The sequence below is a fragment of the Lampetra fluviatilis genome, chromosome 7, assembly GCF_964198595.1.
Source record: "Lampetra fluviatilis chromosome 7, kcLamFluv1.1, whole genome shotgun sequence".
Classification (NCBI taxonomy): domain Eukaryota; kingdom Metazoa; phylum Chordata; class Hyperoartia; order Petromyzontiformes; family Petromyzontidae; genus Lampetra; species Lampetra fluviatilis.
The window spans coordinates 9,514,095-9,658,273 of record NC_136281.1 but is presented as its reverse complement, the minus strand read 5'-3'; the positions used below and the strand labels follow the sequence as shown (position 1 = coordinate 9,658,273).

Sequence of the window (144,179 nt, the reverse complement as noted above, 5' to 3'; positions counted from 1 at the left end):
AGTACTCATATTTCGAACAAAACATGCTCAAATATATAGTACTGTACATGTTAGTCCACACACGTATCAACGACACGTCTTCCATAAAAAAAAAACATGCCAACAGAAATCTCTTGTCACATCATGTAACTCCAGAGTAAATTAATGTTCATGTATTTATTTTTAAAATGCATTGTGTGTGAAGCATAGGATCTCAGGCATAATTTGCAGCAAGCATTTTGCTGAGAAATATAGTACTGTACAGTGAGGGAAAAAAGTATTTGATCCCCTGCTGATTTTGTACGTTTGCCCACTGACAAAGAAATGATGAGTCTATAATTTTAATGGTAGGTTTATTTGAACAGTGAGAGACAGAATAACAACAACAAAATCCAGAAAAACGCATGTCAAAAATGTTATAAATTGAATTGCATTTTAATGAGTCTCATCCGTCAGCCATCAACACTTTAAGTGGCGTGTTCTAATATATTTTCTTTTTCCCAACCAGGTGAAGACCTGCTTGTAAATGCGACAACGGCGTTGTACGCTTCAGTCAACCACTCCAAACACGTGAGTCAAATTGGGTAGAAACACAGCTCTAAAATTGCTAAAGAATGTTTTCCGTAACAACTAACAATTTAGGTGTGAAAATAAACGAACTGCAAACGGTGTCAGAAACGACAGAAAATATTATGAAAATGTATTGAAAACACCTTTTTTAACTTGACACTAGTGTTATAGTCAACAAAGATGAGCATAATCTCACTGCAATAGAGTACATACATCAGCTTTGATAATTGATTACCAACGTTTTGAACAAAATTATGAATTAAACTTTCAAATTTCTATTCAGTTGCTTAACAAGGTTTACGAGAATATATTTTCCATTCCCAGACCAAGTGCTACGATCAGCATCACCTTTTTGTGGGCAAGGAATTGCATGTTTGAAAAATGACCACCAAAAGCACAGTTTATCATTTCCCTGCAGCATATACAATTTTCTAAAACCAAACCACAAGAGGCATTGCCTTTTCTTTTGACATAGTGAGATGTGCAGCCAATTATTGTTCTTCCTGAATCCAGCTTCACGTGACAGATTTATTTATTGAATATGTTCTACTCCAAAATATCTCAATTCAGGTCAGATTGCGAGTACAAAAATCAGGCCTTGCTGTATAAACGCATTGTGAAGATAATATTTTAAAATGTATACATATGCTCTATAATAAAATGTGATGGTGATAGAGGCAGCATTTTTGACAGCTAAATATAATCAAAACACCGTTATGGTTTTTGTATTGTGCGCTGTTTTTATAAAAGAGTACATAAAATGTAATTCACACCTCTCATTTAAGTTGTCTTATATTTGTTCTGCTTTGAGATCCCAAGCAATTTTTATTTTCTAATATAAATTATATATATTGCAAGCATATAATTAATATATCGTGAATAACATTCAATTCTATAATTTTTGTAGAATTTTCCCAAAAAGATTTTCTAATATAAATATGTATTTGTTGTTAATGCTGCTAATATCACGTCATTAAGATGGACAGACGTGTATACTTGAGTAATCCACCTTGGAGTCCTAAAATTATTTTCCCGCATAATTCAGAGAAATTAATGTATGGCTGACAATTATGGTTTTGTTTAAACCTCCGTGCGTGATTCCCTAGTGAATAGCATAGATATGAATTTGAGGTTCGATGTTGTATCACTGCAAAAACGTGACACATTTTTCACAAATTTCCCTAATGTCCTACCACCAAGCCTGCATTTCATTGTATAATAGTCGATCGTCAAAATTACATTACGTCAGCACAACACAATGTGCATAATTTATATCAACTTTAAACAATGTCAGGTGACATAGTCTGGGTCCCCTCCCATGTCACATTGTGAAAATGTGATGTTTGTACTTCTGTAGTGACATTGGGAATGTCACTGTATGGTGCCGGCCTGAGAGGGCCGTGGCATACGATGTCCCTACATCGCGGACAGCACCGGGTGGGTTGCTGTGTGAGGTCGGCTCTGGCACAGCACGGCGTGCGATGCACTGTCATCGCTTACACCCCGTGGGCAGGTTTGGTGAGTGCTGGGATAGCGCGGGCACCACGCATAGCGTGCAGTGCGAGCTCCCACCAGGGGGAGCGGGAGAGTGTCAGCCCAGGGGCAGGCAGGGTTGCCCTGGGCCATGGCACTCTGGTTGACCCTGTATACACGTGATCTGGAGTGTCCACAGAGAAGGCCCCAGGTGGGGGGCTAGGGGGTGATCACGTGTCCGGGGAGAGCTCTCGAGAGGGAGCTAGAATGCTCAAGAAGGTGGGCGGGGCCAAGGGTGGAGCGGCCCTGACCCGGGGGGGATATAAGGTGGGTCCCTGAGAGAGACCGGGGTTGCTGCATTCTACAAGCTGAAGCTCCACCTCTGCAAGCTGGAAGCTCTACGACCTACGAGGCATCAACACGTGGTCAGGGACCAGAGTGAAGGTCTGACTGTTCGTAGCTGTAACTCCTACGTATAGAGTAGTTAGCTGGGTGGTCACCACCCTAGGCTGTATCTGGTGAAGGGGCAGTTACCCCTTTGTGTTTGCGGGTTGATGTTACAATAAAAGTGTTGCCTCTAAAGAACAATGTCTGCGACTCACTACAATTCCATAAGTGAAGCCAATTTGAAGCATTGTTTGTCACGGCACTACCCTCATCATGTTTAAGTAAAACAAACAAAACAAGGAAACGTTGTTTGAAAAAAAAAAACTTTCTCCCACAAAAAAAAGAATGAGCATCCTAACATTCACTGCACACATTTAGCAAGGTGGCAATCATGAGTGGATGGAACTCGGCAAAAGTAGAGAAGGCAGCTGGAGACGAAGCACCTCTCAGGAGCACAAGTAACTACGATTTTGAATCATTCACATGGAATGTTTGTAAACATATTAAAAGGGGAATCATATATATTGAAAACATTTTTGCGTGTTCTTTTCCAGGCTTGTGTAGTGGCATTACTGGGTGTGATGCACAAATGCCACTGCTCTCTGGATAATAGGGGGCGGAAGAATGCCCGAATCGAGTTGGGCCGTGGCACTCAGGTTGAACCCGGGGGGGGGGGGGGGGGGCTCGTGACCGGAGGTACGGACCCCAGGACCCCCAAGAGGGGACCAGGTCCTTCTCAAAGGGTCGAGAAGGAGGGCGTGGCTATGAGCGGAGAGAGCTGGGACTGACTATATAAGCCGGACCCGTGAACGGGTCCGGCTGCTGTGGTACACTTGAAGACCCGAAGCCACCACCTGAAGACCTGGAGCCGTCACCCTGAAGAGGAGCCCGAAGACAGGACCCGGACCCTGGCTGGGGTTGGGTCGGAGTTAGCCTCCCCAGTGTGTTAGGTCACGTTAGCCCAGCGGATATACCTTTTTAGATATCGGGTGGAAGGGGCCATTACCCCTTCGTGTTAAGGTTTATTTTTGTTATTATAAATGTGTTGCCTCCAGTGAAGTCTCGCTCTCCCTTTCCACCCACTACACTTGTATTGGTCAAATTACATGTTACAGTATTTGCAAAAAAATGCAACATTGTACCAACAATAACACTCAGATGCTCTTTATTTTAAGACATATTTAGTAAATGGACATATTTAGTAAATGGCCAATGGATGAGAACGCTAGCAGGATGGCAGCCAAAGGTGAGAAAGTTCCTGAGAGGACATCCACCTTGGGAGATGCAGCGATGAGATCAGCTCACGTGTGGGAATGAAATATCCGATGCACTAGGTCAGCGTTTCTCAAACTCCAGTCCTTGTGATCGCCCCCCCTCACCACCAATGTTTTCCATTCATATGAAAATGGCGCCACTACACACTACGCATGCCTGATGGTTGGTAACCATGAACAAGTGCACTGCTGGGGGTTGGCAAGGACTGGGGTTTAAGAAACACGACACTGGGCACAGAGCTGCCCGTGTAGGTACACATCGATCCACTTATGAAGGTATTCCACTATACTTTGGCCAAGTTATTTTTACCACGTGTTTATGCATCAGGCTCCGTTGGTGGATTTATGTTTCCATTTTTTAAAATATATATATCGCTAATCTCCCTATGTAATGCATATATTTTATTAAACACTGGATGTTCTTTTAGCACCCGTTTTGACGAGAACTTTTAGTTGGATTATTAACCTTCTGAAGCATAACCTTGTGCACCATTTGTAATTAACAAAAAACAAAAGCTATAATTACTTCCAAATGCCCCGGGGTTGTTTTATAATTAGAAGTCTATGGGTTCCTGATAAGCATAAATTTGAAATGTACACTTTCAGAAGATGATTAGAAAGAAAAAACAGAACTATGTTTGTTTGTTATTTCTTTTATTCCAAGCACATTTCTCCCAACGTTCACACAAGTAAGTGTGGGTGTATGCGTGTGCATGTTCGGATAATCCATGACTATGTGCGATGTTGTCAGAGTTGTTAGGAATAACAACAGCTGCACTTTTTGTGCAAATGAAACCCCGGTGCCAATTGGTCTCCCAGAGTGGATCACAGATCTGTGAAAGCAATCTTTTAATAAGCAAGAATGTTCCATTTCAGGAATGCTCGGCTGGGTGCTGCACATACTCTCCCAACACACGCCTCACATTTCATCTGCAATCCTCTGCTGCTGTATTCTACGATCGTTTTGCAAACGGTATGACTCCCTTTAACGACAAGGGGCACGTTTATTTATTCTGCGGCCATCTGGAACGCTCTTCCTCCCGATATTAGGAAGCCACTGGAGCTATGCACTTTTAAATCTAAATTGAAAACTAATTTCTTTAGAACTGCTTTTTTGTGTTTAGTTTGTTATCCTTCCCCCGCACCTCCGATTAGCATGGTTGGCTACGTATGGTACAAGTTCAACTTACATACAAAGGTGAATGAATACATTGACAGCGCCGCCGATGCAAAGCATTAGCAAAAGTGCACCGTGGGTTGACGATAACCACTAATGTTGTAATTTACTTAGTTTCAGTAATCTATAGTACTAATTTATACTAAAAAATACTGAAAGCACTTGTCATTTATTACATATATTCCTCTTTGCTGCATTTTGGTTTTAAATGTAACGTGATGAACATTGAGTGTATTTTAATGCCCACGCACACAGGTGGCCGACCACGTTAAAACAAACATCCAAACATCGTGAATGGTGTTGCGCAACCAAAAAAAGAGTTATTTATTTATTTATTTACAAACAATCCATTTCCGTAGAACGTTGCACTTAAATTGATGTGAGCCAAGTTGGGGCCTATGTGGTTCTCGTCTGCAATCATGTGTGTGCCGGTGTTAGAGAAGCAGGGAGAGAATGCACAATCAGAGCCATTTCAATAAACAAAAGACCCAGTAGCTGTCGCTGCCTAAATGCTGCCTTCTAATTTCAAGCTGAACATGTGGTCACACTGTAATAGTGGTGAGTGCACGGACGTGAAAACCATATTCACGTCTGTGTAGACTTAATCACGCCATGGTATATACATTTTGAGGAAACACCATTTTGTTTTCTCACGAGGTGTCTGCTGTATTATAAACGTCATTGACAGCCTTTCACCAATCCACTGCTGTATGAAAGCCTCCTCCTCCTCCATGCCATGTGAGTAATAAAGGATGTTGATTGGCCATGTGTCACAATGCTGGTCCGTGGATATTGATGAAGGGGCGGGGTTGGCAGGGCGGGTTCATATTTCACTCGCCACTGATGCTAGCCACGGATGGGAGTTGAGCTCAGGTCTCCAAAGTTCATATAGCACAGTGCGCTAGCCACCATGCCGCAGCTCCCCTCTCCCAATTATCTGCTGGGTATATATTTGAAATACTTACAAAAAGTGCACATCATTAAATGTGTTCATTTTTGGTTTAAAATCTTCTATATTATTTGAGCTGTTTGTTTGCTTACCACAGCCAGGGGTGTTGTATATCCAGAGGAAGGGAAGGCAATGTATATCTTTATTTACAGCCAGCATATAGAATTAACATGCATTGTCATGACAGACATGCTCAAATGAAACACGAGTTGGCACGGCCAATACCCTGTGGCTTTCATGCAATAGTGAGGATATGTACCCAATGCGTGCCAGTACATGCTAATATTATGCAAAAGTACAAGTACATCAGAGTGCATATCTAAATTTATTTATTTGTATCAAGGGTACGGTGTAGGACTGTCTACCCTTCATCCAAAATAATAGACACACGTGATGTTTATGCTGTCATGTATTATGTATAATATCTTGGGTTCACAAACAACGAGTCGTATTAACGATATGCAAAAAAAAACATACCTTTATCACTGCCTACTTTTGCTTTGAGCATTTATTGCGAAAGGTGGATGGATGTGCACGAGCGTGAGCCTTTGACAGCTGCACTCAAATGTCACTGATAATATCGATCCATATCACCTAGCGTACAGAAAATCCGTTTGTTAAGCTCAACATATACATTACTTAAAGTCAAATATTATACATCATTCACCTGCAATGTAGCTGCCACGAGATTGCTACATTTGGTTTGTGAGGGTTGTTCTTCAACTCACCATTGAGTTAAAACGATCATATTTGGCACGTTGTTAAACGCTTCTTACGTGTGAAAATTAACGTGTTTGGCAGTGTGAGATGGTGGAGGGCATTTAACCACACAAATTTGGTCAGATCATTCCGTGGCCTAACTCAAAAATGTATTCGTGAATCACAATACCATTTTTTTGCCACGAGATTGGGCACCGTTTAAAATATTTTGTCTTTGCAATTAAGTTTGTGAAATTTATTTCACTTGTACGTTTAGTTTATCAACACCCCGACTTTCCCGCAGTTCATTAGTAAGGAGAGCATGCGGCAGATTTGGATTCAGGGTATACTCGGCAGCATTTGGAGTCTTTTCGGGACAGTGAGCACAGCGACGCATATTGCAGTGCTCCGTTGGTGTCGTGAACGGTCCGGCTCATGCATTAGGCATATTAAAATATGTTTATTAATTAGTCATTGCAGCCACTGTTGATTTCGGCAAGTCATTTCCTTGACAGATAAGCAAGACGAAAGAGGCAATGCACTCGAATGCCCTCTTCCAGTCAGGTGTTTAAAGTTCAAACGAGACGTGCAAACTGAACAACAAATGCCAGCCAGGAGTACAAAAAAATTAAGTGCGTTACGAAGTGAAAGAGCACTTGAAACATTAATTAGCATTTTATTGTACTGCAACTCCACTGAGCTTGATGCGTGACGGCAGTAGACATTGACAAATGCGAAGTTGCTGCAGAAGCCGGGTGCAGGATGCATGGAATTACTAAAAATTGGCAGCACTCTCCCCTGCAAATAACACTGGCTCAGGAGCTGTACATGTTTGTGTTATATACGGCAGCGTTGTATTTACCCAGATGTTTGGCACATTGAAAGGTGCCTTGCAGAATGTGACGGATGTTCTCACTTTGAGGCTGTTAAGCAATCAAAATTATTGACAAACTAAATATTGAATGAACATTGCAATAGATCATCGTGCTTAAAATAACGAGAATATAGTTTAACACTATTTTGTTCTTAAAATGAATGAGTAGTTTAACAGTTCACCGCTTTGCTTGTTCATTGCTGGGTTAATTTGGGTACCTATTGTGATTATATTAGATGTATAACCCGTAACCACCAATTGATACAAAAAATAGTAAGCAACGGAAACATTATTACTGCGTTTCCAAAATAAAAAAATAAGAATCAATGAATGGTCTTCAACCTGGTTACAAAAGAATAATCAATTTAATATCTGAGAGTAGAGTGATTACAAGCACCAGCGTTGGCACTTCCACTGGCTATAACCTAAGGCTTTACATATGTTATGTGCCATAAATAAATTTATGTTTTCCTGCTCACCCAATTTAAATGAAAAATTGCCATAACATATTAAAATCACAGCTATAATTTAAAAATCACGCAATTTCCATACCTTTAAACATGAAATATATTCATGGGGGCATCACAAAACACGGCAAGATTTTCCCAACATAAAGGCGTCAAGCAAGGGGAAACCAACTGCTGTCCATACATCGCTAATTGCTTTTGTTCCGATTGATTCATCCCCCAGGCTTAATGCGTACAATTATTTCTGGCAAACAAAGAAATATGTAAGTGTGTAAATATATAAATAACTGGACAAATAAATAAATACAGCGCCACAAAGACCCTTAAGTAAAGCAATTAAATCAAATATAAATTGCTGCTCTCAAGTGGAGTCTCCGTAGAGCATCTGACCGCGGTAGGAGAAAACAAGAATTTACAAACTTGACCTTTCAAGGGCAATGCTAATGAGGCATGCATGAGACAGCGGTGGCCAGAGATGGCCACCCCATGGCTTTTCTACCCGGACCACTCGAAAACTCATCATCTGCTGAACATGACATAAATAGCACATGGACACCAGTCTTTTTCACACGCTGTCAAAATGCATCTCCCGCTCACTCCTCGTGTGAATTGTTTTATACATATACACAAGTATATATTAAGGAGCAAAAATGTATCAACAATTTAGTAGGGGAGAGAACGATGATGCAATATCGATTTTTAAGCTGATGATACGTTCACCGAATCGGTGTGCACAAGAATCGACGTTTGTTTGGTTTGTATATATGTTGCGTGTCATGAGTTCATGTGATAACTTCAGCCGATAGTGGCGGCTATGTTCAGTATATGAGGTTGTTCCCGTATAAAATTACGACCTGAATCGCGGAAATTTGATTACCGTAATCGCCAGAGGGGGGGAAGGGGGTGCATTGTTCCACCCCTGGAGTTACTTTGTTTAATCTGTAAAGTTAGTTTACTGGCTGTGAATGTAGTTGTGTACTGTACTACTTTAATTACAACTGTGTGACCTTCGTAATAAAGACCTGGAAGAAAATGTCATGTTTTACACATAAAGACAGCCAACTATATTTACTCCATTTATATATGCTATAGTATTTTAATACTCAAATTTTTTTCGTTTTTGCCAATGCTAGAGGCTGCCTCTTGAAAATAATGAAACTTTAATTGTCCTACTCCTCATCTATGCAGTAGCCACTTTGCACAAAACCCAAGGCTCATCTCCTCACGAGGCCTTTGAGTCTGAAGACGTGTACGTTAAATGCGTGTGGCAGCACAACATAGAGGCTTTTGATCGGGTGGTTCAGCATTATTCAAGGCCATGCAAATGCGTGATCCAGTATCTAGAGGAACATTTATGGTCCATTTCTATTGGCGAAAGGAATGAAAAAGCTATTAGACAAGGTAAAATGAGATGTCAAGCCGATACCGCAATACAGCTCGAACTATTTACATCTCATTTGTATAATGTGAGTATATAAGCCTGAAATGAAAATTTAACTGAGTATATGTATATATAACAGCTCTATATAGGTGGAATATTTGGACACTGAAAAAACTACATTAAGTGAAAAAGCCATGATACGTATATGTCTGCTTATTTTTATCTTTCTTATCTTGTTAGAAAATCATGATTATTGTATATTCCATGGATAAATAATGGATTTGGAAAACACTTTGTTTCAAATGCTGTCTTTCAAATATTCAAAATTTAAAAATAAAAAATAATGTGCGTGAGTTTTTATTTTCCCACGCACAGCTATAATGCCATCAACTCCGCTGCTTTGCTACAAACGCCGATCATGATTCATTTCCCAGGACACTTTATCGCCCTCCCTGAGAGGTGTTGCTAGAAAAGGGAAATTGCGTATGTACCCCCCTCGCCCCCCCCCCCCTCCTTGAGAAAAACACGAGACTCTTTGGGCGAAGTGTCCTCCAATTTCATACAATATACACTAACTCATGAAGAACCCTGCTCAGATTCAATGTGGTGATTATTAAACCACATTACGCCAATTACATGACGAGTGGTGCAATATACGGCGAACGTGTAGTTAACCTTGTGTGTCCTTCCTGAAATATTTTCAGAAATTCATGGCTATAATTCTGTTCTGCCCTTGTGCGGAGCACAGCGGGCTTTCTTGCAAAGCACGGCTTGTTGAGCTGGAAAGTTGGTGTTTGAGTTCAATATTTGTCTTTGCACGAAATGATTAATGCTCCGAGTTTGGTGATCGCCGTGCAAATTAATTACTGCAAAAAACAAATTTGGAGGAAAAATTATACTGAAACAGAACCACCGTGACAAAGGCAAACAAGAGGGTTCACCCACCGTATCTGTGGGAAACACGCAAATCGCTGCAGCCGTGTTCCGCCGTTGTGCATTTCGCGCATTGCTTACACAAGAATAATTTAGGCAGAGCAGTGTGATTGCAGTAATGTATGCAGGGAGTTAGGATTCGTCACTGGAGGCCCCTTTTATCTGCAATGGGGTAAAAATTGCAGTGCTTGAGGTGCTTCATTACCATTCTGATAAGCGCCACTCTCGCGGGAGAGATATCCTCTGGTTGGGCCATGTAGTTCCAGCAAAGATAAATTTCAGAGAAGGAAACCATTAAAATGGCTGATTAACCCTGTCACGGCAGAACACCCAAAGACCTTGGGGTTAGCCCTTTCTTTAAATATACCATTTACCTATTAAGGATGAGAAATTTGCAAAAAGTGCAATCTGCATCATAAGCACTTGCATAAAACAAAGGCAGCAAAGATAATGTAAACCTATTTGGAAACTGCCTATTCAACTGACATGTCCAACCAAATGTACGTGTTTACGTTTCATCCATCATATTCAAATTAAGGTTTCAAAATCGTTTCTGTTTTCAGAGGGATTGCCAGAGGGTTCAGGTCAGAGTGCTGAGTCAGCACCGCTGAGAACACAAGTTCAAATCCTGCCTGTGATTAAACATGATTCTTAAGTGCAGTGAGTTGATGGTCTCAACCCTGTCACCATTGACTGCACGAAGAAACCGCTACATTCAAACTTGTTTTTTTAGATAAATTCCAGCTCTGGCAATAAAACACATCTGTTTAGCTGTCATACGGCAATCTCAACGCAGAGCAGAGTGCTCTTCGTCGCACTGGCAGCCCCTGGTTGCCTTTCGTCTAGCCCCTGACGTGCGGCCCCCGACAATACACAACGTGAAAAAAACCCATCGTGCTGTCAAACCCAATTGTTTCAAATGTGTGGCCACCCTCACACTGATGTTTTATTGGCAAAAGTGGCCCTCCTCTGAAAATTAGTGAACAACACTAACGCAGACCGTACAGGAAAGTGCCCCCTACTGTGTAATGGATACAAATGTCACTTTACAGATTGTCAGGAGTTCTGTGAAAAATCTCTTCGCAAGGCCATTTTTAGGCACATTATCATCGTCACGATCCATGGACAGATCGCCCGTAGGTATCCACTGCACATGTCGTCATTTCTTTCCACTTTTCTCTGTATTGTGCCAATATGCTCAAGTCGTGTACACATCTTAATGGCACCAATCTCTGATGTCGTCGTCAAGCTATTCTCTGTTCGGTCTTCCTTTCTTTCCGGTTCCTTCAATTTTTTCGATCAACATGCTTTAAATTTTCCTGATGTTGTCCATCCTACATATCTGTCCAAATAATCCCAGTTTCCTTCTCAGCACTGTCTGCATCAGATCTTCTTCTGTGTCAAACCTTTATCTTACTTCTATGTTGGTCAATCTTTGAGTCCATCCTAGATGCAGTCTCCTTCCGTGGCAATACATTTTGAGTGCCAATATCTAATCTCTGTCAGTCTTTTTCAATGTTCAAGTTTCACAGGCATACAGAGCTGTACTGAACAGGCATGTTTTTAAATGCTTTATATTAAGTTCACTTGCTTGCTTGCTTGCGCGCTTACGACCGTGCAAATCTTTCGGTCGTTTTTTAACCCACTTCTCGTGATCCAATCGAGCTGACATTTTGCACACAGACTCGTTGTGCGTGACAATGTATTTTCGTGAAAAAAAATTCCAAAATTTTACACTTTTTAGGATTTTTTTTTATATTTAATTACCAATTGCTTAATGGTGGCAGGCAATCATCTGACCCATAGGTGGCAGCCATCTCAAGCCAGAGGACGAGAGGACTCTAGCCGCCCGTTTCAAAGACCAATATCCTTATATACGACTTTCCTTATATTTAATTTAAAATACCAATGTGATAAAAATGAAACTCTTACTCAAGAAAAACAGAAATGAATAATAAAATAAAACCGATGCCACGCATATAAAGGATTTATAGTGAAAAACTTTGTTTTTACGGGTTAATTTTTTTAAATGTTCAGTTTGGTCTTGTCATTACTCATTTGCCTTTGCGACCCTCGCTGTTATGTCTTTCGTGCACTTGTTGGCCCATGTCAGTCGACTTCCCAAGTTTTCCAATTCCTTCACATTCACAACCTTGCTGCTTTCTAGTATTACTTCTTTCTCAATGTCCTCCCTTCCAAATAATATCGTCTTTGCCACGTTAATCATCAGTCCTGTATCCTTTCCTGACTTATTCAGTACTACGCAGCTTTCTTCCATCACATCGATGTCGTCCACGAAACTCAGGTTATTTATTATTTCCCCTTGCACTGATATTCCTGTACCATTGTCCTGAACGGCATCCATCACCCTTTACAAGTATGTGACGAAGTTTGGTGATAGTGGATCTCCCTATTGTTGTTGGGAACCATTCTCCTATTTCTTGTCAACACTTTACTGCTGACTTTGACCGCTCACCGGTATCTTGCAGAATTTATGTCAGCCTTTTCCCAATCCTGATGATCTTTGTTGCCCACGTTATATGTCGTTTATCCAGCAGCTCTTTATTCTCTTGCTCTGTATCATATACAAATCGCTGCAATACTCAGTCCATTTATTTTTTGTCTCTTCTTTGTCCATCAAGATCTTACCATCATTGCATTTTATCGCTGTTTACCTTGCTTGCCACTTACTATTTATGCTCTTGACTAGTTTGCATACCTCCCTAGTTTTGTATTCTCCAGCCATTCCTAATTATTATTTCTTGCTGATGTCCTTACCTCATTGCAGAGCTTTTAGTACTTAGTCGCCATCTCCTCTGACTCCTTTAGCTTCAGCCTTATTTTCATCTTTTCCTGTGCTAGTTCCAAGGTTTTCTCAGTTATACTTTTTCTTTTGAGTTTTACTACTAAGGGTATTGTTTATTCTACTGCTTGCTCCACCACATTCTTCAGTGCTAATGCCTCGATGCCGATGCTAAGGTGTTCTATATTTGCCCTCCTGATTCTACTCGATATTTCCTCTTCATATTTCCTCTTCATATCTCCTCCTTCTCGAGTGCCTCTATGTCCCTCTTCTTCTCATATTGTGTTCTGGATTTTTGTTTTAGTTCTTGTTTAGACACATGGGGGTGTATTACCCTGAGCTATCCAAATTGGTGATTTGTCTAATAATATTGCGCTGATACCACAATAAATATAATACTGTACTTAATTAACAGGTTAGATTGTTCAAATAAATAATTCCAATCTCCATGGCCACAAACTGATCCTCTTATAATAGTACATTAGTATATAGCAGGTGATTTTCTGCTCATGAAAACGAGATAACAACGTTAAGGGGGAAACTAAATAATTGAAGAGGCATGAACACTCCGTGCACATCAATGAACATGCTAAGATCAGGAAAAGTGTTATCTGGTATGCATGTTTTAGTGTTCATGCCAATGAATAATAACAAAAAAAATGGATGTGACACTTTCAACTATTTCACGTGCAATATTTTATTGTAAATGTCTACTCTTTTGCTGGACCTCTTTTTGAAGGAGCAGATGGTTCTTGAGTGTGCCACCACAATGGGCAACGTTTCAGGAACACACTGAGGAGCGCCTTCTACATGTTAGCCAATTTGATTCGAAATTTTCACTCACATGAAATATAAATCCTGAGCTTATGTTAAAGAGTACATGCACAATCTTGATTTGAAGCTTTCGTGACTGCAGGAATCCATACTCTTTGGTTCTTTCGGTAAAGTCACGTAGGTATAAAATACAATAAAGTAAATCACGACGTTTCGGACGCTTGTGTTGCGCCCGAAACGTCGTGATTTATTTTATTTTATACCTACGTGACTTTACCGAAAGAAATAAAAAGAGAATATCTACACGTGGAAAGATAGAAAAGCAACAATATGGAGAGAAAAAATTGTGCTGGTTCTACAAAGTTGTTGCGTGACCTTTCCATTCTGAAATTGACCATATACAGTTGTTATTGTCTGGTTCAGGTTGTTGTTTTGCTGTAAACACGTTGGTGTAATCAGGTCCCCATTGAAAATGAGCATTCATTGTCAATGGGTTTTACCTGTGCTGAAATAAATCCTAACCTAAACCCATATCAACGAATATTCAGGTGAATTCCAAAATGAAAATTCCTAATAACTAACAAGTAAAATCAATAACACACTCACATAATCAGTTTTACATGTTGTCGAAGATCAAGGTAGACAGCACAGAGATATCGTTCCTACTGTTAAGTCAACGTCTCTCTAGGATGTAATTAGAGGGTTCATTGAGGTCCTTTACTTCAAATTCTACACTTACCCATTAAGTGGCAAATGCACAATGAAAATGTTTTAAATATTTCCTTCAAGGAATTGTTGAGCCTTACGCATTGCATGGTTGTCTGCGAATGTAACATTAAATGGGCGATGTATGAAAATAAAGCAAATTGTGTTTCAATGTCAGCAGAATTACCAATCCATTATGAAGAAATATTTTGGTCAAAAACCATGGCCTGATAAACAAACTATGTGCAGCTTAATGGAGCTTGCCTGATGATTTAAAACTAAATTTAATGTCAGCTTTCACAGTTGTAATTTGTAGAAAATATATTACTGCATGTCATATAAAACGGCAGTGTATAATGTATGCAAATGCGTGTCAATGTCAAGATGCAAATGTACCACAATGATCGCTGTATATCTCACTGAAAGTCAGAAGTCACGTACCTTAACAGTTCTATTACATATCTTACACTAGATACTGGTTACAACCAGGATGGTTCCATCAGAAATATTATAGATGCGAATTTTTGTTTTCCTTTAAAAGGGTTTACTGTTTACTTTTTTTTTATTCAACACAGCTAAATAATGATCTATTTCTGTTGTAATTATTGCAATTATACAAACAAACAATAATCCTGTCAGAAAAATATTGATGAATAACATTACACCATGAATTTGTCCTCAAAGAGGATGCACTGCTTATGTTTAGTTTTAAACAGCTTTAGGATCACCCACCACGTTGTAAATACAAAATAAACATCCAGTTGAGTCCCTAAAAATACAACAAAAACAGAGGCAGAATCCAGATATGTTTCCGTGTGAACAATGACCTTTGACTATGCAGTACTTACAGCAACAACAATAATTTAGAATACATGGTTAAAGGTGCCTGCGAACGTCGATTAAGTGTAGGGTTGCATGGAATCAGGCATGTTGCAATTAAATTATCGACCAGGCTGAGAATTACACATGCTGCACACAGATGGGCCTCCAGATAATGCACAAGATATTAATTAATTACCACACCACGCAGCCGAAGTAGCAGCAGTAGCACAATAAGCCTGAGGCCAGCCGGGCAAGAACACGTGCAAGAAGTGACCTTCCAAGGTTTTGCTCTCACCCACTTCCAAGTGAGATCAACAAGAAAAGGAAACCACTAAATAAATTATATGGCCAAGGGTGTGTGTGAGTAGGATCATTTGGTGCAGGAGGCAAGACTTGGTACTTGCTCCCACTGTGAAACAAAAGCATCGTATGTAATGTTTGTTGAACTTCTTTTGCACCATACAGAGCCAACCGTGCTAATCGGAGGTGACTTGTCCGAGAGAAAACTCGTTTGTTATATTTGTCCTGGAAGGCAAAGTGAGAGTGTCACTTGATTTGTGTTTAAGTAAACATGTGGACTTCGTTAAATAAATAATGTACCTCTTTCAAATTTGTTTCATATATTAATCAAACTTCTTTTGGAACAAAAACATGTACAGTATCTTTGTAGTTTTATTGTCGCCATAGCACAACTTTACTCTATTTTAATTAACAGAGGCTCACTTGACAAAATACGAAATGTATGGCGCACATTGAAATCCGATTAGAAAAAAAATTAACCTCGTAAAGACCAATCCATAATCCTGAAACAACAGATGTCAGTTTCTTCCTCTGCTCACACACAACAGTGGCAAGAGATTACTGTGATAATGAAGAGATACGATTCCAGTAATGAGTTTTTGGCCCGTAATGTGGAAAAGATTACTGTATCGGATTATAATCAGTCAGCAACAACAGAATGAAAAAGTTCATTGGGCCGAGAAAATGGAAAAATCGGGAGGGCTGAAAATAAAGGCGGCATAAGATGCCATCTCCCCGCTTAATTCCGACAGCTTGGCCCCACAGGGGCTCGGCAGAGCACAGGCTTCCCGTTTAAGATGGATGCATCGATATAGCGCTTTGCATATGCTGCTACAAAAGCTGACTGTTTTGGAGCAGAGCTGTGGCTAAGGGCTAAGCGTGGCTGGGCTCTTTGCTTGCCAGAGGAGGGGGGGGGACGTTAAACAGCAGCCATTTAAAAGAGAATTTTGAGAAATAATCAATGGTTTGTAGTTGCCCACTGCCGATTGAAGTTTTCAAAAGCACCTGTCAAACATACCTTACCTCCTTTACCCTCGCCACAGTCCCATCTGTTAGTTTACCTTTAGTGGGTTTTTTTTGTTGTCTCATGAGTGTATGTATGAAGCGGATCAAGCGCTCCGCACCCTTCATAGCTGTTGAATATGCGATGGTGCAAAAATGTATTGCTTTCTACAATGTAACATAATAGTCTACAAAGCTTATGAGCTGTGATTTCTGGTTACGGTATTTGAAAATGTACCCGATTAACCTGAATCTTTCCAGATAGTGAAGATGTTTTTTAAAACATGTTTTTTTTTGCTTGAGCAAAAAAAAAACTGCATACATTAAACGCACACGGCATCTGGTGTTCCTACAGCTCTGCCTCTTGGTGAAAGCTTCAGAGATGCTTCAGTGAGCAGTCTTGAATATGATTATATTCCAGAAAAGCTTGACCTGGCTTGTAGCGTACACTGCTGAGATCTAAACTCTTGCAGGAAACGACAGCTGTGAATTTGAGCAAAATGTTTAATAGCACTGCACCAAGATTATTGAGGACAGAAGAGCAAGCTGCGGAGATGGTTGAACTTTTGTAATGTCAAATTTCACCGACCGTGGTTTCATGTGCCTTCTAAATACTGCATTATGTATCGATTACTACTAGATATTCACTACTAGGAAACTTGCTCTAAATCAGAATCGGAATCTTGATTTATCCTGGAGAAATATGATGAGCTGTGATGCTCTTTATCGCAGATACACAAAATGCACAAAAGAGGATTTTGCTGGATTATATTTCCTGACTAAAAAGCCCTGTATTACAGAAAGTACACGGCTATGTTACTGCTCGGGTTATCACAACTGAGCAAGAGTTCCTTGACTTAAAATAAATCCTCTGATAGTCTCCTCACTTTGTCCGCATCCCAAGCATGCTAATGGTACATAGCAATTTCTGCCCACTTAGGACTAAAGTTCCAGTTAAAAGACAGTGTTCGCTTCAAAATGAATACACTTTAGAGAAACAACCACACTTAAACAGTGCTGCGGTAATATAGTTGTCATCCCTAAGGAAATACCAGTAAAGGTGATGCAGTGAAGTGCAAAGCAAATTGCACCTATTTGATTCTATTGACCTTATCTGATGGAAAGTGGCCAATTACAGCCAAAATCTGGTAGACTCTGGAGATTCTGCTGACGGCAGTGCAACGGTGAGCATGATAGGATGAGACTTGCATATCCACGTTTCATTTCGTAAATAAGTTCCAAGTAAAAGGGTACAATACATTATTGCATGCTATTATGTGGAATAGCTTTACGTGCAAACTGCACCGCTTTCAAAACGGCGAGTGTTTGCAAATCATGCTTGGGCCGTACTCTGGGCTATTCACGAAGGGAGGTTTATATCAAAGCTCAGAGGAAGCTTTGTTCTCTTTTCCTACCCGTCAATATCAGGTGCTGATACGCTCGGGCAAAAGGGCGGTTTTCTGAAGCCATCTCGGCCCATTGATTTGCGGGACTGAAATGCAATTCTGTCAGCAGTCAGCAAGGTAATTGCTCGGCATGACCAAGAAGGATGGAAAGGCACGTGCGTTATCATGCAAAATCCTTCAGTGAACAGACATATGTAAATGTATCTGTCATGACATGAAATGCTTAAACCTTTGAATTTTTTTTTTATATACTGCAATCAACCAGGTCAAATGTAATCTGTGCAAGTTTTAAATCAGAGGGAAGAAGGCCCTTTTTGATAATTAAAACCTGTCATTGGGGACAATGTACTCACTTTCCAGGTTTATACATTTGATGTAACCCTTTGGCATGCTATTATATTCATATGGAAATTGCACACACATGATCTTTGGATGGCTCATCTGTGTTGGGCTAAGTGAAATGTGGTTGAAAAGTGTAATTTTCTGCCAAAGCAACACAGCAGAAAACAGATACACCAATACACGTATGTTTTACATGCTAATGTTTAAAAGCACGAGTTATTTCTTGACCCTGTAACCACAACCTACACTAACATTTATAAATGCGCTACACATTATTCTTACGTTTAAAAAAAGCTAAATCCTTGTCATTTTTATATATGTTCTATGCCAATTGTAATGCTATCCACTGTGTGCTCAGCATTGCCATGAAAATGCAGCACATTTAAATGAGCCTTTGTTAAATATATTTTTTCTGCAATTTCACAAGTGTATTAACACACTGAATCGGCAGGTTTTTCGGTGTTTTCGTAAACAATCATTTGTTTTCATTACATCAGTTTCCCTTCTCTATTTCACGGAGAAGTGAGAAAAGGTTGTGGTCAGAAGGTTAATAGAAAGAGCACTAATGTTGTATGCTCCTCTGTTGGCGCTCAATTTAATTGTTGTTGAATGCAAAAATTATGCCATGCTGCAAGATTTGTTTGAGCCAGTCACACCATAGCGTCAACTCCGCACATTAACGCCGCTTGGTTGAAGCAAGAGGAAATATTTGTCTTAAAATCATATTTGCAGACGTTGGCAACACAACACCATCAAGACGAAGAGAGGTCCAGATTAATCCGATGAAATCCTATCATCAACAAATTCGCCCTGAGAAAAGACACTCGATGGCATATTGATCCATACAGAGAAATTTTCCAACGGTGCAATTTTCAAATAAATGCACAAGAGAAAAAAAAAGGCATGTGATATTTATTATATCTCAGCAGTACAACATGAATGAGAACTTCGATTCCCAATACCCCAACACTGTAAACATCGATGTGTTGCACAATGCTCTCTTAAACAGGAATTACTATTTTATTGTTCACGGAGTAATTTTTATGCATGTAATTATATTTTATATTTTCATTTTGCAATATAATTTATGTCCCATTATGATGACTTAATAGAACTCTGTGAGCGCTCAGCATTTTATCATAATAATATATAATCAGTTATGATCTATCCACTGCTGTATGAAGGTCTCCTCAAGCTCTGACCATTACCCAAGGTCTCTTGATGCACATTAGCGTGTAGGTAGTGTACCCCCATTGGCTGTCATTGGTGTCACCAGTCTCATGCATTGGCTATCCAATGTTTCTTTGCCGTCAATATGACGTCTCTAATTTGTGTATTATTCTCTGCACCTCCCCATGCATTTTTGAAAACCCTTCAGCTGTTGTTTCCAATTCATGGGATTGGAATAATACCTTACATTTCAAACTTTTGAGATATGTAAATATTCACAAAAGTCTCAATATAACATTTGCAACTCACATAAGCAAGTACAAATAACATTTCAATCAAGCACTGAGCATTCTGAATTACATGTTTTATTTTATCATACCACTACCCTCCAACGATTGAGAGCAGAATTTCTACGAATCACAAAGCCACTGTTATGAGTTCAAACAATTACTGTTTTGTAACAGCAAACTGAAATGTGCAGCCTAATTAACATATGCCACAAATTACGCACCGTATGTTTCGTACAATAATTTGACGTTTTAAAATGTTCAACCATGTGGGTTCATGCAGTCCACATCGATGTTGTTTGAGATAACGTCAGAGGGTAAAATTGCATTTAATGAAACATAACCATTTACCATCATATTCCCCGCATCGAGTTCACTTCTGGAGTTAACATCAATAAAATTTAACAAAGCGTGTATTGGCTCATCACAGCTGGGTTCACGGTCCACATTTGTGGCTCACAACTCCCCTCCTGTGAAGCTGTCCAATTAACACAGTGGCTGCACGGCTACTTTCTCCAAGGCAAAAGGCACACTGAGCATCCCAGAATATAGCCCCTGTACCACACGACAGAGCTCGGCAAGGGCTTGAAATGGCGTGTTATGTAGCTGTTAGACCAGTAAAAGTGATAATAGAACACCAGGATTCTTTGGAAATAAAACCAACTGTGAGGTGGAAATCGGTTAAGAAAATAAAATAACCAAATCGCATAGCAGAGCTACAAAGACGCGCAATGGGTTCCTCGGGCAATAAGGGAGAGCATACGCAGGCAGACATGCCAATTTAAGAGCACACGACAACGTTGGACATTATATGCAGAAGGGATATACTGCAATGATGCATCAATTGGTCTATTAAAATAGATTATTGTGCTCACGATACACACATTGAATTGTGCGTGTAAAAAGATGATTGAGTACGACCACCTAGATGGAGCATTAAACCCAACTCAAGTGATTCAGGTGGTAGATGGATTATGAACATTGCAGGCTCACGAGATGTGGCAACGGATTTGGAAGGCATTTATCCAGCAAGTGGGTTGACCATGTCTGCTGATGATAATATTTTGTAGCCACCAGAGGTGATACAAACCCACTGCAATGTAAACAAGTATTTTGAAATTATATTGCGACGTCAAACCATGGCGTTAAATTGAAGCATGAGGAGGAGTGAATCGTTAGAGGCATGCTGTGTATATCATCATCATCATCATCGTCGTCAACTAGAATATATCCACTGCTGGATGAAGGCTGCAATATATGTATTAAACGCAACGGCAGCAGATTTGAAAGCAACATCAATTGGTTGTCTTCTTAAATGTGCCAAAAATAAAGGTTTTTTGTGTTAAATCGCGTAAATATAAATGTGTCGTTAAACCCGCCACCACCCGAAACAGCCAATTAGTAAAGTTTGTCACGTAAATAAAACGTGGCAATTGGTTACTAGTTCATAGTAGTTACTAGTTTAATTAAATTAGTTACGAGTTTATATTTATGTGATCTAACCCAAAAAAACATGTATCATGGATAATATTGGCCGCAAAAGCCTACGCATTAAATGTGCCTGCAGCATAATTGGTGGATTTTTTTGCATGAACAAGTGAGCAGTGGAACAAAAAAAGAACACCTCTTTTTTTTTGTAAAGCACTGCAGCCACAGCAAAGATACACACAAAGTAATCAGCAGTTGAAAAAAACATAACTCTGCATGAGTTCATCCTTCTCAGTGATGGATCCTGGCAGAATAGCCTTTGAGCTTTAAAAGCCGTGCTCCTAATCATCGTTATGGGCCAAGGCTCAATTCTTAACTTACACAAAAATCCAGGCATTCACCCAAATGCCTTTCTGAAGGAACGAGTGTGCCTCTACACACACATGATTATTATTATTACCTTTGTGCAAATTCACAGCATTGCATCAAAGGATAACACATGCTGCCTTCCTGCCCTGGCTTATTAATATTTTACATACTCGCGCTCATTCAAAGTTATATCTCGTTTTATACAATGACACATATTTTAAAGATATAATGTTCACAATTTATTCTCATTACTGAGCCAAATGCAATAACTCCACAAGACAATGTACGAAAGTGAAAATACCCTGATAATGTGTTGTTGTTGTATTATATTCAATAAGCAACTCTTAGTGGCAGAACAAAGAGTCCCTTACACTATGAGACCTCCTTTATCAGTATCAAAATATAGCAATAGGTTTTTACCCTTTTATCTGGTACAAAAACTGACACCTTTATACAAGGGATCATGTTTGCAATAACCACAACACAAGCTTTTCTTAGAGCTTAGGCTAGCCTAGGCTCTAATAAAAGCTGTCTCGGGTGTGGACCAATCAACTTCAAGGACAGTGCATATCATTATCATTATCAGAGTTGTTTCTTTTTGTTTGCATTTTGACTGCTTGTGTTGTGGTTATTGCAAACATGATCCCTTGTATAAAGGTGTCAGTTTTTGTACCAGATAAAAGGGTAAAAACCTATTACTAAAGAGTTCCTTGTTATGAATTCCACAATTGCAACATCAGTCTCAGCTCCGCAACTTACGTGGCTGTTGTGAGGATAGATGAATGCATCCTGTGCTTACCATTCACATCAGACAGGTCATTTGTAACAGCCATAGTAAAGAACAATTAGGTAAGATGTAGAGAAGACAAGTGTATTTATGCCCACCTGACAGACACGATGAGTACCTCCTGAAAGTAAGCTTGATCAAAACAACCATTCCGGCCTCATGGCAAACTTATCTCATGCGTAAAAAAATGCATGGGAAATATGTGTAATAGCCACACGCTTAGCCCCTCGGTTTAAAATGTTAAAGTACAAACGGAATAGAATATTGAGCAGAACAGTGGCGCAATCATTCCGTGTAATGCGCTATAAAAACCCACCGGCAACCTGGACTGTAACGTGTGATGAAGGGCATGTTTTGGTACTGTGTTCTTTACTGTGGTAGAGACTCATGACGTAGTACGTATGGTATTCAAACACTCTGCTATGCAGTCCACAAGAGGGATAGCATTACTGATACATGTTTTAAAAAATGTAACGGACTGATGTTGCTTTTACAGTCATGCTTGCAAGCAGACAAATTTGATTAGCAGTGTTCGGTCTCGTGTTTTACAAAGTCTAAACTCAGTGAATGCCCTTGTCACTATAATCAGTGGAATTTTAACCAAGCCTACTTATACGTTAAAACATGAACATATTATTTAAAACATCCTTATCATTCTTAGTCTAGGGGACTGCACTTAGAATAGTGGTGTCCACTGACCATGACATATTTCCTGTCTGAATAAAAGGACAAATGTTATCGGCTGTGAGTCAATTTACTTCTAAAACAAGGTGCCTTTGTAGTTTGTATGTCATTTAATCAGTATAATGAGCAGCCATGTGCATAACAATTGATTTATTCCAAACTGATCCATTTAATGATTTAACAATTACATTTTCCCAGCACAAACTATCATCAGATGAGGAAAATCATTGTTATAACCCTGAAACGACACATTGTTTCATATACTGTGTTTTATAATGAACAATTAAAATGTTATTGTGTTCCTGTTCACATGTTTGCCAAACTTTTATAAAATGATGCATATGTTTTTTTTTTATATAGCACTCTTAATTATAACAATGCATATTGTGTACGTGTTGGAAAATATACCATGGAAGGACATTCCATCGAGGACTGCTTCTGAGATCTCTACAAGTGGCCTTTTTATTCGCACACTCCGGAGTGCACTCTCCAACATGCCCTCCAACAGAAGAGTGAAAACCATTTCCAAAGCTACAATTTATGCAAATTAAATGGAAGAAAAAAAACAATTAAATGTGATTGGTGTTTTGGGCATTCATTGGTGGCCAGGATGAGATCACAAACTCACTTGCGCCTGAGAATCCAGTTTAATCATAGGTGTCTGCCCAAATTCAAATTCAAGATCTCATTGGTGTTGGCTCAGTGCTCTGACCTCTGATCCACCAGGGCATCTATGTGATTTTTATTCAAATTTCAAGCTAAACATCAAACAGGTTCACAGTGTGCGATGATAGCCCTGTGTGGGACTGTCTTTTTTTCATGACTATTAAATGCTTAAATAAATTTGCCTGCTATGGAAATATGACTGCAATGATCACACGTAACAAAATATGATATGTGCTCACACCAACAGTGTAGTTATTATTAGTAAGAACATTTACTACAGAGTGGATATTGGGATAAGGCAAAATAGATGGTGAGAGGATATCAAAGAATGTGGAAGCCACTCTTGGACAAATACAACTTTGGAAATAAAATAATGGATAAAAATAGGAGAGACCTTTGCCCAAGAGTGTAAGTTACATGCTGACAACAATCAACAATTTTTCCTTAGTTAAGGTGACATATAATATAAGGCATGGTGGTGCATTACTCGTGCCTCAGCAAAAGGACCTAGGCTCAATTCCTGATACAGAAACCTTTGTATGTATGTTGAACTTCTTTCACACGGTGCTAATTGGAGATGTGTGGGAAGGACAACACATTCAATACAAAGTAATGACTTTTCAACTTAGATTTAAAAATAAATAGCTCCAGTGGCTTCCTAATGTCGGATGGAAGAGCGTTCCAAATGACCGCAGAAGCCCATCTTGAAAGCGTGCAACGCAGTGACCGCTGCGAGGATGACCAGAGTTTGCGTGGTGGTTTATGTTCCTTGACGAGATCAGCAAGGTATTGTGGTTCATTTGTGGCAAGCACGTTGTGTGTAATGAGCGCGACCTTATAGTGAATTCATTCAGCAACCGGAAGCCAATGCCTAGAATTTGTATTTTTCTCGACCTGTTCGGCATGGGTTTCCTCCAGGTTCCCTGGTTTCCGCGCAAAGCTAAATAAAACATGCAACCGAACTGGTATTGGTAAAACATTCGATAGCAGGACCCTCATGAAAAAATATTCTTCAGACTCCGTGTGAGATTTATGGGTAAGTAATTATTTGTATTATATTGTAATGGATATATGACCAATTTAAGAAAACTGCAATCTAATATTCAACAACCACCATTTACTGTCCTGATTTACCAAAGCCTATATTTTGTTGATAAAGTTACTTTCCTCCTATATCCACTCTACTCATTTTTTCCGTACAGACTACAAAGTATTGTGCAAAAGTTCCCCCCACACCGCCCCCCCCCTCTGAAAAGTAGTGAAGAACACTGGAATAAAGCCTGTGACAAAATCAGCTGCAACGTGTCGGTTCTCGGATGCTCATCATGTTTGAGCCTGGAGAGTGCTTGGTTGAGCGACCATGGCACGCAAAACGTTGTCAGCAAGGGACATTGCAGCGAACCCCATTGTTGTACTGCACTATACGCCAACGTCTATGCACCCTGCCGTCACCAACCCACACTGACCAGCTTACTGAGGTATGGTCAGAAAGCAGTGGATAATGCCAGTCATGTATACCTTCTATATGTAACCTGGTATTAGAAACAACATACCGAGTTACGTACTTTGATTCATAGTAGTGAATAAAATGTGTAAAAATAAGTAAAATATCATTATTTTTTATATAGGCATATTTTTCTCAACTTACAAAACCCCTCAGGAGGCTGGTGAACTTAAATATCCCAAGGATAGGCTCGGTGCATGATTAATGTTGTTATTATAATATTTTTTCAGTCTCTTCTTACGATGTGGAAATTTAAAATGTAAATGAGAAATGCTTCACATTTGTTTTAATGAAGTAAATTTGCATGAATTCTGTAAATACTTCTTTCATTATTTTAAATACAAACGAATGATACATTTTAATTCTGTATTCATCACGTGCTTGCTACAGTAACTGTTTTATCCTTAATAACAGGTTTTTTGGTTAGATCGCGTAAACATAAATGTGTCGTTAAACCCACCACCACCCGACACAGCCAATTCGTAAGGTTTGTCACGTAAACAGAACACGCCAATTCGTTACTAGTACAGCACACTGGTGTCTTGGAGAGCAAAGCCACTAAATTTACAATCTGAGTACAACGTTTCACCAGTAATTACAACCAGCATCATCAGGGGACAGACAGATTTGTGGAGAAATCATCCTTCGATTTAAAGCTTTCGTGACTGCAGGGATTCATCTTCTTGGTTATTTCGGTAAAGTCACGTAGAAGGGAAGTACGTGACTTTACCGAAAGAACCAAGAAGAGAAATCATCCTGTTTAAAAAATTACTTTTTTTTATATTGAATGTTTATGAGTCCACAGCATTGCAACTGATCCCCACAAGTACTGATTTACCCCTGTTTGTAACATGGTACACCTTTGAATCTCGAAGAGGTTCAACGACAGCTTTTAGAGATTAGATTAGTTACATGACACATCGTTTCCATCAGTTATTTCATTGACACGTACTTTGACAGTACAAGTACATTCGACATGCAAAGAGGAGATGGAGCAATGAAATCAGCTCATGTACAAATGCTTAAGTGGATTATTGCATCGCAGGGTCATTAGAGATGGTGGCAGTGCCTCGGAGGACCCTTGATCCAGCAGTAGATTGACCATGGCTGACGATAATTGGAAAGCAAATGGCCATATTTACTGGAATAATCTAAGTTGACGGTTGGCTCCGTAAGGTGCGAAATACGTTCAACATACATCCGTAGGAAATAACTATCCCCACACCCACGAATAACTGAGCAATTATATTTTTATTGGTCCTTTTTAATGGTGGTTACATGGAAATATGGGGTTACTTTGGTTCAAAGCTGAAGTTAGTGAAAATTCGATCACTTTCCTAACAAGCAAACGGTCATTTGGCATACTGATAAATTTCAATGTTGGCCTGCATAGAATAAAATGGTATTTCACTCCTCACAAACTTGAGCATATTCAATTTAGGCGAGACAACATTTGGAAACCTGCCTAAAGCAGTTTGTGTTGTTACTCAAATGGCAAACTGAAGTACGCTAATGCTGGTAGAATACGAAACTACATTTAATTTCAAGTGATGCTTCTGAACGGTGATGTAGCATTACTTTTGGGTCCGGTGTAGGTGCAAACTGTAACCGTGTTATCACGGCCAAAAAAAAATACCATCCCTTAATATAACTCCATTATTATTTAAGATTCAAATCGTGAATGTCAGCCTGACATTTGCAAATTTTCAAATATTTGCTTTGGTGCATGCCGCGACACTGTTGAGCCTTGCAGCGCTGAATAAGCTGGCACCTTCCAATATCCAGCGCCGTGGGTTTGAACGAACCAGCAAGCGCCATCACTATCAGCAGACACGCAGCTGCGCCGGGGATTAATTTACAGGTGGCCGCTCATTCCACAAGCGATAAAAAAGGCATCGCCTGCTACGCTGGGATCTAGTCAAGCAACGGGTGGCATATTATCTTCGAACTATCCCAAGCACACTACCTGCTAAAACGCATCAGCAGCGGCAACAGTAGTAACAATGGTGGAACACATTATAATTATCAATCGACTGATAGAAATAAGCTACTTCCCTGTTGGTGCCAATTATTCCTCGATGGCTTTATCTCAAATCTACATTAACTCTGAAATGAAAAAAATATATATACGGCGTATATATTCATGAATTTTAACAGCATTAAGAAAGCAAAAGGTTGGTTTGTTCCTACGTTTGTTTTATGCAGTTGGACTGCAGGGGTACTGAATGTATGTTCACTTACAAAGTTAAAAGTCAATTGTTAGAATGTGAACAAAGTCAAGTTTAACAAATACGCTGCTTCATATTGATACGTTAGCTTTAAAATAAAAAAATTCAAAATTTTCATAAATATAAAGCAGCATTTGCAAAGCAAATTCTTGCACATTTTACTGATGCAGCATAGTAATCCATCTTTATAAAATGCAGCATAGTGTACGATTAGTATTGTCCTGTAAAATAGGATGAAAGGTTCCTACGTTTGTTTTATGCAATGACACCTTAAAATCACAACCTGTAAATGTAGTGTTTGCTGGGGCTTTTCACCCGAGCTCAAAGGAAGTCAACAGACCAATGGCCGAATGTATCCACATGCTGTGCATTCTACAGCAGACATTATTGGTCGTATTTTGCCCACTTAAAGCATCCCAAACCATAGAAATAAAACGGGACACATTATGAAAGCATGCAGTTATAAACATAAGGCAAAATTGTCTATTAACTCTATATTATAGTTTTATCATATGAGTGCTTGAGCAAAGAAACAGTGAGATCAATGCTGTAATCCCAGCGAATAAAGTGAGACTTTGCCAGTGGCTTCTATTACAGAATTAACACCACTATGACAGCCACACTCGTACAGAAGCTGACAATGCCACGATTGTGTTGCTAAAATCAAACTCAAACTTATAAAAACTCTGTACACATTCAAAAATGATGAAGATTGCAATATTCACGTCCAGAGGTTTCGTAAAATTGTGGACTGACCATTAAGCTGCCTACTTTGGAAAGCACGAAACTTTATGAATGCCACATAAGAAACTGTCCTCTGCATGTATACATTTACACATATACTGTAGGTCTGGTATTTGAAAATCTATGGCATTAAATTTCAAATCATTCAACAATCTCTTTTTGCCCCTGCTACAGGCCACCCAAAACATATGATGGCTAGCATTCTGGAGTTGCAAGGTAGGCAATGGCAGGCTCAATGTACTAGCTTGAAAGTGACGTTGCAATCAAATGCATAGTTGACATTACTTAACGTAATGTGTAATGATGCTCACACACTACCCAAGAAAACCATGTACAGCGGTGTGGCAGGTGGTGTTTTTAAGATGGAATTATCGAGGGGTGTTTTTTTCATGCACACAACACCCCAAGGTGATCTTTAATATCCCGTACAATTCTCTTGATGCCATCTGTGAAGGAGATCACATCTCGACTCTTTGAGTGGCCAGTGTTTCTCCAAGTGGTCAGCGAGAGTGCCATAAATCACACAGCAAACATCACATTTTTCGATTTAGAGAACATAAATATCACTGCTCTATTGGGAAATGGGCCGATTTTTTTCATAAAGGCTTTACATTTGTGAAAGCGAGGGTATTTTTTTTTCCTAATCATATATTACTGTTCATTTACCACAGCCATTACTTATAATTGGCTGCTAAAACATACTGAGACTCTACAATGTCACAGCTGCTTCGTGCTCGTTCTACAATTGTTTACTATTCTAATGATGCAAGTGCATACATGTTAAAAGAGTGTATATGTGATCATATTTATTATTAGACTAGCCCCTATCAGTCGTAACTTTTTAAAACATTAACAAATGGAACGCATCCGAGAGGAAGTCCATCAAGGAGATGGAGCAATGAAATCAGCTCGTGTGTAGAACACGCTGGGTGGATCATTGCGTGTGCATGGTTGGTTTTCTCCTGGTCCTCCGGTTTTCTCACCCACGTGAAGACAATCACTCATTTATGCTCTTGGTGACAAATCCCAATGCAGAACACCCCTGAAATAAAGTCTTGAAACTGAAAAAACATTTGGCATTACTTTGTGCATTCACTGTTATGCTCTTTCGCATTACCGCTCAGTCTTATGAGACGATTTCAAGCTTAACCATCGTTGTAATATATACAAAACTGGACAAAAAATGTAAACACTGTAAAATATTTTATTGGTAACTGTCCAAAATCAACATAGGAGGAAAGATGGGGCATGAGTAGACAAATGTTGTTTACACAGCATTGTAGTCACTACCTATATCATGTATAAAAAAGTTACACAAATATAATATTTAATAAAAGCTTTTTGTTACTGAGAGAATACAATAAAAGCCATCGCTACAATGTCCCTGTCTCAAATATAAAATGCAATCTATGTTGTTTATTTGAAAGAGATGAGGTATGTCAGTCAGCTCGGTGAAGTCATCTGTGTGTACATTCAGCTGTTTTATTGTTGTAAATCTACCAAGTTTCATTTGGACACTGGCCTTGGCTAAAAAATCCTGAGTTAGCAATGCACTTTCCTGAAAGTGCGTGAAGTTATGGCAGTCAGTTCAGAGGAGCCTTAATTTCCAAAAGTGAACTAAGTTGTAACAAAATATAAACACAAATCTGATTTAAAGTGACTAATAAAAGAATTGACATTAAGGGGTTAAAACAAATCTATAATGGCTACACTGACCATATTAATCTAAAATGTAGATATAGTTTAACAGACACATTATTTGTAACATTTCTTTTACGGTAATACATGTGCATCTTCATGGGCTACGGTTAGGGAGAAGTGGGTTTTCTTGAGGCTCTTCTCTAAACTGGTTTTACAAATGATGACACAGAGAGACTGACATTAAGCCACTGTAACATCGTGTATTGCAAAAGCAAGACAATCCAAAAACATACCCAGTTGAAGAAAACAGTACGTTTGTGAAGCAAGGCTGCTTGTGGAGTACTGGCAAATATCCACATGAAAAGATTTCCAAAATTTCACGTGACATCATGACCTCTGGTTTTAAAGAGGTTTTCATTAATATTCAGTGTTAAAATGCATGCTTCTGGATGTACCTTGTCCAAATATTTTTTAACGATGAAACACTTACCAAAGGATTGATGATGCTTTTGAAAAATCTTTTAAAGTTTGTAACGCATTGTGGACACTTGAAATTGTGGCATTATAAGTATTAGTTCTAGAATGCACCATTTCTCTACCACTGGGACTGTTGTACCTTAAGAGAATTAGGGGTTGAGGGAAACAAACACTGAGGTACTTAATATTTTTTTTCTTTTAGCCAAAAACAACTGCATAAAGTGCTTGAAATATGAAGTTTACATTTATGTACATCCTTTTTTTGTATTTAACCAATCTCAACATGAATTCAGCCGGCACCATTTACGATGCACATGAGAGAATGCATCCTGATCAAAGACGAGGAAATGTAGTATAAACAAAAGAATCGAGCTGATATAAATTCCCCAAAACAATATAAAAAAATGACAACATCGTAGCTTCATTTACCTTGACAAGGTCATCTTTTTTAAGACCCGAAATGCAGATGTTTTTTGTATTAATCGGTCCATGCATCTGACCAAAACATGCAAAAAATAAGTGGGAAGCAAATACAAAGTTCCCATCCAGAAAATGTGTAAAACATGTACAATATCTATCGAGTACATGGCATACATTTGCTCAACCATCACTTTGAATCACTTGCTTATATCTTAAATAGTGACTGAATCACAGCCAAGGTGCTACAATGGTGAGCTCACACCGGCACGACCCTGGACTTGTGTGAAAGAACATATCAAGTGCCTTTACGTCATTACATCAAGCGCGTTGACGCCACTGTGGTGGAAAACTTTACGTTCGGGTCACACGGTGTGTTGTGATTGGTTCCGTGCTGCGTGCGAACCCACCTGAATGAAAATGTGCGGCATCCCCCCCCCCCAGCCCGAGAGATGCGCACCGCACGTCGACTAAATCGACAAGCAAAAGCCATTGTATCAATAAATAGACCCCCTTTACACCTGCCTCGCGCAGGCTGCATGTAACTGCCCAATTGATGGCATCCACTCGTATGATGTTACGTTTCTGTAATTGTCCATTCGTGAAATATTCCGAAGCAATTGTCAACGAAAGCAGAAATAAAAGTAACAAAAATTCCTAAACAACTTTCAAAGTAACTCTGAATTTCAATTGGTAAGAACTGTTCAGGGAGGAGGAAAGCGGGATTGATTTTTTTACATACATTTTTATGGCAACGTGATTAGTTAAATATTGCGTGCACATCTCTAGACTTTGTTTCTAATAGGAGGAACATTTCATGTAACAAAGGGTAGAGGGGAAACAGTCGTAGTTAAAACGTGCTTTAGAGAAGCCGCGTAACAACGTTTGCAATTCCTGCCGCCAGACACAGCTTTACGTACTGCCGCTCCCTGTTCAGTGCTAGACCCCCCCGCCCCTCCCCCCCATACACATTAACCGTGCTAAATGTTTCTCGAGTTTGACAAACAAATGATTTTCTCTTTTTTCCGTAGACGTATATAAAATGCATACAAAAGAATCCAATTCAAAATATGTGTGATGCAATAAAATTAAATGTATTGTTAAAAAAAATAACAACGCCTATCTAACCAAGAGTTAAAACAATCGACTACTGAATGAAACATATGCCACCTTAGAAAACAAAAATCCCCCCCCCCCCCAAAAGCACGGACTTAGACCATAGGTGAAATGCAGGTGTATATAATCATCGCAGGTCACGTGACTACACTTTACAAAAGCTATGCTGCTTTTTAAAACAAGCATTATTAGCTAATTCAGGCTGAGCCTGCCATACAAAAAAAGTAGCAAGGGGATAATAGTAGGAGTTGAAGCATTTGTGCAAATATTTACATCTTAAAACATCCTCACACGTGGAAGTTAGCAGCTTTAGCAACACGTTTAGAAACACTAATACAGCACAGCAATACCGAACGCTACTTATATTTTTGTTTGTTACAAGATTTCCATGAGGACTAGTCGACTATACTTGCTTTGTACTTCTTAACACAACGTATTTTTTTCCATCCTGCCTAGACGAACGAAAACAAAGGGGGCAGAAAAGAAAGACGACGCACATATCTGCTCTGCAGAGCTTTTTCATGCATTAAAACGAAACCCGCAATGGGTTTAAAAGGAAATAAGTCAAAAAATCACAGTAACGGCACCTCCACTACAACAACGGATTGCAAAAACCACTGTTCCACAACAATCACAGACTACTTTTTATTACGGTTATAAGCGAGATTACATTTTAAACGTTAATTAACATCGACTAACATGCCAATCAATAACTGAACGGAACTTGTATTCTTTTTTTGCTTCGTAGCGACTAGAGAAAATAAAAAGCACAAACATCGTGTGTGTTCATAGAGACATAGAAATGTCGTGAACAAAAACTAGAAGGGGAAAAAAGGCTTGAAAACCCAGTCAGTTGTGACCGGTTCCTGAACTTGAGCTAAGGAAATGTGACGTATTAAGGCTTAGTTATTGAGTGCAACTATTATCGGCTGTGGTTTCCTGAAGGTTACAACAAAAATCTGAAGACATTGACATTTTTTTGTATTTTAAATTGTCCTTTTAACGTGGTTGATTTTATCAGTCATATTTTTTTCAACAAAAATAGAGAAACGTTAAAAAACCTAAACCATTTCACTTTGAAATCAACTGCCAAAAACTTCCATCAAACAATCTTAATCAATAGCGATATGCTCTAAAACAAAACAAAAAATTCCACATATGTATGGTTGGTTGCTATTTAATATTCCTCAATGTTGCCTCAAGTTATTTTCAACATGGTTGTTTTAAAGTCTTCATGTTTGCAAGAGGATGAGTCGAATACAATTGCAAGAGTTCTGCTTGGCTCTGAAAAGAAAAATCAGTTGCATCAAAATGCAAAAGAGCTATTACAGTAGCTCTGCAGCAGTCACAAAAAGGAACTCTTGTCCTTGAAAATGACGATGTAGTAAGTTTGCCTGAGCACACTTAGTGGGTTGGGGGGAGCAGGAGACCTGCAGTGAAACTGGCAATACAATGCAAGACACGTGAGAGAAAGGAACATTCAAATGTAATGTTTTTTTTCTTCCCTGAATTAAAAGGACAGGAGACAAATGTTCAGGCGAGGCCGGCTTTTTGTAAAGGTCAGCCCACTAAATCACGTGGTCAAATAGGGCCTGTTTCCTCCTGCTCTCCTGCTGATAAGAGGTGTTGGGTCACCCCTTGCATCAATCTCCCTGCAGGCCAAGGGCCCAGTCAGCAGCCAACACAAAACACAGGGTCCACAAAAATTGAAAAGAAAAGCAAGAGAATGTGCCACTGCACTCCAAGACTTTTGTGTGCATTCAGAAAAGTGGCCAGGCAGCAATGTCCGCTTCCAAGAGAGATTCGGGAGGCACCTAGACCTCTAGTAGAAGCACGGCATGTGTGTCGTGCGCTGCTCAATCCTGAGATCAGATTAGTAAAAAGCTGCTGAATGGCAGAAGTTTAGTTGTCGATGCATCCAACTGCCTTGAAACAACAAGAAAAACTGATGAGGAAAAACTTGTGCACGATTCTGCTTCATTGCCCGAAGCAGTTTCGACAGCCCTAAAGGGTGAGGGAGTGTCTTTTGCACAAAGCCAAGTAGAGCAGGCTCAACATTTTTTGACGAGAAATCTTCCCTCTTCCTCCTCGTCGCCTTGACGGAGCCCCGCTAGAGTTTGAGAGCCGCCTCTCGGCGCGCCGGCTTGACATCGCTCTGTGCAAGCCCAGTCGGGATAAAGCCTGGAGTCGGCTGGAGAGCCGTGCCAGGGGGAGAGCAATAACAGCCCTGTCGGAGTTGCCAGGGCATCAGGCACAGGAGGGCTCCTCCACCGGGGTCATCGGGGCCATGGGGTTGAGCGTACTGAGCGAGCGGAAGGCGAAGACGGACGGGTCGCAGATGTATCGCGGACCAGTGCTCACGCTCTGTGGGGAAGAGAGGGAAATTACACATCATGCCGGGAAATATCAAGGTGTCTGCGCACTGGGGAAAATCCCCCTTCACAGGCAATTTTACATGGAATGACATTTTGTGAAATTGCAAAACAACACAAACGTTCTACAGTCACAAAAGACAACGCATTTGCAAATAAACGTAATTTATCGTGCTAATTGTACATGACGGTTGATTGAATTTGTGTGCATTACAATTCGTGGGGTTTTGATGAAATCTAAATGTCGTGTTCTCAAGGAAACCACAGACTATTCAATGACATGGAATTTAATTTTACGTGGTTGTTTTTTTTTTAGGAAACAACATTGCACTTTTCTTTTGCAAAAGTTCCAACTCTTCATGAAAATTTTAGAAAATAAAGATTTGAATGAATAATTAATTAAGAAACTGGCTTTAATTGGTGATGGATTGAAAAGTTTGTTGATGAAACACAGTGAATTGACAAACAATGCTACAAAATGTGTATAAATAAAGTGATAGCTAATCATCCCCCAGCGAATCATCCTATTGCTAAACATGCGAGAGACCATCTTTTTATATTTGTGTTTTCAGGAGTAAATGGCGATGAGTATTTGGGCCCACAAATGCATGGACTTAGGATGGAAATTGTAGGCTTGTCGGGCTGAGTTTTAATCTTAGTTATGTAGAGAAGGGCATTGTTGTCACATTGTACAGATATTCTACATGCATCCATTGTGTTGCCTCACCAATATCCGCCAACATGCAAGCAGTCTGTTCTTAACGTTTATATGGCCGTAACAAGCTCACAAACCTAACTTCAAAAGTAAACACACATTGTTGTACTTTTTTTGACATTACGCACAAAGTATCAATTACTTTTGCTTTGCCCTCATATTACTCAGCAATTCCGATGCGCATAAATTCTATTGGCATGTTGGTACACAACATTGTCAGCAGCCTAAATGTTTTTATCCTTGAGATAATCACAACATAAATACATGGTGACATCTCCCCATTAGTACTGTGCAAGTGTACAGCCACTGATAAAAAGGTTGAATCAATCGCTGTCCCCTTTGCATTATATTGGCCAATAGAAAACACGTTACAACAGATGCAATGACAGGCTACTGCGCCAGTCAGAATGTTAGAGGACTACGCGTGCACCAGAGTATTGCAAGCTATTGCTTGCACAATGAAGACTACCACAGTTGCAACACTGTGAAGGTTTTCGCAGTTGTTTGTGTGTGGCTCTCTCTGATGTTTTCCAGGTTGTGCCGCATGTTGTTCGGCATGATGTCTGACGTTTCATGCAATGTGGTGGGAGCTTCTTTCAGGAACCCTTCAGTTCAAGGATTATTCCGTAACTGAAGAAGCGCCCAGCACGTGAAGCGATTAAACGTTGGGCATCACGTCTCCAAGCGCGTGCAGCGAGAAGCATCGGATGTCGTGCCGAATAACAACACGCGGTACGACCCGAAACCACGTCTGAGAGCTGTGCCATATTTTTTTTATCTACAGTGGGGGGGAAGGGAGGGAGTGCGCACTAACATTCACGATGTGCACTGCAAGCCATTAAGAGATCCACGATACAGATACCCATGACAGATGGCAAACCCAACAGTCAACGCTTTCGAAAGCAGCAATGTCAAAGTCCTAGTTTAAGCTCATTATGCAATTATTTGCCCTACACAGAACGGTGCTTGTAATGCCACAATCAACAACACACATAACTCAAGAGGGAAAGAATGCCAGGGCGTTGTCTGGCAAAGCAAAATGGAAGAGTAAGGCAGACCAAACATGTACGTTGAAAGACGATGACATTTTCAAAAGGAAAAAAAAACAAGCTAGTCTTGTAGTGGCCTTGAAAATAAATTGTGATAGCTGAATCCAGAGTGAAGGCTGATGAGATATTGTTCTTGTTATCACTCATGCTGAAGTGAAAGAGGAGCTAACGTTGGATGAAGATGATGATGACGACGATGACGATTATCCTTGCATTTAGAACCAATCTCTATTTTGCCATAGACTTTAGAAACTGTAGAAAAAAAGGACGATTATTTTTGTAAGTAAATTATAAGTGCTGTTTTATAATGTTCAAATTAGTGACATAAGGTAGTATTAAAATAAATCTAACATTGTATTTATTTTGATTTATCACGGTTGATTGAACAGTACATATTTATTCAGATTCCATTATTTTAAAGTAATTCATAAAAACAATGCATTAACTTTGCTTTATTAATGTTTCATTTATTTATATTACCTTCGCGTCAACAAAGTCAAATGGGTAGTGCGTTATAATACAGTGCCAACGGTGCATGCAAGCTGTCCACTCTATTTCAAGACACCTTTCAATAAACACTTGAAAGCCACGATGTCATAAACAAATCATGCAAATCGAGAAAAAGTTATGATATTAATTCTGCTTATTCTCTCTTGTAAAGCTGTGATAACTCTCCACCCCAAAGACTGCAGGAAATTATTGGTGCACTCGGTGGCAACTGGGAAACAGGCCCGGGTGTCTTCATCGCTGCTCGAACACAAATTGAGTGTGCTTGCCATTGGCCTCAATGTAAGATGCCATTAATGCACTGGCAGCTCTTGGCACTGAGCAAGCAGATATGCACAGCCACCCCGCAGCTGTGCCGTGGCATGTACATTGCTTTGTGGTTCCAGTATTAATTTGAGAAAATAAAAGATATAAAAAGCTGTTAAGTACATCATTCTTTCGAGAGATTTATGAAACTAGTCCTGCACAAAGAGAGCCCGATCACTACAGCTTTATTTCGCATCGGTGCATTCAAGTTCAGCGCAGCTGGTAAGTTCATTGTGCGCACACAGCACGCACTGTACTTGGAACACTGCACTGGGAGTAAATCATGATGAATACACGCTTGTTCCGTGTGATTCTCGGGATGAGAAGGAGTTAATTCGCTTTGCAGGCACACATTGCTGGCAGCGAATATTCAACGACAAGATTGGCAGTTGAGAAAGCAGGAGTATGGGTGCGACCTTTGCAGTTGTGTTGCTTCTGCGTGGCTCCATGCTGTGAGGCCGTTAGAAGCCTGCCTATCACCCTGAAAGTTGGTCTGAATAGCCTGCAGAGAGTTCAAGATATTAACAATGAAAAGCCTGGGCCCTTTAAAGTGATTGCTTTCTATTTTCAGTGCTAACCAAGGATAAAAAAAACATGCCACATGCTGCTCTAAATTCCAAGCAAGTGCTGAATAGTTATAGCTAAACCTTTTCTAAGAATGACAGAATGTTGAGAGAACAAAGAGTAATCTAAAGTTGGGCTTTGTTTACTTTAAATTGCTCTGAGAGACTAAATGCCTGGCAGGTCGTGTATGAACACAAGTATATTTCCCACATACGACAGCTGCAGCCAATCTTTAACGTACATGAAAGTTTATACTACTCAAAAATAGCCGTGTCTGTTGAACAGCACTACGAAAACACGTGGAAAACATATGTCACAGCTTTGCATTCACAGGTGTGGCGGACACTGGCATAAACAGAAAAGCATCAACGGGGGCTCCCAAATGCGTTGTTGCGCATGCCAAAGAAACACAGAGCTTTCCTCTGCGAGGGCACAGGCAGAACATTAAACAGAACCCAACGGTAAATGCCCTGAGAAGGAACTGGTGTTTCACATGCCTCGGCCACATGGCATCACAACTCCCAATTGTTTGCCGGCCAAAACATATATCTTCACTCAGCTGCCTCAAAGGAGAAAGTCAGCAGTACAAGTAAATGCAGCCAACATGCCATTTTGTCATTTGTTTTCCTTCTGAAAGCAACTTCCAAGCACAAATAAGCCTGAAGGTCAGTTTAACTTGCAGGTCAATGGCTTCATTTATACATGTTCATATTTTGAATTGAATAATTTTGGTCAAAAATATTTTCGGGCAGACTGCGTCTTGCCCAGATGGTATGAAAATTATACAGAGCCATAGGCAAGGCAAGCAGAGCCCTTTACAACATCATGTGGCTCCCAGTGGAACTACACGCTACCCTTTCCCAGAGATTGCTTTTCACGTCCCTGCCACACAAGACACCACCACATGTGAGCGTCTGAGAATACCTACATAATTCACATGCTCAAAATTCGTTCACTGTAAGCGGATTTTTGCCTTCAAGAAATTCAATCTCATCAAGTTGTGCGTAATGTGCACGTGCGATTGTGTGATGATGTGATACTGTGCAGTATTGCGAATGGACGATTATGATGAGGCAATGCTGCGATTCCACATGCTTGGAATTACACTGAAGAAACAGGAAGAGGTACACAAGAATCAAAGAACATACACAATTAGCTCAAGCATATCGACTGTTAATAGAAGAAGGCTTGGACAGAACACGTTGCTAAACGGGATGATGGCCAGTGGTTGAGACTAACAATGGAGTGGCAGCAAAGGCAGAAACATATATATACTACATACCCAAGCGACGAAATGGAGCGATAAAACCAGAGCATTGTGCGACCACGAGGGATGACAACGGCTTAGAGAAGTGTTCATCCAGCAGTGGACAGATCATGGCTGATGATTGTGAATGTGTAAATGAAAATGAAATACAATGCAGCCCAGATATACGCACAGTATGTTCAACGTGAAACCGCTTTAATACACAAAACATGTATCTGTAATATCTAAGCATAAAATTACTACCAAAAAAACATGGTACTGCTCGCAAATAAAATCCAACAAAATTGAAAGAGCCAATTAATTGTTTGTAAAATTGAAGAAAGAAAAAAAAGAGGTGAATAGGAAAATAAACCCGAGGGCACAAACGTGAGCAAGCGGAAACCAAACAAATTCATCTTTAAAGAAACATATTCACAAAGCATGGCTGCACTGTATCTGCAACTGCTGATGTTCTCAGAATGACAGGTTTATAATGATGACTACCTGTACCGTGATTCCCTGGGCACTGCTTGACAACTCATAACATTACAATTCACCACCGCACTCCACACTCAACAGCTCATGGAAAAAAAATGCTAACAATTTCAAACAACTATTTTTTGGGGAGAAGGAAAACAATATTGGGTTTCTTTGAAGCCAGGACAGTGTGTCATCAAGTGTTAATTATACCTTGATACTCAATGCTGTGATACAATGACTGCTTCTAAAGCAGTGCAGCATAGATGAAGCTGTTGTTGTGTGTGTTTTTTTTCTGTAAAAACGTGAGATATAACAAAATTATATGGACATGAAGTAAGGGTCAGCTAAGGTACCCTCGAGAGGGGCTTCTCTCAAGCCCCCTGTAGTGGAGGTCATTCTGCCGGCAGTGGTGTGAGAGAGCAATTGCACGGCTGCACCTTTACCGTACACAAAACACATTGATGTAGTGTGGTGTATTGACTCATGATGTACAAATAACTGGTATAAAACGAGGTAATATTTCTGTATTTTACCAGCAGTGCTTGACCAACGGACTTTTTTTTAAGGTACGCTGAAGCATAAACGCAAAGTGAGTGCATTTAACATGACTAATTACATTAAGAATCTGCGCTAAAGTATAACAACGCAAACTTTAAATAAAGAGTGCACCGCATTTGAAGTTTAAAGTGGGGGGAAATGTCATCATAACAGGATAATGCCCTACAGAGCAGCAAAAACGGCTTTAAATAAAAAATAATAATCGCGTTCACAGTTTTGAATTGATAAACCATCTGAGAGTGCGCGACAACAAAGCCCAGTGATTACGGGGCGCCGTGCTGCGACAGACGGCTCAGCTCAGCAGAAAAGCAGACAAGCGGACGGAAGAGGCGATTAGAAAAGCCGCCCCTTCAATCTGCCCCAGGACTCCACAGCCAGGGGCAGACATGACCCCTACCCCGTTTGACCCCCCGCCATCCTCCCAACTTACAACAACACACTCTCCGCGAGCCTTGGTGCTGGAGCGCCCTGCACCGTTCCTTACAAACAACTCCCACACACCATTGGAACCTCATTTGCCAGTAAAAAATATGATAATTGTTTTTTTACCCTTCTATCTGGCAACAAAACTGACACCTTTTTTTTTACAAGGAGTCATGTTTGCATAGACCACAATACCTGCAGTCATGATGCAAACAAAAAACATAACTCTGATAATGTATGCACTGTTCTTGAAGTTGATTGGTCCACACCCGAGACAGCTTTCCTTAGAGCCTAGTCTCACATGGGTTGGACCAGATGATGCCAAAAGGCGCACAACTCAAAGACAATGCACCATCAGAGTATGAGAGCTCGGGGTAAGCCTTTACACCATTGGAACCTCATTTGCCAGTAAAAAATATGATAATTGGATTTTTACCCTTCTATCTGGCAACAAAACTGACTCCCACACAGTGCCGCCGCCAGCCTTCTCTCCTTTGGCACGCCTAATCCAAGAGCATCTTCACTCACCGACTATCCCCACTGCCACACTATACCCCATGTATCCATGAAAGAGAAACCACAAAAACTCAACGCATTTGTCAATAACACTGCCTTGAAAGGTAGATACATCCATATATAAATAGGTGACATTTCAGGCAATGGACCCCTTCTTCAAAGCAAATCTAGAGGCTAGAGAGATAGAGTAAAAGTGGGAGACTGTATAATGTGTACATCGTACACAATATGTAGCCCTACTAAATATTACACTGCAACGTGTTTCCAGATGAAGTATTAAATTGGCATATTAATTGTTACCCGTTAGTACACGTTGGGCATTCAGACAAACACTTCAAAACATCTAAACACCTGTAATGTGTATGCAAAAAGCTATTTGCATTAAGAGTAAAAATGTTTAAAGTTTCTGGCACATCATGGGACCTCCTTTGCCAGTGTCAAAATTTAAGAATCGGTTTTCCCTATTCGTATAGTTGCTGGCACATTGCACTGGATAGTCCAATCATATATCCATAGCACACACATGCACATGGGTTTTGAAATCTCCTCTCAAATCTCAAAGGCTTCACTGCACTGAACACCGTCCACACGTCCCCATATACAAACACACCCGGGTAAGCAGCAGTCCAAGTCAAGGAGGTAAATCCGTTGTTGGTGTTTTCTACCAGTGCGGATGCATAACAAGATAAAAGCAAAGGGTCACTCGCACATTTTTAATGAGTAGAAGATGATTGTGACGAATGACAAAGTGGCATTTGAATCGACAGTTCTTCTGAACGCATTTTTACCACACTTCGAGAAGGACGTCCTTGGAAACTGTTTGCCAGAGAGTCGCAAGTGTATACATAGCTGTGAGCTACCACAACCATTGATAACACTGCCAAGCCGCCCTATCAGATGCCACAGGGAACAGGCTGACGATGCCTGCGAAAAGGTTCAGCTGTTTCGCATTAGAAGCATAACATAAATTTATACTGCTGTTCAGAAGCTCATGTTCTGGAAATCACCATAAAAGGGCAAACAGTCGTTAACAAATACAGCACTGTAATGCATAACAGATGAATTCAGGATGAGGGGGGGGCAGACATTCACAGGGAAAAAATCTGAACGGAACCTCGATCAGACATAACGCAGTAGCTACTGAAATATCACACTTTTGATCCATTGTGCAATTGAAGCACATGTCAAGATGAATATGGTCAAAGAACCTGCCATGATAATAAAAAAATACCCCAACTGATATAGCATGGCCACTGAGCGACAAGCTTCTCCTCCGGCTTCACAATCGGCATGCTTATTCAGTCGTGTATATGGAGACAGACACCGCTCGAGAGAGCTGTGGGGTGGTCAGGAGATGGTAATGCCGAGTGTCCCCCCCCCTCCCCAAAACAAGTGGTGGGTATTCTCCAGGTCTTTCAGTTTACTCCTACATGCCAAACACGAATGAATGGTTTTGGCCAAATATACAAATGGGTAGGTTGGAGATAACAGAAACACATATTTTCAACCAAGCTGGAAATAACTTAATATTCCAAAACAAACAAATCAGACCATCTTCTTGGTTCTTTCGGTAAAGTCACGTAGAAGTAAAATAATAAAATAATAAAAATAAAACATAATAAAATAGACCTGTTCTCCACCTGAAGACGGCTGCTTGCGTTGTGGCCGAAACGTCGTGATAATTATTTTATTATATTTTATTTTTATGATTTTATTATTTTCCTTCTACGTGACTTTACCGAAAGAACCAAGAAGATGAATCCCTGCAGTTACGAAAGCTTTAAATCGAAAAACAAATCAGAGTTGTAGTATATCGGAGATACATATAATGGCCTTAAATGCAAGTCACATTTCACATCAGTGTCAGACATCAGCACGCCAGGCCTGCAAACACAGTGCCCTCATTTAATCAGCTTCATACAAAGCAAAATGTGTTCCACCAAAGGGTTAACTAACAGTAAGGCTCTCCTCTATCCACCCACCTTCATACAAACACCAACAATGCAATAGTAATGGGGCACAGTGTGGGTGTGCTTGATTTATTTGATGGTTATTACATGAGAGACAAAAAGAGATGAAAGCACAGCTCTTTGAGGCTATGCTCTGTGTACAACTAGGCCGAGGTTTGCTCAAGACACTTGAACCCTTAACTCAGAAGTGAGTTGTGTCGTCTATTTTCATGCGAAAATCAGCACTGCATGTGACCCCATGTCACGACTGCCCGAGAGATGCACATATTAATATGAACGCAAATAGACAAACGTAAACACACAGCAGGGTAAAACTTGCAGTTGGGGTAACAATTCACCCACGCCACCACCCCCCAACTCACCAGCGGTTTAATACATTGTCACGATTTATGGTCAACGTGAACGCATTACAGACAAAACGTAAGTTCAAAAAAAGATCGATTATTTCCCGATTCGCCGATTATATCGTGAGATTAAAAAAAAAACATATATTGATCAATTAATACACGCATCGTTACATCCTAAGCATAAAGGATGTTTTTCTGGCCATCTTTGGAACTTATGCTCAAAGGCTTGTAACTATATCCACAAAGCAATCAACTATTAATAAATGTACAAGTACATTTAGAAACGACCAGATTTGTTTTTATTGAAGCAATCTGAATAGTAGTAGCCCAGTTGTGCGCTTGCTCAGGATCGTACAATAAAATTATAGCACAATTTGAATTTATATAGCATCTAAATGCGACCACATCTCAAGACGCTGTGCAGCAACAGTGGGCATATTTATTTTATAGGGAGGCAGTCAGTCATAGGTTGAGGGTTAAAAATGGAAGGCCTTGAGGTACGCGTTAAACATTTTAAAATTGTGGCACGACGGTACGGGCGCAGTGTATGGCAATACACCACATGGCCGGCATTTCATGAGTCTGGTGCCAATTACTCTAGTGTGGGAAGATTCATGCAGCAGGCATACACATAAACCATAAGGCTGTTCCATTTGATGTCGAGGCTGCTTTTTTTTTAGAATCACATCCGCGATAAAATGAAGGATAAATATTCATCGAAAGGTATCAGATTATTGATACACATGCACAAAATGTTATCATCTTACAGTGATAACCACAGCATCCAAAAAAGGCAGATCAGCAATAGATGTATACAGCACTTGACCTGAATACGATACAGTAACTGCTGAATTTCATGCCCACATGACCAGACTGGGATGAAAAAAAATAGAGCATTTGGGACAAGTATTAAAGTAACAAGCATAAAAAAACAAGATCAGTACAAATTGTAAGGTTTTCTCTGCCTGGCTTTGTTTGAACTCGTAAGTCTGTAAGCACACATGTAATGTGAAGTTATCATTTTACCACCGCTAGCCAAGTCCACTGACATTGCCTAAGAAAAATTGTATGCCCAGTCAAGAGCCTGTATAAAGTATCTGTTCGGCAACAAAACAATGGGAATGGTATAAGTGCGTCCAATACGGAATATAGTTTAAAACTGTCCGGTAAGAAATGTAAAGTCACGTAGATAGCTTTAAGTCAAGATTTAACCGCCTCCACGGGGAGGGTTTCCACACAACTGATCATTATTTTAATGCGGCTGGCTCACACGAAATTGATTTCTCTAAGACGAAGGTACTTTGCAAACCCGCTGGCTATCAACAAAGATTCTTTTATGAAGCCATCCATATATACAGACATAGACACAATTTCAACCGAGAAGATGGGTACAAACTCAGCAATCACTGGAAGGACGCTATCAACCAGTTCAAGTCATAACTGGCTGTAATGTGTCCATTTTAGACCTGGCAGCTCTTTAATTGGTGGAAGCCCACCACCAGGACCATCGCTGCCCACTACGACCATCACCACTCGCACTAGCCCTTGATTTGTGGAAAACCACCACCAACGCTGACCATCGCCCATCACTTACATTAACATTAGCTGCCCCGCCCATGCTGCTGACACTTGGGCTACGCCCATTTTAAACCTTTATAAACAGTTAGCCTTTAGAGGCTAACCCCCTTTTCCTGATGACGACCGCTTGTGTTGCAATCGAAACGTCATAGTTTTTTGTTATTTTCTTTGACTCTATCTACGTGACTTTACCGAAAGACCCAAAGAACATGATATCCTGCAGTCACGAAAGCTTTAAGTCAAGATTTAAATGTATAACGCTTTTGGCCTGCACTATTCGTTAATGCTAAAACAACAGTATTAATCATCACACCCACATTTTTTGAAAAGCTAAATGGCAAGATAATGATGGTGCCGTATTTCAATACGAATGGCAACTAGTTCATGTTCTAGCATGCAGTAAATTGTGTCTCAAAGCACAGAAATACACAGGCTAGCACCAGCCAACAGGGGAAACTGAGAGCTCTGTATACACACACACACAAATACACTGTGTAAGTTAAATTAAATCAAGATGTGTATTAAGAATGACAAATGTTGCTCTTAAAATGCCACATGTGTAAGTTGTGGGAAAATTCTAGTCACGTAGAAAGTAAAGGGTTCGTGATGACAAAAAGCATTATTAAGTTACTGAGAAATGTCAAAAGAAACTGCCAGGGAACGGGATTACATGCCAATGTTTTGTTTTTAAAGACTTCCAAGAGAGGCATTTTTTCCACATTACTATTTAGCTGGTTAATATAATGGGGCCAACTAAGTTATGTATGAGCAGTCCAGATTGCAGATTATGCACTCTCTAGCACTTCATAACTTGTAAAAAAATAATTTTGACTTAAAACTTTCGTGAATGCAGGAATTCATATTCTTGGTTCTTTCGGTAAAATCACGTGTATAGAAAATAAAAATAATACAATTTAAAAATAAAAATGCATTGAAAATAGTAATAAAAATACCCTAGCAATTACACATTCAAGCACAACGCATGTAATGGTGACGTCATGCCACCACAGAGAGAGGAATGCGGTCAGCTATCACTCTTTTAATAATCCTCTCTGTTAAATACCACAACTATTCATTATCTTTCATTGATTTTGTTTTTCAGGGGTGGCTAAAACAAATCTATTTTTATGAACAGCTAAATACAATACATCCACTTAACAAGCAGAGAGCACTGCATGGCTATGGCCAAAACATTTCCAAAATGAAATGAATATTAAGTACGTGATCATAATTATGATTTACAATCCTTTGTCAATCCACTGCTGGATAAAGGCCTCCCCATGCGGTGTCAGTCGTCAGGACTATTTGACGATAGTGCACCATGCTGGTCAGTGGCTGCGTTCTTGAAGTGGACGGAAAGAAGGCAGGATGATAATGATATCACTTCGCCACTGATGTCAGCCGTGACTGTCAATTGAAATCAGTTCGTCACATTCACGAGGCAGTGCACAAACCACTGTGGACGCACTCCTTTGCCATGCTGTACATAGTTACCATAAAAGTAAAACTACAACATGTATATTGCCACACATTAAATACAGAAGCATCGGAGTGGAGACGGGTTAAACGTAAACACATTCCCGCACTATGTCTCACTGAACGTGGTGATATCGGTGTCCACTCAGGTCCAATGAAGAACAAAATAGGCAGAGTTTTGCTCTTGTTTACCACTGGTGGGCTGATAAGGTGCCCATACCAGAAAAAGCTGGGATTGCATGCAACAATTCAATATTTATTTTAACATCTGCAGTATGACACTCAATGGCCTACAGCTGTAAGTGTAACAACCACTCCAGCACATTTTGATTACCCTCTTTACTTATTAATATATTATTTTGCAAATTGATGGAGCTATGCCGCTAAATCACTGTTGTGCTAATCCCACAGCTCGGGTTTAACAACGAACCCAGTGTAACATAAAGCAAATGTGTCAATTTAACACAGATGCCTAATAAACATATTCTAATAAGCTGGCATTGCATCCTCATTGCCAGAGAAGATAATACACACAAACAAATCACACATTTTTATTTTGAACATATTTATGCTGCATAGAACCACAAGATTAAATGGTGTTATCAGGGGATCAATTTCTCACCATGGGCAGTTTTTTTGTTATGAAAAGACGGTGGTTATTCCCATTTTCCAATGTTCCAATTTGATGTGAATGTAAAGTAATTTTACAGTTGTGAATACATAAAAAAATTAATGTATTTACATACTACAAGATATTACACTCTAAAGAGAAGGGAAATGCAGTGATATAAAAGCCATGGTTAAATTGTAACAGGTGACAAAGACTGTTTCATTACTGTGTGCATAATAGCAGCTCGAAAATTGCATCCTTGGAATTTCAATTCCTTTGAGGCCACGAACCACGCCAAATGGTCCCTCTGTATTCTATCAAATAATCCCAGTCATGCTTATATGACTAAATTCCAATAGTTTTATTCATGCACCACAAGCATCACACGAGGCACTGTTTGCCTCACTGCAATATACCATAGTATTTGCTTTACAAATACAGCAGGTACACCAGTCGGGATACTGTCATCGTGTCGTGTTACCCCACACTGGACTTGCAATCCAGAAATCGTCGGTTTGATCTCCCAGTGTAACAGTCAAAACAATGGGCAGGTTTCTTAAATTTATGGTGGCGAGATGTTAACTACCTCACCTGGTATGGTATACAGAAGGTCGTGGGTTCAATTCTGACCCTGACGCCTGTATATTTGGAGTTTGCATGTTCTCCTTGTGGTTGCGTGGATTTTCCTCTGGGTCCTCCGGTTTTTCCCTCCACATTTAGAAACAAGCATCTAGAGTATTTGGCTGCTATATATTTCCATGTAATAATCCACTTCTTTCAGCTTCTATGTGGCCAGGTCGCTTCTGAAAAATAGCTGTGTCGCTCAGTGGGCCTTACCTGGTAAAATTAAAAGTTTAGTTTAAATAGTTTTTAATTCCCTAGCCTGTGTCCTCCCCAGCAGTATACATGGGTACATCCCAGTCAATTGATTGGCAGGTTGTATTTGGTGGGATAAAGTGTCGGTAATCCAACCTCTTTCAAGACGTATGGCCATCGTGGAAGAGTAGGCCAATATACTCTCTAGAGCTCTCTCTAAACCACTCACTTCTGCCAGCACTGCATGAGTCCTGAACCTTTGGCTTTTATGTGCAGCAACACCATTCGTGAATAAACAACGGCCATAACCAATGTAAGGCAGAGAAAGTAGCTGGGCTTTATGGGTTGTTTTCTCTCTCAGATGTCATTGGGAGGTCGGCTCGGTGGCAAAAATACAGTACCCAGTTTAACACCACAGTGTCCAGATTTATTCCCTCCCCTCAGGCATTGATTTGACTTGCCTATGCCGCTATTGCACTATACATGGACGCAGCGGAACAAATAGGACGCACAGACACGCTATTGTTAGTGTGTGGCCAAACCCGGCAATCGAAAGGTTTATCTTTATTCCATTGAAACAATCGCCTTCCTCCTCCTCCTCCTCTCACCCTGGACCATTCTTCCCCCGAGTATATTTCCAACTGTTTTTTCATTCCGGTTAAGTCCCTAGAAATGCCTTCTTGGTTCTTTCGGTAAAGTCACGTAGAAGGGAAATAATAAAATAATAAAAATAAAACATAATACAATATTTTATTATGTTTTTTTTCGGTAAAGTCACGTAGAAGGGAAATAATAAAATAATAAAAATAAAACATAATAAAATATTTTATTATGTTTTATTTTTATTATTACCGAAAGAACCAAGAAGATGAATCCCTGCAGTCACGAAAGCTTTAAGTCCCTAGAAATGCCTTTGTTAAAAATTTTTGTAATGTTGCTTAAAACTTTAAGGTCACTTATATAGCACAGTGGTTATTTAATATCGACAAGAGCCTTCTGCAAAGGACGAATGGTAAACTTTAGTGTTATTTCACTACAACATGACCAATAGCCAAGGAGTTTTACAAGTACATTTAAATGCAAAAAAAAGCATAATATCCTTCCACGTCAAATAAGACCGAAGAACAATAATATAAGTGCAGTGACAGGAGCCACGGAACCAACAATAACCGAGGCAAAACGTAAAGGTTCAGCCCTGAAATTGCTTGCTCATGCCACTGCTAGTAAAACGGGCTTCTAGTAGAGGAAGCTCCAGAGAGCCCCCTCCCAATGGTATGTTGGCCTACTATTCCACGTTGGCCAGATATAGTCTTGGAAGCGGGAAGGAGTACCGACACTTTCCCCCACCATTCGCGACCTGCTCATTGACTGTGCTGTACCTTATTTGTACTGCGAGGGTGGACTGAGGCAGTGGGGGATTTAAGAAACGTGCCCAAATGTTCAATTGCTGTGTCAGGAGAATGAGTCGAGCCCTGGATTGCAAAGCCCGATGTGCTAACCATTACACGGTGGCAGCCTTCCTATAATGACCATGACACTTCTGTAGAAGCTGTGAGGGGTATATGGAGAGAAAAAAAAACCACCATCACGAGATTAAAATCGTGAAGTGTTGCTCTGGAGCCGACCGCTACGTGTGTCCCTGCCAATGACTTATGGCCAAGGACCCGAGCAGATAACGTGGAGTGGCAGCAGCGTGGCACTAGTATCACCCATATCACGTTCGTCTGATAACGCCGCGCCATTCAACTTTGCCTTGGTATCAGTTAGAGCCGTGCAGGACGCGCGTCCCTCCTGTAGTGTCTGAGCTACAGCTGAACAATGGCGGGCTCACCCCAACGCTCTTCAACCACACACACTCCCAACTCCTCTTCCTTCCCACGATTGATGGCGAGCTCTTGCACAACAACTCATCTTCTTTAGTCATACTGCCAAATTGCAGGGCAACATTTAAAAGAACCGTTTATATTTATTACTGCGGTTAACTTTTTCCTTTTTTCCAGAACAATTTTAATACATTCTAGCGACTTATATATCACACTTTGAATCAGTCTCGGTTGCCTGCTCCCTATGCCTAGATAAATAATAATGAATTTACAAAACGCATAAAGCATTTACTAATGTACGGTCTCAAATTACTTCCAAGTTTAAAGGAAAGCTGTACGACATTCGTGAATGTAAGGGTCGAATGTGTATGTTTAGATACTACTGTTTATGAAACGATCGTAAATATGGAACACGTGTGTAGTCTCTGGCGCAAATTAAGCGAAAACATAATTATTTAAGATTTTCTTTTTCATTTTCCAAGGTGTATTCTAAAATAAATAGCAGCTGTCCGCAGTCAAATTTCGCGTCATTTCTATTCCAAAAGTAACACATTTTAGTAAGAAAAATTCTTGGAAATAGAGAGACAGTGTGATAAATGTTACCTTTCTGTTCACATTCACGGAGAGATTCATTATACACTCCGAAAAGCTTTGCACTTTTGCCTTTTAATTTTCGGCATAATATACAAGCGGACTTATCCAAATATATATGTTTGCCAATAACAATGCAAAACACTATTATTGCAGATCTACAGTGTTTGAAAAGAACCCAATTAAAACTATTGCGAATAACCTGCAGCTGGTCCTGATGCCCTCGGCTGATTCAATGTCGTGTTCCCTTTGACGATGAAACCAAGATAAAGAAGTGTGGCCCATTCCCTTCATCTGAACAGTGCGCACTGGAAAACCGGCCTAGCGATAGAACCCTAAAATTAATTCCCCCAAATTTGCTTTATATTTGTGCTTTTTTTGTCATCACGTAAAAAAAAATGTTTATTCAGAACTAATACAGAACAGTGCAGCACATCGTATTGAATATTGGCCCATAAAAATAGATATAACACAGAACTAGTTCACACAGGACTAGAACTAATTCTGTGTGACCCCTTTTATCTATGCTGGGGGGGGAGGTGCATCTGCCCACATGTTCTTACTAGTGAACTGTGCATTTTAACGGGAGTAAATGAGATCATTTTCATTATCCCAGAGCTATAATTTAGCCAAATTAAGTGAAAAAGGAAAGATAGTGTGACGAGATTTTTTGTGCACTCATTGGTTTCTGGACTGAGACTATCTCACTTAGGAACAATATTTAATCATGCATGGCTGACAGGAATTGAACCCAGGATATCAGCAGTATCGGCTCAGTGCTCTAAGCCCTCAGCCACAGGATTACATTTGAATTGCCTCAGTCTTTACTGTGCCTAAGATCGAAAGGCTTTAACGATAAATGGAGTGAAATACAAGCCATTTGGGTTATCATTACCTCACAAATGTTTATAACATTTTGTTTAAAGAAATGTTCAAGACACCGCATGCCATGGAGGAGGTGAGGAGTTGAAAAAAATGTATTACCGAAATGTGCCATGCACTTAGCGATACGAGTTAGATTCCTGGCCATGGCTAACATGTGTGATGGATGATGAGTGAACGGGTCCTGTCCATACCCCCCCCCCGCCGCCACCAAAGATACAGATCCCCCATGTAGCCTTAACAGACTGTTGGAGCAAGTGCTGTTAGCGAGCACCTAGGAAGGCCGACAGGGCGCACGAGGGGGTGGGTGGCCAGCACCGCTGCCTGGTTGCCTTTGTCTCCCAAGTGGCGATATTTAGACACTGCATCAAGTACTCATTTGAAGCTGAGTCGACCTAGGGAAGGCCCAGGACTGGCAGGTAATTATCATTGGTGGTGGCTATGAGCGGGAATCGAACTCAGGTCGCTAGGTTCGTAGCGCAACACGTTAATAACCGCTACACTACCCTTCCCCCCACCACCTCCCACGATTTCACCAACCGACACTTACCAACATGGTGAAGTATGGTTAAACAAAAACCCTTACAAGTCTGCATCCAGCAGTGGATTGACTAAGAATGTAAATTAAAACAAAAAAAATATTGGGCAAATGGGTAATTCGTAAGTTCATCTCGTACGAACACTTTAACCAATAAACCACTTTTTTCAATTATTATTTTTTAAAGGGCAACATATATTAAGTGTATCCCTATGGCCTTATTTGTGGTTAACTCAACAAAGAGAGTACCTGCATTGCCATGAAGATAGCACATTTCTGAGAAAGCAATTAAGATGACACAGTAATTAAAAAGTGGACATTTATCTTCGTATGATATTTGTACCGACAGGTCTTCTGTTGAAGAGGTCATATATGTGCACCTTGCGAGAGTGGAAAGAGGAGGAAACTAGCGACAACTGCCCGTATCTCGACTGTTTCCAATAAATTATTGCACATATTACCAAAGTAATTGTGATTTCAGATATGCAAATGAAAGCAGGATCGAGGACAAAGCGCACTGCGGGGGAATGCATTTGTCACTCGGCACCACTTAGATGCAGTTTCCCGACATATGCGTTCATTTACATTCGGGGCTTTCAGTGATGATGTTGCACCACACTGCTGTCCGTGCACCAGTGCACAACGTCAACGATGCATGGAGTGGACGCTCTTGAACCTGACGTGATACGGCAGAAGCCCGAGAAAGTATTTGCTCGTGATTGCCCATATGTTTACACGAAAGAAACTGGCTTGCTATATCCATGTATTGCAAAACTGGAGTAAGAGTTACGCTATTATATTATCGCGTAGGGTTTCAAGGTTGCGCTGAATAGCTCTACGATGCGTTTCCGGGCCGTACCACGTGCTTTTCGGCACGACGTCCGACGTTTCATTCCACGTGCTGGAAGGAGCTCCTTCAGGAAAATTTTCAGTAAAAAAACACTGTACAACCCAAAAACACATTGGACTGCCAAAGATGTTGGTTATTCGTGGGTTTCTAGACTTCATGTGTATGTATGTATTCCTTCGAGTATGTTTTTTCCCCATTACGATCTAGAGAATGTTTTAGAAGACCTGGGCATATAGATAAATGCCTTTATTGTATATCAACATGCCCACATGTTAAGTGATGATATCAGTTTTTCAGGAATCTGCTGTTGCTTTGCAGAACGGAAGATATAAATGAACGAGACACCAGCATGCCTTTAACTAATCACCATGCCGATCAGCATCCCGCCTCAACAAAATATCATGATCCTTTTAAAAGGAGAAGAGATTTGCAAAGCTTGCTTGAGCACGGCAGTTTAATTTCTATGTAATTTTACTGAATACCATTATATTGGTCTAATGCCCTAATAATGTTTTACCATTTATTTACACAAACCCTTATATCCCCTTCAGCAGCCTACAGTAGCCAGCGTGGTGTTGAAGTATTCATATTCTTAGGTTTTTTCGGTAAAGTCACGTAGGTAAAAAATTTTAATTAATAAAAGTAAAATAAAAATGAAATAAAAATTGGCTCCTCCCACCCTCAACCAGTATATATACAAATACTGTTTCTTGGAATTTCTCTCACTTGATGCAGCTATCGTGCTGTGACGGTCCCACCTGAAGACGGAAGCTTGTGTTGCCTCAGAAACGTCGTGATTTTTATTTCATTTTTATTTTACTTTTATTAATTAAATTTTTTTACCTACGTGACTTTACCGAAAAAACCTAAGAATATGAATCCTTGCAGTCACGAAAGCTTCAAATCTGTTGAAGTATTGTCTAACAACACCCATGCCTGACACAGCATGATTGGGGGGGAGGGGGAAACCATCATCCAGCAGTGGATTTGATTGAAATAGTTTATTTTCTTTTAAAAGTATTATCAGAATATACCCCAAGCACTGAAAACTATATACAGAATGTTATAATCTCCTTGAGGTGCTGACATATGCGTTAAATGTTTGAAGCTGAAAGGCGTTATAAAAATACAAGGCAGGGAGTCTTAAAAATTTCCATTTCAAAACCCGTCCCATGAGTTTTCAAATACTTGAAAAAGAAAAATCTGATTTAATTTATTTTATATTGAACTTACTACACATATTACATGGTGTGTACGGCATCTTAATTGGATGTAAACAACAGGAAAGACCTAAATTATTTATCTAAGCAAGCTGACGATGCACAGCACTTGTATTTTAACGCTGCAAAAGGTATTTCCAAAACAACCATGAAGTCCTGTCAAACTATCTATGGAGATAGATGCACAACCAACTGCAGCGTAACCATATATTTTCAGATATTTTCACGCAAATAAACACACACGTACACCTCGCCCAGACACGCACACATACACGTGCATTCACCTCGCCCACACGTCCCCCCCCCGTATGAGCAAAGTCCTTCTCGCACCCTAAACATGCACTTACACAAAGCAGCAAGTATGCATACAAAGTGCAGGCACTTACTCATGCACTTTCACACACGTGCACACAAAGACAAAGATCTCCCGTTTAGCCTCATAGACCAGAGGGAAACAGACGCCCACAAAGACAACGATCCCCTGGGTAGCCTACATAAACTGTTGGGGCAAGTGCTGTTAGGAAGCACCTATGATTGCCGGAACACTGCACTTGGGCGATAGTGTGATCAGCATCACGTCTGGCTGTCTATATCTCCCCAGTGCTTATGGCAACACACCACACCGACCTATGGGAGGCCCAGGACTGGTTCAGACGCCACTTCCACTAGCCGTGGCTGGGAATTGAACTCGGGTCGCTGGGTTTGTAGCGCAGTACGCTAACCACTATGCCACCACTTTCCCACTGGGATGTAGGCGCACTCGTGAACGCGCGCGTGCACACGTGTACGTGCGTGTACGCGCACGCGTGCACACGTGCTTGCACAGAGAGAAAGAGATCTGAATGGGGGTGGCACAGAGGGCCAGGAGGTTGTGAGCTCGTTTGTTCAAAACTCAATCCCATCCCCCAGAGCAACATGGCAGGCATTGCATTACTAACGCAGAGGCAGCGTCGCCGGCGCGCACAGCCACTGAACACATAACAAAAAAATGAACGAATAAAACGTGCGCATTTTTCTCGCGGAAATTTCCGAACGTGAAACAAATACAACAAAGCTACATTAAATAAGTACCGTATGGAGTATTTCTCATCCAAACAAAATTAGTGTTTCACATCAATCATTGACTTACATTTGAAAAAAAAAACATTTCAAAAATCATGTATACCCACCTAACCGCCTCTCATGGCAGATAAAAAAAAATACAGCAACTATAAAGAATTTGCTTCAAAAACAAATAATACTTACCTTATTACAATTTGACAGAATACATTTTAATTTCAAAGCTGATACAGCTCAAACTAGGATCTTAAACGCATTTCCTTTCTTTACTTTACATGTGGCAATATGCATTACATGTGTGTGTGTGGCCATTCCTCTTGGCTTTGGCCCTAATCATTCACGGGCCCAAGAGGAGCCATTCAATGTCACGGCGCCGTTACTGTGATGGACAGGGTCAATCGATACGGCAAATTTTGGCCGTGATCGATTCCCGTCCTGAAAACTCTGCATCTGTTTGAGCTCAGAGCGGAGGCCAGATGGATCCCCATTGTAATGGGTCCGCTCGACCCGAGCCAATTTGGCCGTGACAGATTGTTTTTGGCACGCCATGACAAACTAATCAGTGTATGTATAGGGCCAATGACAAAGGTAGTGACATGGATTTTCCAGGTTAATACCAATAGATGCGATACCTTAACAAAGGGTGTGTAAAAGGTGTGTAAGACTGCCAGGGCAAGTACACATGTATATATATGTAGGGTAGTTTGAGTTTGATTATAGTGTGTGACGTACATTTTTGTATCCTTTTGGCCAATACTGCACGATCATAAAAAAAAAATATCTGTTGCAGATTATTTACACGAGTTGTATATTGTTTGCTCCAACTACATTTTACGAGTATCGTAGGGGTACATTTGGTTGAATAAATTCAATTAACATATCTTTAAAATATTGATTTCATTTACGTTAACCTTGTCCTGAAACAGAAATTGTAAGATGCAAATGACCGAATTTGACTTTTAACAGCAAAGTTAATTAATTTCACAGGATGTGATAATGCGCTTTATGGGAGGAAAGGAAAAAAAGACAACTGTTTCAAATTAGACACTTTCTGTGCATGATTATTAATGGACAAATGCAGGAATCCTGTTGCCAGTGGTAATGGAGCTAATGTCCGCAAAACGTAGATGTTAGCTTTAGAAATCCTGGAGTCTTAGGTCATGCTCCACCGAACACACCAAGGATGCACATGCTCCATCTTCTCATCTGCATGAATATTCTCCACGTGACTCATCTTTTGCTCAACCATATTGTTAGAACACCGAATTAATAGATTCTTACGATGAGCTGACTGTGCCGGCTACATGGCTCTTTGAACAAAAATGCCCCCTGTGTAGTGAGCTATTTTACTTGATAAAGTGGGACATTAACGTCTCGCCATTTAAATTCAGAATTGAAATTGCAAACTCCTGAGTAATATTTTAAGCAGATTGTCGAACTGATGGATTTATCACCAGTAATCTAGTGATGTACAAGTTGATTGACCTCATTAGTATGATGGATCTCATTTTGCTCTCAGCAGGTAAACAATTCCAGATCATGTTTTAATTAATTTGCTTGCAAACCACAAAATAAGTAAAAATTTGCATTTCTTAAAAAAACACCTCTAATAATAATACTCATCATCACCAATGCAATAATATTTGCATTTAGGTACAGTACTTGACATTGGTCTTTGTCAAATTAATTTGATAAGTTCGTCACCTGTCAAGACAATATTTCCCTTCTATCCACTCACATGCAGTTCTTATTGCTGAAAATAAAACTGCAACTAGTGGTCAGATGCATCAGCAAGATAATTGTCAGCCTCTTCGAGTAGGGCGAGTCCATTGATCTATAAAAAAAAATGTGTATAATTTGTATTTGTTTTATGTTTACTAAACAGTATAGTACAGGATCAAAATACAACCCTATTAAAGACAGCATGACCCATTGACTGTACCATACAAAACATGTCCAGTCAATGCCCCTGTAATCAAAATGACGAGCAAACCCAGTGAACTAAATGCATATACACATGGATGTGCTTGAGTAAGATATTTAATTGTTTGTATCAACTACAATTCAGTGTTAAAGTCTTGTAATTGCATATTATCATGGGAGTAAATGGATAAAAAGGACAATTGCTTCGAATGAGACACTTTCTGCACATTATTATTTATGCGACATGCCAGAATCCAGTTGCTGGTGATCATTGAGCCAATGTCAACAAATACGAAAAACGTTAACTTAAGAAGTCCTGGAGTCACAGGTTATGCATGTAGTTCATGCAATATGATGCTAGAATAAGATGATTCATATTTATTTTGACCAATCTATGCATAATTTCTCAAAAAACATCCTGAACTAAACATAAAATTATCCTTTGCAATAATTGTTGTGTGTGTAAATATAAATATAGAATAAGAAATTAGGGTTTTTGTGAGGGATAGTTTTTGAAAAGATAGTTAAAAATCCCACCAAAAGCGCTTTATACTTGTGATGAAGATGGAATGTGTTGCGACACCTTAAAAAAAGTATAAACATCGATCTTTAAAATATTAAAAATACCAACAATGCATAAACAGAATCGTCACGTTCAATCTAGAATACTTAACATTGATTACTCATCTTTCCCGGTGCACATCATCAATTTAAAATATATTTTTGTAGATCTTCAACTTGAAGGATTATATATATTTTTGTATAGCTAATTCAAACATTTATTTTTCGATTTAAAGCTTTCGTGACTGCAGGGACTCTGTCTTCCTCGACAGACCTGTTCTTCACCTGAGGATGGCTGCTTACGTTGTGGCCGAAACGTCGTGAGAATTATTTTATCATGTTTTATTTTTATTATTTTATTATTTCCATTCTACATGACTTTACCGAAAGAACCAAGAAGACCAAACATTTATGTTAAAGCTCAGCAAATGGAACAAATTGGTTTATTATATTAAAGTTTAAAAAGCCAAATTGGTTTCCTGCTCAAATAAACGTGGGCGTGACCTTTGTCTCCTGTTTACAGCCTTAAATCATTGGTGACAATTCCACATTACTGTGACGAGGGCAAGTCTTTCTATAGTAAAACCATCGTTTATTTCCCCACAATATATTGTAATTCAGATTTATATCAAACCCAGAGGGATGAAGGACTGAGATAACCCCCTACTGGGATTTAAACTCCGTAACCTTTTGATTGCAGGCTCGCAAATACCACTGCTTCACCCAACCATATTGGTTAATTGAATGGGGCAATAACAATCAAATACTGATGACGAAGTGAATTTCAACTCACCCGGATTTTTACCAGCCGAGTTCTTGAGGCGCAGTGCTTCTTCAACAGCATCCTCTGTTAATGGCAAAGAAACAACGAGGCCCATTTAAAAATTGCACACAATCCGAAATGTTTTTATGTTAAAAGGTTTACATCGGCACTATGTACTTGAAGATTATTTTCAGAATGCCATTACCAGTAATAAGTGCAGATTATACGTATGCTTGCTTTCATGGTAAACAGAAATATGCCATTAAAATATACATATATGTTCTAGTACATAACTACAACTTGTTCATTTCATATAAAACACGCATTGGAATGTTCGTATTGAAGGGCAGTATCTAATATAAACAGTAAAAAAATTATACTTTTGTGTAAAATTTACAGCAAACACTATGACAATTTGAAACATGTTTTGCTTAAAAGATCATGATACTTAGCTGTAATACATTCATGCCAAGTTAGTTATTTAAATGTGAATTTTAACAAAATGTCTGAAATATCTACAACATTTACACAGCAGTCCATATTTTCAACGTTCGGGTTCTTTGCTTATGTTTAACCAAACATGTTAACATCCAGACATATCACAATGCTGGGTTAATTTATTTATTCACATTATTCCACTATTTACAGAGCGTAGTGGGGAATCTAAACAGCCGTGCATTCCACCTATTCAAAGGTAATAACAATGAATCCACAGTCACGGCATTTAATTAACCATTCTGAACGAACAGGACGTGCTTTTGTTCCATTTTCTGCAGGTTACAAATCAAACGAAAATGTAAAATCTACTGCTTTCCTTTTACTGGTGAAGTAGCTCAGACACGTAAAATAAAGGCAAAATAAACCCCCCCAAAAGTCGACGAAAGGAACCAGGCCTAGCTTAACGTGTGCCTGCATAGCATCTGGCCAGCTGCCACCAAATACCAAGCACAAGGCAGGTGGAACGACAGACAACTGAGAGGCAGAGTCTAACCCCACAGAACTTAGATGGAGAGAAAGCTTATGTTATATAAAAAAACAATGACATTTACTCGTGACCGAAAGGTGTGCCAAATATTCCCAGATTAATAAAGTTACGTTTGTTCGTATGTTAATTTAGCCGTTCAGGCAATAATATTTTAAATGTTGTTAAATATATTCACACGTTTGCACTTTGAGTTGAAATTATTATGGGTTGACTCCTGGGGGTTAAATGTGTTGCAACAATGAATGTTATTATTCAAGTTTACAGAATATATTCTCTATTTGCTGCCTACTGTATGGCACTGAATCACATCAAAGTTATTTTAGTGCAAAAAATAGGACTCAATCCAACATTATTCAGACAAAATAAATTGTATTGAATAAAGATAAGTAAAGCATGTACTGTATTAGCTTTCTTGATGTTTTACAGACAACTTCACTTTATACATTAAATTCACAGTGCACTAAATGACATTGCATAGGATATTAAAGCTTTGGCAAATATAAAACTGTCCAAAACAACGTCGCTCCTGTATTGCTATCGTGCAAAGTATACCAAGTTACATTTTTGTTTCGATTTAAAGCTTTCGTGACTGCAGGGATTCATCTTCTTGGTTCTTTCGGTAAAGTCACGTAGAAGGGAAGTAATAAAATAATAAAAATAAAACAACGTATTTGAAATGGGAATCACAAAGTATAACTCCCAGTTGAGGTACTTAGTCCAGAGGTCATCCAATAATTGGTCGTACTGAGAATTCTTAAGAGCTCATTTGATAGATGATAAACTTAGTATGCTCAACATATGCTTCGGAGAGTCAATACCTGAGAAATCGTTTTTTTTTTAAGAAAACGGCATTTAAGCTTTTATGTCAAAGACTTAGAAAGCGGACCTCATCAAAATAACTGTCAACTAGAATATTGTAATAATTACATTAAAATTATAACCTCTTGAATAAAATGTTATCCATCAATGTTAACCAGCCAAGCATTTCAGGTTACTGAACGTACCATGTAATTGGTCAACCAGATTGGCAATTGAAGCTTGAACTAATTGTAAGAATGTTCTCGTTGTATCATGTTGCAAAGGAATAAGAACAAGTCGTCAATAACTTTCATTTAAATAGCATTACATGAATTCTAGATTTGAAGCTTTCGTGACTGCAATGATTCATATGCTTAGGTTTTTTCGGTAAAGTCACGTAGGTAAAAACATTAAAAAGTAAAATAAAATAAAATCACGACGTTTCGGAGGCAACACAAGCTTTCGTCTTCAGGTGGTACCGTCACAGCCACGACAGCTGTATCAAGTAAATGAGAGATTGCAGAAGCTACCACTCCGTTTATATAATGGTTGGAGAAGGTGGTGGGGCAAGGGCCGCATACTTATTATTAATATGGTAAGGTGAGGCTTGAGACTAAGAATACGTGACTTTACCGAAAAAACCTAAGAATATGAAGCATTACATGACTCGACACAGGCTGCGAAAAGAAGGCCCTTGCATAAAAATGTGCCCTTCTCATCCAATTTTTGACTCATACAGCAGAGCCCGTGCATCCTGTTTACTTGCAAGTGAGCCATGACATTGGTGCAGAGAATAATCCACTTACTCGTGCAACATTACTGTTAGAAGAAGGCTTCCCTCAGCCCCATGGTGCTTCCGACCCTGACCAATGCAATCAAATCAATGGGCCGACCTTGCAAACCTCCCATCAAAAATTCAATCAATTCTGCCTTGCGTCCTAGACCCACACAGTTTTGCCCCTTTATTTGAACTCTGTTTGCATATTCTCCTCAAATATCAACATCGTGGTATGGATTATTTTTTTTATATATATACAGATCTCATGGGATAAGACCATTCAATGACAGTGTTTTATATATTTGAACAGATGACAAATTCTCTCCTGCTGCAAATGAGCTATGCACTGTATATAAATGAAACCATTATATGTACAGTGCATTCTATATATGTAAAGATACACACACACGTCAATGTCTTTGGCACATGTGCTGTGTTCTAATAAAAGGCATGTTATATAATCTCACCTGAAGACGGTCGCTTGTTGTTGCCATCGAAACGTCGTGATCTATTATTTTTTCTATCTACGTGACTTTACCGAAAGAACCAAAGAGTATAGGCATGTTATATAACACAAACTTAGTCTAAATTGAGTATATTTCATTATATTTGGGTTACGTAAAAATGTCACATGCCTGTAATACCTCCCTCCTCCCTTAAAACCAATACATTGTCACAAATTCAGGGTTGCGATTCAATTTACAAAATCGATTCCTCTTTTTCTTATAGCTGGTTGTGGCAGCACGACAACCCATTAAATACAAGGTATACGATATTTAAATACAGGTACATGAAATTGATTCTTATGCAAGCGATTCCATGCAGAATAAATTATTTTAATCGATGAATAAAGGCATCATTACACCCCTAATATTTCTGATGTATTTTTATAATTTTCACCTAATATATATTTCTTTATGATCTTGTGGGAAAATGTATATGTTCTAAATTATATTTTATTAACCGGCTTCATTGTGAACTAAAGTGCAAATATTACAGTGCAAGGGAAACCACAAAAGGGTGAATGCATGTGTGCTCACAGGCAAGCTAGCTACTGCCCTAACACTCATTTACACATCTGGATGGGATGTGCCAGTTGATTGTGCACGGACAAAGAGGGCTGTCAAACAGCATGCAGTCCAAACAATCTCAATCCCATCTAAGACTGCTGAACCAAACAGCAAACTGTCATGTACCATTACATTCCTGGCACACTTCTGCAGCACCACAATGCATTGCGCACACGACAGCTGACGGGCACACGTTTGCATCCACCGGAGAGGAAATGGTTTAACAAGCAAAAAAAGTAAAATGCATAAACAATCCAAATGCCTGCAGATTTTTTTTTTACAATTGGGGAATCACATCTGGTGTCAATAAAAATAAAACGTTTCGTAACAACTTCTTTCAATTGGAAAATGAGGAAGGGGATAAGTGGTGCATATTTTAATTTTCCATGTGTATACAGTTTAAACTGGGGGTGCCAGCGGTGGTATACTGGTTGACGCACCGAGTTATGAAACTGGTGAACTGAGTTTGATTTCCGGCCATCAGTGGCGAATGATATCTGAAACGGTCCTGGGGACCTGATCCCCCCCCTCCCTACCACCCCCACACCGCCCTTTCCTTTCACCCACCAGCACTGGCCAGCATGGTCAAGAACGGTCAAACAAGCCCCATGACTGACACAGCGTGGAAATACCTTCATCCAGAAGTGGCTTGACAAAGGGATGTGCATTTATTTTTATCTATCATTATCACCAGTGTACACTAAAGTAGTTCAGCGTGCCTTTCGTATGTTGCCAACCGTGCTTTCGTTGTAAGAGACCCTTCAGTAGCAGAAAGCAGAACAATTGTAATTAAGTTACAATAGGAAGGCTGTGCTTTCACATTTCACAAAAGCATTGGGGACACAGAGTATCTACAAGAGCACGCAAGATAAGGTCCCTGACCTGGTTTCACGCAATGACTTTGAAGTTGTCAGTAACCGCCTAGGCCTGAATCGTGGTTTGCCCACACCATGCTACATTGCTACCACCAGCCATAGCATAAAGAGAAGCATGAACACTTTGGACACAGAAAAACACAGCAACTGGACACAGCATCACAATGCTGATATAACACAATGACGTTAATTCAATTTTCCCAGCAAATTGTTCATGAAAGGCACGGATAACGCAACATTTCCAAGTAGCTGTGCATGGTTTCGTGTGTGGCTGATGTATTTCCCATTGTGCTATGCAAGCAAAACTCGCAGTAGCTTACACAAGAGACAAATGAGGCAATCAAGGTTCATTGCGATAAGACTTTCTGCATGAAACTTCCAAACATATGATGGGAAATGTAAGCATAAATACACAAGAAAATGTGTCCGTGTAACTATTGCATTTAGATATTTAAACCCAAATTGTATTGCAACAGTCTTGTAACCTGTAGTATAACAGTTACAATTCACAGCCCCTTGTCACTTCCACTGCTAGATAAAGGCCATGTCAGCCATGGGGGTTGTTTGACCATACTTCGTCACATCAGTCAGTGATGATTGGTAAACTATAGTCCCAACAACAGTTCAGATATCAACTAATCATACACCACACAGAATCAGACGAAATATAAACACAACAAGGAATTACTATTTTAGCCTGTCATTGCAGCAAACCAAAGTCTGAGGAAAGACACAGCAATGTAGTGAGAATAAAGATGAGCTTATGAAGGCAGAATGTAACAACACATAATTAACATGCGAATTGTTAACAATGCATCTGTCATTGCAGCATATTTAATTCAACAATATCACACGACAGTACAGCCAGTGTGGTACACAGAGCGGCAGTCCATTTCCAGTATGTAGACATGCATCATCACTTCATACGAGGCGTTTTACCGAATGTCAAATGAAAACACCGCCTTCAGCTGTGACATTTTTTTTATGCAGAGCTTTAGTATAGCATCAGGACTCTTGTGTGCAAACAAAGAAAAAGAAAAATTCTCGCCCAAGGCTTTAGCTCATTATATGCACCAATACAGAATTCACTGGCATATAAAGCCTTGGTTGGCTTGTTCAATTAATATAGTTTTTTTTCCAGAATCGCAAGCAAACCTTGCAGCAAGCGTGCACAAGCATGCGCTAAGAGAGTGATTTACACATCGGTTCGTGTTTGACGCTGCTTCTTTGCATTTCAAGCAGCCCTGGTGACCTCTCAATGTGTCTGTCATTTCATGCAAAGCACACACACACAAGAGGTGGCTTGGTCCACCATTGCTAATCGCTGCAAGTTTCTTAAATATGGAAGAAAAAAATTCCACATCATATGCTGCATGTGCTGAGATTTCACAAGGCAGCAAATTGGTATGATCTTGCATACAAAAGGCGATCATCCGCATGATCAAACAGAATAGCAAAAAAGTACTATTGATTGTCCCTCCGTCTTTCATACGCTGCCCCTGGCATCATGAGCCTGCAATGTGTGTGTGCAGATGAGCAAAACAAGGGAAGTACAGGCAGTGATGATGGTAGCCCATTGGAAGCCTTAAGCAGAACATTATTTTTGAGGTGCCTCCCCTTTTGCAATTAATACAATCCTGGTGAGATGACAAAAGGGATTTAGACAAGAGATAGAGAGGTGGTGAGACAAGATGTGTGTAGACAAAAACAGGGATGTAGTGAGATGAGAGATGGACACAAGATAGGCACGAGATAGATTACTTGGCTTTTTATAGCTTGTTAAGCGTATTAGGATTTGAATTCGAGCTGATATTTGATACACCCCCTATGTGTTCAAGAATATGGGGCCATTTGAGCGACTTGGGGCCTTTGAGCAATGCACTTGCTTTTTGCTTCTGCCCAGCGCTGGCCCTGACGACAGGCACACATGGTGTTGTGGCAGATTACAGCACTAATGCTTCAATGAGTCATCCGTCCATGCAGAAAGCGCCGGGGCCTTACTGTTTCAAATACCCATCTGTCAACAAAATGACAACAATGTATCCTCTGGCACTCACAACAGAGCATGTATGCAATGATGTTCCACCGACGAGTGGACAGTATACCAGGACCGCCCACATGTCACCAGTTGCAAGTGACGGAACAGATAAGCAATGAGAGGCATGGCGAGGTATTATCTTGACACGATTGCCGGGCTAGAACAAGAAGAAATACATTTTGTGGAAATCCATTTGTTGAGTGAGTTTTTATGAAAATTAAAAACTGCTCTACAGAGGGAAATAATATAACAAGCAATTGCACCAAACATCACCTCATATGATGTAACACATCGCCATAGGTGCATTTTGAAGGTATAAACAAAGTTCACCATTTGAAAGTGAAAAAAAAAGTCAAGTTATATTTTAAAATAGCACCGACTAGTTTGCTTCTAGTAACGTTTGGTTTTCAAATATTTTGTTTGAATTACATTGAAAGATTCGTGCTGCACTACTGTGCTACACAGGAATGCCCATACATATCACAGGCTTGCACAAAGACCCAAAGCAGTTTCAAGTTCGGTCAGTAGGAGTCGCCCTCTCCAGCAAAGCAACCGAACAGGCGGGCCAAAGAAGCGAGCACGAGTTATCATCTTAAGGCACATGCCAGCAACATGATGCAGCTTGTAAAGACAGCGACGGCATATTCCTGGGCTCCTGGAGGTCCTTAATTAACCCTCACATACATCATGTCCACTTTGATGGACTGCTTTGCTATATATATAATCTTGATATTTACGTCTGCTATAAAATGATATGAACATTTTTCAAGACGTTTGGGTGGGTTTCTCTGACTCCTAAAATAACACTTAACCCAATAAGTAGATTTTACTTTTAATAATGTGTGCATGAGAGGGGTCATATTCAGCCTGATTGGGTTGCATACACTGTGGGTTTTATAAATGCAGCTGCAACGAAATAAACGAATGTAGTTCCAGGGCACAGAACAAACACCGAATTATTATTTACTCTTTTTTCTTAAATAAATTTGAGTTTGAATACGCTGCAGATGTCTATTTTAAGTTACTGAATATATTCAACGTCAAAGTAGGTATAAAAATACTATTTAAGTCAACTATTTACAGTACCTCAATGCATGTTCAATATACAGTAATGTGTTGAACATTACACAAACAAAAAAAAACTATTTCCTACGTAACTTTCGTTATATTTTTATTGTATGCACGTAACCCACAGGTTGAAGTGTGTTGTTCTTGGGTGGTTATTTGACCAAACTTCGCCATGCTGGTCAGTAGAATTGGCAAAAAATAAACTAAGATGCAGCTGATTCAACCAGCAATGAATTGATCATTGTTGATGACAATAATTATCCTTCCCAAATAGTACAGTACTTTAAATGTTTGAGATGCTAAATGGTGCTCATTGCAATACCACAAAACCTGTAACCAAAAGACACACCTCACCTCCTGCATGAGCTCATCATGCATATTGGTAACTGGTTATGTAATGCGTCGACCAATACATGCTTCTTTAAACTATTTTCTCATTTAAAACACGACATACTACGTTTCATGCTTTCTTTTGGGGAGATTGTGGCTATTCTTGCATTCCCATCTGCTAGGCGATCTCTGTTTCACTCACGGAAATGGTTGTTGCTACTGCCTGCACGAGTCAAACACTGGGTTGTTTTATTAAACAGGATGCCTCGGTAGCATTACACTGTGCAACAGCCTTTGTTTGGGCTGCAAACTCTTGACACAAACATAGATTCATCTGAAATCAACACGTCCGGTTCAGGGTTCTACATTACCCAAAGATCTTACGACTCATCCACTAAAAAATGTAATTTTATGCGACAACGGTCTGCTACTTCAGAGAATTAACCAATTTCTTCGATAATAAAATTGCCTCGCGTCAAGCAGTGTTCCAAGTCATGCTCGCTGCAGTTTGCTGTGTGTGCTCTTTTTCTCGTGCCCGTACACATGCCCGTGCACTCAAATGAGGAATGTGCACTTGAGAAGGCCCCATCGATGCCACAATTATCATGGGTGATGCTGCTCACATGTATTGAACTTTGACATGATTCTTGAGCTCGGACGATTAGTTGAATAAAATAAAAATGTGATTGCTTAAATGGGCATTGAAGCTGTGCTCATCTCCTGCTGCATTCCTATGATGGTGGCAAATCATTGCATCGGACAATCACTGTTGATTTCCCCATAAAGTTGTACTGTACTCAATTTATCAAATAAAAACTACAACTGTTATGTAAACGTGTAACCATCTGATTGCGAGTGGCACGCTCTTCCGCTGAGCCACATGACCAGATACACCAATTCATCAACTAAAAGGTATAATCGACTACTTATCTGGTAAATTACTCAGGCCGCATTAAGAATGGCAGCTGCTCCTACAACCCACGCCCAGCTGGATACAGCTGATGATGCTTATGATATCACCAAGCCCCGTCCATCATCTCCTGTCCAGCGGCACACATGGTAGCAAAGGTGAGACTTATTTTTTCCCAAACAATGTTCATGTTATCTGATTAGTTGTGTAATCCAACCGATAACCAGAACAGTCATTGATTACTTAAATAACCAAAAAGGTCAGTTCTACGTGTATTGGAAGTGCACTGGAATTGCCACCTTGCAAAAAAAACATGCCAAGACAAAATGCAACGCCATTGTGTGCAACGTATTGTATACACCACTTTTAGCGTAATGGTACAAATTCAGTTATTTGCTTTACCACACTGGCCCTGCTCGTGGTCACGTGCATGTGTGTTCTGACTTCAACGTGGCTGTCGCTTACTGATAACAATTGAGCCATGTGGGTACTCGTATTTATAGTGGCAGAGTGAGAACCTTGTTGCATGAAATAGCTCAACCCGTTTCAATGCATCGTTACAGCTTTTGCAAGCAAAGCATTTGACTCATGCTAATATGGTCATCTTACTTTTACAACGCTGTTCCAGTACGGTAGAATAGACGCTTGCAAAGCTGGCAATATTTTTTTCAAACACTTTCAACTGTGTCTGTAACGCCGCTTCGATACAACCGCAAAAAGCACATCTTAAGTGGGTGGTGGCGGATAAGAGGTGGTTGGTATATATTTTGAGATTGCATGTTCTCCCCATGGTCTCGTGGATTTTTTTTCAAGGTCCTCCCGTTTTTCCCACCACATTTAGATACATTATTTTAGAGTATGTGCTGCTATACATTTCCACATAAGCCATTTTGTTGAGCTATCATTTGTGACCAAATTGAAAAGAGCTATATAGCTCAGTGGGCCTAACCTGGTAAAATAAAAATAGTTTAATTTAAAACACAAAGCAACATCATACAAGCCAGCAATGCTGTCTTAACGTCCACCACCACCAAGATGTTGCTTTCAATCAGTCTATTACACCATGGCACTGGATCACAAAAAGGCAACAGGCAAGATGACATTCAAGAATTAAGAGGATCCTTCATATAGCTTATTGCAATATATTCGCAACCGCTACAGCTAAAGTACATTCTATGTGAACCAACGGTGTGCACCAGATCATAATGTATATGTATAATAACTATGTGTTTGAGTGGGTGTGATGTTGACTGTATGACTGCATGCTGTGGGAGCTGTGGTGCAGCGGTTACCAAGCCGCGCTACGAACCCGGTGAAGTTCGATTCCTGCTCACGGCCAAAACCAGTGATGATTATCTGAACCGGTCATGGGCCTCCCCTAGGTCGACTCAGCCTTAAATGAGTACCTGGTGTGATGTGTAAACATCGCCACTGGGGAGACGAGACAAAGGCGGTCGGGCGTGGTGTTGGCCCTCGTGTACCGTTCCGGCCTTCATAGGTGCTCGCTAACAGGACTTGCCCCAACAGTCTGTTAAAGGCTATATGGGAGACATTTGTCTTTGTATAATTTATAGATTTTTAAATGGTTGTGTATTTGACAATTGACACCCTGGACACCCCTGCACTATATAACTATCTTTAGTAAGCAAACAGAAATGGATAGTTTCCCTAATACGTTACTCATTTTACACTGAAGTCAGTATTGCATTTACAAGTCATTGTTACAATGTATCATATTCTGAGGCTTTAAAACAGAAAAAAAACAGTGGACATTACGGTTGTATCTCATGCATTACCATGTATTTAAGTATGTAGGTGATTAAAGAGTATAAATGTACAAGTTGATAATTGACTGCTGTTCGAAAACGTACAAGAGGAAGTAAATATAAGTGGATTTTGTGAATTCATGTTGATGACAGATAAGGAACTGTAAGAGAAACCACCAGGCCTAAACACCGACCTCACCGAGAAAACTGACAAAGAGCTCACCATCTCCATTTCACGAGCACACGCCTGGGTGTACTCAACTCCAGCGCAAAGATGGCTTCGAAGTGACAGTTACATAATTTGACGACATTTCGTCACAATTTTAAACGGGGCATGTTATCCTGGAAAGTTCTGTATCACAAACATTACATTAATTTGTATGTTGTAGCGGAAATGTATTTTAAAATGTGTACCGTACATACAGTTAAATCAGTCTATCACATGTTGTATAGTATTAGTAGATGCTGCTGTGTCGTAGTGGTTAGTATATCGGGCTATTTTGAACTCTACCGGCACGTCCAGGTGAAACAACGGTGCGATTTCCTTAATTCTCCCACCGCCTCCCGTCCATCCAGCGGTTTAAAATGGGTTCAACCACAGTCGGTTTAGGCTGAGATCTCTCGGCTGAATTTTGGTGGGGTAAAATTTCGAGGACTCTCATCCCTCGCAAGACATCTGGCCAGTTCAAAAGAGCAGGCCGAAAATACCATCGACAGCAGCGCTTCTTAACCTGGGTGCACGCACCCCCCTGGGGGTGCGAGACATGGCCAGACCTTTTTAAATCCTTTATATTAAGTTCACTTGCTTGCTTACGACCGTGCAAATCTCTCGGTCGTTTTTTTACCCACTTCCCGTGATCCAATCGAGCTGCCATTTTGCACACAGACTCGTTGTGCGTGACAATTTATTTTCGTGAATTTTTTTTCCAAAATGTTACACTTTTTAGGAAAAAATAAATTATATTTAATTACCAATTGCTTAATGGTGGCAGCCATTCATCTGACCCATAGGTGGCAGCCATCTCAAGCCAGAGGACGAGAGGACTCTAGCCGCCACGCATATAAAGGATTTATAGTGAAAAACTTTGTTTTAACGGGTTAATTTTTTTTAGAAGCTAACTACTTTGTTTCATCAAACATATGTATTTATTAACATCATACATGTTTATAGAGACCTCTCTGGAGCCTCCCGCAAGTTGAAGGACCCTTCCTGCCAACGGTGGCGAGATCACGAAATCGCAGGGCTGCCACCTTCACCTTTCATTGGGACTTGTGCCGATGGTTTCGCTCAGCGATAAGAAAAAAATATATACACGGCAAGTATTTTCATTTGAGAAAATATGCTCCTATGCATAATCACAAGACCGTAATTGCAATACATAAACCTTGACTTAATGCCATTCACTTAGGTAAACGTAGCAAAATGATACATTGTATTATAGTACTGTGCATAGAGTATTGTAAACGTTGTCTTGTTTATCACGAACTCAATACATTATTAACTATTCCCATAAACCGTGGACAGACCTACCTGTAATGAAGGTTGATTCATTGTGCACTACATGGTGCTGTATTAGCCACATGCAGGACGTGTGTACAATGAAGTCATGTGATCTTTGGGAAGAAATTAAACGTCAGCAAAACACTGCAGTGATGTATTTATGAAATGGGTGTTGTGGACAACATCGGAAGTAGAAACTAGATTATACGTTATTAAAAAAATGTATGCAAAAGGCATGAGGACCAGAGAGAATTTAGCACTAAAACTTCTGTTTTTTGCATCTATTTCCCAATGCAGAGGATGCGGCTGTTTTTCTACAGAACAAAACAAGTGACATCATCTCTGCAGCTCTGGTTAATGCCTAATAATACCAGTTTGCATGGTCTCTTGGGGAATGTATGTAATGGGTTTATGTGTGTTGCAACAGGGCAAGCTATTGCAATTATCACCACTGTTCATTCCTGTGTCTTACAGTCAACTACGTATGTATACAGATACAGCACAGTACATAAATAATACACATTGCACATTCAGACTTTAGGGATTACAGTACAGTATATCACATGTTAAACACTGCACTGTAGTACTTCCCTTGATTTGGGCACATCTGATCAATCTGGATGCACCTCACAAATGCGTGGTAGTGGTATTAAAAGCCATTCCATGAATTAACAACTTACATCAAGGGATTCCTCATCTTTTAAATTCAACGGGGGATGCATTCCTTCGTGTATATCCTTCCTGTCCCTGCTGTGAGTAAGGCTAATTTATCTTAATCCTGTGACTTTCGATATGCTTTCAAATGCTTTTCCTGACGTCACGTGCACTACGGCTTTACAATTTAAATACGTTCCTTAATTAACTCTCATCTTTATGCCCAGCATAGCCACGATTAATTACTTCCCAGTGACTCCAAGTACCTTGCACAGCACTATAACCTGCCTAGTTCCCCCTCCCTTTGACGGCGGTGACGATTCACTTTTGTTAATGTCTGCTAACAATGCTGTACGACTGCCAGTGTTTTAATGACGTTGACATCGGCCAGCCAACACTCATGTCATGTTTTCCAGCTAAAACGAATCAAGGCCTTTTCTCAACAAGTATGGACATGATACAGAAAATGGTTTTAGCTAAGATTATGCTGTAAAAAAAAAAATCCGAAGCCTGGATTTAAGGTCGTAAATTACTGTTTCATTTCTGCTGCTTCACTCCTTTTGCACTAATGATTCATCATAGCACGTGTCAAATGAAGACCCCTCTACGTATCCGTTGAAAGTCATGGTAAACGGCGTTTTATTTAACGGGGAAATGAAAAGTATTTTTGTTAATGTGAAATTATTTGTAACTCGAGTATTGTGCTTGATTTAGTTTGAAGTCACGTGTTTATGTAATATTGTCTGTGTTGTTGTGCAGCACATAAAAAAAAACGGTACAGCACTGTAAACATGTGACTTGCAACCAAAGCAGGCGAAAGAACCTCTGCAGCTTTGAAGCATCACATTTCTCAAAACTATTTATATACAGAATTACCTACAATTTTAAACATATACAGTATCTTTTAACAAGTGTCAAATAAATCACAAACAAGCAAAAACTTGCATCGGAGGCAGATGGCATCCATTATTAATTTTATGGAAATGGTAATGCTTTCTTCCCCTGGGTTCACGGTCATTTGCCTACCTACTGACAGCTGTGGTACTATATGGCTTATGCCTTCGTGATTTCATAAACATTGCCCGTGCCGTGTTACACCACCAATTACATCGGCAGCATATAACCTCCCTGTCTGCACCATGAACCGTGCATGAACCCGTCTAGTGTGCAGAACACTGAGTTCATTTTGTTTTCCACGGTTTTTTTTTAGGGGGGAGGTGGTGTGGGAAGTGATGTTTATTTTTACGCTTTCCTAAAAAAATGTTTTCTATTTTCATGCGAATGTTCTATCAACTCCTTGTTTTAGAACTGGAATTGAAGGTCGCTGGGTCCAACACAAGGACAAGAGGAGCGGGCGAGATGGCCCGCCGAGAGCCCAACTCTGGCAAACAAGGAGCAGACATCACGTTGACGCCAAGCGAAGGGTCTGGTGGCATGTTTGCGTTTCAGTCACGATCTTGTGGCCGCTGTTTCTCTGCTGGGTCATTGCCCTCATTGAACAGCAAGATCCATAGCAGATAGCGCCTCGCAGCTCTGTGTCATTCCATACAATATGAAGAAACACAAACCTATCCATGGCATGTCAGTTTAAACATGGCTGCGACTCGCATTCAGTCAGGCACAAAGCAAACTTGGGCATGGTGTAAATTTAACGGAGGCTGTTGACTCTCACACTGGTTGGATGTGCACATAAGTGTCAGGTTGAGAAGCAAACTGGGAATCCGGTATGGATATACAGTACAGTTATAGCCACTGCTTTCACACAGAAAGCCTGGTTGTGACAGTAATATTCCACACGTAAACACAAAAACAGTTATACAAAGTCCGCAATTCCGTAAAATTGTGCTCACCACAAAAAACAATCAGTAATACAGCAATTAATTTTCACGAACTTACAAGCACCAGCGGAGGTGAATCATGGTGGTCGGACAAACCCCACAACCTTTGTCGGATGTGGGGAGACCTTCATCCAACAGTGGGCTGACAACGGGCTGTGAATTGTTGGAATTATTTTCATAATGAATTTTAATATCGCATACCAAGGATTTAAATGTATAGACCCCGCTTGGCAATACTTCACCCCCCTTCTTTCAGGCGGCTTATGGGAGTGTAAAATGAATGCATGAGAACGGACTGCAATTTGTTCTTCAATGATTGGCTCTCTGCCCAAGTTTAAACTCCGGATAAAAAAATACTGCCACATTTACCTCCCCCGCGATAGCGAGATACCGAGATGCATTGATTCCACCTCGTAGTCCTCACGGAGTACCCTCAGGGGAAATAAATATCACACTAGATTGTACAAAAAAAAACCTCTTCTTACTCATTTGCTTGCCGGAATATGAGGGTTAGTTAAATATTTTGGGAACTGAATATTATTGAAAGTTACTGTATGTATAAACTCGTGCCGATTACTATATTGTTTTCGATATGACATAACGTAGTAATCCCAAGGTCCAATGCATGTATTCAAAGATTAACTTTGTGTCAGTTTAACTCTGGATATTGTTTGTTCTCAAAACTTCTTAACTGCCACTCATACGCGACGACAAGGAAAGCATTTCATGGCAGAACAGGTCTCGTCAAATATCAATATTTACTGAACAACCCTTTTAAAGCCATAAAATGTGAAATCATCTCACATGTTATCCCATCGTTGTTGCAATGAAGCAAATGCAGTAGAGTACTGTAAATGTAAAAAAAATAAACTGCAATCTTCTGCCATTACGATTTACACTCTTTCCACGTTGCACAACAGCAGAAACAAAACATCTGCCGAATTGACATTTGAAGTGACAGCTAATGGTGATGTAACGATCAAATAAACGATATAACATGACATGTAATGTTTGCTGAGTGGCAGCTGTTATGCATGCCTGTAATACGGGCACTGTGGAGGCCAGGGTTAGTGGATCACACAAATGTTGTGAGACTCCCTTCCCGTGGGCATCGACGTTGCATACCCTCGCTTGCCAGGAGAATGCAGGATAGAAAATGTGCACTACACCCGTTCCATCCGGAAGGGGTAGAGTGTTTCCCCCTCAAACACATGGGTTTTCTCTGGTTGCTCATATTTCCTCCCCACGTGTGCACACTCATTAATTGTCTGATAATGCCATAATATACAGAGGATCACGGAGCCTAAAGAGGATTATGTAATTTTGCTGTGACGGTTCCACCTGAAGACGGAAGCTTGTGTTGCCTCCGAAACGTCGTGATTTAATTTATTAGTTTTTTCATTTATTTTTTACCTACGTGACAAATCTAGAATTAGCTACTTTGTAGGTCTACGCGGTTGTGCTGCTGGACAGCTCTGCAATGAGTTGTCCGGGTTTCACTGCGCGCGCTGTTCGGCACAATGTCCGACATTGTGCCCCACATGCTGGGAGCATTAATTCCGTTTCTGAAGAAGCTCCCAGCGCCTGAAGCGAAACGTCGGACATCGTGCTAAACAACGTACATGACAAAAAACACAATAGAGAGATGGAAACAAACATCACGGCTATGCATATAATGGTAACGATTCAATTCCCCCAGCAATTCGATGTACCGTCGCCATTCCGCATCCCAATTTGAATACAAAATCAATTCCCTTTTGTCAAATTTTAGTCTCATTTATATTGATTTTCATTTCTTCTTCCTCCTTTGTAAAGTTACGTTCGCTCCATTAGCTTACATTTTACACATAATAATAGATTATCACACAAGTGATTCGATATGTGTATCGTGAGTGTAGAAGTTGATATTATCGATGAATCGATACAGAACATACCTAACAATATTAGAGGTATATTAGAAGTATATACATGTGGAAAAGCTGGTGAGCCATCCCAATAACAGAGCTTTCATGTTGTCTGGAAAATGAAAGAGTATTCACTGCACGTTAAGACGTGGAAAATTATTCCAAACCCTCAGTAACCTAATTTTAAAGTCATAAATTCATGTCTGGACTGGAAAGATGCATATTTGCATCGCATCCAAATGTGACCACATTGAGATGCTACATGCACCTAAATTGTATTGTATTCTATGTTTATGAAACACAAAAGCAGGCTCACACTTGTAAAACTTCGTGCAACCTTGTTCATAAGTTATCACAGTGTCTCTGTGATCTCCATCACCCACATTCCTGGCCTCAATCAGGATGCAGGAGTGTAATTCCTACTCATTCACAGTTTGCTGAAGATGCAACGTTGGATCGAATTGCCGATTAATACCAATTCTTACTAATTTCTTTAGAACTGCTTTTTGTGCTTAGTTCGTTGTTCCTTCCCCACACCTCCGATGAGCACGGTTGGCTACGTAGCATGCGAAAGAACTTCAACATACATACATCAAATATGTGTATGTAAGAGGAGACGTTTCGATTTGTGTGTGCATTGTCATTAACGAATGTTTGTGACCCCCTCCAGGTTCTAGAGGCCACTATATATATGGGATACCACGGTGGTGAGATGTTAACTACCTTGCTTGGTATTTAGGAGGTTGTGGGTTCAATCCAGACCCTGGTACCCGTATATTTGGAGTTTGTACATTCTTCCCGTGGTAATGTGGATTTTTATTCAGGTCCTCCGGTTTTTCTCTCCATATTTAGAAACATGCGTTTAGAATATTCGGCTGCTACAAATTTGCACATGATGATAAGCCACTTCCGTTGAGCTGTCATTTGTGGCCAAATAAAAGAGAGCTATAGAGCTCAGTGGGCCTTACCTGGTAAACTAAAAAAGATAATTTAGTCGTTTACATTCAACACAATGTAAAAAAAAAGCATTGTATTAATGTAGCTTCTTGAATCGAATTGCAACGCTGAATCGCCACATTTAATTCAATTGCCGGTGGGCGGTGAATCAATGCACCCTTAACTTGCGCTCCTTCTGATAACTTCAGTGCAAATGCCTTGCCAAAATCCTACATGTTCTTAAATATCCACAGTGCTGCAATTAAAACAAAGCAGCTTAAACAACAGGCCTGTGCAGCAACAGCGATGCTTCTCTTTAGTCTTCAACAATAGACGATGGGTCAAATCAGTGTTCTCTGTGGAAACATTCAATTATTTACTGTTCTCCAATAATTGCAATCCTGCTTGTGCAAATAATCTAAAATGAATTAAACAAAGAACAGTCAAGAAGCTCGCATGTCTGGCGGCATCTGCAACCTCAGATAGCACAGCGCTCGGGCATTAGTTGCTAAATGAGGCGTTCATCATTCCTATTCAAGGGCAACAGACACCATGATGCAGGGCTAACCTTGCAGACGCATGACATTTGAAAAGACAATATTTTAGACTGCAGAAAAAAAAACGTAATTTTCACACTTGTCAGCAGCAATTCATTACCCGCAATATGTAAATACAGAACGTAATTACGAGCAAGGTTTGAAAGTAGAAGTATTCCTCTTGGTCGATTATTACGCCAGTCTGAATCAATTAAGCATTCAGGTCACTGTTGACTGGTATTTGCGGGCCAATTATTTTTCCATAAACCAATACTTTATGGGATAACAAGTCGTTTTAAGCGAACAAGAAATGTGCATAGTTGCATCTTCATTGTAACGTATTTCACTGCATAAAAAAAGTATTTGTCTTCCCCACTGATGCACGTTTATTAAAAGCTTTCCAATGAAGACGTAAATTGAGTTGGTGATATATGATGTGTTCACGTGATAAATGCAATATAGAATTAAGAAATATAAACAATAATCGTCAGCGGCAGTCATGATCTATTAACTGCTGGATGGAAGACTGCAAAATTACATCGCCATCCCTCATGATCATGCAAAGCCAAAATATATCTTGAGCCTACAGTTGATCTGATCGCTCCATCTCTGTGGTGGTGTTTCTCTCAGTTATGTTACTTCCTCTGACTGCATTCTGTCATCATCATTTTCAACCATCGGCCAAGTTCCCTTATTTTATAAAGTTCCCTGCCACCCGAGTCTATTCAGGACACATCGTCAGAAGGGTGGTGGTGGTGATGGTGGAGCCTGGTGACAGAATGGCACTCAACGAAGGCAATGCTCTTGTGATGGATAACCACTGTGGAGATGGAACAATGAGATCAGCTCCTACAGGAGTGAAACGACGACTCCTCGCATCACAGGACCATGAAGGATGTTGACCGCATGGAGAGGCCTTCATCCACCAGCGGCTAGACCATGGCTGATGATGATGATTTTCATGTACATTGTACAGCTATGTTTGTCAGTATTCAGATGCTGCAACTCTAAATATCTTCACCATAGCCGGGAGACGTGTCATTGCACATGCGCCAGTCAGACACACTTGGGACACACTTCCTAAGTCACCCGTTATAAACATTGCAACCACCAAAACGTCACATCTCTTATGACATGATCACATTTTAGCATAAAAAATGTGCTGCACATACAGGGTACACAATGTTCCGTGTAATGCCGACTCATAATAGAATATTTCTGGCCAGATGGTTTGCTTCCCAAACTGACATTTTTATTTTTATGTAACGTTGGTCCAGCATCAAAATTACAAAGTTACTTCCTGAATGAGCACTCGAACCCCCTACAAAGACAATGATCCCCCATATCACCTGAACAGACTGTTGGGGCAAGTGCTGTTAGCGAGCACCTATGAAGGCTGGAACGACACACGAGGGGGTGGATGGCCAGCACCACGCTGGGCTGCCTTTGTCTCTCCAGTGGCGATGTTTACACACAGAGTCAGATACTCATTTGAGGCTAAGCCGACCTAGGGGAGATCTATTGGCCGTGAGCAGAAGCCGAACTTGGGTCGCCGGATTTGCAGCACAGTGCACTAACGGCTGCGCTACTGCTCCCCACAAACATACACATGCATTAACAAGTCTCCTCATGCTCACAGTATGATCGCCAGAGCTGATATTAGCCATCTTGTTCTGCATGTCAGCCATGTACATCTTGGAAATGCATACAACAGATGGCAAGGAAGCATTCTCCACTCTTGCTGCCAACATTAAACATCATGCAAAGACGGGTGACTAAAATTAATAACTCTCCTTTTGGCCTCCTCTTCGTATTTGGAGGGCCTAATCATATTCTGTGACACTGTTAAAGTCTCAGTTTGTGTTTTAAATAGGGCCATATTTTTTGGTGGGCAGAGCTGGGAAACTGCATTAGTTTACTGCAGACATGCTCTAAGAAAGCACACACATTGTCATTCAGAATGTGAAATTTCAGCGCAACCCACGTTATTAAAACAACTTTCCGGGCACAATGTGCAATGGTTAACACATTTGAGTCCAGTATTGCATATTCATGACATTAGAGCCATAAACCATGTGGGATAATTGAATACAGATTAAAGTGAGAAATGTATCAAGGATATGCACATGCGCATGCCAGTGATAAAGTGTGTGCTTGTGTGTTTTCCCTACAACTGTGTCTGTAAGGTTTGCTAACGGCAAGCAGAATCCTCTATTATGTACAACCAATGAGGGAAATATATTTTTTTCATATCACACAAAAACAATGATACGTACTCTAGGGCACACAAAGAGAAATGGAAATCAAATATTTGTACAAGATTTCAGTTCTTCTTAGGCAAAAGCTTGCAATGTACTGGATGAAAAATAGAGATAAACAAAGTGTTGGCAGAGTTGTGGTACATTGGTTTTCACACTGTGCTATTCACTATGTTATCCGAGTAAAATTATTGGCGATGGTTACCGTCAATCAATCAATGTTTATTTGTTACACAGAAAGGCCCATTTAGCCAATTACCCAGCTAGTTTGCAAGAGATATCCGTGGTGCATCAGCACAGAACAACAATATCAAAGTGATCCGTACAGAAGAGCAGACAATAACGGAACAGAACTTGAGTGGTGAATAATACCTGAACTGATACTGTAAGCTCCCCCCCCGACCCCCCCCCCCCACCTCGTCCTGACCAGTGTGGTGAAGTATGGTCAAATAACCCCTTTGACCAACATGGCATGGGGAAGGCCTTCATCCAAAAGAGGATTGACAAATGGCTGTAAATGATCTACCCTGAAGAAATATCAATGCCTGAAACTTCACATATACAATAATACTATTTTTTTCCTCTTTAGGGCAAATGTTATTGACAAATATGTTCGAGTTGTTTTGTTATTTGTGCTTATACATCACTGCTAATGCAGTATTACACATTTTCGTACAATCTTTTTTTTTAAACAACGTATTAAATAATTGACCGTCTCATAACCACAATCAATTCAATGAGAAATGTACTATTTTGTTATGAAATTCAGCATACTGCAGTCCTTTTAATTCCAACAACTAGGTATTTTTAAACATAGCACTGAAGGAGCAGGGGTCAAGCCGTAAACATAATGAGTTTACCCAGTGGGCATTTGAGAATGGCTTACAGCTAGTTGTGTAAAGTAAGGTACCGACTGCAATTTGTTTGCTTTTCTGGCATTACGAGCCATAACATAATAAACCAGTGGCAATCCACTATGATGGATTGCACCTGCAAAATTTCCATCCAGAATGCAACTGAATGTTTTTCCTAAACAAGTCACTTATGAAAATGTTTACGAACAATGAAACATCATTTAAACACAATAACCATTCTACATTTGTTTTACTTGTTAATTATTTTTTTTTATATATATACTGTACAGCTTATAGAAAATGTAGGTAAAAAAAACTCAAACTTTAAAGTAATATGAGCAGAACAGCCTGGCTGCTTTCTGAATATGCTAAATACAATTGGCCATGGACTTAAAAAAGGGCTTTTCCAACAGCCACGAGACGGTCAAAATGTTGATGTTCATAATTGGAGCAAAATTAAACAAATGTGATATTTTATCTGTCTATTATTTCCTAAATTAATTCCTGAGCTGTTTTTTGGTTCCAATGATAACCAAAAGAGGCCTCTGGTAAACATATATTTCGCATAGAAATAATTTATTTGTTGACATCATTCGGTACAGATGCTTCCCGGAAGGTTTGCCGTGGCTTTATTCCAAGCTGCTGGGCCCTACGAGGCTTGCTGAATGAGTTAAAGTGAGAATCTGTGCAGCGTCATGGCAGCCAGTGTTGTCTGTGTTTTGAAAATGGATGTCAACAGAGACCTTTGGAGAAGGTGAGACATTTTATGACTGACACTGTTCACAAATAATGATTGATGATAAGCATAAACGGAAGCACCAAATTGAAAACGTTGTCGAGATTATCAGCTTACATAATTGCTCATTGGACATTTTGATCCGATTATTTCAGAAATAATAATGTTGCTGGAAATACCGTGACAAGTACCGTGATGGCACAAGACACTGCCACAACACAGCTTTCCCATAGAGGGTTAGAACACATTTCCTTGAATGATTCTTAGGCTAATGATAAATGATCGAATTGTTCACGTTACAGTGTACATGACATCATGATTTTAGGCTAAATGAGCTAAAACAAAACTAAGAGACAGAAGAACACAAAACAAACAAGGCTAACCAAGACTCTACAAATGAGACGAAGAGAATTGATTCTTGAGTTTAATTGTTGTCCCAAATGAGTCCTACTTCACCAAATCACCTGGGAATTAATTGTTACTTTCCTAGAAACTACAGTTCGGTTATACAATTGGATTGGTTTAGTGTTTGTAAACTGGATAAAGAATGCTGTACAGTTCGGCAATTATATAAGATACACATGCAGTGAAAATGATATAATCACTATTTCAAATGCAAAAAGTGTTTCAAATCAGGGATATTTACATCCAATGTGTCTAATTGAATAAGTCTTTGGGGAAAACACATTGGCTTGGGAAAGTATATCAACTCTATTTAAACGAACAAAAAAATGCAGTGAGTTCTACCATGCTCAATGCAATTTATAGTCCGTTTTGGCAAAATGTGTAAGTTACACTTAGTGGCTGAAAATCATAAAAATCGGCCTGCAATGCTGCACATAGCGCACCACTTGGCAAAATAGAACAATATATTAAAATATTTTCTCCAGTGCAGCAGCAGATGTGGCGATCAGTTGCAAAGCCGTGACAAAAGACCATTGGCATTTTCCTACAGCAGTTTAAGATTGTAATGCACAGGGTTTAGATTTCAGTGCTTACCGATTTATGGAATGTTTTCCCATATAAACTATTTAGCAATGTAGTAGTCGAGTGTGCGTGGAAACTATACAAGGTAAAAACAAGGAAAATGTGCAGCCTTACAATAACGTTTTATGATACAGCCGGCAGAAGAGCCTCCACTAAAGGCAACAGCCCCTCTAGGAGGCATTTTGGCATTCTCTTCAACACATCTGGCCAGACGTCTTGGAAGAGGTGGAAGTACCCATACGCTTTGCCCCACCACAGGCGACACGCATATCAACTGACAGTGGTTGTAACCATTTATACTGCTGGATGGCATCCGATGGTTCGACTTGGTCAGAAACGTCACCATTGCATCTGCGACCGGCCCTCCTAGCGATTGAGAGGTTAGTTCGAGGGAGACAGCTGTGGGTGTCACTTTTTGAACACGTCTCCCCATCTAGATGCGCAAACTTCAGCAAATTGCGCGCTTCAGTTGGCGGTCGACGTTTGATGTGAGAACTGCGACGCTCAAAAGAATACTCTTTGGTTTTTTCGGTAAAGTCACGTAGGTAAAAAATTCAAATAAGTTAAATTAAATCACGACGTTTCGGAAGCAACACAAGCAACCGTCATCAGGTGTTGACTGCTCCAACAAAATTACCTACGTGACTTTACCGGAAAAAAACAAAGAGTATGAATCCTTGCAGTCACGAAAACTTCAAATCCTCAAAAGAATGGCACCACCCCTGTGACCGCACCCCCTCCCCTCACATGATCCGTGGATCAAACAAATCACTGGAGACATCAGCATGGCAACAAGAGCAGTTTATGCGAATGCTGTCGTAAAAGGTCACAAGTTTTTGGCGCAACGGTCATTCGCTGACTATGCGTGATAAATTAATGAATGAGTGGACACGAATCGGATGATTTAAAAAAAACTGCCGTACTGGAAGATCAAATAAAAAACGGCGACCAGTCCAATGTGCCAGTCATTATACAACGGCAACGTCCAAATGTAAACATATAGACACTTTCGATTCATGACTGTAATAACTATTTTGAAATTTGAAAAAAAAACATTGTTGCATGTGAACGCAATACATGCCAACTGAATAAAATGATGACAAAATCCAATTCCTGTATCTCTCTTACCACCTGCTGCGTTCTACAAATATACTTCTTGTAAGATACCAAATATAACGGTATAACATATCACTCATGGTATGTAGCAGTCACACTTAGATCACAGAGGAAATACATTAATTTTATACAAATACTCTCATTTGAAATAAGAAAAAATCCAGTTTCGATATTAATACAATTCAAATGTTTAACCAGATAGCTATTTAATTCCCATTTTAAATTGAATTATATTCTTCTACCTTCTCTATCACAGCTGAGAAAATGCTGATAGCACACCACACGTCAAAACCAAATGCTATTTGATGAAGCTTAGTAGTCTCAAGTCATTACTGTCAAGCCCTATGCAGTGATGGTCTTCTATTTATCCTATTTTGATATAAACAACTTAGAGCTCAGAAGGTATGCCCGTAAACACGTCTAATGAGCTGCCCATCTGTGCTTAGCCAGGATTTGATGAGACAATCATTTGGGTAATTATAGTTGAAGCAGTTCGGTCATGTCATGAAAATCAGCTCCCTAATTTCTATGCCAACGTGTTCTTTGTACTGGCTTACTTGTTATGTGAAAGTGCAACTTGGGTGTGACCCGACGCACATCCACGGTGCGCATAGACTACAATAGCAATTTGTGAAGATTCTTAACTAAATGCAGCTGCATCGAAACACGGGGACCTACATCACGGGCACAGGGCTGCACATGCAGTATACAAACACATTATCCAGTACATATGTGTTTAGAGAAGATAGAATCAGTCATAGGCAGAGTGGAAGAAGAAGTTCTTGAACCTGGACTGCAACAGGGCCAGGGAGTTGACAGCACAGAAGGCTCGTGGGAGGGAGTTCAAGACTAAGGGTACACCGGAGGAGAATGAGCGACCTCCCACTGAGCAAAGGTTGATTGGGGGCTTCAAACAAGAGCTTTTGTTGCCTGAGTGGATCGAGATGTGCTGCCAGTCATAGATTATCTTGTACGACATTGAGGAAGGAGGGCTTTTAGTTGATTCAGGACTGAATTCGGAGACAGCAATTGTCCCCATCGTAGTGATGTGGCGTGAATAGTTCAACGTGGTTCGCTGCATTTTCTACTATTGTGACGCCAGGTGCCAACACTATATAAACGATGAACACTTACTCTGCAAAACCTGTATATAAAGTGCAGTACACTTAGAAAGCGCATTGGATTAGGATCAGCTTGAGCACACATGCGGTTGCTGAACACCAAAAGTAAATTCGCTGCCTTACACCAACAAGTACAAATGTACTTGACAATCTGCAAAAAAGGATGAACCTACACTGGGAAAACATTGCTTTACATGCAAATTAGTGTTTAAAGGGGACCGAATTTCATCTACATAGAACGTTATAACACAATGGAGTAGCAAATGTTTTATTTCTGCCGTTTTACGAACCCTTCCATAGACCACATCGTGAAAGGCATTAGGGAAAAAACACTTTACACGGCAAACCCGACAGATACTTAAATTTATCTTACATTCTCATATGCCCACCTTTAAATTCCTGACAATTACAAAGGCCAGCGTGTTGTCACGGATGAGTGTGTTTCTGAGTGAGCACTATTGCTTGACGTGCCATGTCCTTTCCAGAACATTAACATTATAATGGCATTGTGCGTGTGTACATTATCTTTTATCAAAACATAGAGGTGTTTCATTTGTAAAAAAAAAAGGAAATTACAGCCCTTTGTCAATCCACAGCAAGAAGAAGGCCCTCCCGTAAGCCACATCAGTTCATGGGCATCCTTCTTTGAGCAAACAGGACCAGGCTCGGATATCACTCGATATGGACTTCAATCACGGCCCAGAATCAAACTCAGGTGACAGGGTGCAGAGCGCAGTGTTGCCACCACTCCGCAACATTTTTTTTTATTTTACAACGTCAAATGCGTCTGCTTGCACGACTAGGCCACTGGAAGGCCAAGGTCGGAATCCGGTTGCCGCGGAAGCATAATTGCACAGGTTGCTTAAAACTTGTGTCAGCAAAAAGAAACTTTAAAACTTTTTCTTCCTGGCCATCGATTGACACACACACAATACAATCGCACAAAAAAGAAGTCAGTCACAAGATAAATGATAATTTGCTTATGTGCATTGTCAAACGTGCAGCCCATTTGAAAATCAATGTGCAATGCACTTGCACAGCTGACTTGGAGGGCACATTGTCTTGACAAGTGGCAGCCTCGGTCCGAAACCCCCAGCCTCTTTTACACCCTAAACATGCCAATAGTTTGCAGTATTGATATTTGCATGGATATTGCAAGATAAGTACGTCTTGCCTGCTCTGCAGCGTTGTGTTAACTGCAAATCAGCCTCTCAAGAGCGCCCATGGAATGCAAAGTAGCCAGTTTGTTTGTTTGCGAGGATTTCGTCAAGTCATTTGGGTAACCTCGGTAAACATGCAACTCGAGTTTTTTTAATAAGCAAATTCCACTCAGTGAATCACTCTCGCTCAAAGAAACAATGCGTGAGGCTACGAACCAAAGTGTGCAAAAGGGTATGCTTAAACGCAATTTGTAGTGCGTTCAGTTTGGTGGGGTAATTTCAATTACAAATAAGGAAACTAAATGAATTCAAAACATCGCTCAGCCACTGCCGTCAGAATTATAGTTGGCCTGTATTACAACTTCACCTCCCCCCCCCCTTGGAGATTTCATCATGATTCTGGGTAACAATCCTATTCAAGAATCCATTCTTTTTTTTCTTGCGGCGAACAGAGCATCCCCCAGTGTCAGTAGGGGTCACATGAACACATTCTATACAAGGTGTACAAATCTGTCTTCTTGGTTCTTTCGGTAAAGTCACATAGAAGGGAAATAATACAATAATGAAAATATTTTTCCCCTTCTATGTGACATAATCGAAAGAACCAAGAAGATGAATCCCTGCAGTCACGAAAGCTTTCAATCGAAATTGTACAAATCTGAATTGATTCTTTATATGTACAATTCGATGCATGTGTCCTGAGCATCATCTTAATCGACAAACTGAAGTATCACCACAACTGAATGTTGAATACTTCTCAGGAACACCTCGAGCTAATCATGCTAAAGTTTTAGATTATTCCAAAAAATTCAAATGATTGGTTTTGCACATCATCATTCATGCTAATTGCATCTCACAATTGCTGAGGACCACCTAAAAGCTTGAGTAGTACCAGGTGATCAGCCGGCACCAACAATTGCTATGCAGTTCTCTATATATTAAAATGTTTTCAGCCAATTAGTGAGTGTTCATACATGTGGGAGGAAACTGGAGCACACGAGAGAACCCATGCTGCTATAATAGACAGAACACACTGTGGCAGACAACCTTACATTTCAGCTAACCCAAGCATTAAAAAAAACACCCACATCTTTTGCCGGCCTTCAGCTCTTGTTGTCATTAAAGCGAAGCTAGGCTGCAGCGTCGATGCCGCCAAGTATTCAACAAAAGATGTTCTTGCCAGCGTTTGCAAATCTGCTAGTTCTAACTGCTCTTTCTTGATAAATGCCCTTTTTTGTTGCACGCGGACAGGGACACAAGAGAAGGTGTGAAAAATAGAAAAGTAAACGAGCAGACGCATCCCAGCGACGTGTCGAGAATGAAAGATAAAACGGAATTAACAAAACAAGCCGTGGCACTAGATGTCCTTCAAGGGGAAAACAACAACAACAACCGGCAGCAGCATCTCGCGGCATCTGCTCAGCTTGTTCTCTCCCAAACAACCGCCGCTGCACAAACTGTCAAATTGGCTCGTCAGAGTTTTAGGCCAGGATTTACAGAACAGCCTCTGCGATGCACTTACTTGTGTTGAATTTGTAATAAAAAAAATGTTGCCGTTTCATCCACGTATCAGCCGATTACTTTTACGAAACATTCTCATCCACAATGGTCTCACGCTTGCATAGTTTATGAGCTTCGTAACGTCACACGATAGCAGAAAAAAAATGTCACGCGATGAAAAAAAGGTGAATTCGACCAACATTATTTGCCCTTTAGGCAAAACGACCCTCGGCATATTTATTGATGTGCATATGTAATGTAGTTTTAAGGCAAAAAGGGTTAAATTAGGGCCATTTGAAACCCCACCTTGAATGTGTAATCAAATCATAGTTCATTACACAACCCACGCCTCATCAATTTAACAGCTTTCGCAACAGGAAGACATGGTAAGAGGGTATAACAACCCATGGTTTCTGCGTGAGGTTGCAGAAAAGACAGCAGGGTAAAAGTAAAAATAATAATAGAGTAGACTGCAAAGTGCGAGACAGCCACCAATGACACGTCGACACAATGGGCACGGCATCTCCAGAAGCCCATCCTCTACCCCCTTAATGAAATCCCCTCCCCACCTCCCCCTTGCAAGCTGCGGCTGTCAGTCGTTTATTAGACGTCCAGCTGCAAGCCCATCATTTGTTACTCGTGTGACATCGAGGGTCGTCTTCGCACCCAGAGAGCGGGCGCAAAAAAAAAAACGCTCGCACTCAAAAAAACAACCACCCATCCCATCGTGACGTCCACTGTGACACGGGCCACGCTGCGTGTCATCAGCATGTCCGGACACGTTCCATTATGAAAACGAAATATTAAAGTGCAAAAAACAGACGATAATACGTGGTTAAGATTTATAGTACACAAAGTCAAAGTGGTCTCGAGCTCGGTTGAGCGTGGGATGGGCACCCATCTCATGTTTCCACGCCCTGGAAACGTGGATTTCCACCAATTGCCTAGTAGTGGAAATTCCACATTCCTATGGTGGGGGATGAGTTTTTCCATTGGGCAACCACTGTTGACTACCCCACAATAGTAGTACTGTAACTCATTTTGAAACCCAGGAGGAATGAAGAGCCTTGTCGACCGATGACTGAGATATGCAAACCACACGCTGCACCGCTGCTCCACCCAGCTAGTGTTCGAAAAGAGTAAATAACATGTTCAACCTTAACCAACCCACACTGACAAGTGTGAAGTCTAATCAAACAACCCTCATGATCTACATGGCTTGGGGGAGGGCCTTCATCCAGAAGTAGATTAACCAAGGGGTTGGCATTTTTTTTATTTTAATATGTTAAAATAGTTATGAATGTACTGTACTTGTCTGCTCCATATCACGCTATGAAAACAATAGACAATTTCTGTGCGCCACCATAATGACTTTATTTCACTAAAGAATATTTCGGCAATTTGTATTTTTTGTAAATTGAACTTGTGTACTCAACATACACCTATACCATATTCAGTAATGAGCGGTGCATGCGATTAAAGAGACAACGAAAGAGATTCCTGGGCAATGCTCATCACACACCGTGAACCACAGCACACAATCGGGCAGAGAAAATGCCCAGACAAGCCTGGGCATGTCACAGGGGGTAAAGGGCAAAGTATAAAAATAAAACAACATTTTCAATTGCCAGCTCGGCTGCCTTGGTGTTAATGGTGAGCACACTGGACTTGCCAGTTCGACCTCCCCGTCTCTGTCCACCCAGCGGTATAATTTGGTTCACTGCAGCAAGTGAAGATTGCAGAAACGTTGTCTATCGCTAAATTATTTAAAGTCTCATGCACTGGATATTGACCGTTTATTTTCGTTATGTTCCACAGAGGTTTAAATTTAAAATGAAAGGTAGGAATTGAAATAGAATGGTAGGTCTGCGAAACATTTACAGGACACGTACATTGTATCACACAAACTAATAGTTATCTTGAGAAAATATTACAGCTAGAAATACGGATCATTCATTGCACAGCAATAAATATAATCATCCATACCATATTTTAATACTCACATATGAATACATACGTTTTAATTAAGAGCAAGTACAAAATGAGGCTGTTGTATTTAGTACACGTTGTACCCTTCAAGACAATAGAAGGCTCCAATCAGGGGACAAGACAAATGCACTGCAGAATAAAACACAGCAGTCAATTAACACGTTGAAATCCGGATTACGTGTGAAACCAATTTTAGCCAGAAGGGCCTGAGGGAATCCAGAGATTGATGCTGTGAACTGCCAGAAACTTTTCCTCAAAGGGCGGAGGCTGCCTCCGCCGAGCTTAGGAAGACAGGGCAATTCCAGATGGCCCAGCCACACAAAAGCAAAATTAATCACCAAGAGCCAGCCCCGCTAAAGATTGTGCGAGATTCACCAAGAAAGCTGAGCACTTAAATTTTTAATTCAAGAAGCTTTTGTGCCGACGGCAGGCCAGGGATTTCAGGTGTACGGACGGCGTAGATTCTCCCCGAGCCGTATCGATCACCCGGCGCGTCGTGCACCCGCTGCGCTCGCCATCGCGCAACGGCGGCATCAGGCGCTGTCACCTCTCGTCCCATTAGGATGCAGCGCTGCGACGAGGTGCAAGGGACGGCGTGTCTCGTTCAGGAATAATTCCCGCACGGGGGCCACCTGGCTCAAACGTAGCAAATTCTGTTATTTGTCTTGTGCTCCGGCCATCTATTACAGTGTGTTTCTGTGAAACCTGGCTTACGAAATTAATCAGTCTTTCGGGTAAGGCTAAATAAAAGGAGTCGTGCACAAAAAATTACACTCCCGTTTATTAGGGTATTTATTAGGGCAAGTAAAACTGGCTTTTTTAACTTGGCTGATTTTGGTATTTTAAGTTAAACCCATTTTTGTGAGAGAAAAAGAGTTACACGTATGTTTGTTTGAATGGGAGGTACAACATTGCTTTCTTAGGGCGGTGGATTAAAAGTGAAATGCTTTTCCTGAGATTAATGGATTTGCCTCCCCACACATGCCCCACACGTAGGCATGCATAGAGGGACCACAGCTTGAACAACAGTCAAAGCCCTTTAAGCCATTTGTCTGTCTGGCACAGCACGAAGCTATGCCAAGCCATAGAAACTCCTGCATGCTCAAGCCTGAGCTATTCAACTGTCACCATCAAGCAGATATGAATTAGGTAATTACATTCACTTTCCGAGGTTGAAATAATGGGCTCTCTTTGTTGACGCCATCCAAAGACATTGTCACAGGAAACACACTATGTGTTGAGCTCAAAATGACCATGTAAAACAAATCCCTATGCTGCCATGAAACACCTTATTAAATTGAAGGCAAGCATGAATTGAATACCATTTCAGAGAGCCAGTCATGTGTGAAGATATGTATAAAGAAAACTCTTAATCTAAGTCGCACTTTGTAATGTGAAAATTCATCCCGAATCTATAATTATATACAATTACACACTCAGCGTACATTACACACTTACTGGAGATAAGAGGTTCATTACAAACTGTGGCCCTGAAAACCACAGAAAAAAGAAAATGCCCGATTTTTTTACTTCGCTCGTCGTAACAGAAACATCTAATTAAAAATGGTTAACATGAAAATAATGAAACCCCACAATAACTCAGACGAGTACTTTCAACCTCTTAAAAAGGTCATATTTTGAACTACTGAAATGAACGATGCACTAAAAGTACAACACATGCAAAATTCATCAAACTCCAAGCAACTAAAATAAAAATACTCTCGATTTTAACTTTAAAATAAAATAATAAATGCACAATGTAAAACGAACAATAATATGCCAAATATATATGATGATGATCTCACAGTAACTACAGAACTACTGAATATATGTAATTTGTACAATTGTTCTACTTTAATAATGGGACTATAATAATGTGGCTCAAGTGGAGGTCAAATAGTTTTAAAGACTTATTGAATTGTTACTGTCGACTGTTACGTCAATTGAGGGTTAAAGTCAACTTACCAATAAATAATAAAAAATTAAAATAAACACCCACTCCACTTCTCTGGCCTCTCTCTATGCTCCGTAAAAATTAGTCCATTGCCTGAAACATCTCAGATGATTAAAGAAAAATTCTTATTAAGGCCACCATGTCATTGACAAACGTGTGGCGTTGTTTTGTTATTTGCGCCACCACCAACGCCATATCACAAAATAATGTGTTTTAAATAAACAAACGGCAATATGTACACACATTGAAAATGTGAAACAGGAATGCATGCGAATATATCGCAGCAAGCTAAACATTATTACCGGTAATAAATTACGAGTCAAGCAAAGGCAATGTGCCACAAGTGTTGGGGGGGGAGGAAGGAGAAAAAAAAGCCACGACGTGTACATTTATAAGGCCCGTGGGCAAAGCATGGCATAGAAAGGTGCAACTGTGGGAAAGGCAGAGGCAAGCAGAGGCCTGTTCCCCCGAGGCCAACGTCCAACACAAACACAGCCTTCTGCCCTGCCCACCCGGCCGATTTGTGGCTTTTCTCTGGGCACTCCACGCAGGACGGACGGTGTCAAGGAAGCAAGTGACAGGCATATCTAATGCACACATGGCGTAATGGGCTCGAGCGTGGCACAATTACTGCGCACGTCTCGTCAGGAAAACACGTCCCCAGCCCAACTGTCAGTGGGGATTTTGGGCGATTGACGGCCATTAATAAAAAAAAATGTTTGTATCGTGTAGGCATACGGTTGCTCGCCGTGTAATGTAAAAGTATGGTTAAAGGCAATTATGGGAAATAAAATAATGAATGCCCCTGTCACAAATCAAGATATGGCAGAGACCACTTTAAAAATGGAATTTCCAAAACATGCCAGAACACTTATTTTTGCAATGAAAACAAATGTCCCAATTAAACTGCTTTCTGAAAAAAAGTCACATGTCTCTTAAGCTCATAATGAAATTTTTTTTAAATATTCCCGGCAATAATGTAATTTCCTGATGTGTCCTGCATATAATGATTTGTTTTTATACATTAATTAAAGAACTACATATTTTATATGTTTCTGGAACGTTATTTTCCAAAAGTATTTTCGCATTAAAATTATTACTTTTATTACACATGTTTACAATGAACCTCATGACTCATTTTCAAGAGGGTCATGCCAAATTTTCACAGTCAGGATATGATGATTGCGATGGATGTTCCAATTGAGTAATTTGTGGGTAATTTTTCAAATTTGGACCGTGACTGGCACACAATGGCCCACTCTTGCGGATGACGTCACAGTATTGTTATTGTTCACTATGGTTACCATACCTGCCGTAATAACCGGGGCGGCAGGGGGAGTTGAACCGTGAACCCTTGCAATGTAAATTATAAATATATGCATCAAAGATCGAGGTGTCACCATGGACAGAACTGTTGATGCCACCTATGCACACTCCACCAAATGTCTAAAAATGTACTGCTATATTTATACATTTGTAGTGACATCAAGGATGTCACTGTATGGTGCCGGCCCGGAAGGGCCGTTCCGTTCGATGTTCCTACATCGTGGACAGCACCGTGTGGGTGGCTGTGTGTAGTACCAGCCCTAGCAGGGCTTGGTGAGCACTGGAATAGTGCGGGCACCACACACAGCGTGTGGTGGGGGCTCCCATGAGGGGGAGTGGGTGAGCGTCAGCCCAGGGGCAGGGTTGCCCCAGGCCATGGCACTCTGGTTGACCCCGTAGACACGTGATCCGGAGAGTCCACACAAGGGGCCCCAGGTGGGGGGGGCTAGTGGGTGATCACGTGTCCGGAGAGAGCTCTTAAGAAGGATCGAGAGAGAATGAGAATGCTCGAGAAGGTGGGCGAGGCCGAGGGCGGAGCGGCCCCGACCGTAGGGGGATATAAGGCGGGTCCCTGAGAGGGACTGGGGTCACTGCATTTTACAAGCTGGAAGCTCAACAGCTACAAGCTGGAAGCTCAACCTCTACAAGCTGGAAGCTCAACATCTACAAGCTGGAAGCTCAACCTCTGGAAGCGGGAAGCTCTACGTCTCAAGCTGAAGCTCTTCGTCCTACGAGGCAATCACGTGGTCGGAGACCCGAGTGAGGGTCCGACCCTTCGTAGCAGTAACTCCTCTGTATAGGGTAGTTAGCTGAGTGGCCACCACCCTAAGCTGTATCTGGTAATGGGGCAGTTCGCCCTTTGTGTTACAGTGTTACAATAAATGTGTCTGCCTCTAAAAGTAACAACGTCTGTGACTCAGTTGGACTCACTACACATTTACTCCATTAAATATTAAATCGAGTATTTCACTTACCAAAATATCAATAACATGTACATTCAGAGCTATATTCCACAAACATGGAATGTCACATATCAACAAAAAATTAGCCATATTCATTGAATCTGTGCTGCATCCAGATATTACCAAAAGCGTGGACACAAGAGCAGCTTTTCATATCACGTCCTCCGAAAGTGACTTTGACCCAATTATTTCTATAGGACATTGGATTTTGGCTGTGGCCAAGTTTAGATTGCAGTGACGCATGCAGGGCAGTGAGGCTTGAAAGGCAGATCAGTACAGTGGTCCCATTCTCCCAATCACCCTGCTCTCTTGTCCACGTGTACTGCATATTCCTGAATTGTGTTCTGAGAATGGATGCACCTACATTTTATTTAAGCAATTTAAAGCACAAGTTCTACCCCATAGGAAACTCAGTCCTGCAAACAATGCACTGCACCGCATTGTTTGTTTCCCGTTTTAAATTTATAACGGAGATTATATGAGCATCTGATTTGTTTTCCCCGACTATATCTTCTAATTATTTCCAATAGATGGTGGCTCTGTGCTTCAAGAATCAAGCGTGTGAAACAACACATAAGCACTGCCTAATGTCATATACACACAGACATATAGCCACATGTAAATTATAATAATGTGTTCACCTATTTATGTCCATTCATCTACAATTATACTGACAATTTTGCCGGCCCAGTTTATAATAAATAAATGCTAATGAAAAAAATATCCCCCAAAGGGCCATGTGACCAAAGGGATGTGTAAAAAAAACACTTTTCTTTTATGTAAAGTGACAGATATGGGACAGAGGCATATTGTCTGCTTATTTATTTTGTCAATTATACTCCGCGAAGCAGATAATACTGTAGAGAAAATAATGACCCATTAGATTATAATAGCCCAGTATTTAAAGATGTACAGGCACATCCGCCTGCCTTTTTAAATGCACATCGGCTTTTGTAAATACAGAGCTCATTTTGTTTCAGACATCGTGTAGTGTCTCATGAACCAGACTGTGGCTAGCATACAGCACAGCAGATACAGGTTTTTGCCCATGCTGGGGCATTCTCAGAATGTTTCTCAAATCCAAAAATTTGCTCTAAATGCTTCCAGATTTTAAAATGGAATCAGTGAAAACATTCTGATGGGGTATACATGGGTGGAGCATGTTCAAGAGGTTATGTGTGGCTGAGGTCCACATGTGTTCATACACATTTTCAAAAGAAATCTAATACTATAAATGAAAGATAGCATCCACTGTGATTCATACACAGTGCTATCTAACATTCTCAGAAATATTGTGACCTCCCCCGCCAAATTGGTACTGCTTGTTAGACAATCTGAAAGGTTTTGAGATTGGGTCAACAAGGCACTCGCATGTCTTCTTGGTTCTTTCGGTAAAGTCCCGTAGAAGGGAAATAATAAAATAATAAAAATAAAACATAATAAAATAATTCTCACGACGTTTCGGCCACAACGCAAGCAGCCGTCCTCAGGTGAAGAACAGGTCTGTCGGAAAGACGGCGTCTGAATGAACACCACCAGGCTTGGCAGCGTATATTTAAGCTGGGTTGCATGCCTCAACAAAACTGCTATCTTTATTTACAAAACTCCCATCTTCATATACAGTACAGAATTATGGGTGTAATGATGCATCTTTTCGTCACTTCATGTTCATTAACCTCAGAAAAAATGCATCAAATACTTTTGTGCAAGAAACGACGTTATTCAATCTGCATCGGTCAATTGCAATGGGTATGTAAACCATGTAACGACTTGAAATGCAACTATTGACTACAATGTTTATATAAGATACATTCTTGAATCAAACTGTGACCCTGGATTACAGCAACTCATAAAATTCCCGGGGGCATAAGGGAGTGCGAATCATGGTACAGCTCTGTTTGTTAATCCGTTGCTAAACGAGGATCTCCCAAAACCATGTGGGTTATGTGGAACATACTTCACCATACTTCTATACATGTACATTCTCCACGTGTTGTTATATTTGTGTGTGTTTGTACAGCGACTTGAGAAGCAGCTGCATTTGGATGCTATGTACATTTTTATTTTTATTGGAGTGTATTAGTCTTGAGACAAAGAATGATGTTAGTTTGAATTGATGAGCAGGTCCTAACTGAGCCAGTGTAAATTGGAAAGTTTTATTTTTCCTGTTTGCTGGTGGTTTGCTCGCCACTGCATTAAAAAAGTGCCCAAAAAAGGAAGTCAAAACCAAATTGGAAAAAGAGAAGAAACAGCTGGGGTTTTTTTTATAAACATTTATGTAATTATAAACACCTCTTATTATCTCACCCTGTTCCTAAGTTATCATGCACTCATTTGGGGTTCATTGAGAGTTCGCATTGCATGCAAAAACACGGCTCACCGAGTGAAACAAGGAGATGTGCTTTGCTACACTGGTCAGACCTCCCTAGTTAATCTTTCTCCACTTTAAGAGATTTTTCTTAAATGGCTGAAAGGAAAATGACAATGGGAAAAAAATTACGACTCAATTAAACATCTGTGGAGCAAAAAAAATCGTCATGAATTCCAGTATCGCATGGGTTGTTTGTGGACCTAACCAAAAACAAAGCACATGATGCAATATTATTTTACAAGAACGATGCCTAATTGTTTATGGGTATAATTACACTCTGGAATGCTGGAACCCATTACTGTGGGTTTCTTTTTCACAAGAACCCTTTATACATTAACTAGGCATACAGGGAGCGACATAGTGTTCCTGTCATCACCACTGTTTTGGAAAGAGCATCCGTGGGAGATATGGGAGAGGGTCTCATGTCAATGCATGTCAAATTAATTCACCGACGCCAATGCATCCTTAGCTCAGGGGATGCTATGGGGGAAATAAAATAGTTAAGGTTGCCAAGGAAATAGGGACGAATGCAGTACCAAACTGGTCACCAAGTACAGCCCACAATGAAAACAATCTGCTTGGGAGTCAAACTATGAACCCAACCCACGTATCCCCTCCTCCCCTGTCACGTCCAAGTCTGTGAGATTCTGAATAAAACATTTCCATCCGTAAACATTTTCTTTAGACACCGGTCCTCTTTCTGCCTAATAAGCTAAAAAAAGTACCTTCCGTTCAGTATCGGTGCAAACAATTTGGTAGTCTGTCATCCTATTGGCCTTCCAGATTTATGTAAATGGGCAACGTTTGTTTAAACACAAAAACTCTGGACATCAGCTTATCCCTCTTGGGGATCATCAGCAGAGCCAGACAAGATTCAAAACATTCTATCGGTTTACCAGATGTTATTGATAATTGCCCTCTCTATATATCAGGGGCCGTCAGTGCAAAAGTCACCATTGTATAAAACCTCACCAAGGGTTGACTGCTGATAAGCCTAATAAGGGCAAAACCAGTCCAGAGTTTGCACATTGAAGCAAATGCTGCAGGTTGACATACGTCTGGAAGGCCAAAAGGCAGATTTTTTAAAATATTATTTTATTGTATGTCAGAGATATGGAATAAAATGTGATGTATTTAATTAGGCAGCATACTCTAGTGCGGTGCTCGGGGTGGTCCTTTGTGTCTCCTGTGGGTCACTGTGGGTAGACTTCCTTTTGCTATGGCCCTACCTTCCGTAAACCCCTCCCCAAGGCTGCTGCCCCTGTCCTTGTCCATAGCATATCCTCCCCCATTTAATTACCGAACTGTCTGCAGGAAACACGCACGCCACTTAGCGCCCAACAGCGGCCAGTATCAACAGCAGCAGCAATTTAATAAACAAAAATTTTATTTTGGGCAATCCACGCATGACCAATGCAGCAATCTTACTTAAACATAATTGCATAATATATTTTATAATTGTCTGGGAGACACGAGGTCTGACGAATGATGCAGGATTTGTGAGCATTATTTAAAATTCAGGCCGTGGCATAAATTACGGTACCACTGACATAAATACTAGACGCCTGTCTTGACAGCCTAGGTCATGCCCCCTAAATTCCTAGACACAGGCACAAGCTCTGAGCCCTTTTCACCAGGCTCCAAAACAACTGTTAAGTGCCTAAGTCGAAACATTCTCTGTAGCATAGCCTCAAGGGTTTTTAAAGCTGACCAGCTGCAGGAAAAACAAAGACCCCTGCTACCCATGGCTAATAGCAGCAATCATGAGTTGCTTTGCAATTAGAGCTACAAATGAAAAGGGGGTACACGCCCCCCCCCCCTCATTTTGCCAGAACTCAAGATCGAAATGCAGAACAAATGTCACGCTTATACGACATCAATACAGGACCACGCACACAAAGTCCCGCCACAAAGGCATTTCATCACAGATCATTGCAGGCAGCTGGGGATGGCAGGGAAGAAAAAAGGACCCCATTCACATCAGATTGCCGAGCTCCCTAGGTATTGGCAATGACAGAATCAAACTTAATCCAGCTGAGACCATGTCAGGCAGAGCTTTCTGTCAGCCATAGATCCGGGGGGTGGGGTGGGGGGGACAAGCGCTGGGAGTCAGTGTTCTCCCAGAAATAATAATGTGTGAAATAGCGCACACTTAGTTTAGGGTTACAAATGTTTCTCGCGAGTCGGCACCCCTTCCTTGCCAAGCACGGCGAAATTTTTGTTTTGTTCCACTGCTCCCGCTTTACGCCGAGACCAATCCTGAGAGATGTTAGCGTGTGATATTCCACCGAGAGGGCCCAAGGGTAAGGGCCCAAGACATCAGAAGGGGGGCACAGACACAGACCCACCGGGAGAAGGTGCTTTCATGGCAAGTGTATTTGATACCACGAGGACAATGTCCCATTATTGCATGCTCATCTCATTGTTCGAAGGTGGAGGGGGGGGAAATGTCTGTGTTTCCGCAAAACAAACCACAATGTAATGTAATGAGTCTGGCTGCAGAACTGAAGAAAGCCCAAGGTTTTTCTTTATTTTGTAAAAAAAAACATAATGAGACTATATTCAGTTCATGTATCAGTGTTTTTCAGCGAGCAAAAATTTAAGGGAATAAAAAAACACACAAGATTGGTCCCGGAACTGAGAGTGAAGAGAGGTCACTGTTCGTAATCATTGCAACCTTGGCCTCTTTTAGCGTACAAACGTTGCTTATAAAAGCAACAAAAATCCCTACGGCGAGCAATTATTTGTCATGCATTCATTTTTACAAAAGTCAAGCATAAAGCCTTATTAGGTAACTGTATTATTTACACTATTAAAAACATCTTTTTACCAAAATAGCCTTTAAAAAGAACTATAATTAATGAAACTCCATGGTTTATTTTCATTGGTGGGACACTTCTTGTGCGTATATTAATCAGCGAAAGAATTAATTTAATGAGAAGCATGCTTCGCATATTAAAAATAGGCTCGATGTGCAAAGTAACTGGCCATTTTTGTTTCACTGCTGGTTCAATGTCCTGTCACACTATAGCAAACACATTAGAGGAAATAAAATGACAAAAATATGGGAAAGCAGACCCCTTTCTTTCCCACACAGTTTTTTTGGAAGATGAACAAGTAGTGTGTGCAAGGCTAGTCAAACAACCGCCACTCTGTTTCCGCAAAAATACTGGCAAATAGATTGCACATGTCAGCGCACTGGAGCCGTGAGTGTAACAGGAAATTTAAACGGGAACATAACACACGAAACGCTGCTTTTTCACTCCGCTGCACTTTGGGACGACACAAAGCCTGTAACAAGCACGAAGCCCGCACGACCCTAGGCTGCCGGAGTTTTACGAGTGTCCTCTGAAGTTTACGCACGTTGCAGGCGAAAAAAATATTCAGAGATTTTTGATTTGAGCGAAACGGTTCATGTACGAAACAATATTTCAAAGTCTGCGTGCGGAACATGAGTCGCATAATACTGCTCTGGCAGTGTCCTGGTTTTACTTTTACGATGTGAGGAATTTGCCATGAAAATAGAGCGGCCTTCCCCTAAAGCTGGTCATGCTTTTAGATTAGTCACATAACTGTTTGGGAGAAGGAGTTGGGGTTAGGGCTGGAAGCAAGTAACCCCCTCATTGCGCTGTGGAACCTTCCCGACAAACGCCTGCCCTCCGTTCAAACAAAATAGGCCACTCAACTATTAACTTCTGTTGCGCCATAAATTCAGTGTTATTATTGTTCAAGATGATGATAATGATGATGTTAATAGACTCCTGTCAATGCCACCACTGCCTTTCCTTCGAGCACTATTACCCTTGCAACCAAGTCATACAAATCCCTTTATACATTTTAAAGTAACATCTGCCAATGTATGTGCGTTCCGGGTAAATACCACGTGTTGTTCAGAATGATGACTCGATCAACGTGCTAAAAAAAGCTCTCAGCACTTGGAGCAAACCGGTGGACATCGTGCTGAGCAATACGTGGTTACAAAACGAAAACACAACCATGAAAACCTATGGAATAACATTGAAAGTTTCCTTTACAAAATAACACAAGCTCAAGCCATGAAAGCCTTGCCAGTACTTGTTCTGAACAGCAAAGACTGTGATTCCCCAGAAGGGACAGTACCATATCAACCTCGTAAGATTATTTTCCATTGCTGTACTGAACCACGTGATGGCATGCCACACAATGCTCTAAATCAGTAACATTACAATTGTGTTGATTTACCGCATTATTAAGAGGAAGAATCAGTTTACAATGTTTGGCTCCAAGTTTTATTTTTATTATTTCAAGTTTTTAAATTAAAAACAGCAGATATGTCAGTTTCATGAAAAACGTATCTTTCATAAACAATGTTTTTCTTTACAACATGCCCCACGTGAATCAGAACGCTGAGATTGTCGACAACGAATGGAGAGGAAATAAGTCCCTAATTGTGCACATTTCAAAAAACATTCATGAACGTTACCGTTCAACAGCTCGAAGCCTGCACGGCGCGTTAAGAAAATTGTTACAAAAGGTTTTCCGGTTGTAACAAAAGGCAATTTAATGCAACTTACTTCGGGTCCCTTGGAGTTGTAATTAACGGTTTCTGGGTGGGATTTCCTGCACTGACTGCAGCAGCAGCTGCATCTTCACAATGTGCCACACGTCTCCGCCACCACAAGTGGCATTTGCATGCAAAGAAGGGGGCCACTTGGTGGCGTGAATATTTCCTGTGACACTCAGGACCCCAACATTCCTCGCTCGATTAGTGGGACACAAGGCGTACAAAAAAATGGCTGAATCTCTCGGTTTTTGGCCTAGTTTTTTTCTGAAAGGATCGAGTCTCATAAGGATCCAACTGAAAGGCCTTAACAATGCGCAAATGCAAAGTGGGTAGCTTCTAAGAGCTGTTCCACGCTGATTTTATGTTGGTGCAATTTGTATGCAATCCCTTGGAATAAAAAAAAGGTTCGGCACTTTCAATTTGAATATTAGTTTTCCGTTTCAATTTTCTCTACAAATACATTTGAGGGCCAAAGGAATCCGTTTAATAATGTGGCGATGAATCGACTTAATGATACATTTTAATATATTTTTCTGTTACGATAGAGTAACATGTCTCTTCAAACCGATTCATGAGATTTTGATGGCTCGTCGGTGTCAGTGTTTGACGTGACGTGGCCGCCCGTGCGATACTATCATATAGCAGCAGCAGTGAGCTCACGTATGCTTCTCCTCTGGCTGCCTCTATTTCTGGGGTTGGTGTTGCAGGTTTCTTCAACTAAGGACAAAAGACAAAGACCTACTGTATAGCCTTAACATATGTTGGGGCAGGTGCCATTACAGGGCACCTATGAAGTCCGGCATTGCACATGAGGGGTGGTGACGTCACCCCTATTTAGTGGTGAAAGCCACGGTAGCAAGATGTTAACTACCTCGCCTGGTATACAGGATGTCGTGGGTTCGATCCCGACCCCTGTATATTTGGAGTTGGCATATTCTCCCCGTGGTCGCGTGGATTTTTCTCTGGGTCCTCCAGTTTTTGCCTTCACATTTAGACCCACGAGTCTAGAGTATTTGGCTGCTATACGTTTCCACATGATAAGCCACTTCGACGGGTTATCATTTGTGGCCAGGTCGCTTCTGAAAAACAGATAAATAGCTCAATGGGCCTTACCTGGTAAAATATGAGTTCGTTTTTAAGGTGGCTAGCACCACGCCCAGCTGCATTTGTCTCCCTAGCGGCGATGTTTACACATCGCACCAGGTACTCATTTGAGGCTGAGTTGTTCTAGGGGAGGCCTAGGACCAGAGAGTCACCACTGGTATTGGCCGTGAACGAGAATCAAACTCATGCCGTTGGGTTCGTAGTGCAACACGCTATCCGCTACGCTACCGCTCCCCATCAACAAAGAACACGCAAGCACAGCTGCCACGCATCGTAGCTCATTCCACGCACAACATGCAGAAGTCCGTTGCTCAGCAAGCACGACCGGCACCGTCACAGACAAACAGGTGCTGGCTATGCATGAGTGAAGCATGCACAGCTATTGCAGCGCACAAGTGTTTGTTGTCAATGGATTTCTTTCATACACATAAAAAAACGGAGGTCTGCTGCCCCAGCAAAAAAAAATCACATACCACTGCTATGCACAAGGCTGCTTTGGCTTCACAAACAGTTAAATGTTTCATGTGAAGTACAAACATAATTACAAATTGTGCAAGCTATGACCTGGTGGAAAAGTATCTGTGTCGTTACCGCCCTCCTCTCCCCTCGCCCTCAATCTCAGAGAGCAGAATTGCTGAGGTAGCAGAGGTCGCAAACGGGTTTTGATTCCTTACCCGTACCTGTACCCGGCCGCACCAGGGTCGCAAACGGGTACCCGTACCCGTACCCGGCCGTACCCGTACCCTACCCGTACCTGGCCGGGTACGGGTAGGGTACGGGTATCGGGTACCTGATTGCGACCTCTGGGATGAAGCCATGTTGCAGGCGTGGGTGGGTTGATTCTAGGAACTTGAATTGTGAGAAGAGACAAGACGTTGGGAAATGAGTGACAAACGGTTACTCACCAGTGACTCACGGTCTACCCGTACCCGTACCCGGCCGCACCAGGGTTGCAAACGGGTACCCGTACCCGGTCGGGTACGGGTAGCCGGGTATCGGGTAGGGTATGGGTATCGGGTACCCGGTTGCGACCTCTGTGAGGTAGCCATATGCAGGGAGTCATATCCAATGGGTACATCCTGGCTTAGGGCAAATACTTTCTCCAGAACCACTGTAGTTGTCATTCAGCCCCAGGTAACTGTCAGCTCTATCAGCAATCAAGTGGGTCATACATTGCAACTTTGTTAATTTATAAGCGATTGTATACCATATACACAGTAATATTAATGTATTCCTATCTATATAAAAACACGCTAATGTAAAAAAATCACGATTTAAAGCTTCTTTCGTGACTGCAGGGATTCATCTTCTTGGTTCTTTCGGTAAAGTCACGTAGAAGGGAAGTAATAAAATAATAAAAATAAAACATAATAAAACAATTCTCACAACGTTTCGGCTACTTGCGTTGTGGCCGAAACGTCGTGAGAATTGTTTTATTATGTTTTATTTTTATCATTTTATTACTTCCCTTCTACGTGACTTTACCGAAAGAACCAAGAAGGTAAAAAAATCGATTCAATCCATTGCTGGACGAAGGACTTCCCATGCTGTGTCAGTCATCGGGGTTGTTTGACTATACTTCACCATGCTCCCCAGTGCGGGTTGGTAAAATAGTGGTGCATAGAACACGTGTTCAAATACAGCATCACTTACAACTGATGGCGAATCCGGGCCAGAAATCAAACTCAGGTGCAATGTTCCAAGTCACTGCACCGCCACACTCCTCAAAACACACGTAGAATATATTAAAAAGCAGAAATTCTGCATTTTTCACTTTGATTTGCATCTGAAGAACACAAAGACAAGTTGGTGTAATTTAGCAATGCCTTCAAAAAAAACTGTTGACAGCGGTAGGCAGCCGAGCAGCTGCAGAACCCATGCCCTTTTTCCAATGGCAGCAATGCCGTTCATCAGCCCCCAACTCAATATCGATGGAGAGAACATTGCGTGCCGGCCATTTCTCCCGTAAATCTGTCCCCTACCGTTAAAACCGTGCAGAGCAGCTGCCTCGGGGAGGAGGAGAGAGGGGGGAGAAAAACCCCACGACGATTTAAAATCCAGCAGGAAAACAAGTTGGCTATTGATAAGCAAGCAAAGCGAGAGAGAGAGAGAGCGAGAGAGAAATGGTGAAGGCCTCAAAGTGCCTTTGCCACACTTTGTAGAGATCATGGGGGGCTGCTCAGCCACTTGGGCTGGGAGGTACGGCCTTCAAAGCGTTTTTCATTCGCTTGCACGAAAGACATAAAAGAGCTATTATACCGCAAATCACTACCTTTAGCCATGCACGCTTCAGAAAACCACCGCTCAAGCCAAAACTGGCTACGTTTGATTACTGTGCAAAGCGCTGGGAAGCTCTGAAAGCAAAATATCAGGAAAAAACTTTTTTTTTGCAAAGGCCAATATGTGCCTTACAAGCGAAAGAAAAAAAACTATTATTACATTCAAGTAGATTGTTAATGTTTCACAGCATTTAACATAAGCAACTTTGTGAAATATGTTTATGTCCACTTGATTTAAATGAGTAGCAAATGTTTTTTGTCAACTGTATTATTTCAAACGCATTTTAATACAGTGTTATACTACGATATTTTATAACATACTTTGGATAAAAAATGTCCAGTAAACAATCTTAGTCTTTTTTTTGGCCCATTTCATTGTGCAGAGTTTCACGCACGTCATAAAGAGATTTGAGGCCATTTTCCATTACTGCTCAGCTGAGAATGGCTTCAACACATTAAACGTCACACACCATGGCTAGAGATGAGGCGAGCAAAGCTGCACAATGTTTATCTGGTACAAATATCCCCAGAAATAAATAATAACACCCCACAAAGCATTTTTAATCCTTGGTGACTCATGCATAGCACAAACATTCATAAACTGGAATGCCACCACGAACCAAAGCTCTTTCCGTGTTGACCATTAATACATCTACGACTACTCATCAGCATAAAATAACGAGTTAAATTAAGCACGGAAATCAAATACTGTAAGGTTGACGATATTGTTACCGGAGTCAAATGATGTATCGATTCATCCAGATTATTAGGCTCATAATACACACATCAAATCGCATGTGTAAGGTTCGATGTTTTTAAATTCGTATATGTTGTACGTAATGGTCTGGCGTGACCCCTGTCTTCACGAGAGGCGGTAATATTCATCACAACTTTAAAAGGAATAAATGGAATTGTGACAATTCATTGAATCATTGTGGGGTGGAGGTGACCTGTTACACCCCTAAATGTAACCCTTGATGACTCACGCATCACAGCACAAACTTCAATGGAGCCATGTCCATCCAGATAGCTATTACGTTCTAGACATTAACATGATGCAGCGGTAGGGAGCATGCTCTCCGCTTGTTGCAGAGGTTTGCCGTTCAAATGTGGCAGGCCGCCCTGGTTAAAACTGCAGGAGTATTGGATAAACAAAAAAGTATCGACTGCTTTCACAGTCGACGTAAGAGATTACCTGACAGCGTTCGAAACGAATAGTCCATCGTGTGCTGGTGTCATGGTGCAAACGAGCCATTTTTTTTATTTACCCGGAAATTACTCAATTGGGTTTACATATAGCAACATCACTCCCTACTGAATCCATCTGTGAAAACACAGTACTTTCGTGATAGCCCTGCACTATAAGAATCGCACGAATACCAAATAACCACAATTACTTATTAACAACTCCTTGAATGTTGATCAGCATCAGTAAATCATCTCAATTCAGTACACCGAATAAATAATGTCAAGAACACTGTCGCTAATAAAAGCTAAACGAGCAACCGCGTTGACAACACAAATGGAACGCTTCCCTGAGCAGGCACTCGTGTTGCACCGCATGGCCTGGTCTGCACGGTTAACACGCTGCCTCAACCCATGCTCATCGGAGCTAATGATCACCACAAGGGAATCGCGCATGAGCATTTCCAGCACGCCTCCAAAACGCCTGTGCCAGACGCTGGCCCTATCAGTGCTCAACTGAAATCTCTTTAGCGCCGTACGGTTTACGGCCAAGCAGACACACACTTAAAGGTCTTGCACCCTCAGGCTCAAAATCCGCACTTGAGCCAAAACCACTCACCCCCACCCCTGGCATCCTCCAGCTGCATTCCTTAAACCCCCTTTGTGCCCCATGGACCCCGGCAGCACTTGCTAACAGCTGTTTACCCCACACGCACACGTGTTTATCTCTCTTCTGTGTTTGGGGCAAGGGCACAACTGCACCACCATTGGCTGTCTCAACCTGGAAAAGGAAATGGGACAAGCATGCGGTACCATACTACGACATGTAACGATGACTCACCCACCTCAGCAATTCAATGGATTTATCACAATTCTGGGCCGCGTTTCAATTCAATTATCGATTCTTAATTGTCTCGTATTTAACACCCCGTTTGTGCGGTGTCTCCTTTTGTGCCGTCTCATTTGTATGTTTCTGTACATCCCATTACGCTAAATGTAACATTAGTATATCATTTGCACTAGTTTGTAATTTGCATACATCGCAAATAATCGAATCTCACACGCATAATCTCATGCACGTGTTATGATTTTGGACATATAGTGGCAAAGCATTATGAAAAAAAGTAAATGTCATCAACCATTACTGGCTCATATTACCCAGAAAAATTAGCTATAGTCGCCTATATTTCAGCTGATCATGGTAAGGGTGTGTGTGTGCGTTATTAGAGACATCTCAAAGTTTTCCCTAATTATTGCAAGAGCTCACTGATGATAAATAACTAAGTTTCTTTTCAAGTTTGCAAAAAAACTTTTTTTTTTGCAAAACTGTACTTACTGTTGTCATAAAGCATAATCAAATGTATTGCATGCACCTACACGTATACATAATACATCAAGGCATTCCATTCGAATTATACAAAAGTAAAATATTGACTTCAAAACGCATCATTAAATAATGAACTGTTACAAAAAGCTTCCTGGTGTATTGTCGAGTTGTACCGCGCCTCATTCGGCATGATGTCTGACGTTTCACTCGACACAGCAACTGAATTTCTGAACGTGTGGAGCGAAACGTCGGACATCATGCCAAACAACACACGGTACGACCAGAATACCTAGCGGAGAGCTGTACAGCAGCAACACAACCGCTGCTGCTTGTTTTGCCATAGATGGACCCCCTGCGCAACAACTCCGTGTGTAGAATCGGGATGTGGTCACAGTTAGGAAAATATATATTTTTAACGAGACAAAAAATGAACGCAGGAGAGTGAAGTGGGATGCGTAACTCAGCGTGGCAAATCGGCGTTGACAGATGATGGAACGCTTCCAAGCTTGCCTGCATGGCGTGAAGGTCGGAGAAGATAACTCCTGCAGGCCCCACACCGGGCTCCACCAAATGCAGGGAAACACAGCGGCCTCATTGCCAATCTGAAGCCCCGTTCACCAATAGGCAACAGAGTCCGCTCGTTAATGGCAGCACTGAGCAATGAAAGACATTGCCGTGGAGCATTATGGGTAAGCAGAACTCTGTTCAGTGTCTCCACATGTAAAAAACGCACGTTTTTGTCCATCAGCCTCTCGGAATCCCAGACCAATATTTCCAAACGGCATTTGTTTAAGCAGCCAAACTCAGGACCGACAAACTCGTCAGCCGAGTCAGGATTATCAGATGTTATTGCCAAGAGTACTCCATATATATGTGGTCACCAATTCAAAACATATGATGGTGTATTCTTAAGAAATAAGGCTAGCATTGTAAAGCGCCCTGCAAAGGGTGCTATATAAATCCTAAATAGAAAAGGATACGTTTCATGCGAAGTCACAGTGATGTGTTTTCAGTTGATTCCTATCGTCCTCATGACCGCTTAATTTTGCTTTCTTTTTTTTCCTTAGTACGTCAATTATGCTGCTGGTGCCATTGTCATGAGACAAAGGCATTTCCATGTCCAACTCTCTCAGCCAGCAGTATATCGCCCCATGTCAAAGAATGACCCAGAAAGATGACCTTTGCAGAACTACTTCAGAGATCACATCAATTGACCTCTCTATCCACACAAGAAGCAAGCGATATAATGCCCTGCAAAGGTTGTTTTTTTGGTCACATTTCAACCAGATTTTGTTTTCTTTCTCATAGATGGATTAAGACATGTTAAGTGAAAAAGCCAATTTTACACGTGATTTTTTGTGCGGTTATTGATGACTGTGCTGAGACTCACTACAAATAAGAACCCAGTCTACACCTGGGTGGCTAAAACCTGTATTTGAACCCGGGGACTCAACAGTGCTGGCTCAGAACTATGACCCCGGAGGCACCTGGTCTCCTCCTCTCAATGCTTTACATAGAAACAGAAAAAAGACACATAATGCTGCATTGCCAGTGGTGCACAGGCACAAATAACAAGCCATAAAAACTCCCAACACATGAATCAATAACATTGCCCTACTAAAAGAAACATCTATATATATGAATATCACAGGTGACGTTTCGGGGAATGCCACTTCTTCAAAGCAGAGAGATCATTTCATTTGATCTTCAGTTGCTCGCTCAAGTGTGCGCAATACAAGTGATCCGTTCTCGAAATGTGAAGGGACGATTTATATTTAAAAGCGACTCGAGATCCACTAGCGTGTGTCGCTGACGCAGGTCACCCCGCTTGTGAACCCAGCTCCATTGAAGGGGAACGTGGCAAAGTGGAGGAGGAGGAGGAAGGGAGAGATGTAAGCAGCCATTTGCACCCCGGGAGTGACTTACAGCATTGATACGTACGAGAAAAAAACATGTAATGTTGAGCACCATCTTTGGACACGTGAGAATACTCAGCAAATCACCTCACGGAACACCACCATTAATTAAGGTAAGATTTGAACGCCGATTTAAAAAAAGGAACATAATGAGGTGGGGGGGGGGAGTCAGGGTGGGAGGTCCACCCCCCCCATTCAAAAATTAGTTCCTAAAGGTATTTTTCACAAATAAATGTGGACACGCATAGCTGACTTGTGGCCGTTTATCTTGTGAGATGGACATACAGTAGTGTACTCGAGTGATTTGATGAGTTGAGGATTTCGGGTCAAAGTTAGCCTAAATGTAACATTTGTGTATATGTTGCATATAATTTACAAACCTCATGCATAATTCGATCCGTACATTGTGAGCGAAATGAACAAATCTGCATCATTACTGACCAACTGCACGCTCAGGCTATTACCTGCAAGTAACTCAGAGGCACCATTTGCTTTAGAAAATTGAGGGGGGCTTAAACCGCATGCTGTTTAATTACATGGTCACTGCGCCGTCTAAATAAAGAGCCCCACTGGCATCAAATCAAGGGTTATTTGCGCATCATTCTGGCCTCGGAGAAGTACGTGCTACTCGAGACCTCACTCGGCTCCAGCACAATGCATGGACGCTTCAACATTGAAACAAACAATGCAAAGGGCCTCCATTGCGAACAACATTAAAAACCTGCCTCTCGCAGAGCTCCACCAGTGCAAACATACCAAGCCGCATTAACCCCTGCGTGTCACAAAGAGCTCTATGTGTCGCGAGACTTGTAAACCCCAGGGCATGAGACCACCAGGTGTATTCGGTCGACTCCAAGGCCATACGCACGAAAAGCCGATCTCGCCAAGTCCACTTCCTACCATTTATCTTTAGATGCAAAGGGCTCTTAACCTTTTTTTAAAGGTTATTAACTCACATACTGCTGACCAATGTGGTATACAACTGCTGTACCCAAATCAACGGTCCTTCATGAAGAAGGGTACTTGAGTTGAAGAGCATATAATTGTTTAAGCACAGTTGTAATGACAGTATCATCTAGGTATGCGTATTTGTAGAACCTGTTTATGAATTCCCTTTATTGACCACTCATATAAAGTTTCGGATTGCAACAAAGGGGAAAAAAGCTGTCTGCCAAATTGACACTCTAATCAAGATCCGTGACATTCTAAAACCGCGAGTGCAAGAACATGTTGTGTCTTTCTGCATTGTCTATTTATAGGCTCCACAACCTGACAATGCAAGCTCAGGTTTTATGGAACTCCAGTATGCATGTCAGCAGAGTCAAGTTCCTATTCTGCTTTGAAGATGTGCGTGACTGGTGGCGTTTCATATGTTTGCCATTTTATTTTCCATCACCTGGCCCCCGAACGTTCAGAGGCACATCAAACATCTCAAAACACGCGCTCGGCACTATCTACCAATTGAGTCAACATCTCGCACAAGTTCAAAGGGTGTGTGACAAAATTATGTCATTGCCTAGGCCTAAAGTAAAACAATGTTTATGTCCACCAAACCCAAACATATTTCTCTTTCTCTCGAGAGAGAGAGAGAGAAAGAGAGCTTCACAAAAAACACAACAAATCTGTTATTATATTGCGTTGTTCTCTTTATATAACAGCCCAAGTATGTGTGCACTGTCCTGTGAGTAGCTGACTCATTCAGGTTCAGTATTTGCATTGCATTCAAACAAAACCGTGTGCACCGCATTTAAATAGTTCTTAGACAAGTATGGGGGAGCGCAATGGCATAGCAGATAGTGCATTGGATAGTGCACTGGATAGTTGATTGGATAGTACATTGGATAGAGCATTGGATAGTGCATTGGATAATACATTGGATAGTGCACTGGGTAGTACATTAGATAGTGCATTGGATAGTACATTGGATAGAGCATTGGATAGTGCATTGGATAATACATTGGATAGTGCACTGGGTAGTGCATTGGATTGTGCATTGCATAGTACATTGGATAGAGCATTGGATAGTGCATTGGATAGAACTGCGTAAAAAATTACGTTCCCGTAATATGAATAATTATGTTATTTCTAGTGATGTGAATGCATTTTGTCACCAGGCCGAGTGGTCTGCAGGACAAAACAGTTCGAAAAACACCGAACGAGGTGAAATGAGTTGGCCTCCTAGCCGTATCCGACATCAGTGGCGAGCGATATCGGAAGCAGTCGTCAGCGTACCTCACTCTTCGCCAACCCCCACTGACCAGCGACGGTGAAGTACGACTTAGGAGTGGGAAGACCTTCATCCAGCAGTTGACTGACAAAGAGTTGTAGAGTTTTTGTTTTAAATAAAGCAAATATGTTGCATAACCCTCAAGGACAATGCCAGGATAGATAACACAATCACATTCTAGATTTGAAGCTTTCGTGACTGCAAGGATTCATATTCTTAGGTTTTTTCGGTAAAGTGATATGAACACAATCACACTCGCGCCGTAAATCTCAATACCTGATTGGCCTACTACTGTAGTTGGACGCGCTCACCGAGTGTCCAAGAATGTATGTGGAGGGCAACTGAATTTAGCATTCATGTAACGATGCATCAGCTCTTCGATTAATATTGATTGTTAAGCTCAAGGTAATACACAAAATAACTTGTGCAAAAATCTATACGATTTCCATGCATATATCTCAGATGTAATAGCGGGGGGGGGGGGGTAGAATCATTGCCCCCTCGAGAAAATCCTCCCTGTTGGACTGGAGTAGATGGACTGCAATGGGCAATATGAGACGGTTTCCATGCCATTGGTAACCAAATATTCTCTGCATGCCTATGGGGGAGTATGCTTTTGCTGTGGAAGGCAATAAGTGTGGAGGCTGATAGGTAGGGTTTGAAGCCACTGTGAGACTGCCTGCCACTTGGCACGGAGAAAGATTGCAGCATACATTTACTGGAGTGTAATAACTCTTGCTGGATTCTTATTAGCTCCATCACATGACAGCATATTAAAGTAAGCAAACACCTTTTCCCACTGAAGTGCTGCTAACACAGTGTAAAATTAAATCCTGCCATTAGTAACGTGCTATATAAATGCTCCCAAGTCACTATTCAGACACATGTAAGATTAAAAATAACTTGGCCTATTAGCGTTATACTCCAATGGACACCTACGCACATGTGGGTACACGTGTACAAATAGTTGTTTTATTCTGTAGTCACTTACACAATATAAACATAATACTAATTTCAACTTGTAATGCGCTGCACAGCGTTCACTTACTCTCCAAGAAAGACAACAACTCAGAGGCGCGAGGAACCACAGTGAAATCGGAGAGCCCACACCAAATTCCCTCCAAAGCTCTGCGGTCCTCTGTATATTAAAGTGCGATCCGCCAATCGACGTGGGAGAAAATCGGAGCACCCAGAGAAAACCCACGCGTGCGAGTGAGCAACAACAGTATCCTATAGAGATGGAACAGGTGGAGTCCATATCTATTGCACCGCCTTCTCCTGGTAAGTCAAGGCACGGCACCTCCTCAACACCTAGAGGAAGGGAGTTTCCCGACATTTGTGCGATCCACAAACCCTCGCCTCCAGTGCTGGATTACAGGCGTGCGCCACCATCGCCCGCCCAAACGTGGTATAGAGTGCAAAATACATCTGCAATCATCATAATATAAAAATTATCCAATCGGTAACAGAATTTTTTTTTTTAAACCACCTAATATTCTCATTTATAATTAATTTGGTGGTCACTCGAGATCGGAGCGTCAACATATCACTCGTTGGTTTTAACTTTCAAGCATAGCTGCCAAAATGACAAAAAATAAAGCCTCTGTGTAATATCTACCAGACATATCAAACGAAAAAAGAACGAAACAACAACGTACCCAGACAAACACACAATAAAAGACCGCACCACATCTCGACGGAACAAACACCTTAACACACTCCACGAGGTCCTCTTCTGCAGGGACAGTGGTGGCTGTTATATAATTCAAACGCAATTTTACGTCTAACAATGATAATGGGAAAAATGCAATCCGCAAACTTGTGTCACGTAGGTGTAATTTAAATGTTTGACAGATGCACTAACAATGCCAAAATAAAATCAAATGTGTTCAAGCCCCTACCCCCTCCCTATAAGTAGGCAATGCAAATACAGAGCACAGACACACAATTATTCTTTTTTTACCCTCACCTCATATAAGAGGTCAATATCCTTCCAATTTCAGAAAACAAAAATTGCTGCAATTTAACTATCTGTTCCCCGAAGCATTGAATCATACGTGAGACCACGTGAGCGAAACAGACCTCCAATTCAGTGCTCATAAACAGTGCTCTGCCAAGCAAGCCATTAATCAGCAATGACTGCACTGGGCTGATGGCCTACATTTCCCATTATATTCCAATGCACCGTACACTCAAAGTGTGACAATGTAATAACTTTCATGAAAGACTCTCCCTATAAATACTTTTTTTTTGCAAGCTAGAAAATCGTAATTATTATCTACTCATTTCCATTTTCCCAGCGGACAGTAAAATTGCTCCAAAGAGATGGGAAGGAGATGAACCGTTATAGAATGTATAGTGGTCACAGAAACGCAGCCCGCAAGTAATGTGTTATAAATTTAAGGCCGAGTTTTCCTTCAAATGCTCCAGGGGATGAGGAGATCTGGATTACATGTGCAGGATGCATCACAAGCAATGACAGGCCAGCCCTCTGCCATTAAACCTATTGAGCGCAACATGTGGGAATGGCATGCAATTGAACATGCCAACGCAGAACACATACCACGTAGCACTGCAATTGTGAAAGTCATACGTATTGCCTGTACAGTTAAGCTTCGATAATTATGTTAACACAATGTTACCTAAGCGCGAGAACAAGCAACAGGTGCTTCACATAGTTATTGCAAAACCTGCAATCGCACTGCACGGGTGATATTTGTAAAAGTTGGAAATTGCTCATTAAATAAATATCTCATTAAAAATAGATCAGAAATCCTTTAACTGCAACGAGTTTCACCCCACGTTGCATGTGACATTATGTGAAACTAATTGGCATGGAACAGCAGGTTGACATTTAAAACAAAAATAGCAGATATCATTGCCACAGGGAAAGTTATTTATCCTGAGCATGTGACATTAATCTTTTGGAGGTCAACGGCCCTTCCAACATTTGAGTTTTAACACGTTGACTTTTTATAATGTTCCATCTTAGTGACAAATCCAATGGCCTTTAAAATGTGAATTGTGTGATAGAACAGTGCAATATCGCCAGAGGCTGTTTCTTCATGAAGTAAAGACTCCACGGACAGGATTTTCCTCTCCAGGCAAACAATGCTGGGTTTCTGTGTCGTTCCTTGTGACCTCACCTGGTCTGATCTTTGCGTTGTGTTGGATTTCCATGACTGGGTAAATAACGCCGTGGCATATGTGCGTTTGGGTTCTGTTACCCCCTGCCCGAACTTTAACCCTGGGATACAACAGCCTGATAGGTGTTTGAACAACAGAACAATTCACGCTGCATTTACTGTATCGCCAGGAATTAAATCAAATCTTCAGGTGTCGAGTCCAGTATGAGGGTTACATTTTTACCAAGTGATTCATGCCTACAGGCGATCTCGATATTAAAAATGCCGTCAAAGGTTAACTCGTCACAAGCCCATAAAACAAAACTGTGTTATAAGTTTAATACCGTTTCAATTGTTTGTAAAGATAAATGCAGAGAAGGCATTATACAGTAGCTCATTGCTATGGGTTAAATGTGTGCTCTTATCCTCATTCAATCACTCAGGGAAGATAAAGGCTTTACTTGACATGGCTTATTTTCCGCTTGCCACAAAAACACTCATTTGGAAACAATCCCGTGCATGACCTTTGCGCTTCTGAAACGGCCAGGTGCTATTGCAGGGCATTAAACAATAAATATAGAAGGTTATCTTGCAGGAGTTTCCCGTACACACTTACCGAAGAAACATCATTGGTCACTTAATACTGCAGAAATATGCATCGCTACGGGAGGGATAAATTCCGAGTTCACCTCGGGTTGGCCCATAAAAATGGTGCTTTTGGCAGCTTTTATTTGTATACACACATGAGACACGTTGATTATGCCGCTGTGTACAAGAAGAGTGCTCTGGGACTGAAATTGCTTTTCCAAAAAGCACATTCTCAGTCCAATCTTACACGAAGCAGTCAAAGATCCCCATTAGCCGTATAGACTGTTCAGGCAAGTGCTGTTACCAAGCACCTTTTGATGTCGGCAGCGCACACGAGGGGGTGGTGTGGCCAGACCCCATGCACAGCCACTTTTATCTAGCCAGTGCGCACCATATACTCCTCTAGAAGGCTGAGTCAACCTAGGGAAGGCACAGGACCAGTTGAGAAATCACTTTCCACCGACATCAACCATGGCCAGCAATCAAATTTTGGTCGATAGCTCGGTCATGCACTAAAACTAACGCCACACACCACCTGCATCCATGTCTGCAAATTTGGCTGTCCCATAGTGAGCAATTTTATTACCCCAGCCATCCGTGCTGTCCACTCCTCGCCTTTCTTCAAAGTGAAAATTCAAGACCTTAATTATATGCCACTACCTATGATTTACTCCCTCTTTAGCATATGTACAGCTGCGGCCAGATTCAGACACTATATGAATCCAAATTGTATTTGGATTTATATGACTAGGGTTGCCACACTTGTCCTGGTTTTCCAAAGATCCTCTGCCTCTCTTTGAGGTTGCCATTTTGAGAAATCTGGACAGCCTTCCCGCAGATATTGCAAGTACAACGTATTCGTTGGTTATGCTTTCTCGTCTAGTTCTCCCTCTCTTCAGGTACTAGGAGATATTCTTCCTCGTACGATACGTCCCTAAATACGACAGCGGGCATAGCACGCACGCTCACGCTCACGCACGCACGCACCTGCTGCATCTTCTCGAAGTCGAGGCTCGGCCGGCGGGTGTGCTGCTCCGCCAGGGCCTGCTTGTGCCTCTTGCACGGCGAGGCCTGGTCCAGCGCTGAGAGGGTGAGGCGAGCGCCACGTGGACTCCACACGACGGGCTGCAGGCAGCGTGGCGGAGAGGCGCTGAACAGCAAGGGGCTCGCACAGTCCTGCCGCGTGCGCACGACAAACGAGGGCGTGCACGCAGGTGTTGTTGTTGTTTTTGGACACGTGCAAGTGGTGTGTGGTGTATGGGGTTTGTGTTTATATATAGTGTGCGTGTGCGCGTGTGCACGTGTGTAACGTGTATAGCGTTTGTGCGCAGAAAAGTAGAGCCACAGTCACAGGGTGGGGGGACAGAAATATACACTTAAATATAGAGCGGATATCGGGTGTAGATTGAACCTGAATGAAGGTAAACGTTCTAACTTAAAAGCGGATGTGGAGTGGTGCTGCTCTATTTGTTCTGCTTGCTGTGCTTCCTCCACACCGTATACACATAACAACAACCACTGATAATCACCACAGTGCTTGTGCCAGGATATGTGCACTTTAAAGGTACATCAAGTGTCAAAGGCTCACTGGTAGGATGCCACAGGATGGGCCCAGGTGTTAAACATGAAAAAATATAAACGAAACAATTTAAATTTTACCATGTAAGGCCCACTGAGCTATTTAGCTCTTTTACAGAATCGACCTAGCCACAAATGAAGGCTCAACAAAGTGGCTTATCATGTGGAAATTAATAGCAGCCAAAAACTCTAAATGCATGTTTCTAAATATGGAGCTAAAAACCGGAAAACCCTGAGAATAATCCACGCTACCACGGAGAGAACATGAAAACAACATTTTCAGGCATCAGTGTCGGGATCTAACCCAGACGTCCTGTATAACAGGCGAGGTAGTTAACATCTCGCCACCATGGCATGTTATGATATAATTGTCCGAGATGACTGGCAGATGCACCGCCTGAGCTCCTCACATGTCAACTCGCTAGCCATAGCCACCCGGCGCACTGATCCTTATCGTGCACACCCAGACGCAATCCCATTCCTCACCTGTCCGTTCTGTTGTATCGGACGGAACGCCTTGCTGGTGCACAGATCTTTGACCTCTTCGTCACTGGACGAGGCCCTCTCGGGTTGACAGGCCCTCCCAGCCCCGACTTGGCACCACTTCCGTTTCTCCGGCATAGCGGCAACGAAGCCAATGGCACCGCCACCTCCTCCACCGCCTCCTCCTCCACCGCCGCCAGCAGCAGCAGCCGCAGGAGCAGCGGCAACAGCGGCGACCGCGCCCGCACCGCCACTCGGCAGCACGGCGCAGCCCGGCACGCTAGACAATGGGGCGGCCACAGCCATTCGCTCGCGTGCCGTGATTATGCTCTCCAGCTCCTCCTCGGAGCTGGGCCGCTCCAGGCGCGAGTCTACACGGGCCATTGGCCGGGGCCCGGGGGGAGGAGGCGTCTCGCGGCTGTTTTGCTGCCGGCTCAGGGCGAGTGGCGTTACCTCCTCACCGAGGCGTCGCCTCTCTGCGGCACGCGCACACGCACACGCGCGCACACGCACACGCGCGCACACGGGAATAGAAGCCCCGGGTTAGTTCCCTCGGCAGGCTGCCCAACGCCTCCTGAATGGCGACTTGTCCTGACAAAACGGGAGGAATCTTGCACCGCAGTCAACGTCTAGAATATTAAGTCTATTTGCCACGCACTGTTAACGTGAAATAAAGAAAGATGGATTATCAAATGTAGAGCAGGGGCAGCCTTTCAGCCATTCTGAAAAAAATTTACCTCATGTCATTCAGCAGGAACAAATAACGCAAATATCACATGACATTACCATATTACATGTACTGGTGTGTTATCAGCCAGCTCGTTACAAATGTTGCATGTACGTATTGATGTAGTAGCTTTATATAGCGTTGTTGCTACTCCAAAGCGGTTATTGAAACAAATTGTTGATTTTCTTATCAAATGTGTAGAATTATGAATTGCGCATATTTGGAGTTAAACTAACAAACACAAGTCCAATCATGATGTAAACTTTGGAGTAAGTAGCATTTTATATGATGCGATACATTTTTATATATTTGGGAAAGTGCTGTGCCAACATCTACCAATATTCTTCTTCTTACTGAAAGACAAACTAAAGCGTAAAATAAAAATGGCATCAAAATCATGCCTTGTGAGAACTATCAATGGCTCTTTCAGTTTTGTTCAGACCTTCAACAACCCCCATGCTGCCAGTTTTCCATAAGCAACACCAGCTAACCCACTTCATTGCAATATACTTCCACGCGAGCATCAGGATTCTCAAATCAGTACGAAATTTACTTCGTGTCCTCGACACAGTCATTATGAAAATGTATAAAAAGCAACCATTACACGGCTAAATTGTCCGCGCCAGGTGAAATCTCCACCATCGTCTCACCCGCCATGCAGCAAGGGGAGGGAAGTGAACGGGGGCAATTTTACTGTGCAATGGCTTACTTTGTCAGTGGGGGGGGGGGTGAAAAGAGGACACTGTTTAAATGGAGGCCTCAAAGAAAAGGCTGTCCCCCCCCCCTTCTTCTCCATAAAACTGGCGTCAAAATGGGCTGTATTTTAACGAACATTCGGATGTGCTGAGTTAAAGTGCGAGCAACAAAGTAGAGTGCGATGTATTGCACATGCTCAAACAGCACACCAGGCACTTCACAGAGACAGGATCAGCGTCAGAGGGCACGCCGCCGCCGTGGCGGGGATTGTCACTCGAGAAACGTGAAGCACTCCCTCGCGAAAGCCTCCGCCGGCCTTCCTTTGAATCCCCTTGCCTCCCTACGCGATGGATAGAAACCACTCTTTTCAAGGACTGTCCTTTTATTGTCGTTTCGGTGCCATAAAGATGCCAAAATAAAATTATACGTACGTTGTTTTTTTTCCCATTGCACCCAGATGGCATACATGCCTGTTCTGTAGATTATTTGAACTCAATCTTGACTGAAATATATATATTTTTAAGAATTCCTTCGTACAGTCACTGCCACTTCATGGAAAAACACACCCCCATTTGCATAAAGACATATAAAATGAAAGCAATATACAATTTATGTTCCTTTGACAGTACTTATCACGATAGATAGTCAGCATAACTTAATACAACTGCATTGCATTTCGAGAATTCTCCAGTGTATTTGTGTTTCCAACGCACAAATCAATTATCTGGTAATGAGAAGTGGTGGGATGAATGACACAGCATAGGAAGACCTTCACCAAGCAGCGAATTCACAAAATGACTCTTCCATGTATGTACGTTGAACTTCTTTCACGCCGTACGTAGCCAACCGTGCTCATCGGCGGTGCAGGACAGGTAGTAAAGTACTCGTGCAGAATCTGCACTTTAGATCGTTTTCTTAACAACACGAACCCCCATGTGGTTTGTGAGGAAGACATGTTGTCTTTATAAACGCTGCATGATGAATGCATGCTTCTTGCCAGGCTTCCTCTAAAATGCCTGATATTTACAAATGCTATACTGTTTAAAAAAAGAAAATGTCATGGCAAACCATCAACAGAAATACGATTCCACGAGGTTGGCTAGAAAAAGACGACAGCCCTCAAGACAGCGGTTAAACAGTTTGCACGATGCTTCTGCAGCCAGGTTTACCACATCCACCACATTCGCGTGCTCACTGTAAAGACACGGCATTGGAAAGAGTTCACTCAGGAACGTATCAAGCATTATGGTGTCAACGTAAGGCTCAAGTTTGTCATGCAGGCTAAAATAAGCGAGCAATTGTTTTGAGATTCCTATGGGTCTCACTAGCCACGTGGGGACATTAAAACTCCCATCAATGTAACTGATGCCTCAAAGTGCAAAAAGTTGACCACAAATCAGCACACAAACTCATTATGCGTTGCCGTGGGAGCATTGTGTAAAGGCACATTTAAACAGAACTCTGTTCCGTGTCTCCACATGTACATACAGGTATTTTTAGTCCATCAGCCTATTGGCTTTCCAAACGAATATTAGCAAGCAGCATATGTTTAAGCAAGCAAAATCAGCGCCGGTTTCGACCTTCTGGGTCTCTTCATAGGAATAAGGCTTGTTAAACAAATATTTCTGAATAACCCGAAGTTCTTGGTAATATACCTGCACACAATAAAATCCATCAGCCAAACCAGCCAGCAACTTTATCCTGGGCCAGGCCGGAAGAAGCACAAGACGCCACAGTCGTCTTACCGAGTGCCCGGTTCTCTGATTAAGTGGACGGAAAGTGGAGCACGTGCCCCCCTCCATGTCAAAGCCTCATCTGTCAACCCGTACCCAGGAACACTCCAGCAAGACAGATGCCTTTTTCCTGGCACTGCGTGTACCATTCAGTTTACGTGGCACTAACAGGACCGACGGCTCACGGCGCAGACACAACGACGCATGTGCACACACACACACATACCCGCATGTGTGGAAATGTATTCAGAAGCACTTAACACATGTGCCTACCAGCTGCAAACGTACAGAATCAACTGTGAGGGTGAGAATATATGTGGCATATCGTCTTAGCATGTCATGTTAATAAAACACCTTTAAGATTGCATAATTAGCTCATTTATTGAAAATAGTTTTCTCGTACACTGCATGCGAAACGAGTGCTGTATGTCTGTTAGACTTTGCATAACGATGTGACAATTAGACGTAGAATTAAACAAACTCTACATTAACATCAAATGCATATAGGCCCTAATAGTGAGTCACCACGAAAGCCAGAGGGAATTTGTGTTTTCGATGCGTGGATGAGTTATCTAGTGAACAAGCTACGTTGGGCAGCCTAAGCGGTTGTGTTTGGCGTTTGCTACACAGATTCGCTGTTCGAATCCAGTGGCTGCCCCACATTAATACTGCGTTGTGTTGCGTTGTGGGTATTAAACGTCACGATGCTACGCGCCGTCCACCAATGCACGTTGCAGATTCCCTGAAATGTTTGACAACAGTAGGTCCCATTGTGCACTAACGGTCATTGGTCCAAATTTGAACAAATACCTGCGAATTACTCAATCACCGTACGCACTGCAAAAGCTTGGCAGGAACCTCCTGAAAAAGAGTTATGAGACTCAGTGAGGCTCTCCTGGGTTAACAAGCCTAATAAAACAAACTCAGGGAGTGGCTATGAGAGAAGTGCTGTGGCAAGAAGCAGTCCTGTGTAAATAAAATACTGGTATCACATGCACATAGCCATTCCTCAAAATGTATCATATTTCAGTTAATCTCCGTATTTATTAAGTGACGTCAATAACCTAACGAGTCACTCTGTATATTTCCTCAACAACAACAAAATAAACATACCACGCACACCATTCAGAGTGCATACCATGTGCATAAAGCGCACGCACAAACAAGATCTTTAAACCTGCTGAGCGACTGATGCAATGTACAAACTTTCCAGCATTCCATCCAGCCCCCCACACACAATATACGTAGCTGCAGTCCTTGATATTTGAGATGTATGATAAAAGTCCCGAAAGCTTTTTAAAAGTAATGCGTTAGGCTTAACCGATGACAAAAGGTAAATATAATCTTGAGAATGTGTGAAACAAGGGCAAATACATTTTTTTAACAAGGTTAGACAATGGAAATAGTTTGCACAAGAGTCATATACTGGTACTTTGAATAGACAAAGTAAACGACTTAAGAAGTATCTATAGTTTATAAAATACCATTTATATTCTTATTTATGAAGTGTGTTCATAGGGAGACCCATTTCATATTATGGGGAATGTTACTCAGAACTGTGGAGCGTAGAGGTGTGAAATCAGGAAAAATCGACTTTCTGCAGCAGTGGAATCTCTCCCGCTCGCGAGCAGGTGACACAGGAGAGAAGGAGAGTTGGCGTTTCCTTTGAAGGACAGCGCAATGTGTATCAACAAGGACACAGAGGCAAGCGTTCTATTTTGAAAACAGCTGGTCCAGCGTTTAGGAGCTCAGAAAATAAATACACATTTTCCCCCAATGTTATCCCACTCTTGCTATCGATGTCACGTAATGAGACGGAGAAATTTCAGAAGTATAGCAGAGTAGCGCAACCCTTCGTGGTGGTGGAGAGCAAGAGAGCGTGGAGAAGTGGACAGCAGATAACTGCTTCTGAGATCCGTTCAAGAGCAGGGCAGCTTTTAAATGGGAGCGCGCGACTTTCACGTGATGGTCCTACATTTTAAAACTGTCGACGCAAATTATATAACTCCCCTGACTTAGCACTTCAAACTGCATCAACTTACACCCGCATGGACAAAAATATAAATGCATTTGTAGGTTTTAAAAAAAAGCACTTGATATAAACAGTGATAAGCATTGAGTTCCAACATAACGAGCAAACGTACACACGTGTCAAAGCATCGACCAACAGCTTAACGATTGTTGACGAATGATTAATAGTCTGTGGCTTGAGAGATGTGGGGCCTGCAAGCCTATGGAACGAGAAAGGATCATTAACTGCAGGGAATGTTGGCTTGTGCGAGGGTAGATTAACTCTGTCACAGGACGGAAAGGAGGGCTCCTTGCACCTGATGCCACGTGCTCTTGCACAGTGGAGCAGTTAAATCTTGGGTGCATTACTCTGCTTATAGCTTACGAGTCTACGTTTCAGAGATCACTTCTCCTTGCATGCTTGTAGCATGCGTTACGTTGCGAGATTTGTTTTTTGTTATTACAATTCTGATATATATAAGAACAATGCCCACTTGAATGTGTTGGATTGGACTTGAAACTCTCCGCCAGGTTCAATGAGCAGAATCAAGGCAAGGAGTTTATTACTTCAAAAGGACGGCAACTTTGAAAGCATGAGAACATAAGAGATTTCGTATTAAAATAAAAAAAAACTCTGTGGTCATGTTTGATAGACGTGAATATTTCGTGACGTTAAAAAAAACTGTTGTTGTTTCTCGGCTTCGGCGTTGCGCACACTTTTTTGTATTGCAGTAGAGGTTCCACCGGGTCGAAGCAGTAGCAACGACGACGTCAACAACAACAAAAAAGAGCAAAGCGCTGCAGTAACTTCGAAGAATTGCATACATTCGGGTCGAGTGAGAGACGGGGCGATCTGTCACGACGAGCCTAGGCGAACCGAAATGCCGACGGCGTGAGCCAGTGGCGAGCCAGAAAGGGTTGGGTGGGTGGATGGATTTGGGAAGCTTTGATGCGAGGAAGAAGCAAAAGCACCACGCTACGTGCGTTCGCCCTCGGCTCGCTCTCTCGCAGGCTGTCATGGACACACAAGAAGAGGACAACGCTCTCGACGGATGCACCAGCAGCAGCAACGGGAGCAGCGGCGATTTAGACGGCCACGGAGCGGTAAGAGAAAACAATAAACCATTGTTCGTAATGATCGTGACAATTGTGTAGGCTAAAAATGGCAACTCCTTGAGGTTAGCTTGTAAGCACAATGGTGGCAACGCGCATTTTTTTTTTCATATACATATAAATTCTCCTTTCTTAAATTACCGGCGCATTTAGAGATACAATACAAGGTTTCGCACGTAAGATGCCAAAACTACAAAATCTAGGCACGAGTGGCACATTCTTCAAAGCAGCATTGGCTCATCATGAACTCAAAAGTCATTTGTCCAGCCAATGGAGACAGCAGCAGGCACTGACCGGGCCATACATAGGTCGGCCTGGTCCCTCATGTCGAGATCCAGACATCCCACAAACTGCACGCCCTTTCCACGTCAGACAACGGAACGTTGCAAGAAACAGGGACCTGCATTGTCAGGTGCCCTTTGCCTCAAGTGCACAAGTGGCACAGTGGCAGGCAGACCACACATTGGTGCGGCGTGCAATGACAGCAATTTGCATACTGCATAGTTCGTCTCTACCTTGCAATACTTTTATTCGGTGTACAATAATAAATAAAAAGGAATTTTACAGTTTACGAGAGTTTAAATGTTTCCAAATATTCACCAGCAAAAATGTCCTGAGAGAAATGCTACGTGTAAAGCATTTTGAGTTAGCGCATACTGTATAAAATGTAGCTTGCAGAGAACAGCATGTGTTTTTAAGTACTACAGTACATGTCAATGCAGAATAATTTCATACAATAAAAGCCTTTAGCTTACAAGTAAATTAAAATGTTAAGTACCGTACAAAGTTTTCTGTTGTTACCCTATCTTTCCATCTCCATTGTCCAAAGTATTTCCGTGCTCAAACCAGCATTTGGGTGGCGTCAAGCGTAGAAATGTCCGCATTCTTATGAATGGGACCAGCTAATCCAAAGGACAACCATTGTTGGCATCCTATTATTTGGGCAGAGTACCCATCGTCACCACTGGAGGATGATGATGGGCTGAGTTGCCAAACTTTTGATTCTGAGTCGAGCTCTGTCTTAGTGCCACCCGGGTCAGTCGGCAACAGTATTGTATGGCGGCATCCCTCTTTTAAGAGCTTCTAGTTTTTGTTGGCATTGCATTGTCATAGACAGTGATAAACTTAACGTTTTTGTTATCTAATAATTGTTTGGTTAACTATGAACAAATAGACTCCTAGAATGAAAATCAATTCCAAAGTCAATTAATTGTCATGGCACACAATAATACGATACAGCCCTTTGCTGCGAGCTGTTTTAAGTTGAGAATTTTAAGTGACTGACAGTTGCGTGAAATTTCAGAACCTAAATATTTAAAATTATCACGTGAAGGAAAAACATACAAACTCACTCACGAACCACATACGTCAGAACATGTCTGGAAAAACACACGACAAAGCAGAAACACTGCGACGTCGAGCGAACATGATCAAGTTGGCTATGACCTCAGTCTAATGTGCAGACTTTATTCTTTTTTGTGATGATATTGAAACTTGTGGAGAATTGGGGGGGGGGGGGGGCAGGGTTATTGAAATATAAAAACGCTATCGATGTACTGTACTTAACTATATGCCTGATTGGGTGTCCTCTGCTGGTTTGGAACAATGTTATATTTGGCACTTTGCAATTTTCAAAGATACTTTTGATGGCCTTAGCTCTCTGATATGAGCTTCCTTAGTCAACTCACAGCACGTGTAGCATAACGTCGGACATCTACACGCGGTACAAACAAAAAAAAACGGAGAACTGTACAGCACAATTGAGAAATCCCTCCGCAGTACGGATTGTCGATGTGCTTGTTCACCCCAAATTGGCAGTGTCCTTTATCTCGCTATCTCTCTCCAAGCGTGGCCACAATCCGACTTTTGCCGCGACATGCCTTCCTTGTGCTGAGACCCCCGCATGACAAGCACACAGAGACCTCGTGCGATGCTACACATAACACTCAACATCCATTTTAATAACGCCTTTTAAAATGTCACTTTACTGCAGAGGGGAGAAACCATTAATGGTGGAATGAGACACTTGTGTTATTCGTTTTTTTAACCTATTGCTTCCAACCAATGAAAAAGTCACACAATTGTGTTTATTACACAAACAGAAATGCACACCGAATTCCATTCACGCACGCACTTAACACGTGTTAACACAGATTTTACTCTGTTTCCACAGCTTTTGTTGCTTTAATTACAAACACAGCCTCATACGCTGTGAGATGGCTGTGAAGTACAAAAGTGGCAATGCCTTTAAACAAGGAGATCATTGACCCTGTGCCTTATGAATGTAGTTGTTCACGATCGAAACAAAAATAATTGGCCCAAGGCAATGAACAGTCTAGATTTAAGACAGTGCTATAAACAACAAAACTAAGCCACCCTTTGTATGCCAGTTGAGCCATAAACACATACTTCTTAGCAACAACGAAAATGTGCTGCATTAAAATTTCAACTTGTGTACAAAGTGCAAGAATTGTTGTGGCTTCCAGGTTTTTAGATTCTCGTGCACGAAAGTTCTATTGGAAGTGCATTGTAAGCAGTGAAGCCTGCAAAGCAATGGAAGGGATAGGAAGACAATGCCACTGCCTTGAAAGAGACCCACCCAAGAGCAGGCGGGTAGAGTTCAAGAATTTATTCATTTTTGGAAGAAAGATTTGCTCCATCTGCTGCCATGAGAGTGCCCTACCCCCCATTTATAAACACTGACAGAAGGATGGTAATAGGGCTAGCATAGCATTTTAGTGTACCATTCTCAGGGAAATGTGTCCACCCCTCATTTTTGCACGTGTGTGTTTACAGATGCACATGTGCAGCCCCCTTGTGTGAACCCACTGTTGGATGAAGGCTTCCCTAAGCTGTGCAGTTCCTGAGGGTTGTTTGAGCTAACTTCATCACGCTGGTCAGTGCAGCTCTCGGTTGGTGGCACAGAGCACAGATGTTGGGAGAACCATACAGCACAATAATGGATTTTCTGCACTTTAAATACAAAGTGGTCACCCGTCCATGCACTATCCAGGCTAAACACTGCTTAGCTTTTGAGCTCTTACAAAATCGGGTGCATTCCAGGAGATTTGGTCAAGGCTATCTCTATGCACACCCAGAGATAAATAGAATGCACATTTCTTACTCTAAACTGTCGAGCAAGTCATGCAGAGCTCACCACTAAAGACAAAGATCCCCCGTATAGCCTTAACAGACTGTTGGAGCAAGTGCTCTTAGTGAGCACCTATGACAGCCGGCACGGTACACGAGCGGGTGGGTGGCCAGCACCATGCCTTTGTCTCCCCAGTGGCGATTTTTACCCATCGTGCCAGGTACTCATTTGAGGCTGAGTCGACCTAGTGGAGGCCCAGGACTGATTCAGATAATCGACACCCGTGTTGGCCGTGAGCGGGAATCAAACTCGGGTTGCCGGGTTTGTAGCGCAGTGCGCTAACCATTGCACCACCACTCCCCACTGTTGAGCTTGCCAAAAACAGACAAGACACCTACAAAATTACATTCCGCTGGTAAATATCTTCAACGATAGGGTTGATTCAAGAATCATTATTCACCTCTCAGCCACATTCCAACAAATGCCAGTTTATGGACATACTGGTTGCACCACACGAACACCTCTAGAATTTTAACACGCGGAAACTTTTCTCAGAAGAATTGTGAGCAGAGCAGTGTTCTCTGATTATTTGAGTAATCAATGAATCTAGAGATAATTATCGGTTAGTATACTCAACTAATCGGACAACACACAAAAAAGTTCTGCTGGACGGGAGGGGAAGAGCTGGGTACAGTGATGTCATCAGCATCATCAGCCACATCACGATGGGCATGGATTGTTAATGAGGCTTCCTGCCTTCACCTTCAAGAGGCAGAGTGAGGGGTGACCATCTTTTTTCAAAGGGACACGAGTAATTGATCACAAAAAAGTAGTCGATTGTCATTTTGTTGACTAATCGACTCATCGTACACCGGCTCTAATTGTGTAGAACTGCCAGGTTAACAGAGAAACGTTGCAGATTTTAAAAAAAAATGTCTAAGTAAGTGTGTGGCAGAGGGAGCCTGGTAACACGTCACTCACCTCGGTCAATCTGAGCAAGTTCCTGGTTCTCGTCCTCAGAGTCGTCCTCTTCCTCCTCACTCGATGAATGAGTCACCTAACGACGACACAGAGCACGGTAAGCAGAAGCAATCGCATCAGATGGCTGAGAAAGAGGCTGTCCACATTATTTTTGCCAAAGCTTTGTTGGTTTGGCAAGCAAAACACAGGGTCTCAAGTGAAAACAACCAGCCTTCTCCAATCCGAAGGTTTATAAAGCGCCTTATCAGTGGATTGCTGAATGAAGGCCTTCCCATGCCATGTTGGTTGAAAGGGTTGTTTGACCATACTTCACCACGCTGGTCAATACGGGTTGGTTAAACATAAAGCTCACATACGAACCCACTTCATTTGTAGGCCATTGAAGGAAAAGTAGCGGTGATCATTGATTTTATACTATTAGCATTAGCTCCAGCCCGAGGTGTCTAACAAATTGAAAGGGGTAATTCACATGGAAAATACACTACCCTTCCAAACCTTTCTCTCTTTAGATCGCATCTTGCCCTACCTACACTTGTCCCCACCTTTAACACGTAGGCTATTGCGACCAATATCCACAAAAACCTCTATTATTGTCGCCACCTCCACACCCTAATTATTTTTTTCTTAAAGAAATGTTAATAGTTTTTTTTATCTCACCAAATGTGCTGCATGGGATGGGTGAGGTTTATCAAATGCTGCAGATGTCCAAAAACGCAAAAAAAGATGTATGTTGCAGTCAGTGGTGCAACAAAAAAAACATGCCCAATGGAAATACCATTGATGCCCTGAGACAAAAAAAAACAGCTCAAATGCCACTGTGACCCACTTTCAAGGGTGCGGTTTGCTACGATATAATTGTTGTTCGTTTTTCCAGTTAACGTCACGTGTGCCTTTGTGCTCAAGGTCACGTCTGCAGCGTTGAGCTATACACGACTGGGTTCAGTGACTCCTAAAAACTGAAAATAAAATCGTAAATTTCTCGAGCTCAAATATTCTGCTTACAGAGCAATACACTGAAAGGGCATCAACCAATTTACATTTTACTGTAAATGACTAATTAAATCATTATATAAGTAAGCCGTAGCAATAAAGTCCACAACCGCAGTCTCCAAGGTAGCATTTAACGTGCTAATTTATGGCCCTCTTCTCATTGTTGTTAATGACGTAACCGCTGACATTTACGTAAGGTCAATCTATTCTAAGGCCTTTCTTGGAAAAAGGTGATGCTTTTTTTAAATATATTTTTTTTACGTGATTAGGTTTGAAGTTCATATTAATATATATACATTTATATTTTTCAAAAAACTTGAAATGCGATCTAAAATTTCAGAGCAGAATAATTTGTTTTCAGGCCCGTGGCGTGACCTTGTTAAAAGGGGGGCATAAAAAGAACCCTGGGAGAGGCAGGAAGGCACCGCAGTCAATGTTAAACAAATGTTTAACATCGCTTAAACTTACACTTATGTTTAAACGCTAAGCAGAATGAGTAACGACGCAATCTGCTTGTGTTTATGTGCATTCAGCTCCAGTTCTCACCAACATCTTTTAATTTCACGATAAAATTTTACAATGGACGGCTGAGCCTTCTTCTCGGGAGGGGTCAGCTCTACCAGCCTCCATAAACGCTCGATGGCTGCTGCTGCTGCCTTTGATAACGAAAAAAAAGATTTGGGCATGTCCATAACAGCCTCTAAAATGCTTAATGGGTGGCTTTTACGTAAGCTCGTGCTAACCAACCCACTCCCCAGACAATAACAAACTACAGTGCACAGTGGGTGAAGTCAGAGTTCCAAATTTAGACCCGCTGATCACCAATATTACATTGCTCACCGTGCCCGGGTGCCTGTACACCTTCACGCGATTACGTTACTGTTTCAAAATGCACGTATCTTGCACGCTAAATTAGCTTAGCCATACCATTAATATTGTTACAATCACTCAGTCCAACTTACTGGGGCACTGCATTGATTTTAAGCCAGCATCTGTATTTCTGCCGAGTATGAGATCTATTGACCTCATAGAGCTGAGCTTCAGGAGAGGCGTCTGTGGCAGGCCAGGTGCAGGGAGGGGTAGGAATTTGAGAGCAACAAATCGCCCTGCTGAAAAAAATCGCTCCCGTGCCCAGAGCTTGCAGCCAGCGTGAAATTAACGGTGCAAGGGTTTTCATAGTTGTCATTTTAAAAATGACATTGCTCATCACACGTCACCATCTTTCCATAAAGCCGTACACTTTCTCAATCATGAGAAATGTTAAATATCGCCTGGAAAATTGACGGGCAATCAATATTTTATACGCACAATATCCTCCGTATTGTATAACGCACCACAGAGAATAATTAAACACGAATACTGAACTTGGAGTAAAGTATGGGCTACTCCCACCTGCAAGACATCGGACCAGCATGGAAGAAGAGGATGCCAGATATTCTCTATGGGGGTTTTGTGAAGCTCTCTCCAGTGGAGATCCTTTCGTCAGCAGTGGCGTGTGCAGGTAACAGAAGGGCTGCACCTTAAAGTGTAAGTCCTGGTGGTGAACTTGTCAGGCAAGCAGAGGTGATTGTCTGTACTCAACTCCTGGGCTACGATGCACGACACAGGGCAGTAAAATGCTGAACGACTTCCTGCTTAACAAGGCCTGCGTGGCCCCCTCCTCAGCGCCAGAGCTAAACGCAGGTTCCACGTGCTGCACCACACTTTAACCTCTCGGTCTTAGCAAATAATTTGTATTCAGATCGGTGAAACTGGGGCAAGTCTACAGTAGGAGATATTTAATTTAACAACTACATCAACGACATCGTTGTACAATATATGTTACAGTGAAAACATAAAGTACATAAATACACAGTACTATATTGCAATAATTGTTTCCTATACTTTGCACACTGCAGTGTCATGCCATGCAGTGTATTCAGTTGCGCGAATGTAGAACAATTACAGTGCAGGAGTCATCTCAGTATTATTGACAATACAAGACTTTATTAGCATTGCATTTAGTCATGTGCATGCTGATTTGTTGTTATGCTCAAGTGCATTTTATACAAGTATTTATTTTAAAACAAAGCCAACATTCGAATAATTAACAAACACTTTATTTCAGCAATGACTGTCATTGTACAAGCATTAAAGATAAACAAAAGATATTTACAGGGTAAACAATTCAACTAAATACAGACATCAAAACAAAATTGATATGTTTAATTGTAAACATGATTAACTGTGCCATATTTGCATTTAGAGTGTCAGATTATTCACACACATTAATAATGAAAGAATAATTGGAAATAATACCACACCTATACCACGAGTGATTACTATATTAATAATTTGTGATTACAGCATCAATGATGACAGTGACAATGATGGATATGATGGAAATAACTACTGTAATTTTAAACGTTCATGCCCTCATCAACGGATGCCCATTTAACTCTGTACCTGCTGGTGGACACTTCAGTTGATCCAAGAAGGATTTAAAGGAGACTCCCGAGGGTTCAGGTGATAGCTTAAACTATTTTATGACCCAGGCACTTCCATTTTATTGGCACCAGCAGATAAATTGTTTCAAACAGTGGGCTACACAGTACATGATGTGGGTTATGTACATGATGCTTAGGTGGCAACTTGCTCCTTGGTGTTCATGTATTAAATGTCTATCAACTACCGATTACAAACTATTTATTATTTTACCAGGTAAGGTCCACTTAGCTATATAGCTCTTTTTCAGAAGCGAACTGGCCACAAATGATAGCTCAAAGAAGTGGCTTATGATGTGGAAATGTATAGCAGCCAAATAATCTAAACGTATGTTTATTCTAAATGCGGAGAGAACCCCCAGAAGACCTGGAAAATAGTCCCAGCGACCACGAGAAGAACATGCAAGCTCCAAAACTACAGGCATCAGGGTCAGGATCGAACCCATGATCTCCTGCACACCAGGTGAGGTAGTTAACATCTCGCCATGGTGACACCCCTTAGATTTCGATTTAAAGCTTTCGTGACTGCAGGGATTCATCTTCTTGGTTCTTTCGGTTTTATTACTTCCCTTCTACGTGACTTTACCGAAAGAACCAAGAAGATGAACCCCTTAGATTATGGATAACCATTTGTGAGCACAGGTCCATGCACGGTCAGTATTGGTGCTTAAATCATTGGCTGTGCACGGCTCCTCGAGAAGATGACACGAGAGCAGATGGGCGAGGCATCCTGTGCTCTTCACCACAGCCGCAGGTCTGGTTCTGAGCCTAGCCGAGATGACCTCACTTCCTGAGGCTTTGCAGCAGCCAACAACATGTAAGTAGGTATTTCAGGCATCGCCAGATTACCCGTGGTTCTTCTGACCTAGGCATGTTATATCTAGGCATCAGCCATGACCTGCACGGCATGGGGAGAACCTCACATAGCAGCAGCGGATTGATAAAGAGCTGGACATTTATATGTACACAAGCAAGTGCTGTTGGGAGAGTATTGCGCATTGCCCACCAAGCACTCCCCAATTTGCCAACCGCATTACCAAATCCATTAGTGCTTTCACATGCGCCTTTATAAAAATGCACCTAATAATATCTCATTAGTCTATTATTTGGTTGACGACAAAGTTGGCCACTGCGCCCAGACAGCACTGAGTGGCATAAACAGACAATTTAAAATAAACGTGAAAGAAATCTAATAGGCAAGCGCAGGCCTTCCCAGTGGCCCACTTTGTCCTGAACTCTGCCACTTGTGGCAAACATCACCCACGGGCCCCTGCAAAATACTCCTAAAGCCTCAACTGCTTTGCGAATTAAACCCTATCCAGCATTAAGCGAGCGTTGTTACTTGCACAAAGCAATAAAGCTCCCACATAACGACAAAAGCAAATGAGTTTTACATTGTGTTTGCGCCACGTTTTGCTTTGCTTGGGGAATAATAATTTATGTCCACTGTACATGTTAATTTAATCAGTGATGTTAAATTGCCACCATTACATTGCTCGCATTACTCTCTTAGTGTTCCAAACGGACCCAGAATGTCCCGAGCATGTGTGGAGTTGGGGGGGCCTCATGACACGGGCTACGATCACTCAGCCACGCTATTCAGCTGCTATTGCGCAAGAGGAGGCATCCAGTAGCATAAACGCGACTTCCAAACCGCAATGAACACGAGCCCCACATTCCGAAATAAACACTTGCACAAGCCCGGCCAGAAGCACAAACAACCAATTGATAATGACAATGAAAACAGCTCTCAAGAATAATTGGGTGGCATGCGGTTATTCTTTTCAAAGTTTCTGTTTGTTTATGTCAAAACTGTTATATATGGTAATACATTACATGTGGTAATTATTATTATTCTTCTTCAAAATACTATATCAGACAGGTGTTAAATGGATAGACTAGATTATAATTATCCCCCCAAAAAAATCACCAAGTTCACCTTCATATTATTTACCAAGGAAAGCTTTACTGACTCTCAACACTTAAGGTGGTTCCTGCATGTTGGGATGTTTGGCTAATTCCATTCAGGAATGTTTTCGGCATATCAGAAGTGTCAGTTTGTAATTGAAACCCCAGGTCGTCGTGAGTGAACGGTTGTGTGCATTTCACGGGATGATCTCAGTGCACCCTCAGAGGGCGCACAGACCACGAAAACACCAACAGAATCCAAACAAAGACATGACTAAACACACAAAGACACACACGCGCGCATCTCGTTCGTTCAAACAGCAGGCATTCCCCCTTGAATGGCGCACAACCATATCCTCACCAGTCCGTGTACGCATGAGTAACATCTCACTCTGGGTCACTCACTGCACAAACGAGCAGGCGTCGTCAGCGAGCCACGTGCTAAGGCTATTTACATCTCCATCTCCCCCACGCCACCTTTAATGCCCTACTTAGATTTCGTCGTATACCGTCATGCAATAAATCTGCATTCTGATGGGCTGTTTATCGCGGTACAACGCTGTTGTTCGGTTTTATCGCACATCCTCCGCTTCATGCGTTGCCTTGTGATGCTTTTCCCAAACAATAACAGAGCCCTTTGAAAACGTCAAAAGATACATCGATAATGCCAGCCTAAAAACCCCGCCAGTGAATGCCTTGTTCCCCGTGGGTGCTTAAATAGAGGTGGAAATGTACTGGCAAGCACATAACCTGCGCGTTGGTGAATCCCAGTGAAGGATTATATGCAAGGTCAAAACTGCCTGCTGTCAGTACAATAACTAAATTGAGGCTTTGCTCAAGTGCTTGAAAATAAGAATGTTGATGCAATAATGTGAAAGATATTTCCGCTCCTGGCCGCAACTAGAGACTCTGACATGCGTCATACCACTAAGTAAAACGGACATTTATCTCCAATGACCACTCTGTAAACGTTATGTAGCTTAATACAATGATGATAATAATAATATATAATATACAGCCCTTCGTCAATCCACTGCAAAATGTAGTTATTCCTGACACCGAGTACGTAATGTGGGTTTGTTTGACCATACTTCCCCACGCGTGTAAATGCTGGTTGGTTGAGGGTGGGTGCCCAGAACCCGTGGCTGAATCGAATTCAGGTGCCCTTGGGTTCTTAGCACCGTGCGATAACCACGGTGCCACTGCTCCCCTGTCCCGTTACACCTTTCAAAGAACTGTCTATACGTTTATAGTGCTTGCTGGAATGCAATAGGCGCATGCGATGCCTCGTGTCAGCAAATATTACTCAATATAGCACCAATCGACGGCCAAGAATAGTGATGGAGTGGCAGCCAAGATATGGGACGCGTCCGAGATGGAAAGTCAGCGAGGAGATGGAGCGATGAAATCAGCATACTGTGTGGGTGCTATGTGGAGTATTAATACTTCTCCATCGCAGTTTTGTGAGAGTATAGTGACGGGTTTGGGGAGGGAGGCGACAGCTGAGCAGTGGATTGATCTTGGCTGGTGATGATGATGATGACGGTGGTGGTAGCAGCAGTCTATTGTTGGCATTGTAAAGACAACAAAGTGATTTGAAAGTTGCTGCTGCTGCTGCTCCTGCTGGCTGCAGACAAAAGATACAGCCTCGTGCCATCAGCAGTCGATAAGCAGTGAAGGACACGCATGGCTATTGTTCTCCCGTCTACTCAATAAAGTTGTGTCGCGACGCTACGATGCGCGGATACCTCTGCTTGCCAGCAGTTAATGGCTTGTCTGGTGATAACCAACAAAGATTGTCATCACCATTTCGATAAGACATGGGTTATTTACAATTGTTTACTCCAGTATGATGAGTGATGAACTGCAAGATCACACGAGCCAGCCAGCCAGCCTGTTATCCAGCCAGCTAGTTCGTCAAGACAGCCACTTCACTTCCCCGCCAGCTCACCAGGCATCCAGGTAGTCAGACGAGCAGCTAGTCCGGTGAACTAGCCAGCCATCCACTCGTCAATTAGACACCCGCTCAGTCATCGAGACTACGAATCATATCGCTGGTTAGGTAGTCGGTTAACACAACTAGTCAATCGGCCAACTAGTCAAATAACTCGTTCTACGCACAGCCATGCAGTCACCCAGCCTGCTAGTCAGTCTGCTTCAGTCACGATATCCAGTTCGCCTAACGAGCCGGCTACAGTCAGTCAGCAAGTCAAGACACCCAAGTCAACACACCCAAGTCAACACACCCAGCCAGCCCCCTCCCATGAACCAGGTCAACTCTACACAACATCACCTGTGATGACAGCGAGCAAGAGAGCATCAGGGTGCTGGGGGTAGTGTGGTGATGCCGTTAGTGGTGGTGGTGGGTGGTGGGTGCCAAGTGCCCCCCTTCTCGCTCTACCTTGAGCTGTAGCGGCTGGACTTCGTCAATGGTGTACGCTCGTAACTTCTTTGTCAGCACCGTTACCATCCTAACCGGCCGGGCGTGCCCGGCTGGGCTGCGTGCGCTACGGGGGGGGCCCTGCCTCCTCCTCGCTCGCTGATGCTGCTGCTGCTGCCTCCGCTCCGTCTCCCGTAGATGGTTCGTTCCCACTCGCCCGCCCCCCACCTCCTCGTCCTCCTCATCCACGTCGTCCTCCTCCTCCTCCGCTTCGTATTCGTCGTCGTCGTCGCTCCGTCTCCACCGTGGCGGCGCGGCTCCGCTACTGCCGCTGCTGCTGCTCTGGTGGTGCTGGTGGTGCTGATGGTGATGCTGCTGCTGCTGCTGCCAACTTTGCGCACAGATGAGATACATACATGGGGCTTGCGGGTGCTAAGTCGCGCTTGCGCTACCCGTGTGTGGGGTGGGTGGTGGTGGTGGTCCTCAAGCTACTACGGAGAGTCGCACAAATCCAGCTCCAAACCAACCTCCTCCTCCTCCTGCACCCCCCCAACAATCAGCGAACGCGCGTGTCCGTAGCCCAACTCCCACGGGTGTCTGCTTTGTTGTCGCTGGTTTTGCGTCCTTCTGTCTTGTTTGTGTGTGTGTTTGTGTTTGTCGAGGCTACTGCTGCTGCCACTGCTGCTGCCACTGCTGCTGCTGCCTCCGCTGTTTGACGTCTGCGCTCATTCATCGGCGGCTACTGCTGCTGCTGCCCCCGCAGGCTTCCTCGCTCCGCCCTGCGCACTCTGGCCCGCTCTGTTCCGCGCTCGCTGCCACCCTCTTCCACACAACTCCCTCCCATCCTCTTGCACCTCCCTCTCTCTCTCCCTCTCTCTCTGTACCTCCTCTTCCGTGCACCACCTCCTTCTCTCTGCACACACCCCCCACCCCACCGCTTTCCTCTCTCTCTCGCTGAACTCTGTAATGTCACCTCCGTCCCCTCTCTCCTTCCACCCACGACTCTTTTATCTATCTCCGCACTTATCTATATCTAAACGCACTTTCCTCTCTCTGTGTCTCTCTCCACCTCCATCTCACTCTGTTAATTCACCCCCCCCCCCGCGTCTCTCTCCCTGAACTTTTCTCTCTCCCTCCCTGCACCTCTCGATCTCAATGCACCCCCTAACCTGCACCAACCCCCTATTCTCTATCTTCCTCACCTCCCCCCCCGTCTCCCTGCAACCTCCCTCTTCCCCACGTGCTTGGCCAAACCCACCGGTAGCTCCATTGGCTGTCACTCCGCCCTCTCTCGTCTCAACAACCAACAACACAAACCCACATTGAACCCGCATGTGGGGGGGGGGGGTGAGATGGTGTGCGCGCTCGAGTGCTGCGATGGCTTCTCTGCTTGTTTGGTGGATTGCGCGGTGGGGTTTGGTTGAGTGATGGGGAGGGTCCCTGGGCTGGTGCTTGTTAATCCTCGAGTGTGGCTGCTGCTGCTGGTGGTGGTGGCGGTGTTTAGGATTTGTCTGGGTTGGTGGTCTTGGGTATCTTTGGTGGCGAGGAGGGGGGGGGGGTAACAGCAGCAGCCTGTGTGGCCACTGAGATATACACAAAAGATTCAGCTGCCCCCCCCCCCAGCACACACACAATGTAGGTTATGGTGGGGGTGGTTGTGTAGGGTGGTGGTCTCACAGATTATGTGGCCCGCCAGTAAGAACCGGCGATACGGTGTCCAGGTGTGCATGCACGTGCACTCTATGCCGACGTATATATGTGCTACTTCTTTCACACCGTAAGTAGCCAACCATGCTAATCGGAGGTGCGGTGATGTGCAGGGCCCCAACCACGAGGTGGTGGTGGGAGGAAATGAAACCTTTCCAGGACCTTAGCTCCGGGACAGCTTTGGCTGAAATAAAGTCCTGGGTGTTTGTACAACGAGTGCTGTGCGTATTGAGGGGCCGTCCATAAATGACGTCACGCACCTAGGGGGGGGGGGTCAGACATTTGTGACAATGTGTGACGAGGGGGGGGGGGTGAGAAATGTGACGTCACATAAAAATGCGCAACTTTAAATAAATATAGACAACACGTTCTACTTAATTAAATAGACTTTTGAATAAATGTTTTCTCCTACAACATCAGAGTGCAGCGCCAGATTAGATACCCACCACAATGACAATAGTTTAAAGCGATTTGAAGCATGTTTTATTTTTTGAGGGGGGAGGGGCAGAGCTTTGTGACGTCATATTTGAGGGGGGGGTCTGACTTTTTGTGACGCCGTGTGACGACCGGGGGGGTGGGGTCCAAAATCGTCCAAAATCGCGTGACGTCATTTATGGACGGCCCCTGATGTACACGTGCACCTATGTATTGGTCGGTGAAGCGACTGCCGACATTCATTGCGAGTAGAACTGCTAAATGCTTCATGTCCAGTGAATGTAAAGAGCGAGTCGCTCAGTCCCAGCACTCGAGGTGAAATAGGTGCCGCGTGCCGTCACGTGTTTTGTGCGGTGGTGGTGATGGTGGTGGTGGCATTATTATCGTGAGCCGGGCTGTTTGCGGAGGGAAGGTGTCAGCCCTCGGGAGAGCACCCCCACGCGTTCGTGGTCTCAAGGTGACCGCGCTGTGGTGACGATAACGAAATAAAGTCCGTGCACGCACACCAGCCCCCCCCACTCCATCACAAACATCCCACCTCCAACCTCCCCAACATCTCATTCCCTCCCTCCCACCTCCGCACATCCCAACCCCTCCCCCATCACCCACTGCCATTCACACCAAGGGGCTGCCTGCCCCGTCCTCACCTCATTCACAATAAGAACGTGCGGATTCTCTGGCGCTTGCAAGAAGTAAACCGTGGTTTCATGTCAGTTGTGGGTTATCGTATATGCACAGTGCTGTACTGAACAGGGATTACATTTCTAATGGGAAGTTTTCCAGTGGGGCTCCCAACCACCTGCCCCCCCCCCCACCGCTATGGGGGGGGGGGCACGTAAATGTTATTTACAGAGCTCAGCCCCGGACAGCTCCAGTTAAAATTAAGTTAAAGACAGGCTGGTCCAGATGTCTTGTGACCCCCAATTAATTAACCCCAAAAAGATTTTGTTCCCTTGTATATTATTTTTTGTAGAAAATAAACCTCTTTTTAAACATTAACTCTTAGAGAATTAAATGGGGGTCACAATACGTCCGGACCACCCCGTACAGAATTCAATAATGTTGTCGCCGTTGTGATAAGCGTACACCGTATAGTACACGAATATAAAACCAGTTCTAGGTAAAAAAAAATAGTCTTATTTGGGTAGTAGTTTGTAAAAAACTAAATAATATGCCAGACTTACCGTGATATACTACTATACGGTGTTGTGTGATAACTCCTTTATTATATACGTATACCGTAAATTGTATTTATTTCACGCATAAAATATTCCATAAATTATATTTATATCATAAATCGTGTTTATTTCACATAAAGCAGTATATACTACCGCGACCAATTTTCAATATAATATACGCTACGTACGTTTTATTTACAAAAATGTTGACCAGAATGTCACTTATTTTACAGCAAGACAAATAAAACCATGAACTGCAAAATAATAATCGAGTGAACATCGCCGCCGCATCTCCTAGAGGTCATGCACCGAGGAGACGGAGCAATGACAGCTCGTGTGACAGGTGCTGGCTGGATGTTTGTTCCACTGCAAGATCGTGAGAGGTGACGTCGGCTTAGGAGGCCTTGATCCAGAAGTGGATTGAACATGGCTGATTATGCATATAATGAAATATAATGCGTATTCTTCGGTTTTTTCGGTAAAGTCACGTAGGTAAAACATTAAAATTAATAAAAGTAAAATAAAAATCACGACGTTTCGGAGGCAACACAAGCTTCCGTCTTCAGGTGGAACCGTCACAGCCACGACAAGTAAATCTCATTTACTTGATACAGCTGTCGGGCTGTGACGGTTCCACCTGAAGACGGAAGCTTGTGTTGCCTCCGAAACGTCGTGATTTTTATTTTATTTTACTTTTATTAATTTTTTACCTACGTGACTTTACCGAAAAAACCTAAGAATATGAATCCTTGCAGTCACGAAAGCTTCAAATCTAGAAATATAATGCGTGTTTTACATAAAAGCATGCACCGAATATCATTTTATATATCGCACATCATTGCAGTCTTCGTGTGGCGTTTGCTGTGAGCCATCCCGCGGCATCCAGGGTAGCTGAGTGGAATAGTTCCACCAGAGTACGCGTGTTGTACTGATTGGGCAGTCATTGGTGGTCTGCGCCAGCTGGTTTGCACCTCGCTGCATTCAAAGTTTGATTAATACTGGTAGGAACGAAGTGCACCAGACCACCAATAGATGATATCGTCCGTCCGTCCGTCCGTGTATCAACATCGCCCCCTACTGCAAACACTTGGCATGACCCTGTCCGACAAGATGGCCGCCCGCTCCCCCTGCGATCTGTGAAATAAACAAGATGGCCGTCGCTTCCGGCGCCTCACGGCGAAACTTTAAACACTAGAATACAGTAATTTTTTCTTTAACTCCTCTATACCCAGTCGATATCCCTGTACCGGTACTAAGTATTATTCCTACCAGCCCACCCCGCAGGGTCCTGTTCCCTTGACCTTCCATTTATGGAAGAAATTTCCACACCTTCCACGTGTTGTTCGGACACGGTTGAGAGTGGCCCACTGTCGTTATTATTGCAGCTAAAAGGGCACATTGGCTTGACATGTCATTTCAGCATTGTGTAAATGCAATCACTTTATTTCATGAGTGTGGCCAGCGGAACAAACATAGAGACATCCCCGACAATTGGATAAACTGATAATCGTCACGCGCATTGCGCCCTCTTGTGGATGCCCAGATGCTGTACAAGCAACGAACTGCACAGACTGCCAGATCAGAGGTTTCACTTCCAGATCCTGCTACAGACTTCCCTCTATTTAGCTTTGCCAAGGGAGTTTTTTTTTACATAACCTGCCATCCTCGTAGAGTCGTGGAGTTGGAGGGAGATTTTGATACCAATATTGTAGCGAGGGAGAGGGAGGGCGGCTGTATTGTTGGAATGTTGGTAAAAAAAATTGTACAATTGGGCAATAAGTGTATCAGCCAAATATACATTTGGGGGGAGATCTCGTGAAGAATTCACGATAGACAACAGCAGATCACGTTGTCACTCATTCTGTTTAGCGTTTAACATTTGTTTGAGTTTGTTTAACATTGGCCCTATGTCGTGCCCTCCAGAGTTTCTGTATACATCCCCTCCCCCCCCCTTTAAATAAGGTCGCGCTACATTGTTGTGACACAGTAAGGCTGTAGTATACCCATGTAGGCAGCTGTCCCCTCCACTACCCCCACTCAACCCACCACACACGTCCCCGTCCCCCCCCCAACCTTGGATACAGCGCCCCCGGGAAGCCACACGCTCGATTAGCACTAATGGATGGACTAACAGACTGCTGGCCATCCACCCGCAGTCAATTAACCACAATTGATCGATACCTAAACATAAGATATGTTTTGGACTGTGATTCGACGATTTAACTGAACGGGTCGGGTGGGGGTAGTTCGTTACTGCTGGCAGGACACGTTTGGCGATTTTAACTGCCGTATTTTATTTATACAAATTAAACATTTTACTGCAGTAATACATTTAACATTAGAATATCATTGAAATGAAAATGTGCAAATCCAATGTATTTAAGATGTTATCTACATAAATACACATGTGCTTGGCGTTTATCACAGTTATTAGACGACAACGTTATGATAAAATTGTATCTTCATCTTCCGTATTGCGTTAACTATTTTTGGACAACGGTATGTACTGTACTTATAATAAATAGCGCCCTTGATTTATCAAAAAAAAGCCGCACTTGAGTCTCAAGATTATTTTTAGGGAAGCCCTTCTTCATCCATTCGGGATGTTTGGCCAATTCCTAAATTAGCATCTGGCTTCATGTGGAAGTAAACTGGAGTACCCAAAGAAAATCCATCTTTTAAAGCTGAACTTTTTTTTAAAAAAAACCTCTCATCTCACCACAGATGAATTCAACAAAAACCTATTGTGCTTCCATCTTTTCACCTCCAAGCAAAGTTGATAAGCTTGGTTAAAAATGAAACACACCGGACATAGCACGAATGTGCTATTATTAAAATGACATATTTTTTATAACATTAAGTGTAAACATACTATCTGCCACGTATGACTTATACAAAACTATATAGTTGATCATAGATTATCCGGCTGCCTCCAACATTATCCGGCTGCAGTCCCGGGCCGATCCAACGAAACCGCTCCAAAGGCTGTAACCCAGTCCGGCCATCGGCACCATGTGCATGACAAAAAAAGTATCTAAGCTTGATTTCAGTGTCAAATATCGCATACAGTACATTATCCACCAGATACAACAACTTAGTGAAAATACTCTACGTATATACATTTTTCATGACTCAACAACAGTAATAAAAACAGAAAGTATACACGGTGCGATCCGGCGAAAAGTGCTTTGTGTAATTCGTCGTTAGCCGGAGCACCGCTCTCAAGACTGCATCAGTCCAGCGATTGTCAAACACATGGTTGAGTTGAAACAAGAGCGTAGTAGTAGTACGTACATCACCCCATGCATTCTTCAAGATTGGAGCGGTAAGTAGGGTAAAGTAAATACGGTAACTTTTTACAGGAGTGTACTTCATTTTGTCTATTTTTTATGTTTACGCCAATTTCATGTAGTAAACTAAATTAAAACAATAAAAAAAACATACACACAACACTGGAAAATGTAATGTTATCCAAAAATTTGCAATAGTAAGCTATTTTAAATAATACTTTAGTCGTGATTATCCTGCGTTTTTGAAAATCCTGCACCCCCTTCCCCAAAGCCGCCGGATAATCGATTATCTAATGGACATACACACAATGTAGTCTTCAGTTGTGAACAAAAACTGCCAATTATTTATTTGAAATTTCGATTTAAAGCTTTCGTGACTGCAGGGATTCATCTTCAGGTGAAGAGGACGGCTGCTTGCGTTGTGGCCGAAACGTCGTGAGAATTATTTTATTATGTGTTGTTTTTATTATTTTATTACTTCCCTTCTACGTGACTTTACCGAAAGAACCAAGAAGATATTTATTTGAAACTCTACAGCTGGTGATAATGGCCAGTGGGCTAGAATAACTACTGAGTGGCAACCAACGGATGGAATGTGCCCAAGATGACATCCACCACGGAGTTGGAGCAATTAGATCAGCAAGTGTTGGGTGGTTCAGTCCATCGTGGAACCGTGAGAGGTGGTGACAGCTTGCGAAACAGTTTCAGCCAGCAGTGGATTAATTATGGCTGATGCGACTAGCTCGAGAACATACAATGCACGGTAATGTGAATAGTCGATGCACAACATAAACAATTTTACTGATAAATTCAAAACAATGAAATTACCCAACACATTGAGCCTCCGGTTATAATCTTAGAACCAGTTATATTATGCATAATGTATGGTCACTCAGAATACAGCACTTACTGGCTAAATTTTTAAATAAAGCCCTTTGGTAATTTGGTATGGTATATTTTTGGCAAATACAATTACTTGATTAAATATTGAAATGTTCATTAAGTTCTTCATAAATAAGCAGTCAAGGGAATTTGATGACTAAATCAAAGTCAAATGGTATTTAACGATTGTCACGATCCTGTTAATGTACTGTGGGTACAAGCTAGTAAGTAAGATTGTGCATCATTGCTCAACAGCATTTGGTCAACTTGGGTTTTTTTTACGAGTTAAACGTATATTTCTAGACTTACATTATACACAAATTATGTAGCATGGTTAGATGAGATTATCATATTGAATGTTTGAGGCATAATTTATGTGTCTTTCTGGAATAAAATGTTGAATGCTCTAATTGGTTTTGTTTTGTTTACATTCCGATCAGAAGAGAAAATGATAATGACACCTTATATAGCACCTTTCATAAAATCTTAACGTACTTTAAATCAGTGGCAATGGGGGAGGGGTGCAGGGGGGGTAATAAATGGCTGAAAGTTTAAATAAAAAGTGTTTTCTGAAAGCAAAACATTTTTAGGCAGGGCTTGAACATCTCAAACTTAAAGGACTCCCTGACAGCCTTCGTCAGAGAGTTGCACACAGTCCAGGTGCCACAGAAGCAAAGGCCGCTGCTCGTGGACTTGGGCTTCGTTCTGGGGTTGAAATGTCGGGGCACAGCAACTCCCCAACATATGCTTGTGCGAGATCATTTGGGGCCTTGAAAATGAGGAGGACCTTGAATTCACGAACGGAAATGAAGATTTTGGCGCAGGTCAGTTCAACCAAAAGCCACTGGCAGAGCCAGTGGGGGGGGGGTGGCACGTGCGCCGCCAATGATCCGATCGAAATCCCCAATTTCGATCGGATCATTGGGGTTTATTAGTAATAAATCGGCATTTTGAAAACCCCCACTGCCACTGTGTAGCATATTATTACGTGCCAGGGACTCTATGAGATGATAGGACAATATTCTGAGTCCATAATTGGCAATAAGTAACGGCAAAGCAGTTATAAGTGACTCACAGAATTGTGCGCAGTTGCGTATACGGTACACGACTTCCCTGAAGGCATTCACCTTCAGTGAGCGCAATGCCGAATTCGACCCTCGATCGATGGCTGCGCCATCGCCGCACACGCGTCGAATAAAGAGCAAGTCCTTACTAACAACTCCTATAATTTTTCATTGCTGGGGGGGGTTGCCCCCCACTACCTGAAAATCCCGGCTCCGCCATTGCCAAAAGCCATGGACTAATTCTAGGGACAGCCTTGTGCTTATGTGAAGGCTTGAAATTAACACAGGTCTGTTTTACCACGTAATTGATGCTTACACTTTCAGCCTTATTTCAACCATGAAGACACCTGACGCGTATTCAATATTTATATCAAACTAAGCATTTTCGTCGTTGTGGAGAATATAAATAACTAAATAAATAAGCTGGCAATGTCTTCTTCACATATCCATCTCTCCACATACAAAAAAAATATTTATTTCAAACCCTGTCTGATGCATGGCCTAACTCCTGCAGCATTGTTTCAAGACAAGTAAACTGCTATGAACTAGGGGATCTAAGTTCGATTCTTAGTGATGGCTAACAACAGTGGCACCCAATTCACAAACCTGAACTGACCAGTGAGGTAAAACAACACCTATGACTGATACGACGTGGGCAGGCCTTAATCCTGCAGTGGATTGGCGAATATCTATACTATACTTATTTGACACCAGCATGGTTAAACCTGCAACGTTTATAACATCACCTTCACATATGTGGCGAGATGTTAACTGCCTCACCTGATATACAAGAGAACGTGGATTCAATCTTGACCCTGACACCTGTATATGTGGAGTTCGCATGTTCTCACCGTGGTCGCATGGATTTTTCTCTGGCCCTTCCGGATTTTCCCTCATTTATAAACATACATTTAGAGTATTTAGCTGATATACATTTCCACATAAACCACTTCATTGAGCGAGGTCACTTAAGAAAAAGATATATAGCTCAGTGGTCCTTACCTGGTAAAATAAAACAGTTTAAGGATTAGTCATAAGGAAACAAATACAAAATATTTCAGCATATATTGTTATACTTTAAATAATTAAATCATCCACGTACCATATTCCCAGTGAGTTTGTAATAATAACAACAGTGGGGTTGTGATCTACAGCATTGCATTTAACAAAGATCCTTCGGTATATGACATGGTGACCTGTAAATATATTTATACAGATTCACATGGAATGCACATTGAACAATCAGTGAGTTTGTATTAAGAAGAGAAGTGGTTTTGTGGTGTATTTCTTTAGCATTGTTGGAACCCAGTGGCTATGGCATCCAACATCTAAAGTGCATTGCGTCACAGGAGTACTGAGCCAGCAATTCTGAAATTCAAGCCCTTGGGCAGCAGTGGTGGTGCTGGCCCATTGGCGGCCCTACGCAGAATGTTCTTTTGTCTGCCCCCTTTTCAAATGTATGCAATCCTAGAGAGATGCCCAGAAGAGGTTTACACGATAGATTTATATACTTAATGGCTATGTAGTGAAATGCGAGATTAGTTGGATTTTTATGTTACTGTAATTATCTTGTGTTTATTAGGATTTGATTTTTAGATGCTATTTAATGAACCCTATATTTTAATGAATCCGGCACCCCTTGAGCTATTTTTGGGGGGGGGGCGGTTATGGTTTTGTTTGGTTTGCTTATGCCTAGCCCTACCAGGATGAGTAAAAAAACATCTCTTAGCTGGAGGGGATTCTCATGCATAGTTCAGTTATACGTTCAAACACGACGCTATTGTAATTAAAGTACACAGCTGCTTAGGGAATCTGGCCGCAATTTGTGTAATTTGTGCTTTTTTTCGAACAACAAAAATTGGTGTTATAAAACATACTGCACAATGGGCTTATCCTAGCAAGCACAATGCCAATATTCTGTACATAAGCTGGCAGACAGGGATTCATGAGGATGGCAAGGCTTATTTTTATAAAACCTATAAATCAGTTGAGAGAGTACGTGCAAAGGCTGGGACTTAAAAGAGGCACGCTAATGCATCCCAGTGTTGGAGTTGAATACGATAAAGGAAAACACATTGCAATTGCTGAACATACAATGCCATTTACAAAGCACGATTTTAGTTTTGCACGAGAAAGACGATTATCACAATTAAATCCTTACATTGTGGTGTAAATGTATGCAACTAGACTCTAGCCATGATCGTAAATGAAGGCTGTCAGTTCCCCCCCCCCCGCCCCCCATAGCAGATTGGTAATTACGATATGCTAATGTCTTTAAGAGACCCCCTACCAGGACACAGGGCAAACGCGATTGTGAAGATGGAGAGACAAACACATTTGAGCAGACAACGCCAAGTGGCCAACTCATCTTTTTCAATTTGGCGCATTATTTGACATCAGAGACCACACTGTACGTGGCGTGTGTGTGCCAGGATGTTGTTCTGTTTGGTGCATGCAAGCTCGAATATATTCAAACTAGATCGACTGCAACGCTGTCGAGTAATTGACACGAATCGACGCCGCATAGAGAGATTCGCACGCTTTAGTTATCAGAGTGTGTTACCGTACGTTCAAACGTGTACAAACATGTGAGGCTGATTTACCAGCATGAACCGAATCACCCCGACTGTGCCTGGTCTCATCGCACCTCGCAAACTAAGCAGGGTCCCAAACCTGGTTATTAATTGAATTAGAAACTTTCCTAGGAATTATGACATGTAGTAGGCTCGGGTTGCAAGGGAGCCTGCAGGTGGCATTATAGCAATGGATTCTTGAAACAATTTCCAAGGATTCATCTTCTTAGTTCTTTCGGTAAAGTCACGTAGAAGGGAAGTAATAAAATAATAAAAATAAAACATAATAAAATAATTCTCACGACGTTTCGGCCACAACGCAAGCAGCCGTCCTCAGGTGAAGAATGAAACACCACCAAGCTTGGAGCGTATATTTAAGCTGGGTTGGAGGGGGGGAGGTGGGAAGAAGAGCGCCTAGACAAAATCATTTGCATATCAAGATATGCAAATATACGCTCCAAGCTTGGTGGTGTTTCATTCTTCACCTGAGGACGGCTGCTTGCGTTGTGGCCGAAACGCCGTGAGAATTATTTTATTATGTTTTATTTTTATTATTTTATTACTTCCCTTCTACGTGACTTTACCGAAAGAACCAAGTAGATGAATCCCTGCAGTCACGAAAGCTTTAAATCGAAATTTCCAAGGAGTTTTGAGTGTTACACCCTTGTAACGGGGTTTTTTTGT

General features: G+C 41.6%; 1 protein-coding gene across 1 annotated transcript; it reads right to left on the bottom strand.

The window, feature by feature from the left end:
* Positions 1 to 29,396: 29,396 nt before the first annotated feature.
* Positions 29,397 to 133,243, bottom strand: LOC144933541 (uncharacterized). Its single transcript, XM_078858431.1, has 6 exons — positions 132,388 to 133,243; positions 124,606 to 124,681; positions 114,258 to 114,730; positions 113,181 to 113,369; positions 57,609 to 57,662; positions 29,397 to 34,199 (listed from the first exon to the last, which is right to left on the bottom strand). Exons 1-6 carry the CDS (start codon positions 132,778 to 132,780, stop codon positions 34,083 to 34,085), a joined length of 1,302 nt encoding a protein of 433 aa, XP_078714557.1. The 5' UTR covers positions 132,781 to 133,243; the 3' UTR covers positions 29,397 to 34,082.
* Between the last annotated feature and the right edge of the window lie 10,936 nt (positions 133,244 to 144,179).

Coding starts and splice junctions, on each gene's coding strand:
- LOC144933541 (XM_078858431.1), bottom strand. CDS start 132,780: ATGTATCTCATCTGTGCGCAAAGTTGGCAGCAGCAGCAGCAGCATCAC. Junction 124,682..132,387: donor TCCAGCCGCTACAGCTCAAG/GTAGAGCGAGAA, acceptor TGTCGTCGTTAG/GTGACTCATTCATCGAGTGA. Junction 114,731..124,605: donor ACTTGCTCAGATTGACCGAG/GTGAGTGACGTG, acceptor CGCGTGCCGCAG/AGAGGCGACGCCTCGGTGAG.